This window comes from Ambystoma mexicanum, chromosome 11, assembly GCF_040938575.1.
Source record: "Ambystoma mexicanum isolate Mex_15411 chromosome 11, UKY_AmexF1_1, whole genome shotgun sequence".
NCBI lineage: Eukaryota > Metazoa > Chordata > Amphibia > Caudata > Ambystomatidae > Ambystoma > Ambystoma mexicanum.
In genome coordinates, this window is record NC_090934.1 from 317,864,844 (window position 1) to 318,009,022 (window position 144,179).

Below are 144,179 nucleotides of genomic sequence, written 5' to 3' on the forward strand. Positions count from 1 at the left end.
ACGTCTGTATGTTCGTAGCTATGCAAAATAAAGTGTACTAAGAACATTTCCCCTGTTAGCATTGTCCGTAACCAGAATTAATATGTCCGTAGAACACATAGCACGTCCGCCTCTCCGCAAAGTTGTGACGCACATTTATTTTGGTCGGGGACCTGAACACTGACCTTAGAACATCCACGTGCATGCGTAGCACACCCTTGCCCCTATGAACATCGTGCCTGTCCGCAACTGTCCTCTGCACGTGTGTTGCACTTTTAATTACTTCGGGGACTGGAATACTGTCCGTAGAACACCTGCATGCATGCTTAGACCCGACCCTGCGCATTTGGTGTCCTACAGACAGCCGTCCCATTCACCATGTGACCGTGACCGTGCTAAGGGTACCAAACACCGTCCGGGCCCCCAGACACCTAAAAAGTGTCTTTTTCAGAAATCCAAGGTATTTTCCTGGGAAAGTTCACCCTTGCACATCTCCCACACTATGGCCCTGGCAATATGCATACTTTTTGGAATTTTTTTAGTCCTCTCTTAGTGTTCGTATTGTCCTAGAACAGCGCGGGTGTCCACAAAGCATTCTCCAGTACCCCTATAAAAGGCCACACCCTAGAGCTGCTCCTTATTCTGTTTTTGGGCTTCCAGGACAGAGACTGCTCCTTGTTGTATTGGATTGCTCTTGCTCTTTGAAACAGCTGTTCTGATGGCATCCATGGCTTCTGCTAGTGCTACAGCTGTCTCAGCAGCACCCTCATCCCCTCCACCACCAACCCCTCCTGCAGAGGGGAACAGGCGTCAGGATACAGAGGAGAGTGATGAAGAGGATGAAGAGGATGATGTAGTGGAAGTCCCTACTACTAATTCACACCATGAATCTTGGGTGTGGAGGTTATTTACCACTGTTGATGGAGAACCAAAAGCACATGCAGAGAAGGTGACCTGCAATCAGTGCAAGATGGTGCTGAGTCATGGGAAACTGGGTTTCTACAGCTATGGTACTACCTCAATGAAGCAACACCTAAAATCGTTCCACGGTGGGGCTATTCGTAAGGTTGTACCTTGCGATAAAAGTAGTAGGTTCAGTTCCCCTACAACATCCTGCGTTTCCGCTCCTGCCACCACAAGAGACACTCCTGTGGGCAGCGCATCCCTCCAGCTGCCTTGCAGGCCATACACGATGCTGTTGATCCTTACCTTTCAAAGGTCACAGTATTGTGCATGTACTGCAACACAGTACTCTGCAGGGGGGAGAACCTTCAAAGTGCTTTCGAGACTGTGGTCAAGGAGCATGAGAAGTACCGATACCTACTTGAATAAGGCCCACCCTACATCTTCCTTTCTCCACCTGCCCTTTCTTATCCCTGTAGTTGGTGTCCCTTCCTTACCCACCTTTCCCTTCCTTTCCTTGTGTGTCATGTTTAAAAAACAAAAAAATATATAAAACAACAAAAACAAAAAAAAGGCTCTTTTCAGAGCCGCCTTTCACAGTACAAAAAGAGAAGCGTCAATGAAATGTGCAGGGCCCTGTGCATTTTTAGAAGTCCGCGGACAGTCCTTGGAATATCTAAAATCTGTGCAGTGCTGCCCTGTCACAACCATTGCACTTTTCTCTGGGAGGTTGTCGTGGCTCTGAACAGAGCCTTTTTGTGTTTTTTTTGTGTTTCGAAAAACTTCAAATGGTCAACACCTGCTGCACAATGGATTGCTCTAATTACAAAAAAGGTTGCAATGCATTTTGTATATATCACAGAAAAATCGGATTGCCGGCATAAGTAAGATGTACTCAATCGCTGGGAAAAATGTGTGTACTACAAAACATAAAGTTTTTATTGTGAAAAGAGCACATACCAACATCTTGTAAAAAGGCACAGGCAGCCTTGTTAACATTGGGCCTTGCTTTCCCCATTTGTGGACCAAATGAAGAAGAACACAGCCACATTTGTCTCTGTGCAATACGGGAAAAAATTACTCTGGAGTTTGGATACACGTCCATGACTTTCCCAAGTCCTTCTTTCATTGCAAATTGCAAAGAGATTCCACACACATGCCCTAAACTATTCCCTCCACAATGAATAATAATAATGTCTGGATAACACTGTGTCACCAAAGTAGCACAGAGAGGTATCAAATCCAGCCACCTCATGCCATGCACTCCATTCGAGTGCACTTCCACATGAGGGAATCCAAAATGTACAGCCACTCTGCAGCGATCTGCATGCACCTCCAACCAATTTATCCACGAATCTCCCAAAATCCAGACAATCTGCTTTCTGAAACACATAGCCATAGCTATCTCCTCTCTTCGCAGGAAAAAGACTTTCTGACAAACTCTCTGTTCACACACCACACCCAGTAAACCCTATTGACCAATCCCTTCCTGTGCTACATCTCATTTGCATCCCCCTCAACCTCAAAATCCCCGTATGTAATATGTGCTGCCCGCAGACAACCACGCTGTCCGTGGACACATAGAAAAATCTGAGGGTGGGGAATGAAAATTTAAATAGTGTGCCCCACTTTCCCTTTGCGGTTGGCTCTGAAAATAGTCTTTTCTTTGCAAATCTTTTCAGGCTACTTTTTAGTCATTTTTCAGATTTTATCTGTTACATGACTTCACAACAACTTCCTCATTGAGGTCTGCATATTACCAAGAAATATTGCATGACCAAAATCTGTGAAAAATCATTCCAATACAAGAAAAAATTGCACCATCTTCCAAAAGGGTTATCATTTTGGAATGATGACATGCCCACAGAATACATAAAACAAGATATTCCTTCATTAACAAGACATCTTGCTATGTCTTGTTGAGGATTAAATACATGACAAGGCATCCATACAGTCCTAGGTGGTGTTTGTGAAAAAATTATTTTAGCAGATGGACACAGGTGCATCAGTTCCTTTAGCAACTGCTTCAGTGCACCAAGCAAACTTGTTGCACTCAGATAGCCCAAATACATTGCTCCACAATTTACCACCAGAATATCAGGAGTGTTAAACTAGGCCATATTTCTACAAAGTGTATAAACTTTACCTTGCAAATTATTCCCTGGCACATCACACCAGGTAGCCTCCACTCCTTGCATTCCAACATTGTCTGAAATGCCACACATGTTTGCATACCACTGCAGATTAGTAATATAATTATCTACCACTAGCCACACTCTAACTCTGTCCATCTCAGCAACCACAGCCATCTTCACAGCATACAGCAATGAAAAAATGAATATCCCCTCTCACTATGAATGACACCCTCAGCACCTGATTGGCTAATTCTCCTAGTCCTATTTCCATGCCAGATATGCACAGAAGCTCCGGATGTGGTATGTTCTGTCTGCGAACAGCCACGCTGTTCGCGGAGCGCTTAACACTGGACCAGCCCTTCTACCCTTTCCACTTCACTCTCTGCACCATTCCCTCATTGGCTACTGTTAAGCAGTCACACAACCATCCACCAATCACATCCAAGAACTCTACATCTAACTCCAACATCACAGTTCAGCACTTTAGATGTACTGTTGATCACTCTGAGTACAATTGTGCTGTTATTGCAAAGCACCTACAGCAACAACTACTATAAAACTCTCCAATACTTCAGCTTGCAGATTCATACACATCCACATGCATGAACACAAACTACAGTTATGAATATTTTCTGCACAGTACATGTACAGCTCTTGTGTAAATACATATAAACAGAGTAACTTCCACTTACCCTGTATTACCTATAAAAAGCTTACTGTCATTTCTCCCATCTGCCATAATCAAGTGTCACTTGCAAAACTGTCTGCTTTCCAACTTTTTGTTTGCCCATATTACTAACTGTAATGTGGAAACTGTTATTCTCTTCATTCATTCTGTCATTTGTGTAACCACTGCCACCTATTTATCCACATTTGAACCATAATAGCATTTAATGCATTATAGTGCATTGCATGTACATACAATTTACTTTCTATAGATTCTGGATATTTTACATACAATCTATCATTTGAACTTCCTTTAGGAATGATTATAATACTAATCAGACAAAACATACACAGCTATCTAACAAAGTTTCATTTCATGTTAAAGGATTGGAGAAATAACAGTAAAATTATGGAAAAAGGCTTTCTAGTGTGTTATAAAATGACACGCAGCCAAGATGAGTACATGCATCTTTATTTATGCGCACAAATAGCCAATATCATTTCCAAGGCTCCCAGCTGAAACAACAGCACTGCCTCTACAACTGTTCTTCCAATGTACACAGCTCTCTCATTCCAGCTGGTTGACCATTCCGTTCTAGATTTCACAACAGCATTCAACTAAGTATGTACAGTGTTGTAAAGCAAAACATACCGCATCTCCCCCCTTCCCTTCAGTCTTTAAGATAAGCACCAGGTCCTTCCCTGCAACCCCTACTTTATTTCAGACTCTCCAATCTCCAAGCACCACAGCATCACCCAGTACTTAGTAATCACCTACTGAGTAATAAGCTGGGGACCCCATCAAATCCTTTGCATTTATTTCCCCTAAATTGCCCACATACCACAATCAAAATGTTTGGTAGCATTGTAGAGTTATGCTGCGGTGGTTGTGGCCAGGGCCAAGAGTCTTGGGTGCATGGCCTACGGCCTATGGCCTTTGGCCATGCACCCAAGACTCTAGGCCCTGGCCACAACCACCGAAGCATAACACACCCATAGAAACAAACACCTACCAAATGACCACAACCCAAAAACATAATACATCCACCTCAAAACTATGCACTTCAATTAACATTCTAAGTAGTGCGCCCAGTGTTTAGTATGTCTGCTGACAACCGCGGTGACCGCAGACACTGCAAACACATCACAGCCTTCTGCAACCTAAACAAAGAGAATTTGACCCATCTCTTACTCCCACACCCTCTCGAAGCACTCATACACACAAACACACTCCCCAAAATTGGACTTATGCTCACTTGAAGCACATGTCCACATCCAATATGGCGGGCGCATCGAAACAATTTGACGCACCTCACACCTCATCCTAGCCAATCAGAGAACATGATGTGTGTCCGCGGACACGATGCAAGCCGATTATCAAATCCGTGTCCTGTCCGCGGAGCGAACAGGGAAGTGTGTCCGCGGAGCGGACATAGATATCACTAATTTTTTTGCCTTACATTTTGGTCGTTTAAATAAAAACTATTGGACGGATTTACACCAAATTAACAAAAGCATGCTTTTGGGACCAAGCAGCTGCTCATGCCGCAAATCTGGTGAAAATCCATCCAGCGGTTTGGGCTGTAGGCGCGACAGAAATTTTTTCTCATTATGTCTATGGGAAAAAAAGACATTTTGGGACCTCTCTATAACTTAGCACCCCCCCCCCCCCCCAACCCCCACCTTCACCAAACCTCACTTTTTTTGCAAAGTTTGGTGAGGATTCGTCCAGGGGGAGCGAAGTTATAAGACGCCCAAAAAGTGCTCTTTCTATGGGTCTTTCTATGGGTTTAGCAACTTAACCATATCTACATGGCCGCTATCGCAGGCCAAGTAATATATATATACACACAAAGAAGAAAGAGGAAAGTAAACCATGCGGAAAATAATGTCAAAGAGTTCCAAGGCAGAAAAAATGCAACCCGGACAAGAATTGTACACAGGTTTAATTAAGGGTAAAAATAAGCAACAACAAAACAAACAGAGGCAGGGCAGGACACCATGGGGCAGGTCCTGATACGATGCGTTTCGTGCTCGACGTAGCACATGGTCACGTAAGTGGAACACAGGAAAAGAGCAGTTTTAAATAAACACTGATAGTCCTTTCATTGTGTCTATTGAGAGGCGAAGCTAGCACTGGAACGTGTATTAACCATGGCAGACATGTTGGAACAGACAAGCACGTAACAAAGTGTAAGTCTGCCAATAAACAACACACACAGTGACCTAGCTCCATTATAACACCCAACTGGGTGTAGTGATCTTTAGACAGCAGCTGATGAAGACCAACTAGAGTACATTAAATTGATGAATCTAAAAGGTCATACAGAAATACACAGCTCGATATAAAATGTATATACATATTGAAACATTGAATCATTGGCCAGAAATTAGTTAAAAATTAATTAACACAGGCAATCACAGTCATAGTGCATGATATGCACAAACAAAGTGCAAATGCAGTATAAATACCATCATACAAATAAGGTGCGAGTGCATAGGCCAAGTGTTGTGACATCAGCATCCACCCTCAGCTCATACCAATTGGTATCATTTATCAAAGCTATACAAAGACAATAATTACTGATACAAAGCACAATCACGTCAGCTTCCAAGACAATAGATCGGCAAACTGTTGAATGCAAAGGGGGCACTCATCAGTATATCAAAATCGTCATAATAGTAAAGTGCTTCAAATTAAAGTGCAAGTGCAATAGACCCAGGATGATGGTCCGCTAATGCCTGGTAGTTGGGAATGCATCATCAACAAATCCTCACAGAGATAAATACTTCATCATCCAGCACTACATACAGGAAAAATGTTAAAACATACAAGTCTGTGTGGAAATAAACAAAGCACAATGCTATTGTCAAGACCACCAGGCACCCCTAGAATCGAAAACCATTTGTACCGTCAGACTAAAGTGACAGCACAGCAAATTCATCAAGTGCAAATGCAAGCAGCAACAGCAAATCCAGGAATAAGTAAAGTGTGACAGCCTGTTAAACAAGATCCAATGCAAAGCATAAATATAAACTCAGTAGACATTGCTGAATAATAGATTCCCACATACAGTGCCCCATGATCCTAGACATTAAGAAAGCAAAAAACGACAACAATAAAATCTAAATAAGATTCTGCAGACCAAAAGGGCATAAGGAGTAAAGCCTACCATCAGCAAAAAAGTGGACAGCCAAGAAAGACACATACAGATGAACACAGAACAGACCATGGCCATATACATAATGTGAATGAGAAAAATCACTCAACAAATGTAGGTTCCAAGAAAGGTGTAAAGCTCCTCATCCACATTATGTCAATCGCATATCTTGGTGTCAAAATCAAGAATAAATTTAGTTTCAAGTTGACGCAGCCTAAAAGTCCGATCACCACCTCTTGGGTGTTTCGGGACATGGGCTAGCGACAAAAGTATGAAAGTAAATGAAAATCATTGTCATGTGTTTCCCTGACATGTCGGCCATGGGATACACAGGGTCCGAATTTTTAATCGCTCTACATATATATATATATATATATATATATATATATATATCCTTTTTCTTCACACTGATGGAATCAGGCAAAACCGAGCAGCACTCTTCACTTCTCCCAAAAAGTTGGTCCGGACATCCAGTTCGCAATTAAAAAGTAATCTTTATTGGTGCCTTGCAGGACGGCACAAACATATTAAAAAGCCATTAACATAAGGCTCCCACAAAGTGCAAAAATAATGTGCGCGTTGGGAAAGTTAATGCGTTTCGCTGCTTTCCCTGCCGCTTGGTCACAACAATTCGTCCCCTTGGAACCATAGAGTTAAAAAAACTGCAATGCAGAGAGAAACGGCGATCATTGCTGCCGAAATAGAAGAGAGACTCCAATGAAAAGTGCACCCATCCGGAGCGAGTCAGAGGCGGACATGTTTGACGTCTAAATCACTGTATTGACAGAAACACAGCCAAACGGAAATAACTGCTCTAACCCCCATAGGTATTGCGTCTAAGGATGCTTACTGTAAAGAATTTAGACCGACTGGACGTCTGTAGATTCTCCATAATGGACTCCTCATAACTCGCTCGTAACAATGGGTGCCAGTCATTGGAGACCCTTTGTGCCATGTGTGAGCTTCAATGTCTCATAACTATTAATCGTCCGTCTCATGCAATCCTTAAAACTTCCAATGAGCATATACTTTGTTTAGCAAGTCCTCAATGGTGTAGTTGGTTTGTTTGTTCACGTAATCAATGCCACTTGTGATTGGATGAATGCCAGGCTATCACAGAGAAACGTATTGTAGTGATTATGTTGATGGAACATGGGTCTCTACGGGTATTATCCTGAATGGCGCATAATACATACTGTATGCCGCTTTCATAGGGGAACTCCCTTTCTATTGATGAAACGGAAAAAGTATTCAACAATATTGGATAACCCTGTGATCATCAAAATACATTGGTCATTTTACAAGTGTGTTACGCCAATGCCTATTAGAATGTAGTAACCACTATCGGATGCCTTATATGGCTAGCATGGTCCAATACATCAATCAGGTGTGTTCAACAGTGATAGATGTATAGAGTGATCCAATACATCAATTGAGTGTATTTAACATTATAAAGTGCCTAGTGCATAATTATTAGGTGATAGAATGTCCACATTCCTGTATGGTGCAAAGTGCATAGATCTAAAAATCGGAACTCCATATTTTTGATCAAATGCATTACTTAAGATCGCATACACCACTCATTTGTCTGATGCATAGTGCAGCTAAGTGATGCTCACATTCAAATTCATTGTTATCCAATACATAGTGTATAGAACTGCAAAAAGAGGGGACTATGTTCATTTAGTCAGGATGCTATCCTGTCAACTCATCATCCTTCTAACACGGCAAAAATCTCCTCAAACACTCTATATACTGTTAAAACAAACTCTAATATGCATAAATATATATGAAAAGTGTGTAAAATAACAATCGGTGTAAACATATTGGTGCACAGACAATCACCTATTCAGTTAAAAACATATATATATATATATATGTACTGACAAACAAGTTAAAACCATGTTAAAATGCAAACGTTTGAGCGTCTCTCAGTATTTACTGACTGTATAATTCCAACAATCTGTTGTGTGTCTCAATTCTCAATATTTGCTGGAAGATTATAAGTTGGAAAGAACCAAGAAAGCCACAGGAAAATGAACCATACGGGGAACAGGAAAGAGAGGAATTAAAGACCGATATCCAACAATTGATAATCATTGTCCCAAAAATGTATAAAGTTCCTCATCTATGTTGTGTCCATATGGAAATTTGCTTTCAAAATCCAATATGCAACGAGTCTCTTTCTGTCTCAGAATCTTTTCTTTGTCTCCTCCTCTTGGTCCCGTCTCAATTTTGTGTATGCCAAAAAACCCAAAACTGCTCATGTCCTTTTCATGATATTCTGCAAAACGTTTAGCCATTGGGTAATTTGCATCGTTGTTCACAATTGCTCTTACATGTTGTTGAATACGTGTTTTAAGTTTACATTTGGTGCTTCCTATATACCACTTGTTGCACGCACAGGTCAGCACATAAACAACGTATTCCGTTTCACAGGTGATTTTTCCTGATATAGGAACCAAATGACCAGTAATCGGATGTTTGAAAGAGCCTTGTGTTATGGCATACTTGCAGATGTTACACCGGGTACATTTGAAAAAACCCTCTTTCTTGTTGTTGACTAGCCAACTCCTCTCTCTGCTGTCTTCTTCCTGGGTCATGTAGCTTTGAACCAAGACATCTCTTATCGATTTGTTTCTTCTGAAGGTTATCCGTGGATTGTTATGGAGGTTTTTATTGAGATCCTGATCCGCCATAAGGATTCTCCAATGATTGCTTAGAATCCGTCTAATCTTGGGTGCTTGAGTATCAAAGGTTAGAATTAGTCGTGTACTGTCTTTCTCCATGGTTTTCCTTTCATTGTGTTCGGTTCCTGCTATGAGCTTCGAGCGGTCCTTCGCTCTTGCTTTAAGGTATGCCCTCTCCACAACTCTCCTCGGATATCGTTGTTTAGAAAAACCTTGCGCGGTGATTCTACTCTCCATATCATAGGTTTTCAGGGTACTGTTGTTTCTTCGTAGCCGAATGAATTCTCCATAGGGAACACTCCATATCAGATTTTTTGGATGTCCACTTTGTGCATGGAGTGGTGAGTTGGTCCCTGTGATTTTTCTGTGTAGTTCACTGGTGAGTTTGTTGTCTACTATTCTCACATTCACGTCGAGAAATGTAATCAGAGTGCGACTGTGTGTTTCTGTGAACCGGAGATTGTTTTCATTGATGTTGAGATATTTAACAAACTCCATCCATCCTTGTTCAGTCCCTTTCCATATTATGAAGAGATCATCGATATATCTCAACCAGAGAATGATGTTGTCTGTATATTTTTGGTTCTTCTCCGTCCACACCTCTCGTTCTTCCCAGGCGCCCATTGTCAAATTGGCATAGGATGGCGCAAAAGTAGTGCCCATAGCGGTTCCTTGTAACTGTTTGAAAAATTCATTGTTGAATAGGAAGATATTGTTGGTTAGGCATAAATCTATATATATATTCACTGAACACACTTTGTTAAATGGATGTTATGCTTAAGTTGCACTAATAAAAACCTATGAAATTCAATGAAAAACCTTGTTAAAGGGAAGTTATGGTTACAAGTAAAACTGAAAAATCTCAGAAAGTCACCTTATTCACCTTATTCTCAGTTATGGGCAGCTAAGCAACCATAACTCGTGCCACCATCGTGCACTGCTAAGATTAACACCCAGGACATGCAAGATGACATCATCAATATCCTTGATTAACCTTCATAACTATCCACAGTCTCCAGAGTCCCCTTTCAAGGCCATGGATCATTAAAAGACCCAGATCGCACATGCACACCATCGCACAGGGCAGCCCTTCCCCTTCAACCCTTTTTAATTTTACTCCCTCAATGCCTGCTTTCAAACAGTCACACATCCATCCACCAATCACTTCAAAAAACTGTACATATAACCCTATGACCATACTAAACCTCCACACACCAACTGACACTCAACAATCTTCTACACTTCTTTTGCATTTGCATTTCCCTTACTTATACATAACAATTGTACAAAATTCCCCTATAAATGCACATATGCATTGTGCAGTGAGAGGAGTTGTGGGGTACATTTACCGGCCCCAACGGAAATTCCCTTCATCACAAAACTGCATTGTAACATTCACCCAAAAACAGCTGTGCTTTTGTCTGCTTAGCAGATGTGTGGTGAGATTTGAACACATCCACCCTAAGTGAAATCCAGAGAAAATAACCTAAATTCAGAATGGCTCTACATTATTGTTCTGTCATTTAAAGACTCAGGTTGCACAAGACAATTACCTGCATTCAAGACGGCATCACACTTGTGCCTCCTTTCATTTTAAACATCACATAGTTTTGCTCCATTAAAACACAGCCCTGAATGTGTATTTCATTTGATTGCCATAAAATAAGGCGATCCCCCGCAGAACGGCATTGCTTTCATTAATAAAGTCCATGAAGAGCAAAGAAGTCTGTTTCAGTCCACACGGCTAGGATTTACTTTTGAAATGAACCAGCACACGCAAATTACTGCAAAGGAAAGCTATTGCGTGGCTCTCTCTCTTGCCTCGTGTCAATTACCAAGAAACTATTTGCAGCATATCTCTGTGTCCAGAAACTGACCATATCTTTAAAAGCCTTTCAGAAAGTACATTCAAAGAAAACTGTGTGTGGCAGAAACCACATTTTGTGAAGTTAACATGAAAGAAAATGAACATGTGTAAATCTGCTTTTGCAAAGCAGGAAAATGACATTTTGAAAACTAAATGTGAATACCGTGGCTCGCACAGAAACACAATTGCATATGTGGGTGGAGGGGCTGCAAAGCTATGTATATTATACTCTTGCCCCCAAAATAAAGACTTCAATCAGCCTGTCTGAGGCCCAGGAATTCCTGTCAAACTAGTTTGGCAGAAAGGCTAATTTTGCACTTACCAATTAACTGATGCTGCAAGGGCATGTGCTCTGTTCTTATGGGACTGACAGTGTGATAATTGCAGGTTCTACCAGACTGCCAGGCAGAACTGCTCCAAAGGACAAAGGAAGGGGTTGAAGACCGGTGTTGTGACCCAGAGGTGTGATTTCCTCTACATTCATTCCCAGCACCCACTGGATGGAAAACCTTTTTTCAGGCTGACTCATGGGGAGACAATTTGGTTGGGGGAGTGGAAGGACTGCCCATGGAAGTGACTAATCTAGCCCATTGTTTTTAAAAACTGTTGTACATCAAGACATTTTGCCTAGCACCCTAAATAAGCAAGAATGGACAAGCACAAGGAGACTATGTACATCTTTCTGGCACGTGGTGAACTGGAATTGCAGGAAAAATGCATTTCTGGGTGAAGTATAAAAGGCACAGACATCAAACTTGATGAAAATATCTGAAATAGTACTGGGCATATGTGTACCCATTTGCAGAATTTTTAATATTATGTTTCTCCTAGAAATGGCAAAATTGTGCCAAAGGGCGATGCAGCATCACACAGAATTGGCATTCAGACTGGCCAATTCCTTGTGAAATATGGGATCTGCATATCTGTTTTTTTATGATGGTGACTAGTGTACATTTGAAGTTTTGTTGCATAACTGTTTTTTGAAAAAATAGGCTTGTGAGACAAAGGGAGTCATAAAATGCACACACATAAAATGAGGTCACTTCCCCTGAACCAATCAGCTTGGAGGGAGGGTGGGACACCAGTAGCCTGGCCTATCCCATTCGATGGGTGTGTCCATGGTACTTCCCCTCCAGATGGTAAAAGTCTATGATGTAACTCTGGCAATATAAGGGGGAGACACAAGGGATATTCAAGATTCCAGATTTAAAGACTCAAAAACCAAGTCCAGAGGCAGCTTATCCCATCCAGGCAGGACCATCCAGATCGAGGCAGAACCACCTAGTCAGATCCAGGCATACCCAATAATCCATGGAGAAAGTAGGAAAGGCAGCTGTTCCCCTTCAGGAGAATGCAGTGACCACACCCTTTGCCCAGCTGACCCATACCACTGTCCACAGTGAACAGACCTTGCCCCGCTGTTCCCATCCAGGTGAGCCAAGTTGTCCCAGTGACCAGATCTCTTGACCATGCAGTCCCAGTGATCAGATCCATGACCCCGCTGTCCAGAGACCTTGCTGGCTGTCCAAATGACCAAACTCAAGCGTAACTTGTAAGTATCACATCACCCAGTACCCAAAAACTTCATATTCCGCTCTTTTACCCTGCATCATATTCAAATCCAATTAAAATCCCATTAAAATCCCACTCATATCCCAAATTGCCAGTATCCTCTGTTCATCCTTTCCATAGAAGAATCTATGTTAGTCTATGTCTGTTAGCATATTTCTTTTCTAATCATTTCAGTTATCTCTGTAAGTCCCTAGTATCATTTGAAATAATCAATTAATTCCCCTATTAAGAGATTCATGGTGAGCTGTTTGCAATTCGAACTCAACCACCTCATGACAAGTGCCTTTCTTTAATAATTATAGTCCTTAAAATATATTCTCAGTAGAAATATTCATTGTGCTAACAAATCTGAACTTGCCCATGTATTTTGCTTTTCTTAAAAAAAAATCTGTTTTGCATTTCCCATGGAAATACCTAAACTATCATCCTATAAAGAGTCGTCCTCCCCCTCATTATCCTATCTTTTCTGTGTCTTTGATCCTCATCCCAAAAACCAATTTCCGATTTTGACTGCTAAGTCCATTTTGTTATCTGTTTGTCATTTTAAAGCCTGTGTAAAATAGGAAATTGCAATTCTGCCGCGTGTGTTTTCCTGTGCATTGTTTCCTCCCAAAATCGATGTTCTCACCTGTGTTCAAGTTGCTTTGGTGCCCTGCTCAGTAGCCTGTAAGCTTCCTTGTCTCTTTAGTGCAGCCACACACATTTCTGTAATAGCTATCCTACTGCAAGTGTAAACTGATCTGTAAGTAACCAGTAAAATCTGAGTATGCATTTTGCTCATTTTGATGGTTCACTTTTGTTTCTGGCCTCCCATTCTGGGGTGGTGGCCTGAATCTTAAATCCAATTTTTCCCTCTTCTTTCTGACTCCTTGCCACTGCTTTCCATCCAGACAGAATTTAGACAGCAGGTGTTTGGGGGATGTGTTGCAGGGGGAGTGCATAACCTATGTGCCATCTGTGATTGTGAAGAAAAGTGATTTTGTTTCCATTTCTGTTAAAGGTGTGGGTATCTTATGTTGAAAGTTGAATTAACTGTAGTATAAGATTTTGCATTTGTATTGCCACACCATGGTGGCTGCTGCCCTAATTTTGTTTTGCCCTGATTTTGCATTGAATTCTAAAAATAAATAAATATTTCATTGTTACACACCAGCGTGGTTCATGGTCAATTGCGACACAGGTAATTTGTCAAGGTGGGTGTGAGACGGGTTGGGTGCCTTTTCAAAGTAGAACCTGAAAATAAATAAAGATAAAAAGCATTTTAGTGTGCGCCACATTCATTCTGCCGTGACATAAAATCTGGTACACGTTGGGGGCTCGTGCCATGATTGAGCTTAGTGTTTCCACCAGTGACAGTTTAAAGCAGCATTCCAACCCAGAAAATGTAGTGATACTTTTGGTGGTTTGTAAACTGTGTTACACTGTAAAAACGCCATCCCAAAACTCATACCCTAGGTATCAGGGCTATATGTAAAAATAAAGTAAAGCTAACCCTAAACTGTGCAAGAGCAGGGTACAGATTTGTCCTTGTATAAATCATTAAATAAAGGAAGAACACTTTTCATAATGAGCATTGTGGAGATTTACATGGCGAGGCAGCTATTCCTCGATGGGAATGGGCAGAGCAGGAGCAGGAAGGCTGGCTATCCAGCATGATGCACCAGGTCAACTCCACAAGCACAGATCTGTGGCGGGACAGTGGTCTGTTACATCAAGCCCTGACAGAGTTTTACATGACTCAGAATATCAAAGAGGAGCAGCCTAAAATGGCCCAACTCACTGCGTACATATATTTCTACTTGACAGTTACGGAAGAAAAATATCAAGGAAGTATAATTTGGCACAAAACCAGTCTGACCTCTTAAATCAAACCCAGAGTGAATTAAAGCAGGTAGAAGAAAAATTGTGAGAGAGTCAAAATTCTTAAGTAGAATTAAGAAATCTTATCCAACAGTTAAAAGAGGAGTTGGCAGTACAGCAACAGACCAACTCAGAACAAGAGGCCCAATTAGCTACATTAAAAGAAGAGTGTCAGGAAAAGGTTGATTCCCTGAAAGAGAGTCAACACAAATTAAAGCAACAAATAACATATAGTAGAGTCTGCTTAGAGGACATGGACGCTCTACAAAAACAGATTGAGAAATTGAATGAGGAGAATAATAAATTAATAATTGAAACAGTTCATCCCCAAAGAGAATTTGACCAAGAACGCCAGATGTTAGACGCCATAAAGCAACAGAGGGATAACCTGACTGAACAGATGGGCACCCTGTATCAGGAAAAAGATGCGCTAGGCCAGGAAGTGTGCACATTTATGACAGACCTGGAGAGAAGGGAATCAGACCTTCAGGAACTGACTGACCTAAAATCAGAGTACGAAAAATTCATGGGCCATAGGAGACAAATGGAATTCGATTTAGAGCAGGCCATTGAGGCCAAAAATGTTCAGAGGCAGGAGATGTATCTCCTGCAACAAAAATGATCTCAGGTTTCCCATGAAATCCAAGAAGCACAAAAAGACAATGGGGCCCTTTGCGATGAAAACAGGGGACTCCAGAGCCAGATAGCAGCGCATGAGAAGGTAATAGAGGTCAGTCAAGCCCTGATAGAAGAGCAAAAGGCTCAGGCCTTTTACTACCTGTTAGGGAGAATTCTCTGTTTAGGCTGAATTTCCTAACCTAGTGAGTCCCCCAGCAGCTTTGCTGGATTTCTGGAGTTTGTTTTTTCCATCCTGCCAAGAGTGAGACTCTTTTCTCCCACTCTTGGACATGTATGTGTGTAATTCCTTTGAAATGTCAATGTGTTCGATGGGCTATGGGGTCTTTTACTCCATAGGGTCTCATATGTTTTTCTATGTGTGTTACACCGCACCCTACGTGTCGTAACACGGGGGCGCCCTAGCGGGTCCCCCACCATAGACTCCATACCCGGGGACTGACTACTGTCTCCCCGGGCATGTAAAGTCACCATTGGCTTTACTAGACCTAAATTTACTAACAGAACTAGTACCAACCATCTTATTGTGGACGTACTAGTAGGGGTAATTCGATTACTCCTGGATCTGTTACTCGAGGGGGCACTGTCCCGTCCCCCCTCGTCGAGTTTTGGCTGGTGGCAGTGGAAACTACTTGTTATGTTCGATCCAGAACAATACCCTATGGGATTCGTCCCATTGTTGGAGATTGATACTTTTTCTCATTAATCTCTGACGTACCACCGATCTACTTATCTTAAATAAGTTTATCGAGTGGTATTTTCTGCCAGAACTCGGTTTTAAAATGGCGTCTGTGTTCGTCTCTGTGACTCCTAAACCAAAGGTTGAGCCCTTTGTTCCACTTTTGGTGGGCCTCTGTACAGAGACCCTCCAAAGTGGTGCCATTCTGTCTGGGTTACCTCAGGGGTGTGTGGGGGGGGTGTTTAGGCACCCTGGACCGAGTTGCCTTGCCAACTCAGGTCGCACTCTGGAGTGATTGGCCCAGGTGGTGAGCCTTCCCGCTCACCACTTAGCATGTGTTGATTGACAGCTAGGCTGAATGAATGGGGGTCTTCTGCATAAAAGCAGGGCTTTTGGGACTGGATATTCAGAAGTCGCCACAGGACCTAAGAATCCGACGAGGGTAACGCTGAGCCGACATGCACGACAACACCTCGGTGGAGCCCTGCGGAACCGACTCACCACTTCCCGACGACATAGGAGATCTCCCTGCCGGAGAGTCTCTTCCCCTGACTGGTGGGAACAACCAGTCCCCTTTGCTTTTTATTCGCCTCAGGACGCAGTGGTCGAATTGCCCGTGCAGAGCACCTCGGTAACCGGATAGCCACTACCCCTGTACCGCGTCCAAAAGGTGGTGCCTTGTGACGGAGCACTCCGCGGCTGGTCTCTTCCCCTGGTGGTGCACCGGACTTTACTTTCCTTCGACGACGAGATCATCTCTACTCTTGGCCAAGACCCGCCGTGCATCCACCACCAGGAACAAGTGCCCCCGCCGGAGCTGCCCTCCACAACAAGGTACCGTGTCCGCCTGGCTTCCCTTTCGTTCGGTTCGAGTGAGGTGTCTTAATCCTCTCCGTTCCGCTGGGTAGCCTCCAAGCTTTGCTCATTCTTTGTTCTGAACTGGTTCAATCTGCCGATAACAATTTGCTATAAAGACTTGAATGCATCTCCACTAGAGACTTTTTGGGACATCGTGCCTTGCCTCTCTCCGAGTGGGCCTGGCCTCTGAACTTTACGATCTATTGTGATTCTTGCTTTCCTGCCTTGCATTTTATCCGCTTAGGATTGAACTGTGTTGACTTCATAACCTGCCTATCTTTTTCTCTCCCGTCCTAACTAATATTCGAGTGTCATCTAGGTTGAGGTATACACCTCTGTCTGAAAATAAGTTGTTCCGGTAGAACCTAGAGTTGTCGATATGTTGCTAGGGGGATTGATCGTTTTCTACTCCGTAGAGGAATTGTGTTTGATTTGTTTGCTGTGATTTGCTTTAGTGTTTTCCATAGATGTTGTGGTATAAATAAATAACTTACTATCTTTACACTAAGCCTCGTTGCGTGTTTGCTTGTGTTGCTGTGAAGAATTGCCCTATGTTGTATACTCCACATACTGACCAACTTTTCTTGAGAGAAGTCTGACTGCTCAGCCACAGCTATCAAGTGAATCTGTGTGGTACAGACGGCTACCAAGTGGGTTCAACGCCAACGCCTGTAGTCCTAAATCTTTTGCAGTGGTCCCAGAGGGAACTGCACAGGTTTCCGCCTAACAATACCATAATGGGTTAGGGGCTGAGAAGGAGAAACTTGGGAAGTTAGAAAACGAGTGTGCTAGGTTGAATCAAAACTTGAGGGACTCCGAAAAAGTAGAGTGTGGCAGGGCAACCCCTGATCACAGTGTGATTCACTCTGTACCAAGGGCCTCAAACCCATTTACCACCTTGTATGCACAAGGCACTGCTGACTTCATGTCCACAGGTTCACATGAACCGGAAACCATGAGGCAGCTAGACTTAAATAGGTGTAGCATGAATGAGCTTGCAGGTCAGTGTCCATCAGAGACTGATGGGCGGGCATCCCTGTTCAGATAAAAAAATGTCATGGCTGATGGATCTGACCAGGAAAGCTCCTATGAGGAGAAAATCAGGGAGCTAGACCTGCAGAAACATCACCTACAAAAGAACCACAATTCGCTTTGCAGAGAAAAAGGAGTCTGAATTGAGGCCTCAAAAGAGTATTCTGAAAACCTCTGCCCAATCAGGGAAGTGGGATGGTTCTCCACCAACCCTGGAAGCAGGGAGGAGTCAGAAGACTACTTTCCTGTGCGAAATAGGGAATCCAAGAGGAGTGACCCAGAGAGCCAAAGGCACAATAGGGGAGACAAGACTAGGCCCCATTATTCTGGGAGAAACTCACAAGCTCAAAGAATTAGGGAGCTCCTAGAGGATTACAAGGGGACCTTAAATAGCAGCAGCTCTGAGCCTGAGGGTGATTGGACTCAGGTGCAGCGGCAAAAGAAGGCTAACAAGCAAATGAGAGCTCTGGTGAAAGACCCCATTAAACAGATTAAAGCTAATAGAAGTTCCTTACCACAAAAAGGCCAAATATTCTGTCTGGCAGCATCTCGAGCTATATGAACAGATGATGACCTCTTTTGACATTAAAAACAACCAAAATTCAATAGAATTTGCAAAATGGACGTTCTCTCCAGAGTACTCCAGCTTCTTTGCTGGGCTGGAAGATCAGAACCATTCAAAGTGGTCCACCTACAAGACGGCCATCTTGAATCACTTCTCCACAAACAGAAACCCCCAAGAGGCCCACAAGGCAGCCTACAATCTGCAGTATGGAGAGGTTCAAGCCCCAAGAGAGTTTGTTCAGGAGCTAAAGCCGGCAATTGCGCAAACTACTAGGCGGGTGCGCACAAATAGTAGAGAATGTATTAATACCTGTTTTTATGCACTCCCAAAATATATCATGACACAGTTGATGAAGGAGTTTCATGATGACAGGACCCTAGATTGGTTAATTGAGCAAGCTACTTGATCTACGAGGTCCAAACCCCTGTAGAAAACAAAAATCCAAACGAAAAACACAAACCAACCAACACCCCCGCTGAGCCAAGGTGGCGGAGGTGAAGGTTGCCTGCATTTTACACCAAAAAATTGGGGGAGGTGGGCTAAAAATCCACCTTCCCAAAACCAACCAAATCAGAGGCAAAGAAGACCCTGTGATCAATCACAAGCCAGTGGTAGTCAGGTAGGGCACCCCACAAACGTGCCCCCTAACTCTGCCAATAACATCAGCCCTAGGTACAAGGGCAACAGACCCATCTTGGGGTATGTGTGAACTCCCACGGCCGTAGGGGGGGGCCCAATCGGGTGAGTAGGGCCCCAGGAAACTTCCCTCCTAACTTCCCTCAGGAGGGCAGCAATCTTCCAAATTCTGGGTTAAGTTTCTTTCACAGGAACCCTCAAAACCCCAATATGCAGGACAACCCTACTTACTCTCTCCGCTTTCAGGAGTCCAGACCACCAAATCCGGGACAGGTAAGGCCAAAGGTGGAGGGGTACCAGGGGAATCCCCAGTACCCAGGTTACTCTGGCAGAAGGGATAATTACCCTTACCGAGAGCAACCCAGAGTTGATTTAAGACCCCGATACCAGCCGGAGCGGGTGTCCCAACTAGAGCACCAGGTCCAGAACCTAACTCAAGATCTGAGTCGCATGTTGAGGGCTCAGCAGAGCCCTCAGATAAACATGGCGGCTCAGAATAACTCAAACCAAGGGTCTGGCACCCCAGAACAATGATGGGGAGATTACCCCGATAACCAGCTCTAGAGTATGAGGCATAGGTGGAAGGGGGATGCAAAGCCCTAGAGGAAACTTCCTTCTTCACCCGTGAAACCCAAGGAAAAGAGGGTGGGTAGGAGAAACAAAGAGACCAAAAAGACCCATTTTGTGGAGGAAGTCAGTGTCCTCCACTTTGAAGGGGAAGAATCCTTGGAAGATTCTGTGAAAAAAGGCTTTTCCTGCAAGGATGGGGGAATTCCTCCCAAAGAAAAATGGGTCCCAAGAGACCATAACCCAGACTGGGTAGGTGTGGGGACTGATTCAGAATCTCCCATCCCTGAACCCCAGAATTGTCCTCCAGAGAACATAACGATCACTGAGGGATCCTCCCCACAAACCGGTTCTAGTGACTGTCTCCAGGCAAAGGGGGACAGCACAGAGCTAAGGGAAAAAGTGGATTCCGAAATCCCACCTATTTCTCGATGCCACATTTTCTTTACAGATTCCCGAACTCCGACACAGAATACTGTAAATACTCCACAGTGTTGGAGTCCAAAATAAAGAAACTAACTGCCCAGCTTGCCGAAATTCCCATTTCCTTTGCCCCTTGGAGAAGAAAGAAGGTAGGTTCTATGCCCCCGTCCGAGTGTAAGGGCAATATGCATTTTTAGCCCTGGTGGACACTGGATCCCAAACCCCTCTCTTGTCCAAAAGGGCGTTTGAGCAGCTAAATTCCAGAAGGAGGGAGAGACACCAGATCCCTCTCACCCCTCTTCCTGGACAACTCCAGAACTTCGACGGGAATGAAATTCCTGTTGAGGGGACTCTGGATCTGGAAATTAATATTGGGCGACACAAGGTGAAGCACCCAGTAATAGTTGTGACTCCAGAGGGAACCTCATGTCTATTAGAAAATGACCTCCTTCAGAGCTTGTCTCCCCTGATATACTGTGTGAACAAAGTCCTCTGGACTCAGAATAACCGGACAATAAAATTAAAACAAAGCATCAACTATGTCAGTTTAAATAGCACATGCCTCATGGTTGAACAAAAATCTGACAAAATTGAGTTCCATTTTCAAACAATCAAATACCTGACATTACTATAATTACTGTAGGACAATAGACTGGTGATGGGGCCTTCTCTCCATTCCTGAAAATCAACTTTTCTTCCAGTTTCAAGTGGCATTCCACACTGGAAAGAAATACCTTGACATTTTTTACCAATCCCCAATCTGAAAATCAAAGTCTTGTAGTCAAAAGTGATGAAAAACCATCTCAAAGCCTGGCTGTTATTTAGAAAATGGGTGAACAGCTGTTCCTCCCAATTCAGTTAAATGAGGGGGGGAGCCTGTTCTCACCAAATTGTGCCTAAATAATGGGAAAAAGCTTCATCGGTGAAGAGTTGTTCAGGAAACTCCCAAAAAAGATCCGACCATGCCCACATTTAAATTAGTTGATAAGTGGAAAATGGGCCTGTAAAGTCCCAATTCCAAACATCTCCTGCCTAGCAGGTGTATGCTAAAAATGCCCATAGGTGATAAAAGCATAGAGCCTATCCGAGATGTCCCTGTTGCATTCTACTTAGGCAGTGACATTCTAAATCGGTTCGCAATTCATTTGGACCTTATAAATTACAAGGCCTGGTCCTGACTACGGGGCAACCCCATGGTTTTTGATGATTCTAAAAAGGCATTTCGGTCAGCTCAATTGCTGCAGTGTGCGGTTGAAGTTCAAATTGTAGAGGAGGTCACCATCCCAGGATGGACCCGACAATTCCCACTTTCCCTAAAACTGAAAAGAGGACAGAGGGCCTCATTATAAGTTTGCCGGTCTGGGAACTACGGTACCGGTAAGCATGCCGGTACCATAGTTCCTGGACTGGCAAACTACGAGTTGTGTGCACGGGTGCCTTTCTGCCCCCCAGGTCAGACCTGGCGGGCAGAAAGGAACCTGCGAGCACAGCATGTCGGATGCTCCAGCACCGTTATAAACGGTGCTAGTGCATCCAATCTCTCCATACCCATTCAGTCTTATGGGGCCGAATGGGAATGGGGAGCATCTTTTTTCCGGTGCAAGTTTGGTGGCAGCATGCTGGTTTTACCGGTAACGCTACCGCCAAACATGTAATGAGTCCCAGAAACTCCAAAACCCTGACACTTATGTACACCTGAATCACCATCTCCAACAGCAGGGGTTGGGGTTCAACACGACACCGTTAGTGGACTTAGAACATAACGCCCATTCCAATATTGGTGGATAACAGCGACACTAGGAGTATCACTCTGGGCACAGGCACCATTATTGGAATGGTGGTTGATGACGAGCATTTTTGCATGGATTTAGGGAATGAAATGATAGGAACAATCCCCAATGATTGCTATGACTATGACAATGACATATCTCCAGAAAGGATCTTCATCCGGCAAGGGGGAAATTTCCTGGTGTACTCTTCCTGCCTTTACGACAGGGAAAAGGTGAACTTTGATATCCGGCAGGATGAGGTGATATTCCAGGACCACAATGCCTGCCTCTCCTACATGAAACACTCTATCCACGTCAAGACCTCAGCAGAGATCTCTCCACAGCTGGAGGAGGCCGCTGAGATTGCAAAACCAGAGGTCTTTCCAGGCTTCAGACAGATGTTTGAAGAATGGGTCAACCTCACTGATGCCTGTGAGTCCGAGGAACAAAAGCAAAAGTTGAGACAGGTGTTTTTAGATTTTCAAGATATCTTTGCTGTGGACTGGTACGACTGCGGTCGCACCAAGATACATTCTACCTTAATTACCACAGACCCTGGAATGACTCCTTTATTCATGAGGCAATATCGCTTGCCACTCACATCTATGGAGTCCCTTTCAGAAATCATTAAAACCTAGAGTCCCGTGGGATAATTCGTCCAGTCCACAGTACCTTTAATAATACCATACTAGGGATTTTAAAACCAAATGGCCAATGGAGAGTTTGCTCAGACCTTAGGGAGCTGAACAAATGGGTCCACATGTCCCGATGGCCTCTTGCCTACATTGACCAGAGACTGATCCATATCCAGGGGTCAAAGGTGTACACCGCCATTGACCTGACAAATGGATACTGCACAGTACACATCAGTAGGGAGGATCAGTACAAGCTGGCCTTCACTTTCGGGGGGCAGCAGTACATGTGGACCTGGACTCCCTTCATATACATAAACTCTGGCAATGAATTCAACATCTTCCTACACAAGGCCATGCCCGACTTGGGTGAAAGGGGTAACCTGACCTATTGGATGATGTCCTCATTAAAAGCTCAATTGTGAAGGAATACGTAGCGGAATTCCGCTATGTTCTGACCCAGTTGAAGGTTGCCGGAGCAAAACTTTCCTTGCAGAAGGCACAGTGGTGTAGGACCCGTGTAAACTTCCTGGGACATGAAATCACCCCTGAGGGTCTCTGTCTGAAAGTGGAAGCACTATTAATTCTAAAAGACTCCACAACTCTGCGTGAACTAAGGAGCTTTCTTGGACTGACTAATTACAGTAGAAAGTTCATTGAGGATTACGCAGAGGTCACAAGAACCCTGGTCCATCTGTTAAGGGGGGTCAAGTGGAAGTGGGATCCAAACAAGCCAAGGCAGTGAAACAACTCAAAGGAAGCCTCTGACAAGCGCCTTGTCTAGCTTAACCTGTCAAAAACAAGAAGTTCTTCTAGGAGACAGGGTTCTCGAATACATGCTTAACAGTATTATATCAAAAGAATGACAAGGTCAATTAAGTCATCTCCTATGCAAGTAAGACTTTATCCTCTGCGGAGAAAAACCTCAACGATTGTGAAAAGCCACTCCTGGCAATGGTGTGGGCATTGGAAAATTACCACCCGTTCATCCAGAGGACGCACATCATTGTGGAGACTTCACACCATCCTTTGCAATACCTCCAAAGTGACAGAATCCGGGCAGAACATGTAAGTAATTCCAGAATAACTTCCTTTATTCTGTCCATACAAGGCTTGATGTGCAGGTCAGATATGGCCAAAACAAGAAGAGTCCCCTTGCGCAAGGTTTTGCTGACTTGCATAATTGTGCCAGAGAAAACTGTCTTAAGGATGAAAGTCTCAAAACCCAAGACAACATGGCGGTGTACCTGAATTCCCTGCACAAGGTCTATGAAGAAGACACGTGCAATGGGATGCCCACAGTCTATGTGGACGGGTGCTCCTACCATTTTGACAATGGGGAAAAGGAACTGGTAGCCGGCGTTGGGAATGCCTCGGTGGATGATGCCCCGGAGCCCTCCGCTTGGTACAAGATCGGTCCCCGCAGTTGTCAGGTGGTGAAGTTGATGGCAGTTCACCAGGCCATACTCACTGCCATGCAACAACGACTCCACAAACTGGTCATAATCACCGATTCAGATTATGTCCAGAACGCGTTTGTGGAACACCTGATCAATTGGAAAATCAGAGGCATGCTGTGTGCAAATAATAAACCACTCAAGAATGGCTAACTGATACAAAATATTGATGATCTGGTCACCTCTAATGGGATGACCATCTATTGGAAAAATATTGATGGTCATTCTAGAATAGACGGATCAGACAAAACTGGAAGGAACCTGGCTGATCATTTAGCCAAAAGCAGAGCCATCCAAGAGGATCTCCTTGAGATCGAGTCCCTTTTGGGGGAAATCCAGGTCACTGTTGTCACCAGGTCCCAGACACTGGCTCAATGTGAACTCCAGAGGCTGATTTAATTATGGCAAAAGAAGCATATACGATTATTTGGAAATGTTACCAACACATTGAGGACCACATGAACTTTCCTCTGCCGGACACTGATTACCTTCGGAAAGGGGATGCCTCATTCTGAAATCTGATGCTAAATCACACAGCCACAGCCAGTCATTGGGGGTTTCACACTACTTTAGAAATCTTGCGGGAGGTTGCATACTGGCCACACATGGGGCAGGACCTCAACCAATATTTGAAGGGGTGTCTTGTGTGTGCACAATTTCAGCCAAGTTCACTCACACACCGAACTCCCCTCTAGAAGAGGGGGATGACACTGTCTTGGTCAGATTTACAAGTAGACTTCATCAGAACTGTGATTTGCTCCTCTAGGGGAAGAAGTACATGTTAACAGTAATATGCTTGTTTACCAAATGGGTGGAATGTCTCCTGGCCCCAAATTGCAAGGCAGAAACGGCAGCTGCCCTGATGATCAACCACATCTTCTTGCATTTCGGCCTTCCCCAAAGGATTGAGTCAGATCGAGGAAGTCACTTCACCAGCAAAGTGATGCCGAATATGTGGGAGATACTTGGGGTAAAAAGGAAACTTCATATTGCATACCGCAGTGCCTCTAGTGGGGGAATTGAGAGGTACAATAAAACCATTGTGAGCATTCTTAAGAAGTTTGTGGCAGACTCTGGGCTGAGTTGGGACATCCGATTATCACTTGTCCTGATGGCCATCAGATCTACACCATCTTCTGTGACAAAAATGTCTTCATTTGAGCTAATGACTGGACTAAAAATGGTTCTAGCTCAGCATCTGCACTATAGAACACAAGAGCAGACACTGATAAATGCCTCCACAACACATGAATATGTTGAGAATCTAAGAAAACACGTTCAGCATTCTTTTGCGTATTCTCAGGAGAATCTGGAGAAATTGACAGAGGGGATGAACACCCACTACGACATAAAAACAACCAAAAAGGAATACCAAGTAACAGACAGGGTCTACTTGTAAAATTTCTACGAGGAACCAGACTAAGGAGACAGACACAGAGATTCCTCCCCTCCTGGCACGGTCCCTTTGAAATTGTAGACAAAATTTCACCTTCAGAAGAGAAATGGGTCCACATCAATCAGTTAAAAAGTTGTCACCCCAGACATACTTTGCAGCTGATTGATGAGCCAAAGGATCATCAAACAGAGGAACCATCAGAAGAATGAGAAGAAAGGAAAGAGAAAAGTGCATAGGTATATCTACATAACAGGGAGTATTGTTTTTGATTGTTATTGTAAAAATGAAAACAAAGGTGTAAAAGTCAAGTTGCTGTCCTGGTCCTGTTGAGTAAGTTGCTTGATGTATTGTAAAAATGAAACCAAGGTGTAAAGGTCAAATTGTGTTCTTGTTCCGTTGAGTAATTTGCTTGATGTTATTGTCCAAACGTGAGGAAGAGAAAAAATGTGTAACTGTAATCATTGTTCCGCTGTTGTAAATCTTCCGGGAATGCTGTCATTGAAATATCCTAAAACCTGTTTTTATCTGTCTCCTATTAGATAATTAACTCCATTACCTCCTAGCCTGGTGAGGATCTCCCACGGATCTGGAAAGGAAGGAAGGAAAGAGGGTGCCGCTCCAGACCCTCCAACTGAAAGACGGAAGGAAATTCTGGACTGTCTTTCCATGATGAAGGAGGATTCCGTCAAATGAACCCCACTCTGCCCTACTCTCGATCAACAAAAGATCACGGCAGAGCAGGGGGGGAATCTGTGGGGTACATTTACACGCCCCAACAGAAATTCCCTTCATCACAAAACCACATTTCAACATTCACCCAAACTGACGGTGCTTTTGTCTGTTTAGCACATGTGTGGCAAGATTTGAAAACAGCCACCCCAATAATGGCTGCATTTCTTTTTCCTTCAAATGAATCCAAGGAAAATAACCTAAATTCAGAATGGCTCTGCATTACTCTTCTGTCATTTAAAGACTCAAGGCTGCACAAAAAAATGATCTGCATTCAAGACGGCATCACACTTGTGCCTACTTTCATTTTAAACATCACACAGTTTTGCTCCATTAAAACACAGCCCTGCATGTGTATTTCATTTTATTGTCATAAAATAAGGCAATCCCTCCAAGAACAGCATTGCTTTCATTAATAAATTCCATGAAGAGCAAAGAAGTCTGTTTCAGTCTGCACGGTTAGGATTTACTTTTGAAATGAACCAGCACACGCAAATTACTGCAAAGGAAAGATAGAGGGCCTCATTACACGGACGGCGGTAAGGGTTTACCGGTACCGGTAAAACCTTACCGCCTTACTACGAGGTTCCTTTGCGGGTTGGAGAATTTAACGCCTGCTTTTTGCAGGCATTAAAAAACAACCCGCAAAGGGACCAGGGATCTAATTACGGTACCGCAATTTGTGGTGCCGTAATTAGCACCTTCCCCATTCCCATTATGCCCTATGGGGCAAAAATGCGATTGGGGAAGGGCAATGGGGGAAGGGGGAATTACCGCCCCACCAACCTTGGAATAGGGCGGTAATTCCCCTTTCCACCAAGGTGGTGTCGGTATTTTACCGACAGTGTAATGAGGCCCATAGTGTGGCTCTCTCTCTTGCCTCGTGTCAATTACCAGGAAACTCTTTGCAGCATATCTTTGTGTCCAGAAACTGCCAATTTCTTTAAAGTCTTTCAGAAAGTAAATTCAAAGGAAACTGTGTGCGGCAGAAACAACATTTTGTGACATTAACATTAAAGAAAATGAACACATGTAAATCTGCAATTGCAAAGCAGTAAAATGCCCTTTGAAAACTAAATGTGAAAAAATACTGTGCCTCGCACAGAAACGCAATTGTATATCTGGGTGGAGGGGCTACAAAGCTATGACTATTATGCTCTCCTCCCAAATAAAAAGACTGCAATCAGCCTGGCTGAGGCCCAGGAGTTCCTGTGAAACCAGTTGGCCAGAAAGGCTAATTTTGCACTTACCAGTGAACTGATGCTGCAAGGGCACGTGCTCTGTTCTTATGGGATGGACAGTGTGATAATTACAGGTTCTACCAGATTGCCAGGCAGAACTGCTCCACAGGACAAAGGAAGGGGGTGAAGCCCTGTGTTGTGACCCAGAGGTGTGATTTTCTCTACATTCATTACCAGTGGATAGCTTCAAAGGGGAGTCATGGAAAACCTTTGTTCAGGCTGACCCATGGGGAGACAATTTGGTTGGGGGAGAGGAAGGACCGCCCACACAAGTGACTAATCTAGCCCATTGATTTTTAAAACTGTTGTACATCAAGACATTTTGCCCGGCACCCTAAAAATGCAAGAATTCAATATTATGCTAGTATTTTGTGGGATTTTTGGACACGCACAATGAGACCATGCGCATCTTTCTGGCACATGGTGAACTGGAATGTATTTCTGGGTGAAGTATAAATGGCAAAGGCATCAAATTTCATAAAATTTCAGAATTTGTAATATTAGGTTTCTCCTAGAAATGGCGAAATTGTGCCAAAGGGTGATGCAACATCACACAGAATTGTCATTTGGACTGGCCAATTCCTTGTGAAATATTGGATCTGCATATCTGTTTTTTTTATGATGGTGACTAGTGAAAATTTGAGGTTTTGTTGCATAACAATAGGCTTGTGAGACAAAGGGAGTCATGAAATGCACACACATAAAATGAGGTCACTTCCCCTGAACCAATCAGCCCAGAGGGAGGAGGGGACACCAGTATCCTGGCATATCCCATTTGTGGGGTAAGTCCAGAGTACTTCCCAGCAGATGGTAAAATTCTATGATGTCACTCTGGCTATATAAGGGGGAGACAGGGAGACACAATGGATATTCAAGATTCCAGATTTAAAGACTCAAAAAAGAGGTCCAGAGGCAGCTGATCCCACCCAGGCAGGACCATCCAGATCTAGGTAGAACCAACAATTCAGATCCAGGCATATCCAACAATACAGGGAGAAAGGAGGAAAGGCAGCCGATCACCTTTAGGAGAATCCAGTTACCAGGAGAGCCCAGCTGTCCCAGTGACCAGATCTCTTGATCCCGCTGTCCCAGTGGCCCCGCTGTCCAGAGACCTTGCTGGCTGTCCAAATTACCAAACTCAAGCATACCTTGTAAGTATCACATCACCCAATACCCAAAAACTGCATATCCCGCTCTTTTACCTCACATCCTATATAAATCCTATTAAAATCCCATTAATATCCCATTAAAATCCCACTCAAATCCCAAATCACCAGTATATTCTGTTCGCCCTTTCCCTAGAAGAATCTGTATTAGTCTATGGGCCTCATTATGACCCAGGCGCTAAGTGTTTAACAGTGGCGTAAAAGGCTGCGGCACCGTTAAACACTTAGCGCCTAATTACGAGGTCCCTTTGCGGGACCCAACCTTAAATGCTGGTTTTTCCAGCCGTTAAAGAAGGGACACGCAAAGGGACTTTGGTACTAATAACGGTACCGCAATTTGCGGTACCGTTATTAGCGCCTTCCCCATTCCCATTGAGCCCTATGGGGCAAAAATGGAACTGGGGAAGGGCCATGGCGGCATCGGGAATTACCGCCCCACCAACCGCGTAATGGGGTGGTAATTCCCCATTCTGCCATGGCGGACACCGGCATGGACCATGGTGCTAATAGCACCATGGTCCTTCGCCTGGGTCGTAATGAGGCCCTATATCTGTTAACATATTTCTTTTTTAATCATTTCAGTTATATGTGTAAGTCCGTAGTATCATTTGAAATAATCAATTAATTCCCCTAGAAAGAGATTCATGGTGAGCTGGTTGCAATTCAAACTCAACCACCTCATGACAAGTGCCTTTCTTAATTATAGACCTTAAAATTTAGTCTCAGTAGAACTATTCATTGTGCTAACAAATCCGAATTTGCCAGTGTATTTTGATTTTCTTTAAAAAAAAACGATTTGCATTTCCCATAGAAAAGCCTACACTATCATCCTATAAAGAGTCATCCCTCCCCCTCAGTATCCTATCTGTTCTGTGCCTTTGTTCCTCATCCCAAAAACCGATTTCCGATGTTGACTGCTAAGCCCATTTTGTTAGCTGTTTGTCATATTAAAGCCTGTGTAAAATAAGAAATTGCAATTCTGCCATGGGTGTTTTTTTGTGCATTATTTTCTCCCAAAATAGAATTTTCTCACCTGTGTTCACATTGCTTTGGTGCCCTGCTCAGTAGCCTGTAAGCTTCCTTGTCTCTTCAGTGCAGCCACACACATTTCTGTCCCAGCTATTCTACTGCAAGTGTAAACTGATCTATAAGTGGCTAGTAAAATCTGAGTATGCCATTTTGCTCATTTTGAGGGTTTTCATTTTTGTTTCTGGCTTCCCATTCTGGGGTGGTGGGCTGAATCCTAAATCCGATTTTTCCCTCTTCTTTCTGACTCCTTGCCACTGTTTTCCATCTAGACATAATTTAGTCAGCAGGTGTTTGGGGGAAGTTTTGCAGGGGGAATGCATAACCTATGTGCCATCTGTGATTGTGAAGAAAAGTGATTTTGTTTCCATTTCTATTAAAGGTGTGGGTATCTTATGTTGAAAGTTGAATTAACTGTATTATGAGATTTTGCATTTGTATTGCCACACCGTGGTGGCTGCTGCCCTAATTTTGTTATGCTCAGATTTTGCATTTAATTCTAAAAATAAATAAATATTTCATTGTTACACAACGGCCTGGTTCATGGTACATTGCGACAAAGGGTATTTGTCAAGGTGGTTGTGAGACAGGTTGGGTTCCTCTCAAAGTAGAACTCGAGAATCAATAAAGATAAAAAGCATGTTTAGTGTGCGCCACATTCATTGTCAGTGGAAAGAGTCCCTGGCTGGAGTGTGCTGTGACATAAAATCAGTTACAGAGTGCATAAATAGATGGGCCACTACGAATGGGCAAGTGCTCATGAGAACCCAGGAGGGAAATGCAAAGGGATGCCAAGGTGGGACGCCACTGGCTAACTACTGGAGCAGCAGAGTCCCAAGGGTGGGATGCATCTTAAACGTAACATCCCTTTAACAAAGTTTTTTCTATCAATTTAAATGTTTCATGGTGTTACATCACTGTATATAAGTTATTAAGTATTCCTCTTCTCATATATATGAAAGAACTATAAACCTCCTTTAAGAAACATATTATTTGCAGCACATACTTATGTCTGTCGTTTTCAGCAGCGCATGTTGGGATGGAAATCATCGTTCAATTGCCATGGCTCCACCATGACGCCAGCCAAACCAAACCACTTTGCAGAATCAATCTGACAGGACCATATAATTGTTTTGCGAAGACTTGTACGGATTTGTCCAGGGAGGGCAAAGTTATAAGCCGCCCAAAAAGTGCTCTGCCTATGGGGTGAGCAACTTAACCATAACTAGGGGCTCGCTAGCGCAGGCCCTCTAATATATCCCTGTAATATATATATGTAAATGGGTCAGGGTTGGGCAACTTAACCATAACTAGGGGGTCGCTACCGCAGGCCCTGTAATATATCCCTGTAATATATATGTATATATGTAAATGGGTCAGTCAGGATGTCAAAATAAAGATAAATCCACTACCATAAAGCACTACCATATATGATCAAGGATATAAAACCTTCTTCAATATTATTTTCAAGGTTCCAGACTCTAGATTTGGGGTAATTCTTCCCCTTTTCAGCTTGGGATATTTCTCTCCCTTTTCTACTTGCTACATCTTTCTCTGTCTTTCACGGTCCCAGAACCTAGGTCTGGAATATTTCTCTCCCTTTTTTACTTGCCACCACTTTCTCAGGCTCCCAGCGTTTCCCTGCACATTGCACACCTGTTTGCTTGTTTCATGGGAGCCTCCACTTTCTCCCAGCTTCCTCTATCAGTCACAGGACTCATGGTACTTAGAATGGCTTTGTTGGGTCTGTGGCATCTCTGCAGCACCACCTGTCCTTCAGGAAGCCATTGCGCTTTCAAAGCTTTGGGAGCGCCAATCGCCTGCTTCTACCAGCCTGCCATCCCTTCCTGCATTTAAGGACCAGCTCTGGAGCTCTCGGCTTCTTCCTGGGTGTCCCCGCTTTCTTCCCCTGTCTGCTGTCTGGCTGACATGTTGCCTTTCCTCGTGGCTCCTCCCGGGAGGACTCGTCCTCGTTGGAAGTCCTTCTTTCCTTTTTATCAAATCGCTGCATTCGGCTAGATTGAATAGGCTGGTCTGCTCACTGCGGTTCCGAGGGGTGCTCCTCTGCACTCTGCACATCCTCTTCATCTCAGTACTATTCTTCAGGATGTCATGACCGTTCTTCTTCATTGCAGCATGATTAAAGGGGGGACAATTCTCTACTTTGCTGGCATATATCGAAGTATGGAGAATTCTAGAGTTCTCGAGAGGGAAAGATGCTGAGGGAGCTGGGACTGTGGTAGAAATATACTGCATCTCTCCTAGGGTGTCATCCTTCATCCCATGAGGATATTTCCTCCTCATGAGATCCTCCCACAGTGCCATACTGTGGCTGCACTGCCCCGGCCACAGGAGAAGGGATCGATTGCATGAGAGAAGCAACAACATCCAAGGATTCATCACAGTGTCTATTGCAATACCACTATAAAGATTATTGTACACATTCATTTCTAGCTCGTAATACATGAATGTATGACCCTTATGGTCAGACACATAATAGAAGGTGAATAGCCTTGTATTTCTTAACACAATGGGGCAATGAACTCCAAATATGACGCATGTTGACCTGTCTTATAAATATGTGACCTCGCAGTTCAGGCAGGACTGCTCCTTGGGGGTGGGGAACCAAGCAGGATTTGCATATGGCCTCCTATCCTCCATCTGCCTTTCTTTGCTCCTTCTCTCCTATCACATCCAATGAGGTCACTAGAGTAGTCTGCTCAATGAAGGTCTCCTCCAAACAAATCTCCCCCTGTACTTCCAGAACTATTAAGGACAATACCGTCTCCCTTGCCCCTGCACTTGCTGATTTCTGTAATCACTCTCTTGCTACTGAGTCTTTCCCCTGTTCCCTGTAGCACTTTTGTCTATGCCCCCTCCTGAAAAAACCTTTCCCTGACCCCTTGTATCCAGCTAACTATCATCCCATCTCTTTCACCCCCTTCCTCTGGAAACTCTTGGAGAAGCTGGTTTTCCCCCAACTGACCCAAAATACTGAGCTTGTTGGTTGCCTACCTGACCATGAATCTGGATTCCGTGCATCCAGATTCATTATTGTTATTACGCATATTGTTATTATGCAACACCAAATCATTACTGCATGCAATAATTACTTTATATGCAACCAATCTCCATGGAGACCAATGGGTCTTGTCAGGCCAGCCACCAGAAAATCAGACTTGTACTTAAAGTGAAACAGAGGCTTATTTGGAATTGATATACAGGTTTGGGGATAACACAACAAATAGGATGGATGAAGGTGCTAAAAACATCTCCCGAAAGTCCCACTGCACCCTCTGCCATGGGCTCATTTACCAGTTCAGCCTCTCTCTCTCTGCCATTGGCGTTTAAAATGCAGTGGTTTCTCCTTGTGTTTTCCTGATATGGGTTTAACGAGGTTCCCAAACCTTATTGAAAGTCTAAATGGCTACTGGCCTGAGCCACTTAAAGGGAGCATTGCAGTCACTCATGGAGATGAGACTGACCTATGCTGGATTGATAGGCTCCTGGGGATCCAGGCTGGCATATATTCTGGGGTTCCCAATATGCGCATGGTTTCGGCTGCCCTCTCCTGTGCCACCTGTCTATGCTATTCTTACTCCTCGCTGCATTGCCACAGCCCGTTCATCCTCCTGCCTCTGCTGTCTGCCTGTGGTTAGTTGGGCCGACTCGTATCTCCTGACACAGTGGGCCTCATTACGAGCTTGCCGGTCCGAATACAACGGTTGTATCCGGACCGGAAAACTCTGTGTTGTTCTCAAAGCTGCCTTTCATTCCGCCAGGTCTGACCTGGTGGAATGAAAGGTACCCGCAAGCACAGCATGTCAAATGCACTAGCACCGTTATAAACGGTGCCGGTGCATCCAACCTCCCCATTCCCATTGAGCCCTATGGGGCTCAAGTGGGAATGGGGAAGAAATGTTTCCGGCGGCCAGGAATGGGAAAATACCGGGTCCGGCAAGGCTGTAAAGACCCGGTAATTGCCCATTTCTGGGCACCGAAAAAAATGAATACCAGCGGCAGCCATTGTAATGAGGCCCACTGTCTTGGTACCAGGCTCCCCCTAAAGATTAATTCTGTAGTACCTCTCTCCCAGTCTCCCCCCCTATCCCATCGTCTCCTTCTGATATATTTATAACTGTTTCTGGTTCCATCTCTTGCACCCTTCTATTCTCCTCATTCTCCTATCTCAAGATGGTTCCACCTCCTGACCTTATTCTTCCCTCTTACCTTCAAATAACAAATTCCTCTTGCTATTTCCTCCTTTATTAATTAATCAACAATATCCTCTAAAAACACAGCACTTACCTCCTCAGACTACCAAACAACCCTCTATTCCAACTCTGGTAGGTCTTAATCACCCACCCCTTCACCACTCTTCTCCTTAGGCCCCTGGGTATCTCTTCTAATTATTTACCTAATCTCACCTCCTTCACTCTAATCAGTTCCCTCTCAAAGTCTTTATCTGTCTCCTCAAGCCCTTCCCTCTTTCTCAGTTGTTCTCTTGTCTCTCTTGCCTTGCCATCCTCCTCAATCTCTGTCTCCTCTTCACTCCTCTGATGTGCCTTTTTTTGCCTCTATACTGGATCACTTTAATGGTATTATCCTCCAACCTCCTCATCTAACACACTTCCTACCCCCTCCACCGAGTGTTCAATGAACTCGCCCTGCCTTTCTCCAACCTCCTCTTTCAACTTGCCACCCTCCTCCAATAATCTCCAGACCTTGTCCTTAACACCACCAATCTGTTCCTTAACTTCTCCCAACCCCCTCCTTAAATGCTCCCATCTTTTCCTTAAATTCTTCAACTTCCTTAACAATAAACCTCCAGTCTCCTCCTTTACATCTCTTTCACCTTCTTAAGCTCACCACTCTCCACCAGGACTGTCTTCCTCCTTTTGACTATGTGCTCCTCCTCTCCTGTCTCCTTCTCCAGGCATCTTCTAGCTCCTTCCACACTGCTTCCTCAAACTCTCTCTCTCCAACATCTTCTTCCTGCTCCAGCCACCATTCTCCTTCCTCCAGCCTTCCACACTGACTGACTGGTAGCCTGTTCTTATATAGTGCCTTTGCCCCTCCTTCCACCCTCTCTTTGGGTTAAGGAAAGTCATGTGTGCTGACTTTGGGTAGGAGGCTTGCAATTTGTCATTTACTGGGGGCCTGGGTGGGTCTTAAATGACTGCTTGCTGTGATGAATCCAAAGGAGTCATCACGGATCCCCCGGCGGTGACCCCCTCTCACATGACCAGGGGACAGCAGCCATTACCGGATCCTGACTGTGGGGGCGGCTATGTGAGGGAGGATCATGTGGGACGAGACAACTACCGTGGAGATGTCATGACTTCATTGGATGGGACATGGTATCCCCCATTTTCCCATGTAGAAGACCATTTGTTACCCAAGACCGTAATGGCCTATTATCGTGTGTTTGTTCCCCCTAGTGAAGAAACCCCTTCTCAATACTCTTCAAACTTCCATCTATGGCCTAATGCATCAACGCTCCAACAAGACCCTTTTTGCTTCTGGTACACCTTTTTGTAAAACTGTTCTTTAATGTAAAACTACTGAGAAAGACTATTCTAAGACTGTATCTTCAGCTACAACTATGGACTCCAACTCCCATAACCACCTAAGTACTGAGGCGAGGAGGATGAATGAGTTAATACAAGGTAATTGAAGTCTGAAGCCCAATGTGCAGGAAAGTTGTTTTACCAAACCACCTGTGTGCGGGACATATAAACATGCCAACCACACTATGGAGGGTGGCAGTGCAGTGGAGTTCACTGAGGCGGAATGAGAGATGCCGTGTCTGAGCAGGAGAAGCTGTGGAGACGCTGAGAGCTGCAAGAGAGTTCCTGGGCACTCGGCAGATTGGAAAGGCATAATTCTCCTTACTAGGTCCTGAAGGGAAGCAGGTGTGTGACAGCAGAGCTGTGATGAAAGCCAGAAGGAAGTCTGAACTATCCAGAGTTGGAAGCAAGCAGAAATGGCACACTGCATAAGCAAAAACAGGACTGGAGACACTGCAGAGGACCGGTGAGTCAGCCCAAAGCAAGTGGGGAGCCTGGGGAGTTTCGGCCAATGACAAGTTGAATGTTATGAGAATGCTAATACCAGAACCATAAGAAGATTATTTGAAATCAGAAAAGGCAAAGTACAGAATTAAGGCCCAATACAATACGAGTGCATGAGATGCAAGTATGGGGCACACTTTGAGTGTTCATTAATGCAAACAGGCATACTGAGTCGAGAATCGTATATGCCGCTTTTGGTGATACAGAGGAACTGTCAAAACACATATGAAGTCTTGATAAGAGAAAGATATCAGGAAGTTGAAACCACACAAGAGAAGTGCTAGCAGGGGAGTATACTAGGCACTTGAAACTACATAAGAGGAGTCCTTGCAGGAGAGTACACCAGGCAGTTGAAAGTAGAGAGTCCTGGCAAGGGAGTACACCAGGCAATTTTCAAAGCTACAAGAATTGTTGAATAAAGTCAGGTTGCCTCATTACGAGGTTGGAGGTAGCCTTGCCGGTTTTTACGCATCCGGATCCGGCTCCTGCAAATGGCCAATTACCGGGCTATTCCAGCCCAGCCGGACCCGGTAATTGCCCTTTTGTGGGTGCCGGGCCCGGTACATCCCCATTTGAGCCCCATATGGCTCAATGGGAATAGGGAGGGTAGTAGCACCACTACCGTTAATAATGGTACTGGTGCTACCATCATGTTCTGCTCGCGAGTGCCGGTACCGCCACAAGGTCAGATTTGGTGGCTGCAAGGGCACCCGCAAGCAGAACTCCTAGTATGGCAGTACGGTAGCAACGGTACTGGTAGCGATACCGGCGCTGTTCTTTTCTTACCGCCATACTTGTAATGAGGCCCAGTATTTGTTAGACAAAGAAGAAACCTGTGTAGGAAGAAAGACTGTTACAGAACTTGTTGCCTAACCGGAATATTGTGAATCAAGGAGAGACATAAAGGAACTTTTTACTAAATAGACATTGGGCCTCATTACGAGTTTGGAGGTAAGTGGCCAATTTTACCACTACGCTAAATTACAGGTTTGGGCATGGAGTGAAGGATTTGCCTGCAGGAAAATCCTGAAAGCAAATCCTCCAACTCACTGCCAAAAAATCAGCAGAATCGGAGGAATTACCGTGGTGGAAATTCTGCCACGGTAATTATGCCAAATAAGCCCCATTGAGTCCAATCGACTCAAATTAAATGGGGAATTTCACCACCACAACCACTTGTAATCCTGCAGAAATTCTGCAGGACCAAGTGGCGGTAACTTTAATTCATTTGGGCGGTATTCTCGAGGATTTACTGCCGGCATACCACCCAACTCGAATGAGGCCCATTGCCTTTTATATATCCAAGGGAAGGGAACCACTCTCTGAATCCAAGGTCTTTACACTCTGTTATTCTAATTATCATTTGTGAACACTTTTTGGCAGATAACAGTTTGAATTAATTTCCTTACTCACTTTGTTGTTTTGTTTTAGCATGAGGGTCAGGATAGGATGTTTTGGACCCCACAATCCCTTTTTAGTTTTGGCATCCTGACTTTGAATGATCCTTAGTATTTGATTTTGAGGTAGGGAAAATCCTCTTTAGAATAGGGTCAGAAAGGCATTTCCCCAACCCATTTTTATTTAAAATAAAAGTCTTTACCCAAAACATTACCCCGTTGTGTCCGGTTTTAATTTCTGACCTCTCACGTTGACTGCAGCCATGGGAATTACAACCACCATCTTGGAGTTCCTAACCCCATCTCCCTGTTTAGGTTGATGGTCTAGAGGATATCTCGTAGGTCCCTCCCCTGTTGGTAGTTTCCAGTGATGCAGTTGGGCTTAGAGCTGGTTGGCATCCACTGGATTCCTCGGCCTAGCTCAAATTATTCTGCTTGAATATTGAAGGGAGTTTCTACACCTGCATGAGGGTCGTCCTAAGTGCAGACTTCATTGATGCCGTGGGACTCATGCTCCTTGAATCCCGTAAGGGGGTCCTCCTACTTATTCTCTGGGTTCTACTGTGGCACCAGGGAGAGTTTAGAATTATCCATAGAGTCGATAAGATGAGGCCTTATTACTTAGTCATTCCTTAAAAGGCCAGTGCCAAGCCTGAGTGCTCTGTGACTGTCCCTCCCTTGATCATGAGGCAGGGGATTTCGTCAAAGACTCCAAAATGATGAATAACATTTGGTTCTGCATAACTTGTAATCATGTGGACCCATAAACCTCTTCTTTGATTATAGGATGGGTTTTTGACACAGACAAATTATGGGTTTTCCTCGCAGCAGGCTTCCAGGTCTGTTGGAATTATTTTTTTGTTCAATCTGGAGGCTCAGATTCATTTGGCAGGTTTGTCCAGCAAATCAGAGCATTCTCACGCAAATTTGCCAAGTTTGTTCAGCCATTCAAAGCCCTGAAATCTCCTAAAAGAAGTTTGACACTCTATGAAATGCAGCTCACTTTCTGTTCCTTTGTGGGGTTTGCTAGGCTATGAGGGAATGAGCAAACAGGGCAGGTACACACTTGGAATATCTTTGAAGGGCTTTTGAGAGGTTGTGTACAGTTCTACAAGTTATGTGATGTTTTGTTGTCTACTGTGTCGACCTTTGGTGAGTTTCCGTTTCCAATATTTGTTCCATTTTGTTTTAGTGATTGTTGTTCAATGTGTGGATTGTGTGTGGTCAGTTCTACTCAGTGAAGAAAAACAAAATAACCTTTGCCTTTCAATAGTACAATTATTTATTTTGTAAATTAGCACATTTTAAAAATGTCAAAAAAGTTTCCTGTCTCTAATCCTATCCACCCATGTGGGCGTCGTATTGCTGTTGTATCATCTCCCTACTGGTTGTTCTGTTGCTTGTGTTGGTTTTTCATGTAGTGTTGCTTGTCTTAGGGCCTCATTACACGGAAGGCGGTAAGGGTTAACGGTCATTGGTAATGGTACCGGTGACCGTTAACCCTTACCGCCTTACTACGAGGTCCCTTTGCGGGTTGGTACTTTAACGCCTGCTTTTTAGCAGCCGTTAAAAACCAACCCGCAAAGGGACCAGGGTGCTAATTACGGTACCGCAATTTGCGGTACCGTAATTAGCACCTTCCCCATTCCCATTATGCCCTATAGGGCAAAAATGGGAATGGGGAAGGGCAATGGGGGAAGGGGGAATTAACGCCCGCCAACCTTGGAATAGGGCGGTAATTCCCCTTTCCTCCAAGGCGGTGCCAGTATTTTACCGGCATGGATCAAGGTGCTAATAGCACCTTGGTTCACTGCCTACCGTCTAATGAGGCCCTTAGTCTTAGTAGTATAGTTGTAGGATTCCTAGATTTCTTCACTTGTTCTCAGGGTTTTTCTTGGTTCTTGGTGTTGGTTTCACAGTTTGGGGTTTTTTGCAGCATGTTTCTTTTTCTATGATTCTCTGGTTTGTGGCCCTCACAAGGTTTGCCAGCAACACTGGGAGCGGAAGAAGACAGAGGAGCCATTTTTCTCTGTATAGGAGGAGGAGGATTCCCCAATGATAGACTTGGAGGGGAGAAACTTTTGCTGCTTACTGGAGCCGATTCAACGGCCCTGGCCACAAAGCATCATCAGTCCTATTATTCGGTAGGGCAGCCTAAGGCAATAGAGGAGATCTCAGGAAAATGAGTGGGAGGCAGGGCCATTAGAGGACGCCCTGAATACTAGCATAGAAGCAGGGCAGGCAGGGCCTCTTGTGGATGCCCCTCTGGAGGCAGGGAAGCAGGGACTCTTGTGGATACCCCCACAGAGGCATGGGAAGTAGGGAGTAATTGTGGATACCATAATGGACACAGGGCCAATGAAGGTGCAAGAAGGCATTTTCCTCATGTGGCAGGAGGCAGCTGCTGTATCAAGTATACCGAAGATGGACTATGAGATGGCTCTTGTCTGGTGAGGGGCATGGAGGAGGAAGTGGTCCCCATCCAGCAGAGCGAGGGTGCCCAGGATAAGGTTGGCACATGAGGAGGTACATGAAGCTTCACCATCCCTCTATCCTGTAGGTCATTGTTCAGGTGGTAATGTATTAGGCAGTCATGAGAGAAGGACTTGCTTGACCAGATGACTCCCCACCTGTAACAGTGGCAGCAGTCTGTGGGAGAGCTGGCAAACATTAGTGTGAGGAAATTCTCTGTAGGAGCATTTGAGAACTTTAGAGGGTAGCTGTGCACTGGGAAAGAGCTCATGTAATTTAAGGGGTGACGGCCCCTCATGATGAAAGCTGAGGACATTAATGGTATGTTGTGTCCTGTGAGAGAGCTCAGGAATTATGGTGTAGCGTGTTACCAAGGGAAAAGAGGAAGGGCCCCCTTAAGGAGGAGGGACTCGGGATGATGGGAGGGGCGGGAGGTAGGAGGAAGGGGAGGGACGGCGGGAAGAAGGGGACAGTCTGTATGAAGAGGATAAAGAGAAGGTTGATAGAACATGGGCTCTTGTACCATTCATGAGTGAGGCCTCGTTGAGGCCTAACAACTGGTGATGAGGTCTGGTGAGTCCCCACGTTGTGCCCAGCGGAGACATTGGGTGGGTGAAGAAAGCCCAGCAGAGCTGCTACACATGCAGTATGACGGGCGGGCGGTGCCCAGCAGGAGGGAGGGTCAGCTGAGCCCAGAAGAAGGAGCTACACCTAGTGATACAGAGGGTCAACAGAGCCCAGAAGGAAGACAGGCGTGCAGCACCCAGCAGAGCAAAGGAGACTCCAGCCAAGCAAACTGCGTGTCAGATGAAGCGAGCCCAGCAGCAGCATGTACCGTGGAGGAGGAGTGGCCGGTGAGGACAGCACAGCAGCAGAGGCGAGCCCAGCAGTATGCATCGCGGAGGAGGTGCAGCGAGTGAGAGCAGCCCCAGCAGCAGCAGTATGGAGCAGAGGAAGAAAGCAGCTGAATAGCCGTGCTCTGGAGCAGCACAGAGACCACACTGAGGATGACGCACAAGCCATGTGCACACCCAGAGACCGCCTTAAGGGGAACCTGGGACCCACCGAGCAGACACAGACCCAATAGGGCCATGAGAGGCACTGTGCACCACCCCACGAGAGACACTGTGCACCACCCCACCAGTCATATCAACTTGCGGGCCCACAGAGCTTGTTAAGGGGAACCTGGGCCCTGCCGAGCAGACACAGACCCACTAGGGCTGTGAGAGGCACTGCACACCACCCCCAGTGGCCATATCAGTGCATTCCAGAAGGGGATACACACCACCACGTCCCGCATATTGGAGACCCCAGATACACGCAAAACCTTAAAGCATGCCACCAGCAACTGCAATAAGGGCAGGCCCATAACAGAGCCACCAAACAGCCGAAGGCCTAGAGAGGTCACACGGCAGAATACCCAGGGACGCGCCTCAACACACGCCACTAGAAACCACAAAGCGGATTGGCCTATAACAGTGCTGCCAAATGGTCCAGTGCCAAGCGACCTCAAGAGGAGAGCCCAACAAAGCAGACATACACTAAGCTGAAGGACCAACAGCTGAACCAAGTAAGGCCGACTGCATCACTGCTGGAAGTACAGAACGCCCAGCAAGGGCACGACCAAAGGAGTAGAACAGGTCGAGACAAACGTCTCACCATCAGGGCATACCCACCTGGACCTCCCATGGAAACGTGCTGCCAGCACCACATGACTCCACCAACAAGACGGACAACGCACAAAGAGCAGCAGACGCAGGCACCCAGGCTCTATCAAATCTAGGACCAGCATCCCGCAACTCTTTCTTAAGGCGACCCAACCGGTTCACCCTACACCCGCACTACGACCAAGGCCAAATGTGGGAAGAATGGGTCAAAGAATTTGAGGACTTCATGAGGGTGGTAGGAAACCATGACTCACCAAATGAAGTGGACATCTTCGCCAACCTGGCAGGTAAAGAGATTAAAGGGATCTTAAAAACGATCCCTGCACAGGAAAGAAGCACATATCAACGCCTTCTCGCTCCAGTCAACAACAAGCTGATAGTACTCCCCAACAGAGACTATAAATGATATGCCTTCAATCAGTGCATGCAGCTACCACATGAGTCCATAGGAGAGGTTGTCATCCGTCTCCAGAGGACAATCACATATTGTGACTTCGCCAACTTCAATGATGACGAGGCAATACGACTGAGGATCATAGAAGGATGCTACCTCGTCATTGTTCAGAAAGCATCTACTCAAGATGCCCCTGTCCCTACAAGAAATAATTGACCTGGCATGAATTTATGAGTGAGTAGACATTCAGCCAGCTGCCATCCGAAAAAGAGTGACACCATTGCAGCTGTTACAGCGGGACAGCTGGGATACACTAGAAATATCGGACCCTGGGAAAGACAAGGATTCAGAAAACCGCAACACCACCCCCAGAGTGACAAACAATGCTACAGGTGCGGCTTTGAGTTACCCCACAGAGGACCATGCCCAGCCATTGGACAAAGTTGCAAATGTGGTGTGGCCAAGAGAACCACTTCCAGGTGATGTGCAGATAAAGACTATCTGCACCCACTGCCTACCGAACCTCACCGCTACCAAGCCCGGCTAGACGACCAGAACAATCAAGGGGACCCAACAACCGGCTAGCCCATGAGAGGGACCAGGAAACAACGTTCCAGGAGAGGAACCTGATTCCATCGGAAGCACGGCCAAACGTCATAAGAGCCATGGAGTACCTGAGCATCGACCCACCCAGGCGTCACTCTGACGCATATGACTATCCACCCAGCCCACGCACGGCCGAGTACCTACTCAACCCAGAGCTTGGCTACTCAGGAAGTCATGGACCTGATCGGGAGTACACACTCTCAGACCGCCCGCGATATGGTCATGACCTGTACGAAAATCCAGCATATTATGAGATGCCAGAACCTGGAGAAAACCACTATTACTCCCACGACAGATACAGCAGGGAATACGTGAGACTAATCAGCATCACATCAGATGACACCATGGCACCCAAGGTCACTGTCCGGATCGGAAGCCTACACAACCAGTTTGTTGTGCACACGGGGGCAACTGTCAATGTTATGAATGAGCAACTGTATCAAACCATAGCGGAAGCATATCCACTGTGCAAATCCCAAGCCCAAATATTTCAGTGGGGAGCAGCACATCAGCTACAGTCACAAGGACAGTTCCACTGTGACCTAACCCACAGAGGCCACAGACCACCCACCGCCATCCACGCGATACAAAGTACCTCCATAGGGTGCATCCTTCTCAGTTATCGGACTGCATAAGCCCTTGCCCTGATCGACATCCAGTACGAGCCATCCGAAGTCATCCAGGGCCTCCCACCAGGTGCACAGATGGTGCAATCAATATCCCACCATTCGCTGGACATCGAAGGACTCAAATACATGTTCTTCTCAAATCAGGGCATAACAGTTGATCCAGAGAAAATCAGTGCCATTGTCAACCTGAACGTCCCCACAGGAGTTGCTTAGCTGAGATCGTTCCTAGGAATGGCAGGCTACTGTGCTCGCTATCTTCAAAATTACTCCACCATTATTGTCCCGCTTCGGAACCTGCTCAAAAGGGATGCTCCGTTCGACTGGGACAAGCAATGCCAAAACACCTTCCTCAGCATAAAAGAACTCTCCAACCTCTGGCAACTGGCATACTTCGACCCGAAGTCGGACACCAACCTCACAGTTGACGCCAGCCCCATTGGTCCTGGAGCCATCCTGGCACAGTTGGACCCTGATGACAACCACAAGCACAACAGCGTTGCGTACGCCAGCAGAGCCTTGTCACACACCGAAAATGCCTACTCCCAAACAGACGTGATAGCCTCGCGGCATTAGGGGCCTGTGAGAAATTGCATCATTTTGTCATTGGCCGGAGGTTCACCCACATCACCGACCACCAGGCACTGCTATCTCTCTTTGACAACCCCAAGACCAAGATGCCCCCCGCATTGAACGATGAGACATCGGACTCCAGGAGTATGACTACAAGATTATTCACAAACCGGGGGGATGCCAACCCAGCAGACTATGTATCCTGACACCCGGAAGGGAAAACGGAAAACACCACATCACAAGAGGCAGAGGACTATATTTCATACATATCTGTTAATGCTCTCCCCCCTGCCATCACCACAGAAGCTTTTGCAGTCAAGGGCAGAGCCAATCTTACCATAGAGGCAGTGGTACGCCTCACCAATGAGAACAAGTGGAAGCACCTCCACACAGAACACTTCACAGAAGTGGAGGTAGACAAGAAAGACCTGGCGAGGCTAGCAAAGATACAAAAAGAACTTGCTACAACAAGCCAAAGGATACTGTTAAGAGGCAACCGACTAGTTGTCCCCAAGGGCCTCAGGAAAGCACTGGTGATGATAGCCCATGAGGGCCACCGAGGGGTTGCGAACACAAAAGAAATACAAAAGGACCAAGTATGGTTCCCATACATGGACACCATTGTGGAGGATGCACTAACCCGCAGTGGGCCCTGCCAGAAAGCAGCCTCAAGAAACCCCACATGCCCTCTGCAAATAGTACCCCTGCCCAAAGGACCATGGCAGAGAATAGCCATGGACATTTATGGCCCACTAGAGGAAGGAGGACACCTACTTGTCATAGTAGATGAGTACTCCTGATTTCCCCTCATCAAACATGTGCAGTCTACAGCATTCCAACACATAGCCACAGTGATCGATGAACCGTTCAGTGAGTGGGGAATCCTCACCATGGTGAAGACGGACAATGGCCTGCCGTTTCAAGGGCAGGACTTCCGGAGACTTGCCAGTCACCTAGCCTTCCACCATCAAAAAGTGTCGCTGCTGTGGCCACAGGCCAACAGCATGGTGGAAAAGTTCATGGCCACCATCAAATGAACCAGACAAAAAGCCATGATAGACCAAATGGCACAACCACAAGTAATATGCCAGATGCTGCAAAGCTACAGGAACACGCCACACGAGACGACAGGACGGATACCTGCAGAACTCATAGTGAAATACAACCCATGGACTCGCCTTCCCCAGGTGGAAGATTACACACCTGAGCAGGATGCGGAGATCCGAGAAAGAGATGCCGAAAAGAAAAGGAAAGCCAAAGAAGGGGCAAGCGAAAAGCCAAGGAGCCACAACTCCCGATCAGAGAAACAGTCATAGTACGCCAATGGCAACACAAAAAGACGAACTCCCGATGCAACACGGGGCCCCTCCCAGTTACAGCGGTCAAAGGACTGATGATAATTGCCACTGGGGACTACAGAGAGATAACGCGGAATGCCTCCTTCTTCTGCAAGCTATACTTGGAGGAACCGGAACCAAGGGAAGAGCTAGCAGCCGAGACGGAGGAAGCAGAGGATGAAGAAGCAAACAAAGCATTGCCAACAGAAAGCTCAGGCGAGACCCGCAAATTGCCTGGCCCGCCTCGTCGGGCCATAAGAAAACCCCAGCGACTGATCAAATAGATGTAGCTTGGGAAGTCTCATGCTAAAGTGAGGGGGAGGTGGTACTAAGGGAAAAGATGAAAGGGCCCTCTTAAGGAGGAGGGACTCGGGATGATGGGAGGGGTGGGAGGTGGAAGGAAGGGGAAGGACGGCGGAAAGAAGGGGACAGTCTGTAGGAAGAGGAATAAAGAGAAGGTTGACAGAACGTGGGCTCATGTGTCGTTTATGTGTGAGGCCTCGTTGAACAGAGAGCTATGCCCTGAAAGGATTTGGGTATGTTTGACTGAAAAAGAATCGGTCGAAAAAAATAGATTGAAAAAAAAAACGGTCTGCTTGCAAAATAATATTGTATGATGTTACATGGGGTCAGCTTTGTGGGTTTTGAACAAAGAATTTTTCATTCCTCACCCTCCACTTGCTTGTTATCTCGCCGCCTGGGGAGTTGCTAGGTCTGGAAAAGACCCGGGGCTAAACTGCTGTTGGAACTGTTGGGACTGGGGGTTAGCTAGTCTTTTGGCTGTAGCTCCTGAGATTCTATCCGGGGCTACAACCAAAAGATCAGGAGCTATAACCCCCTTAGCCCCCTCCTAGCAACGCCCCTGCCTGCGGCATCACATCTGTCCCTCCAACATGGGTTGTATCCGACACCACAGTGAACATAGTGAGCGGGGGACATCCCTGCCACCCCCGCTCTCTATGTTCGGCACGTATTAGCCTAATTGATTGGTTTTATTCGATCTAATGTTACTGGCCAAATTCGGTCAAATGTAAAATTAGGTCAAATAAAACTGAACAAATATACTACTACCCCCTGAAAGAGAACACAAGAACTCTAGCGGGCAGTTGTATCTACCCTGTGAGACAACATGAGGATATTAAGTGGTGACTGTAAACTGTGATAGAACCTGATCTTTCTATAAGAACCTGAGAACTTTAAGGAGTGGCTTCCCCCTATGATGGAACCCAACAACTTTAGTGGGTTGCTAATACTTGTGAGAGAAACAGAGAACTTTAGTGGGTGGTTGCACACTGTGAGAGAACACAAGAACATTAGTGGCCGACTGCACCCTCCCAAGAAAACCAGAGCATGTTAAAGGGTGGTTGCACCCTGTAGAGAACTTGAGAACTTTAAGGGGTGGTTCTGCCCTGTGAGTGAAACCAAGAACTGCATCACGTGAGAGAATCCATCACCCTTTGTGGGTTGCTTAGTCCTGTGAAAGAAACTGAAATCTTTAGTGGGTGGCTTAACACTGTGAGAGAACCAGAGGATGTTAATGGGTGGTTGCACAATGTGAGAAAATCTGAGAATTTTAGTGAGTGCTTTAGTTGCGTGGGAGAACCTGAGAACTTCAGTGGGTGGCTGCACCATGTCAGAGATGCGGTGACATTTACTGGGTGGCTGCACCTTGTGAGAGAACCCAAGACCTTTAGTGGGTTGCTCTGCCCTGTGAGAGAGGATGATAATTGCAATGCATACATAAACCCAGTGAGAGAACCTGAGAACTTTAGAAGGCAGTTGCACCATGTGAGAGAACCTGAAAACTTTAAGGTGTGGATCCACCCTGTGAATGAACCCAAGTACTTTAATGGGTCACTTCATTATGTGAGAAAACCAGACAACTTTAGTCAGTGGCTGCGTTATTTGAAAGAGTACAAGAACCCTGTGAGAGAACCTAAGAACCTTAAGGGGTTGCTCACCCAGTAGGAAAGTGTTAAGATGACCCAAAAGTCTCTGATAAGCCCAGAGGAAACAGAGTCGATCTAACCCAGACTCAATGATAGAGTAGACAAAGTCCATGGCAAACCCCAACTTTATTCCAATCGAAACATAGCCTGCACAGCATAAAAGCATTCCCGTTCTTGCTTACGTGGACAATACGGTCCTTATCGCGTGCACACTGAGGGCTCTCCAACAGTTAATGACCACTTGAAAGTTAATTCTGCTAAATTGGCTGTTATGGCATGCTCACCGAGTAACAAGGTTCTAAAATGTGCAAAATGTAGTGTCTAGGAACAGTGATTCCAAAAGTCACAGAATTTGATTATTTAGATATAGCCTTTTCTAGTGCATTGACAGGGCGGCCCATGTGGTCAAACAAAAAATAAATATGACACAAAGTCTGGGTAGGGTATCTCGCTTCATGGGTATATGTTGTGGTAAACGCTTACAAATGATCCTTAAGGTTTATAACAACCAAACATTGGATGCAACCAACTATGGAGCTAGTTTTTGGGATCATAGTAAGGTGCCGAACTACAGGTGACTGGAAATAAATAAACATGATTTACCAGGCTGAGCTGCAAATTTTGTTGCTCATGAGCAACTGGGCATAGGAGTTTTGGAAGACACATGGTGTCTGGCCCCATTATTATATTGGCTTAGAATTTAGTTGAACGCTAATGCCTCCTTAACATTGTATTCGATTAAGAAGGCCTTGAAAATTGATGGAGCCTATGAAATCACTTGGCTTAAATATCTTAAAGGGAGCTTGGCCAGCGTAAATGCACATGCATTCTTCCCCCCTGGAAGGCTTATTACCTAAGGCCTAAATTACATGCTATCGGGAAGGTTTTGAATCTAGAGTCCAGGAAGAAAGAGAACTGACTGAGCTCAGGATTAGTTCTAATAGGAGGCATGCCGTTATTTGTAGTCCGGGTTTGCTGCAATCCTACCATTCATTCAGCAACTAACCATCAGAGTGTTGGCTGATTACAAGTGGTCTATTTTACTGTCCGAGATTAAAGACTTACATTTGTTCAGCGAATATTAGTTTTCCAGCATCCATTTCTGATCGCCTCACAGGGAAATTCGAAGACACACTATTTTGCCTGTTTTCAGGGAATATTACCTCACTCAATGGCAGCTAGCCCTTTACTTTGTGTTGAAAGTAGACTCTAGTTACATGGCTTGGGCTCCTCTCTCCTTTCTTAGGAGAATGATGAAAATTAGAAGAACCATAATCTCAGTTCTCAAAACCTACGGGGAACGGGCATAGGTTAGTGGGTTAAACTAAATATAGAATACATGTTAGGCATTTTCATTGGGTTACACATATTTGATGGCTCCACTTGGAACTACCCCTATATTGATAAAGGTCAAACTACATCATCTTCACAACAAGGGGTTGATTGGCATACTACTTTATGGGCGGCATTGGCTCTAAGGATTTTGATAGGTTGGCACATTGTTTCGCAACCTTGGACACTTGGCAGGTCATCAGGATATGAGCGAGAAATAGAGTAGGGGGAGAGAGGCCCATGGAACATTCTTCCTCCAATTGAAAGTTAACATCCCTCATTCTCAGCCCATGAGACCTTTGTATTTGGCCTTGTGTGGTGTCTTGTGTCTACATGTGTATTTAGGGAGTAAGGCAGGTGTCCTATCTGACTACTATTTCGGCTCAGTGCTAATACTGGTGGCGGTAATACTGATCAGTATTTCTACTCTTTTTTTGGTGGTAATGCTATTTCCACTGAAAAGCTGGGGAACTACTGATCTCTATTTGTTTTTGGCACTGATTCATTTGGGAAGAAATACTGTTTCCATGCCTGGTTGGGAAACACACCCATGGCCTCATAATTAGGCATTTATTCCATCGTACACAAGAGAGGTAATGGAAATTCCCTACCATGGGATTAGCAATGTGTTACTAATGCACTTATAAGGCTCATTGTTCCCCCTTAAATATGAGAGTACCCTTGCTGGGTTTGAGAGGCTTTTGAGTTTTAGAAGAGGACGGGGTGGCCCCAGGATAATGTGAAGGGTCAGAAACGCGAGTCAGACAACTTTGTGAAGGTTTTTCAAACGATGCCATTTTATTTACTTAAAAGTTTGGATAAACGCCTCACTATCCTTACCCTGATGAGGATTTTCCTGCCTAAAATAAACTAAAGGAAACTCTGTAACAAAAGGGTTCTGTCCCTCACACTTGTACATACATCATCAAAGACTGATATGCAAATGGATATTTCCCATCTGTGAAAGGCACAGTGAGTAAAAGCAGTGGCTGCGAACTCTCAAGTGGTTAATAACCACTGAACAGGTTATCATGTCTGTTCTTGCGAGAGAGGGGCGCCCGCTACCTTTATAAAACTATTTTTTAAGGAACCTGGGATTGGTAACCCTAGGTCTCCTGGGGGCAACCAGACGTGGTCTCCCTCTCACTGTGCTTAGAGAGGCATCAGCTTCACCTCACTGATGATCCCCAACAAGGGTGAAACACGTGTATGGGGTTGCTGGTGGTACTCTCGTTCAGATTGGAGTTGCCATTGTATTTCGGTGCTGGACTGCCCCTGGGCAGGACAAAGACTGATATGCAAATGGATATTTCCCATCTGTGAAAGGCACAGTGAGTAAAAGCAGTGGCTGCGAACTCTCAAGTGGTTAATAACCACTGAACAGGTTATCATGTCTGTTCTTGCGAGAGAGGGGCGCCCGCTACCTTTATAAAACTATTTTTTAAGGAACCTGGGATTGGTAACCCTAGGTCTCCTGGGGGCAACCAGACGTGGTCTCCCTCTCACTGTGCTTAGAGAGGCATCAGCTTCACCTCACTGATGATCCCCAACAAGGGTGAAACACGTGTATGGGGTTGCTGGTGGTACTCTCGTTCAGATTGGAGTTGCCATTGTATTTCGGTGCTGGACTGCCCCTGGGCAGGACAAAGACTGATATGCAAATGGATATTTCCCATCTGTGAAAGGCACAGTGAGTAAAAGCAGTGGCTGCGAACTCTCAAGTGGTTAATAACCACTGAACAGGTTATCATGTCTGTTCTTGCGAGAGAGGGGCGCCCGCTACCTTTATAAAACTATTTTTTAAGGAACCTGGGATTGGTAACCCTAGGTCTCCTGGGGGCAACCAGACGTGGTCTCCCTCTCACTGTGCTTAGAGAGGCATCAGCTTCACCTCACTGATGATCCCCAACAAGGGTGAAACACGTGTATGGGGTTGCTGGTGGTACTCTCGTTCAGATTGGAGTTGCCATTGTATTTCGGTGCTGGACTGCCCCTGGGCAGGACAAAGACTGATATGCAAATGGATATTTCCCATCTGTGAAAGGCACAGTGAGTAAAAGCAGTGGCTGCGAACTCTCAAGTGGTTAATAACCACTGAACAGGTTATCATGTCTGTTCTTGCGAGAGAGGGGCGCCCGCTACCTTTATAAAACTTGTACATACATCAACTCAATCATTGCTCATCGAATGGTGGTAACCAAACTGAAGCTGTCAACAGCACAACCCGACCCGTCTGTTTGCCTTTCAGAGCCGCCAGAGAGCCAGGGGGCCACTCTGGTGGTGATAGTGCGGGGTATACATGACCTATAACATAAGATAACATAAGGTAATGCATGGCAATTCAAAAGCAACAAAAATAACAGTTAACTTCACATCATGATAATAGCTTCTCCTTATAATCTGGGTGAATTCCCCTTCCCCAGATTTTAGCAGAACTCTTTTTAGCAGTTCCAAAAGGATAAGGAAATCCTGTTTCAAAACAAAAAGAGTTCAATGTTGATAATCCTAAGTTTCAACTTGAATTCACCCAACAGTTCGCACGTTTTATATGAAGTGTTCCTCTTTTCCACTCGTAACCAAGATCTTGAAACCACTCCTTTTCCTCTTCAAAAAATAGTTTTGTACTTCATTAGTTTCAACAAAAATGGCTTTGTCAGGATGTTTTTGTATCACTTCACAAAACCACTTGTTTGACAGTCTCAAAAAAGTCTGCAACAATTCATAAACACTTGCTTCAGTGATAATAAAGTAGTCAGATTGATTCTGAATTATTCTACAAAAACACTTAAGTGATTCCTCAACTGCTTCATCTGGAATTTTAACCACACTACAGTACTTCAATTGACTTCACCCTGGTCTGCTCACCTGTCAGGCCTACTACTACTACACAGAGTTCTGTTCTGGTGTACTCTCTGAACAGAACAGAACAAAACAGGGCAGAATAGAACAGAACATAACAGAAAAGAACAGAACAGAACAGAAGAACATCAACACAGTCTTCTGACCTGCTGTACTCTCCTGCCAGGCCAGAACAACTAATAACTATAAGTACTTCTGTTGTAACGGTCAACTTCTTATAATTTAGCAATGTCTCTTGTTTACAACTTCAGCAACCTCTTCGAAGGAAACAAGAACCACATTGGTGCGGTTTATTACACATATGTGACTGCCACACAAACAGGCTATGCCACACGCAATACAGGTTAAGCTCCACTCGTCCTAAATGTCTTCTATCAGCAGGGCAGCCTTCCTGCCACTCTTGTTTCATCCCTTCCATATTAATCAAATGCTGATAATGATTCTGCTTCACCTTCACACTTCTTTGGCTTCGGCAATGTAGGTTTAAGCCATCTCCTATTATAACTACCTTTACATGTGGGCAACAGTCTTTACAAACCTAGATATTCTCGATTGCCTTCTTTTGACGTCAGCAATACTAGTAATTTATAACCTAGCTTGGTATCATTCTCTTTCAGCTTTGGCAATAGTGTTTTTTAATTTCTTCTCTGTTTATTGCCCTTTCTTGTTGTTGGCTTTTTATAGAACCTACTATGCTATAATAACTATAAATATTAAGTTCTTGCTTTGCTGTCTGCTCGCTTTTAAATCAGCTTGGTCTTCAACCGAATAATTAAACTGCTTTACTTTTGTTTGGTATTCAAAAGGCCTTGTCTTTAGAGTTACTTAGTTTATCGCCTTTCCATGATTCAAATCACTGGACTTGGCGAGCGGGTGATTATGGAGCACTCCGGGTCACAATGTAACAGTGAACTCACCGGGTCTGACGTGCACGTTCATTTGCTTTGCTGCCTCCAGGACTTCTGCATCAGCTTCCCTGTGCTGCTCGGCAATTTCTTCTTTGCTGCTTCCCTCAGCCCGCATCTGTCAATATCGGAGCCCTCCTGGCTCCCTCAGCGATCCGGTGCTCGCCTGCCACCGGTTCTCGTCTGACAGTGGGGGAAACGGGAAACTGGTGTGCTTTCCGCTGCGTGACCTCTACAAATGCAAATTCGAGCACAGGAGACCCTCTCAGGACTAGCATTAGACTCACACACCCCAATGGTCCCGGCGTCTCAGCTATTCATTAACCTCTACTTCTGCTGCCGTGTAGAGGCTACAAAACGACTCCACCTTCTGCTACTACTCCTCTCCTTCCTAATGGCCTGCACCTGAGGTGGCTTTTTATACCAACCAGTCTCCCTCAGGTGTGGGTCATTATTCTTAATGCAGTCCCATGCCTCTGCTGTCGTCTTCTTCATCCCAGTACTTTGGGAATTGTGGGACTTGAAGTCCACAATATAAAATCCAGCTTTGTCAATGAAATTATCATTACCAAGCTCATTTCTCTCATTATACATATTCCCCAAAGGAGTACCGTAAGGATTTCATGAAATATTTGGCTTTAGAGAAGTAGGGGGGGGTTCATGGTTTAAATTTGTAACATTTAAAGACTCCTTTTCCTTATTTCACTGGGACTGATATGGGCTTTCATTTCTATGGTTGCCAATGACTTTAAAATGGCTTTTCTTACTCGTAACACATGATTGGTTATAACTGTCTTCCCCCACATTCTTACAATTAGTTTGAGGGAATAAAAACTCTTTTTGACAACAAGCCATTACATATCCTGGTATTAATGATATTCCCGTCTGTGAGGAAGATAAATACAGCATCTCATCCTACGAAGTCCTCCTGCTGCCCTGGGGCCCTTCTCCTACCAGGTGATCCTCCCGGCTAATGCCGGCCCAAAGGTCAGCATCAGGAAGTGTCTGCATTTTCCTGGCCACCTAATAGGAGGCTTTAGGTAGGGATTTTGGGAGGACTACATAGGATTCATCACAATACACATGTCTGCACTATGGGGATCTGTCTCAATGCACAAAAGTTTGAAGAGAATTATATTTATACAGGATATTAGGTTCACACTGTGCATTTTACTGCATGTTTTCTGTTACAAATTGGGTAAAAAGCATTACAAGTTAAAATCCTTTCACTTGCAATATCCATTAGGTGCCAGGTCAACAACAGTAGAGTGGAGTATTTTCCAATCCATTTTCTGGATGCCTATGCCCACAATCTATGCTATAATTGCCCCTACAAAAACACACTCATGTTGGCTATGACCAATAATGCCAATATTGCCACTTTAAGACCACAATTTAATGTAAAGCATGCCGATACAAGCCTGTGTTGCCACTTCAAGAACACACGTATGTTGGCTGTTTCTAATGAGGACAATATTACCACTTTAAGAAAACACTCAAGTTGGCTGTGTCTGTTATTGCCACTATGGCTATTGTAAGAAACAATCATAATTCTGGATGAGCCATTGTATGCCAGTGCTGCCCTTTAAAGAACACACACATGTTGACTGTCCCTAGTAATGTCAATATTGCAGGAAGCAGGCAGAGGAGTCAATCAACCCCTCTCCCTGAGTCATGCTTCCTGCAGGGCAAGTTTGGCATCCTGGGATTCTTCAATGAGCAGAGTTTCAGAGGAACATTAAAAAACTACCATGTGGTACCCCAGCCTTAATGTCCAATGAAACATGAAGGGCTGGGGAAGCAAAATGTCTTGCATGGGAAATTTGGTTTGTGCGGATTGGGTGTATTAGAGCCCCAGGGGAAACCATGTTTCCCCACAACACATGTACAAGTTTGCTGGTCTGGAAAAAGTGCCGGTAACGATGCTCACCGGCATCCTTTCCAAACCGGCAAACTACAAGTCTGATGGTAGGGGCTGTGAACTACTGGCAGGCCTGACCTGCCAGTAGTTCTTGCCCTTATAGGCACATTTTTCACTGAAGCACCAGCACCATTACTAACGGTGCTGGTGCTTCAGGGTTCCCACTCTCATGGAGTCCTATGGAAATTCACGGGAATGGGAACTTACTGACTTTAAGCCCCCCGTAATATCCCGGTAACACCGGGATATGGGGTGGCAGAAACAGTAAGTTGAGTCTGCCTTTAACCTGCCGGTGCTACCGGCAGGTTACCGGCAGACTCATTATGAGGGCCATGGATTGGCTCCTGATTGCTCCCTCACCTGTTGAATGTTGCTGAAGTAGCTGAAGGAGCACTAATGTTGATCTGGGCCTGGTATTGCCCTCTCACCCATAATGAACGGGGTTCCAATGTACAATGCACCCAAAGTTCCAGTATGACTCCATTACAGTCACATCTCTATAACCCCCTCTCTCAGCAACAACATCCACTGTCCAGTTCATTGGGACGAACTTCCTTCTTCCTTACGGACACGTGCCAGGACACCCAAGATCTAGTCATATTTCAGAGTAGTAATTGCAAGGAGAAAGACACCTTTTCTTAGGAGGAACATCTCATTTTGGAAACGACTCTCCCTCATTCAACAGCACGACCTGGAAACAAAAACACTTACACAAACCTGTCCTACTCTGCAGACGGGGGACTTTTGGGACTGGGTCCATCAGGTATAGGACTTCATCCAATCCAAGCAAAGGTGCTGACGTTTGTTGGAATGTATTTTAATGATCTCACATTCTGATTATATGAAATGTCATATCCAACCAACACTGATGGCCATGTTTGAATACAACTTCAAAAGCAATAGGGCCGCAAAGGCCTGTGATTGGTTGGCACTATACGTGAAATAGCCAATCAGACTGTGCAATCTGAAAGCTGCGAGAAAGATGTAGCACATGATATAGTGGTACAAAATACTGTTAGATTTGTACAATAATGTGTAACACCCCCAAATGTATATACAAGTTATCTTGTAGGTGGAAAACCTATAAAAGTGTGTTGGATCTTGATTGGGGCAAATACTTTGTCAGTCTGGGTTAATAAGTCTGATTTTATTTCTTGCATTGAAATGACATAAAAGGGAATATGTTATCTTTTACCAACTTTGCTATTACATTTCAGTGTTGGCGTGTATTTCTTTGACAATAAAGGTGTTTGACAGGGTTAGGGACTTGACCCTATTAGGGGGAGTATCTGACCCTCCCGACTTGGAATAGAGAGGCTATATAGGGGCAAACCAGAGTCAGCCCTGTCCAAAAGGCAGGAAAAGGGAGTTGTGGGCCCAGCCTTTGACATTGCCCAAGTGCCATGAATATTAATATCGGTACCACCCTCTGCCGTGTGATGCCTTCCAGTACCGTTTCTAGCAAGTTTCTCTCTTTCAGAAGTGCAACTCCCAGAATGTACTTGGGAGAAACTAAGAACAGCTGACTGGAGCTAGGGGAACATAATCACGAACAGGAATAGAAAGGACTGGATTTATTTTTGTCAGACAGAGATGAGGCACCCAACACCTGATCTCCCTACTCCAGTCATGCCCAAGGCGAGTGGTGGGGCAGCAGAAAATTAACTGGGAGTGAGGAGAGACTGCAGGGGAACAGGAGAGACACTGAAACCCTGCCCAAAACGAATTGGCAATAAAAAGCACCAGCACATGAAGGAAGCCACATGGAAAATGAGCAGACTGAGAACCTGGCTGCCTCCCTACAGAGATTGAAAATGTGGTGGGGCTTAGAGGGGTTTTTAATGCCTTGGTCCTTCTTCACCTGCATCCAGGTTCTATCCGTTTCGCGAACAAGTACACTTTCACCTTTCTGATTAACCTAGCTTTAAAGAACGTGGTGAATCTAGAAGGGACTTCCCAGGCATAGGACCTCAGGGCTTGGGGGGAGGTGTGACCCAGGTTTTGGTAACTCCGATGCTAGAGATCAAGAGGTTATGGGATCCTTTCTGACATCCTCGTTGGGCGCTCAGGTATTAGAGAAGGACGGTGTTGGCCAGGTTGCTCCGAACAGGGACTTAAGGCCATCATCAACACCAGAAGACTCCTCTTCTGACATCTTTCCGCATGATCCCTTCAACTTCCCTGTGATCTCAAGAATACTTGATAAGGGTCACAGACTAACCCACTGTTCAATAAGAGAAATGCAGGGCTCCCTGGCATTATGAAATAAAAAATCACCAAACTAGAAGGCTATATACTGGCTGAGGAGCAATTGAAATCGTTTTACTTCACACAATTTGAAAAAATGATGGCAAGTATCGCTCCATTTGCTACTCCAGCCGTATCACATGCCGAAGTACAGTTGAAGGGTACACAAACGGACTATGTGGTAACCAATTTTTACTTTCCACAAAGATCATATTCTCTAGTGCTGCAAGGAGTGAACAAGATTGGAACAGAGCATGGTAGCAATGAGTCCATCAATCTCTTGGAGGTAGCGACACTCCATCATGATCGCTTGCTCCAGGTAGAACAACTGTTGTTCAACGTAGACTCTAAACCTCAACCCCTGGTGCCTTCTGAATCTTTATGCGGAGCACTGGTGACCGACATTGGGTCAGCCTCGCCTCCAGACAGTCCTTCCGCCCTGACCGACATAATTGACTCACAGGCCATTTCCGAGCCTCAAGCCCCGTTGTTGGTAAGTGATTCAGGTGTGGGAGTCACAGGTCAAGGGGGGATGCGGTTCATCTCCCCTAAGGCAAAGAAGTCCTTTTTGAGAGCACAAAAAACTTCACCAAAACCAATCAGAAGAAAGCTCAATCAAAAGGGATGGTGGAGATTATCCCCCAGTCGACTAAGGAAGTGGTCCCTGTTTTGAGTAGCAAAATGGGTGTGAGCATGGACGACCTGCCACTAAACCTCTTGGAAATGACTGAGGAAAGCAAGAAACACCTGCAGATCAAATCACTGAAAAGTGGTAACGTGCAGGTGTTGATTCCCAAACCTAAGGGGAAAATTATTGATAAGTCCCAATCCCAGCTGCACACTTTCTTCCCGAGTATTGAAAGTAAAAAGGCGGCAGTCCTCCCTCAGGAAGAGGCATGCCACCTGAAACCATAGAAAAAAGTGAACAAGAGCTTGCCTGCTGTGTTAAATAGTGAGGGAGGCGAAAATGGCTCTGCTTTACAGGAAGACACTGATCTCGCTACAGTCGAACATGAGGTGAGTGCCCCAAAAATATCGGATTCGCGGGCCCCCAGCATCTTGGAGAGCAATGGCTCACACGATGCCAAGGAGGATACCTCTGGGGAAGGTGACCTTAGTAGCATCTCATATAGACAGATTGTCTTTTTCAGAGACTCCCAAAGAGATGAATCAAATACTTGGATGGGTAAGCGGTCCTGACATTAATGGAACAGTTTGGATAAATATGTCTTTTCTGATGAACACATTCTATCAGATCCCCTCCCTATGAAACTTGGCAATTAAAGACCCAGAATGAGTAAAATAAGCACCTCACAATAACCACAGAATGTTGTGCAAGGCCCAGTCCCAAATAATCACAAAACTAATCTTGGACTTTAATGAAGACTTCAAGTCCTTGGGTCTCTTCCCGTACCTGTTCAGGAATATGGAGAGTGCATGGTTATTCTTGGATTTTACTACGTTGATATCCAAGGAACGACCTATGGGAGATACAGCAGTGGCACCACATGAGTTCCACAGTAAGGAACTATCACAGCAACTGGCCTCGTTGACTCAGGATTTAAGTGGCTTGTCATGGTTGGAGACCCTGATAAGAGTCGCAGCTTCTATGAAAACAGAACCTGCAAACTCATAACCATCGAGTATTGCCGTTGCATCCTGGAACTGCTGTGGCGTAAGAAATCTCACGGCATGGCATGAATGGGTTGGGGCTCGAAACGTGCCGGAGATTCTACTGCTGCAGGAAACGATGGCCATGCACGAAATCGTGCTAGATGGCTATGTATCTTTTAGTGTGCCAGCGCAGCAGCAACAGTTAGGTCGACCTAGTGGTGGCACTGCCATTCTTAGTAAAAACAGTTTGAAAGCTACAACACAGCTAATGGACAAGTCCGACACCTTCGTAATGGTGGAAATGTCTATGACAGGTAGCATGTTACACTCATTTCTCCTGCTCTCGATCTATTGGAATCCTGGCGCTGACTCTTTGGAATCAACAATAATGGAGCTAAATCGCATCCTGGCCAATGCCTCGTTGATTTTTCCAAAGCATGACATTTTGATTGGTGGAGACCTCAAGTCTTGTTTGGATCTAGACGGAAATATTCTGTTGTCTTACTACTCAAATGCATATGCATCGCAGTCCCGTAGGAGAGGGAAGTTATGGGCGGAGTTTTTTTAAGCCTGGGGTATTTACCCAATCTCCCTCGCGAGCCATAGTCCTAATGTCTCCTGGCAGCGTGGTAATTCCTCCTCACTAATTGACTATGTTCTTGCATCAGTGGCATGTTTGGGATTGCACGACCCCATCTCAATTTTGAAGGTGAGGTTGGGCGACCACAGTATACTAAGTATGAGGCTCCGCATCACGGTTAAGTCCTATGAATCAGCGCCGTTCACTGCATTGGTGGTGAGCGACAGGTACGCATTGTCAGTAAAATGGCAGCCCAGCACATGTCAAAGAATGGTGTTTTTAGTCAACAGGGACTTGGTGATACACCCTGATGATCATCTATCAGTGGTCTTTTTGGAGAAAGCCAATTAACTCAACCAGATGATGATCCACGGACACCTGGTGACCTTATCTAGGGCCTTACCTCGGAAAATGCACTTCATTTTGTACATACATTTTCGCAAGAGGTTGCCACCTTAAAAAAGCAGAAAAACCATGAACTTCGGATGGCAAGCCGCTCCCACGAAAACAAGTCTTTATACAAGATAGCAAAAACTTTAATTATGACACTGTATGAGAAAATAGTGAAGCAAGTACGCTACGCTGTCCATAATCTGACAAATCAATGCATGATTGAATACCTGTGTAAGTGTAACATCAGGGAAATGTGGTCCATCTTGAGAAATCCTGCAGGCAAGGTTGATAAGCGCATGGTTGCGACAATATCTGGTTCCCATTGGCAGTCATTTTTTGGATTGAAATACGAATTGCCTGCCCAGCACAGTAGGCTGGAGTCTGTCAAACCTCAGCTGCAGTTTCCTGTTAACTGTCCATGGGAACTTAAAGACGTAATTTGGGCAATTTCCCAATTGAAGTTTTCAAAAGCTGCAGGACCTGATGGGTTGCCGCCCTGTGTTTTTAAAGACGATCCTCACTTTTGGGAAAAATATTTGCTCCTTCGTTATCAACTGATATACAAAACAGGTCATATTCCACCTTCTTGGTTGATGGCAATTATAATACTTATTCACAAAAAGGGCCCTTTAGATGACCCTGGCAACTTTAGGCCCATTGCCTTAATAGACATAACGGCAACAATCTTTGCTCTCTTAGTTTTGTGCCATTTGGAGGCATTTATCACCACCACTGGAATTCTATCCAAAGCACAGGCGGGTTTCCGTAGGGCAATGGGTACCCAGGTAAATGCGTTGATTCTAGCCCACTTGTTAACATCTTTGCGCACTAGTACAAACAGGCCAATTTATATGGCATCTCTAGACTTATCATCTGCGTTCAACAGCGTCCTTCGCACCTATCTTTGGCGGAAAATGCTGTCCTATGGTATTCCCTCACACCTGGTAGCGATAATTGCGGCACTGAACCAGAATACATCTTATAGGGTTCGTATTACAGCAGAGGGCCTACTATCTGATAGCATCCCAACTGCAATTGGAGTAAAGCAGGGATGTAATTTGGCGAGATTATATTTTATATACTTGGACTATCACATTTCAAACAGTATGTCAGTCGGCAAATGGCAAGCAATTTTAGATGCTAAATTGATCCATCTGACTGCTCAGATGAGAAATATTTTCTCTCGCCATTGCAAGTACTCCCTTATGCCTATAATACACTTCTATTTACTGAAAGTGGAGCCTATTCTACTCTACAGCTTGGACGTATGTTTGGTGAACATGGCTCCCATGTTGAACCTACTTCAGGGAAAGATCTGGAAAAGGGTCTTATGTCTCCCTGGGTATTTGCCAAACACAATTTTGCTACACAAACTAGGCTTACACGCATTAGCTGACAAATATGAATGGCGTATGCTCAACAACTACACGAAAATGTTGTCGCCAGCTGCCAGTTCCCTCTATGAGGACTTTAGGTCAATGCTATATGAGGATTATCCGGCATCCATTGTCATCTTCCAAAAACGCATGACCCAACTCCTAATTTCCTTGAATATGTCAAAGCAAGACCTAATTGACTCCCCTGGGGTGACTAAACTACGGTTCTTTAGGAATGCATGGGCACACAATTCTGACCGAATCACAGGTTATCCATCATTCAGCTCGTATGCCAATTTTAGACATGCTTATACTCCACGTCAGTGTTACATTCTGTATTTTCCCGATAAGAATGTTAGGAGGATCTATACGAGATTCCGTCTGGACCTCATCCACACGGGTTCACGTATTAGGAACTGGTCTGGTTACAAAGAGTCTGGGATCAGGAAATACTGTAGGTTCTGTGCTAGTGTGAAGGAGCCTGAAACTCTTGAGCACCTATTTATGTACTGTGTGCACTTTGAACCACAAAGGCTCCTTTGTTTGGGAACCTTTTTGGGAGTTAACTCTTGTTATGAACGCAACATGGTTTGGTTGCGTTTTATGTGTGGTCAGAGCAACTCTATCATGTTTGCTACAGTGAGACTTGTGAGTATAATCGAGGACGAACTCCAGTTACTAAATGGCAGATTGCTCACTGGGGAGGATGTAGTGCTCCCAATATTGTGATTTGTCCTCTGAAATGTGACCTACAGGGGTGAGAGTATTGATGAAACTGGAAACGATGTGACCTTTTTCTTTTTTTCTTTTTCTTCTTCTCTCTCTTTGCTCCTCTGTTTCCTTATCTTTAGAAAGTAGGAACTTGTATTCTCTGTTGAAAGTGTTACGCCTTAGGAATTTTGTGATTCTATGTTACCTTGCTGTTGGTTCCCTGTTTGTGAGATGCAACATGCGAGGAACCTAGTGAATTGTGTTATGAATTGTTATTATTTACTTATAATGTGTTGTGATTTTATAGTGTTTATGTATCGAACAATGCGAATTTTCGAATGTAAATATTTTTTAGTTATTCTGAAATAATTTTGTAACGGTGTAAATTAATTTTGCTACCAAAAACAAATATATTTAAAAAATGTCTTGCACCTGTATAACGCAGCCCGTGGGGAAGGGGGAGTCAGAACAAGGTAAAGAGCACTATAAAAAGGGAGTGAATGGAAGACAGAGTGTGGGTTGCAGGGGTGAGGTCAGATGGCGTAGAGATGGCTTGATAGACCGGGCAGAGGACAGCCAGTGGAGTGGAGTGCTGAAGGGTTGGTGGCAGAGTTTGACCAGAGTACAGGTGAGATATTGATTGTGAGAGTTGTACCAGTTGTATATAGTGTAGTGTGTAATGGTGCAGTGTGTAAAAGGTGAGTGAAAGGACAAAATATAGCTAGAGGGTATTTGGAATTAGAGAGAGAGAGTGAGAGTGATAGAGAGATTATATGTTTGCATTTAGCATCATCCTCCTTTAAAGCTTGTAAACAGGATATGTTGGTAGTTTCAACTGCATTAGTCAAGATGGGGCAATGCAAAAAATACAGCTGTGCCAGGAAAAGGTTAATTACTTGGGTCATGAGATCTCTGCAATTGTGTCGCTGCAAATGTCAAAACCTACCACTGTTACATGAATGCACTCCTTCCTGGACATGGTGGGGTATTTCCAGTAGTGGATTCTCAGGTACCCTGCCCTTGTTAACCTTTTGCAGAACATGGCATGTTTTGATATACCTGAACCAACCCTTTGTTTGGTTGTCTGAGGTGCAACAAGCACGTACCGGTATCAAATGTGCACTTTCTAGTGCCACAGAGTGAATTGTCACATATTAAAAAGAAATGCTTTAACCTCTACTGTCATGAATGTAAACGGTTTGCTCTAGTGGTACTGACACAGAATCATGGTGCCAAGCACCATTTTAGCCTATTATAGCATTGGATTGGGCCCTGCCACTGCTGGATTACCAACCTGATCCCTTCCTGCAGCTACTGCTACACTAGCGGTTCAGTATCTCAGTGTTCGATTGTGTGTTCCCTGTTATTGTTGTAACCTTTCATTCAGCAACATTCTTATTCAAAAAGGCAAAGTCAACATTTGTCCACTTTCCATCTTATACAATATGAACTGATTTCATTTCAATAAACAATATAAACATAACACTGGAACTAGCAGATGGTGGACCACATGATTTTGCTGGCGGGACTTCTGCCCTTACTTGTTTTAGAAGATACCTTCTTGATATTCCTTTGCAAAGTGTAAATCCTATTTATTTTGTTGATGGGACCCACCTATGAGACAATGATTGTAAAAATACTTCTAGATATGCAGTTTGTTCTTCCATAAACATTGTCGAAAGAGAAGAACTTCCTGACACATATTCTGCACAAATTGCCAAATGAGTTGCCCTCACTAGAGCGTGTGAATTGTCTAAAGATAAAACATTAACAATCTAGACAGACTCCAGGTATGTGTTTGGCGTCGCCCCGGATTATGGACAAATGTGGAGGGAGAGGGGATTCTTAACGGCTACAGGCTCGCCTAAAAATGCATTCTGTGTTAATGCTCTTTTAGATGCCCCATTTGAAGCATTGCATACAGCGTTTACACATTCGATTAATGTTCCCCCATTTTCAATTGTTTCTATGGCAGCAGCATAAAGCAGGCAGACTTCATATGTATTTATTTATTTATTTTTTACATTTATAAAACACACAAATCGGCCCTGGGGCATTGTGGTGCTTTTATAAAGAGGCTTACTTAGTTACATGAAGCACGAAAAAAATGGAACAACATTATGTGGTTCTTGGTTACAGTGAACCCATGACATTGTAGTTAATGGATTCCTAGATAAAGGCATATTTACTGAATAATGGTTCCAGGATTACAGTGAACCTGTTACAAGGTGGTTTTTGGTTATATTGACAGATAGATATTGAGCAAAGGTTACAGTTGCAATGGTTCCAAGGTTACAGGGGAGCCAGAGAAATTTAAAGGACCTTCCTAGGTTGACAGTAGGTGTGGGCCTCTTGTGGTGATGTGGGCTAGTTGAAGATCTTGGTTTTGAGTGACGTGCGGAAGGAAAGGTGGGACTTCTTATTCCTTAGGATCGTAGGGCGAGCATTCAACTGTTTAGGAGCTAAGACTAGGATGCTCAAGCCTCTCGCTATGGTTCTTTTGAAGGTAGGGACGTAGAGATGATTTGCGTGATGTGAACGCTTGGCTCTAGAGGACGTAGCACAAACAATTTTTTCCGATAGATAAGATGGGGCTGTAAGTGTTACGGCAAATGTCTTGATTAGTATGCGTTCTTTTAAAGGGATCCAGTGGGCATGACGCCTTGCCTGTGAGATGTGCTCCCTTTTGGGGATGCTCAGAGCTGCCCTGAGTGAATTATTCTGAATAGTTTGCAGTAGTCCAATTTGGCCCCAATAGTGGCTCTGGCTATACAGAGAAAGTTCGGCGGGGATAGGTAGGGTTTGACTGCATGTATGAGTTTGGTTGTGAATGCTGCTGAGGAGGCAAGGGCGCTGACTTGGTCCGACATGGAGAGCGTGGAGTCAATGTAAACTCCTAAGGTTTTGACTGATGGTGACACAGTGATCTGGGTGGTGTCTATGTTAAAGGACTATGTTGTTTGTCAAGCCTATTACGTGTTTCCTTGGGACCTACTCAAAGGATCTCGGTTTTTTCACCATTGAAGCAAAGCCCATTTGCTGCCATCCATTCTTGGATGGTGGCATATGTTTTACTTAGTGTTTCTGCGTCTTTTTCGTAAGAACCCGTGAGTGAAAATAGGACCTGAGTGTCATCGGCATAGTTTGTGTAAGCTATGCCAAGATTGTCCAACTTGTTGAAGAGATGGAGGGTGAACATATTATACAGTGTTGGTGTTGTGCAGGAGCCTTGTAGAACTCCGCAGTGGATGGTGGTTGGAGTCTGTTCTGAAAATACCTTCATAGCTCTCCCTTCAAAGAAGGAGGTGATCCAAGAGGTAGCTTCAGATGTAAAGTGGGCTGAGTTCATGAGTTGTCTTCTGAGTGTCTTATGGTTGACAAGATCAAACGCTGCAGACAGGTTGAGAAGGAGGAGCAATGCTTGTTTGTTTCCCCTAGTTGAAGTCTAGTAGGGCAGATTTCATCCCGGGGCCTGGGCGCATACCTGATTGCCTCTTACCAAGGATGCTGTTATTTTCCAGGAATTGTTGGATTTGCGTGCATACAGCTTTGTCTAGAATTTGTAAAAGGAAAGTTACAGTGGTGATGGGTCTGCAGTTGTTAGGAGAGGCCGGGTCTAATGATGGTTTTTTCAAGAGTGGGCGAACCCAGGCTTCTTTTAGACACGATGGGACAATGCCTGAGGAAAAAGAGGCATTTATGAAGGTTGTCAGGAAAGGTAATAGGCTGTCTGCACAGTCTTTATTGAGGCAGGACAGGCATGTATCAACTTTACAATTGGAGGGTTTTAGGTGTTGAAGGAGTGCTAGCATTTCGGTTTCTGACACTTCCCTGAAGGAGAAGAGCATTTCTTCCCTTTAGCTTCTTTTTTTTCTGGTGGGGCAATGGAGTCGACTGCTTTCTTGATTGTGAGATTAAATAACTCTACCAAAAAAAGAGGGTCTTTGGAGAATGGCGGCTTGAAGGCCGGGACTTCGAGAAAGGGTAGGTTCTTGTCTTTAGTAAGGTTGCGGGCACATTTGGCTAGTGCTGGTGGGGAGGGATTAATAGGTTTAATGGGTCTTGTGAGTCGATTGGAGTGTTGGTGCAGTGGAATATCTCTACACTTTCTACTGCTGGAAATAGTGCTAAGCTACAAATACCCTGCTCCACCACAGAGCGGCTGCGGAGTCAAGCAGAGTCTTGTGAGTCGAGTGGAGTGCTGGTGCTGTGGAGTAGCTCTACTCTTTCTACTGTTGGAGGTGGTGCTAAGCTACAAATACCATGCTCCACCGCACAGCAGCCAAAGAGTTAAGCAGAGTCTTGTGAGTCGAGTGGAGTGCTGGTGCTGTGGAGTATCTATACTCTTTCTACTGCTGGAGGTGGTACTAAGCTGCAAATATCCTGCTCCACTGCGGAGCAGCCAAGGAGTCAAGCAGAGTCTTGTGAGTCTTGGAGCTCTTGCGGCTCGTGCGGCCGCCCCAACCCTTTAAGATTGACTATGCAGGCTCTATGCCTGTGCACTCACAATTGCGAGGAAAAGGAAGACAGTTACAAGCTCCAACAACTCGACTTCAGCTGCAACATGGGAGGTTGGGGTTTGAACAGGCTACTTCAGTAAGTCACTTCCTCCTTCCCTCACAATCCCTGTGTGAAAACTTAAACAAAGAGCCTTTATATGGCGAACGGCGCTGCTTTTTGCGCAAGTGAATGTGAGTCGAACTGCCTTCCACGCTCACTAGATTCCATATGGGAAAACTCTAGCCTTATAAATAATGAAAACAGTGGTGACAAACACAGGCATAGAAACTTGATTACTGCTTGCATTTTTCCCACTGTTAAGCTGGAGTCCTCCGTCCCCCTTGGCAACATCAGTGTGCCCCGTGCTGAAGACTGTGAACGGCACGCAGATTCACGGGTCGTTGCTCAGCTGCGGGTGCTTGCTGAGCGAGTGCTTTTGGACCGGCGGGTTTCAGGGGAACATTTAGATTTGGGCGGCATTCCAACAACAGCCGAGCCTGTTTCCAGTTCCATGGCCGTCGCTGTGCCCCACAGCAACGCTCTCCTGCAGGTACCGACTTCTCACCGATTGCGGGACGGGATTTGACTAACTCAGAGAAAGACGACTGCCTTGGGCATTGGTGTTCACGGCCGAGTCTGAAGTCTGCTGGGCTCTGAGGCCTCTGTCGTGAAGTCAACTAGTTGTGAAGAAGAGGTTTTTGTGGATAAACAAATGACATGTTCTGCCGGCTTAGCCACTCCCTCAATAAACAGAAATTCTATTAACAACACAGATACGAATGAGAAGTCAACTTCTAATAATACTAATGTGGATTTCTTTGAATGTATTGAGGAGCGTGCGCAACTTAAATTATCAGCTGCGTCCTTGGGTAATTCTGATTTACATACTCTAAATGACAGCAATCAAGCCTCTGAATTCTCCTTCAACTATACCTTATATGGAGACATCCTTTAGGCTTTTGAAAATAGGTCCTAAAGAAAGGAGGAATTCACTAGAAGTTGTGAATAAGCTATTATGAGATTTAACTGAAATAAACTCAGCAAGAGGCAACATAAACAGAGATTATGTGACCCAAGGTGACCTGCCAGACTGGCAAAACACAAGTACCACTCCTACTTCTTCTATGCGCCCTCAATCACTTGGTATGGTGGTGCACAAAAAAGAAGAAGAATTGAAGATACTACTATTGGTGGGATGTTTTAACCCACTCTGCTCTGCCCTGCGGCACCACTGTGTGCTGGTGGCAGCAGAATCAGCAAAATGGCAGCGAAAACACCATGCGCGCCAAAATCTATGGAAATTGCACTCTACCAAGCACAAAAAGATGGCTGCCAAATCTACCTTGCCTGTGTCGGTGGTAGAACGGCGACCTCACTGCTGAAACATGCCACTGGGCTGCCCACAAAGTAAAAATGGAAACTGTATGAAAAGCAGTGCTTTACTGAAGAAAACCCATAAATTGTTCTTAAATCCTTGGTTGCTGAAAATACAAAATACCGGTCCAAAACATCCAATATCCTTGCTGGGTGTTACCCGTCACCTCCTTTAAGAAATCATTATAAACCTACAATGTCATGGAAAGCGGAATCTGTCATCAAAATATCCACAGTAAAAAGTGCGCCTGCCTGTGAAAATCTGTCAAAATATGGGCGCAGTACCAGCAGCCGCCTGTATGACAGCTGTCATTAGTTTGGATCAGAAGTTTAAACTTGTGCAATTGAAATCAATTGTTTGGAAATTAAGTGACCTGTTATTAAGAGGATCCTAGGTTGTAACTATTTAATTTCCATGGTTTGGAAGCTGGAATAAAAGTTCTAGCTGCTTGTGTGAAAATTGCAAGTTTTGTTTTAAACCAAGAAAAATGTAAGAAAATGACATTGAATTTAAGCTGACTCAAAGCCACCCAACAAGTTCCACAGCCTCCCCCCAACGAAAGGCCTCTCTCTCCTGCTTCCCACCAAGGCCAGGAAGTCATACCTTTGTGAGAATTAAATAACGGGAGGAGATCTTGGGCTGCACCTGAAAGAGACAATGGACCTTCCTAGGCTGAAAGGATATGCAGATTGTGAAGTGTCAAAAGTGGCCTCTCCCAGAAAGAAGGGGGTGGATTGCTTCAGACCTGCCAGCAGGAAAAGAGGCGGGGACAGACAACCACTTGTGGATTCACAAAGCAAAGAAAGCATATTTTTGAAAAAGACTGATAAAGGACTGTGCAAAATTTTAAAAAATATAGGATTAATAGCATTGTTAATGTGATTTTTGGGTGCACATTTTAAAAGATGCCAGAACTCTGTGCGATGTTCAGGGAAGGCATAGTGAAAATTCTGGTTTTGCAGCAAATGTATTTATGTCAGCAGCATGAAATTTCACACACTTATGCCCATAGACAATGCACACATATGTACCAATGTTTGGACAAATTAGAAATTGTGTCCCGGACAAAAAGTGCGAAGGTCTGTCAAATCCAGATCCAAGATCCCACATCAACGGGGCTTGGAAGAATATTTGCTCCACAAAATATGTGACCTAGATATGCTAAAATCATAAAGTTTGTAAAATTGTAAATATGTATTATATGAAAATTAGATTTCATGTTCAAAACCCAAAGGGAGGATGTTTTGGCTCATAAAACCACATCATCATGGTGACACACTGTTTTTTCCTCCAATCAAGCGAGAGAGCAGATTCCAGCCAATAGCCTACATAGTGGGTGTGCTGAGGATAATTCAGCATACACGCCCCTTTATTAAATGTATAAATAGAGACAGCTGAGGGCTTAGAGGGACACACATTCACCCACCAACCGATTGCTGGTGGAGCACCCTGCCAGAGGACCTGACATCTCCCTTGCTCCAGACTCCAGAATCTTGGCAAGCAGAAAGGCCCATTTCCAGAGCTGAACCATTCTCAGCTTGGCCTTTAAAATTCCAGAAACCAGAATTTACCTCAGACCTCTAAGGGGAACCAAAAAGCAGCCTGGCTGTGCTGTAACTGTTTTCCTGCTAAGAATTATTACCAGAATCCAAAGACCCAACCCAGTAGAGCTGTGCTGTGACCAGATAGCTGTGAACCAGAGCCATTGCAGATCCGGTCCAGTCCTACCGTGCGGTGACCAGAGTGCCTTGCTGATTGCAGACCAGAGCGCCTTGCTGTCCAGTCCGGTGTGCCCAGCAGAATTCCTGTCCAGAAATCTTAACTGACCTGAATCCCTGACGGTTCTGTCCAAACCTATTTAGTGAGTATCCTTAGTATAGGACTGTCACTAGTTTATGTACTGTCCATAGTCATCCCTATCCAAACTCATCCTCTTATATCCAGAACTGCATTGTTAGAATATTTTTGAACTGCCGGAACTCCCTATCTCATCCCTATTATCTTCTGTACTAGTAGTGTTAAACCGTTCTTTATGCTGATATATATTTCATCTGAAGAAGGCGAGTGTCTCGGCAGGCAAAAACCATCCAGAGACGTCCTGGGCTGGTGGCTGTGCTGTCGTGTAGTTTGTTTCTTCATGGTTCATCCCTAGTGTCAAGAAATCCTGTTTGTCTTTTCAAAAGCGCATCCTTGTTTTACAATTTGCCTCTGTCTGAAAAATGACCTCCACGAAAACGGTCATAACTTCTTCAATTTTCATGCTAGAAATGAAGTGTCTGCTTGTATTGATTGATTGATTGATTGTTTATTTGTATAGCGCCTATGCACAATGTTCTTTCATAGCGCTTCAAGGAGGGAGGAAGCATGGGAAAATACAGTAACATTCTTACAGGTCCTTGAAACGAATCAGAATGTGAAAAAATTACTATCAAATCATAACAGATAGTAAAAGTGTATGGAACAATAAAGGAGAGGAGAGAGAAGGAAAAAAAAGGAGAAACAATACAAGCAGTAACATTACTATGCCTGGCGGCAATTGTTGCAGTGCAAGAGTGAAAACAGGAGGGGGAGGAGGGGAGATAGGGGGAGGGGAGAAGGGAAGAGGAGAGGAACAAAACATTAGACTATCTTAAGAGGGTCAGCAACTTACCAAGAGAGTGCTGGGGAGGGAGTGGGAGGAGAAAACAAGGAGGGAGGGGGGAGAACAGACAAGCTTTTATCATAAGTCAAGGGAGTGTGATAAGAGTAAGTACTAAGATAAAGGAAATATGAGATGGATGAAAGAGGGGAAGGGCGAGAGGCTGAAGGAGGCAGACAGGTACGATCAATACACCAGACAGCAATTTGGGTAGTGCCTAGCTTACACAGGACAAGGGAGGGGGAAAGGCTGCAAAAGACAGGCAACTACAAATTACTATGCCTGATGGCAATTGGGTTAGTGCCAGAGATTTACAGAAGGGAGGGCAAGACGGAGAAGGGAGGGGTGGATAGACGAGGGGGGGCACAAAGACACACTCGAGGGGCAGAGAGGGCACACAGGCACAATCGGGGGCAGAGAGGGCACACAGACGCGCAATCGGGGGGCAGAGGGGGAGCACAGACACATTAGGGGCAGAGGGGGAGCACAGATACATTTGGGGGCAGAGGGTGGGCACAGACACATTCAGGCGGCAGAGGGTGAGCACAGATACATTCGGGGGCAGAGGGGGAGCACAGACACATTCGGGGGCAGAGGGTGAGCACAGACACATTCAGGGGCAGAGAGGGAGCACAGACACATTCAGGGGCAGAAGCGGAGCACAGACATGTTTGGGGGCAGAGGGTGAGCACAGACACATATGGGGGGCAGAGGGGGAGCACAGACACATTCGGGGGCAGAAGAGGTGCACAGACACATTCGGAGGGCAGAGGGTGAGCACAGATACATTCGGGGCAGAGGGGGAGCACAGACACATTCGGGGGCAGAGGGGGAGCACAGACATATTCGGGGGCAGAGGGGGAGCACAAACACATTCGGGGGCAGAGGGGGAACACAGACACATTCGGGGGCAGAGGGGGAGCACAGACACATTCGGGAGCAGAGGGGGAGCACAGACACATTCGGGGGCAGAGGGGTAGCACAGACACACATACGGGGCAACTCAGCAGCATACCGTGGTGGACAGGGGTAGACAGGGCCTTAGGAGTGGGCATTGGAGGGAGGGCCGGCCAAGCCTGCCAGCTATCCCATAGGCCAATTAGAACATGGCCCCAGCCAATCAGGCACAGCATCAAGACAAAAAGGCCCAGGCACTCCGGTGGACACGGGGGCGGCCATGTTGGAATGGCTAACAAAGCACCAACAGTCAATGCAGCAAACACAAAGAAAGCCAGCATTTTGCAAACACAGGCATTTATCCCCAAGGGCCACGGAGATCCGCTGCTACAACAAATATCAAAGTCAATTATTTCCATTTTCGTGGCATTTTCAGAAAAAGTTGCGCTCAAGCGCAATATTGCATTTTTGTAAGCCCCATGGCTTACCTTGCCTCAGATGCAATGAGGAGTCCAGACTCCCGATGGAAGTGGGAAAGAAGCAGGAGGCACAAGCTTCTTGCAGCTTCAGGTGGAGAATCAAAAGCACAACGAGGAACGAGGCAGGGGCCAGGAGTGGGCCTTGGAGGGAGGGCCGGCCAAGCCTGCCGGCTATCCCATAGGCCAGTTAGAACATGGCCCCAGCCAATCAGGTATAGCATCAAGACAAAAAGGCCCAGGCACTCCGGTGCACACGAGGCTCAGCCATGTTGGAATGGCTTACAAAGCACCAACAGTCAATGCAGCAAACACAGAGAAAGACAGCATTTTGCAAACACAGGCATTTATCCCCAAGGGCAAAGGAGATCCACTGCTGCAACAAATATCAAAGTCAATTATTTCCATTTTCGTGGCATTTTTAGAAAAAGCCGTGCTCGAGCGCAATATTGCATTTTTGTAAGCCCCATGGCTTACCTAGCCTCAGATGTAATGAGGAGTCCAGACCCCCGATGGAAGTGGGAGAGAAGCAGGAGGCACCAGCTTCTTGCAGCTTCAAGTGGAGAATGGGAAGCACAACGAGGATAGAGGCAGGGGCCAGGAGTGGGCCTTGGAGGGAGGGCCGGCCAAGCCTGCCGGCTATCCCATAGGCCAGTTAGAACATGGCCCCAGCCAATCAGGCACAGCATCAAGATGAAAAGGCCCAGGCACTCCTGTGCACGCGGGGACGGCCATGTTGGAATGGGTAACAAAGCACCAACAGTCAATGCAGCAAACACAGAGAAAGCCAGCATTTTGCAAACACAGGCATTTATCCCCAAGGGCAATGGAGATCCACTGCTGCAACAAATATCAAAGTCAACTATTTCCATTTTCGTGGAATTTTCAGAAAAAGTCGCGCCCGCCCGCAATATTGCATTTTTGTAAGCCCCATGGCTTACCTTGCCTCAGATGTAACGAGTCTGGACCCCGATGGAAGTGGGAGAGAAGCAGGAGGCACCAGCTTCTTGCAGCTTCAGGTAGGTAACATCCTAAGCTTTTCAAAGAACCCAAAACCGCATCCCAAATCCTTATAGTTTTCCCGCCATCGCGATTACCGCGCGCGGAAAAGTTTGCCGCACATTTTTCGTTTTAGCAAAATCTATAACGTGCAAAATAGCTTTTCATTGCACCCAACCTCAAATTTAAGTTTTCCCATTGCTTATTACTCTCAATTCATTGCTAGTGTTTGTCTACAACCAGATGAAGCGGCTCCCATTAGTATTTAAACAATTTCAGTGATTTAGCCCATATTTAGTGTTTTGCTTCTTCCATTCAAAGCTAACTTTAAAACTATTTTGACAGTTTGCCAATTAGTTTTGTTTCTCTCTTGTGTTTGCTGGGGGGAAATTGAGATTGACATTGTATTTGAATTCTGCATTCCTGAAACCTGTTTTCTCTTCTTCCATCTCTTTATATTGCATATCGGGGTGGATTGAGGGGTGTGCAGGGGCAGAGAGTAACCACACTGCAATTTGACTGAACATACCCAAAGGTATTATTGCTATGCTGCATTGTTTTTGCTCATGATTACTCCTTATGATTAAAGAGATTGATTAGTGTGACATCACCCCATTGGTGATCATTGTATAACCATTAAAAATAGTGTGATATATATTGTGAAATACAAAATAAATATTTTAAATTTGCAAACCAGCCTGATTCCTGGTTCAGTGTGACTGGGGGGGAGGTTTAAAAGAGAGGGGCGTGATATAAGTGGTACATCGTTCAGAATAAAAGAACTTATAGACACAAATAAATAAATAAGGGTTTCAGTTGTGCACCCCACGATAGGCATTGACTTAGGTGAAGTGTTGGATTGAAATCACTTACACTATACATTGTCCAAACATTCCAGAGAACTGTTTTCAGACGAGCAAAGACGCAAACCTGAGAGCTCTTTTGTGTATGGAAGTGAAAATCCAAAACAATCATGCACATCGTCCCTCTCCGATGACTCTTCAACGGACTCATCGATAGTGGAAGGTGAGTTACCCAAAATAAGGCGGACACTACCCAAGGAAAATAAAATAACAGATGACTCCAATATTGATCCAGGCCCTATGCTTAAGAAAATGATGCAGGATTTACAACCGATCTTGATGTCACCATGTCTCTAACCATTTCACCATTTCTAAAACTTTATGAACAAATCAATGACAGTGTCAAAGATCTATCGACACTTGGGGCCGTAATCAACTCTAAAGTGATAAATATCGAACATGACAACAACTCCTTTAAACAAAGATCTCATGACTTAAGTAAGAGAATTGATAACACACTCAATTCACTGCTAGACCAAAAACGCAACAATAGAGAGGAAAAGAAGCTACTTGCTGAAGTTGCCAAACAAGCCATGAATCTTTTGCAGCAGAAACAAGATTCTTTGTCGCTGTATCAGCATAAACTAGAAATAGAACCCAGACCAAAGATCAATGCAGAATCTATGCAAATAACACAATCTGTAAGCAATAAAGGATCTATCATTGCAGATGATTCTACTGATTGGCATATATCAAAGGAATTAAATTTGAACAAAGTAGTAAGGACTAGTCATCAGGATCCGGCTTATCCCCTGATGATTACAATGCGGGCATGCAAAGAAACGCCCGTGAACTCAGTAACATGCCGAAATATTGGGTTGGATGGAAGCAGCTCTAATTCAATCGAGCGCACACCTTCAACATCTGCTAATGCCGAGGGTCAAGTTGGTAACTTGGATCGGATCCCAGCTGCTGACCTCACTCTAAAGGATAAACCCTGTGAACCATTTGCAATCTTTAATACAAAAAATACATAAAATTAAAGAAAACTGGGATTTAATACACCCCAACCAAAAAAAACAAATATCAGAGCAAGAAAAAGTCATGAATATCTAACAACTCAAGAAAGTTTTTACGAAACATCAAATCAATAAATCTTACTCTAAATGCAAGCAATGAGGGCAACACTGGTGAAAAGCCTTGCCAAAACAAGGTTTATTATTATTTTTTTATTTTTTTATTGATTTATTCAAACAAAAACAATACAACCACACACGCAGTGTATGCATCAACAATACAAATGTTCATCAAGTTATTCTGGCCACTGCTTCCCCCATCCCACCCCCCCTTACGAGCCTATTTGTTCCACGCACTCTGTATCTGCATCGCGTGGTGGGGTCTCACCCCCCGTGGATCTTGTCCGATCTTGTGCCGTTCCAAACAACTCCATTATTAAGGATCTCCATGCTATCATGCTTCCCGCCTCCTCCTCTCCCCCTACATCGCTCGCCTCCTGCCATACCATGGTTTCTGCCTCTGCCCACTTCTGCAAATCCTTCCACCACACCTCCACCCGTGGTTTATGACATGTCTTCCATCCCATGGCAATCCTTCTTTTTGCCAGCACATATGGTAAATCCTTCAATTTGCTAACATGCTTAAGTTTCTGCGATCTGGAGAACCCCCCCAGCAAGCAAGCCCAAGCTGTATTTACAACCATTGTGACCCCCTTTTCCTCTAGTTTTTGTGCTACTTCACCCCAGAAGCGCTCAATTACCGGACATGCCCAGAACATGTGCACCATGCCAGCCTTTTCCTCATCGCATTTGGGACATGCTTGTCTCCCAGCGACCTTGAACTTGGATATCCTATCTGGTGTCATGTATGCTCTATGCGTAATATATAGCTGTATCTGTTTCAGTCTAGCATTCCTTGACACCTTCTTGTGGTATCCCAAAGCACGTTCCCACATCCCGTCCTCTAGTGGGGTGCCCACTTCCGCTTCCCATTCTAGTCTCAGTTGTATTAACTCCTTCCCCACCTTGGACATCATCATCTCATACAGTCTGGAGATCTCATGCCCCCCCTCTGTCATATCATATATCATATCTACAGTAGCATCTTGTTCTCCCTCCAGTACCGTTTCAGGCCATGTTCTTCTGATCCTCTGGACCATCCTGTGATATGTAATATACTGGCCCGTGTGTAACCCCATCTCTTCCTCCAGCACTTCGAACTCTATGATGGTCCCCTCCTGCCAAATATCCCCCATTGTCACTACCCCAAGCGCCTCCCAGTGGTTTCTAAGTATCATCCCCAGCTGTTCTTCTCCCCCTGCCAGTGCGACTAGTGGTACCTGCAGGGAGCATGGGAATAGGTTGTCCATCATCTGGCACGCTCTGCGCCACATCTCCCACCCGAGCTTCATCATCTTGGGGCGCCCTCCTATTTCTGTCTTGGGCAGCCAGATCAATTCTTTCAGATAAAATAGGGCACAATCATGTCCAAACAACCTGGATTTGTGGGTCAGTTCATCTGCGAGCCATTTAGCTATATATTGCAACTGGCTCCTACATAATAGACCTCATAATTGGGCAGTTTTATTCCCCCTTTTTCATAAAAGTTCTGCAGTTTCCATAATGCCACTCTGTACCGGGTACCATGCCAAAGGAAATCCCTACACATGCTGTTCAGTTTGGTGAAAAATGTCTTGGGTATCAGATATGGAATATTCCCGAAATAGTGTAGGAGCCTGGGCAGGACCACCATCTTAAGCATTGCCCCTCAACCCATCATCGCTAGGGGCAACTTCTCCCAGAACTTCATGCACTTCTCAATTCTTGCAACGGCTCTTACAGTATTGTGTCTGTGCTCCTCTTCCACTGTATGGTACACGTCTTTCCCAAGATACCTGAATGTGCTAACCGCCCATGGTGTTTGTAGCACCGGTAACCTCCCCATAGGGATTCCCCTATAACTACCCAGCGGGAAGATACTAGATTTTTGGGGATTCACCGCTATGCCAGATAGCCCGGCATATTTATCCATCACTTCTAGTATCTACTGGAGATTTTCCTCCGGATACCTCAGATACAGCAGCAAGTCATCAGCATACAAGGAAATCAGGTGTCGTTCTCCCCCACCTCGATACCTATGGTATCATATTGTTGCCTAAGGCATATCGCTAGGGGCTCCAAGGCTAGTATATAGAGCATTGGGGATCATGGGCACCCTTGTCTGGTGCCTCTACTTAATTGCCATCTTTCAGATATCACTGATCCTGTTCTGACCCTTGCTAACGGTTCACTATATAGCATCTTTGCCCACCTTATGTATCCAGGCCCCATTCCGTAACTCGCTAAGGCGGCCAGCAGGCAGGGCCACTTGACTGAATCAAAGGCCCTACCCGCGTCTAAGGACACAATTGCCATTTCGCCCTCGTTCTTGATCCCCCACCTCAACCACCCGATGGAGTTGTCTATGGTTATGAGTTATATTTCTATTCGGGACATAGCCCGTCTGGTCAGGGTGCATTAGTTTGCCAATATCTCTGCGCAGTCTGTTCGCCAGGACAGCCGTCAATATCTTACTGTCCTGGTTCAACATTGACAAAGGTCTATTGGAGCCACAACTATGCCCAGGCTTGTTGGGTGTGGAAAGCGGTATTATGATCGCCTCTCTGAGTGACTCCGGCAGCCGTCCTACCTCAAAAGCTTCATTTAACATTTCTAACATTGGGGGGAGCACTTCCTCCTTATATACTTTGTAAAATTCACTTGGGAACCCATCTGACCCTGGGGTCTTACTGGTAGGCAGCTGCCTCACCACTTCCTCCAACTCCTCCAAGGTAATCGGTGCATCCAGCTCCTCTCTTTCCTCTGCACTTATCCTGGGAAGTCCTATGTCCTCCAGTGTTTCTGTGATCTCCCCAAGACTACTACCCCCCTCATCCCCATATAGTAACTTATAATATTCTGCAAACTCCTGATTAACACCTTCCTGGGTGTCAGCTACACTACCATCTTCCCTCGCAATCGTTCTAATCATGGGTCTGGGAGTTTCGCTCTTGTATAGCCACGCTAGAAGTCTTCCTGTTTTATCCCCCCCCTGCATGCTGTCTCTATATGTATTTATTATAGTTGAGGTTACATAATCTTTCCCATTGCTCCGCACATTTCTGCTGCAGTTTCAGTATCAATTCCATGTCTGCACCTCCCTCCTTCAATGCCTTTTCCAGTTCCCTTTCGGTTCCGTGTATATCAGCCAGTATCCCACCTTGTAGGCCTTTTGATTTTGCTATAGCTACCCCTCTCATCACTACTTTGAAGGCTTCCGATAATGTACTAGCCGAGTCAACACTACCCGTATTTGTCTCAAAGTAATTTATAATCTCCTCTCTTATGTCTTCCCTGAAGATGGGATCCTTAAGTGCTTCTGCCCGAAAGCGCCATGTCGGTATCCTTGCCCTCGGGGGGCAATATTGCCACCCAATGACCAGGGGCGAGTGGTCAGAGAGGACCCTTGCTTTATATTCTACTTGAGTACACTCCATCACCACGTCCAATGTAGCAAAGACATAGTCCAGCCTCGTATGCAATTGTTTGGGGGGCCGAATAGTGTGAGTATTGCTTATCATGGGGGTGTCTTGTCCTCCTCACATCCGCTAGACCAAAGTTGTCCAGCAGAGCCTGCAACGCTTTAGCCGCCGGGGCTGGTCTATCAATCTTCCCATCCAATCTGTCTACCTTGGGGTCTAATACGCAGTTAAAATCCCCCCCCAAATCACCGTCCCACCCATGCATATACTGAGGTTATGGCACAGAGTTCTGAAATATGCTGCCGTGTTTTGGTTGGGGTCGTATGTATTCACAATGCTTACCTCTTTATTCTCCACTAATCCCCTCAGTATAACCGTCCTCCCATCCCTTTCTGCCACTTCCTGCAACTGCTGAAACAGGAGGTGCGGCGCCACCCAGATGAGTACTCCTCTAGCATAGGCGGAGTATGTCGAGCCCACCACAAACCCTTTCCATTTCTTCACCACCATCTCCATCTTTTCCCGTGTCAGGTGTGTCTCCTGCAACAGTGCAATATCTATCTTTTGTCTGCGCAAGTACAACATAACCTTATTCCTTTTTAGGTAACTATGAAGTCCCCTGACATTCCATGTAATTATTTTAAGGTCCCCCTTGACCCATTAGAATCCCCCTCCCCCTCACACCGGTGCAGTGCAGATCCCACTTCCATCTTAATCTATATAGGCTTGTTTCCCAATTCAAGCTCCCCCTAACTACAAACACCCCAAACTCCCTCTCCCCCCTCCCACCCTCCTCCCTTCCCTTCCCCAACTTCACCCTTCCCAACTTTTGCCCAGCTCCATCCCTGGATCTCAGGCACCCCCGCTTCTAGCCCTTTCTGGTATAACCTGTACTCGCAGCTCAGCAGGGTGAGGCCGCCCTATTGGCCACCTTTTTACTAGATCTCGGGGGTAGTTAAGTGCAGTCCTGCCGCTCCTATTTGCTTAGAGTTGCTACGCCCAATGCTTCCGTTTTCATTTGCATTTTAACACACTATACTCCAGTCCCATAGAGTCATAAAGTTCAAGGGCTACGCCATGTCTATCAAGTAATTCAAGGCGCTATACCCGGATTCCGCACTCTCCCACCCTCACAGGGTACATGACATAGTGTCTTCACTTATCGTGCTCCTGGGGATCTTGTTCCTCATTCTGCGCCGGGCAGCCCTGTAGATCCAACCAAGACACCACATCCTCTGGGGTGTCAAAGAACAGCGCTCTGCCTTTGTACAGAACTTTCAACTTTGCTGGGTACAACAACATGTACCTGATGTCCGCCGCACGCAGTCTTCTCTTAACCGCAACATATCTATATTGTTGCCTTTGAACTAACATAGTATAGTCGGGGTATGCCGTAACCCTGGAGGAGGCTCTTTCTATTGTTACACCCTTAAGTAATACTCCAGGATCTTTTCCCTGTCTTTGTAATTCAGGATTTTTGAAATGATCGGCCGCGACGGAGCTCCAGGCCGTGGTTTCCTCATGAGGGCCCGATGTGCCCGCTCCACCGTGAATCCCTGCGAGAGTTTGTCTGCTCCCATTTCTTGCAGGATCATATTCTCCACGTAATCTGTGGGGTCCTGGCCTTCTTCTCCTTCTGGCAGGCCGACCACTCGGATGTTGTTCCGTCTCGCCTGTCCTTCTGCTTCCTCCACCCTGTTTCGAGGTTGGCAACCTCCTGTTTGAGCACATGGACCTCCTTCGCATTATTCGTGCTCACATCCGTGTTGGTCTTCACTGCGCTTTCCAAGCCGCTAGTTCTTTCTGCTAGCACTCAAACGTCCTGCCACAGCAAAGTAACTTCAATCCCCACAGCATCTATTTTATTTTCTAGGGCGTCCGCAGCTCCGCCATCGCCGCGCCCTATTTAGTACTCAAGTCCGTTATGGCCGCTAGGACTTGCTGGTATTCTCCTCCAGGGGGGGTCATTCCCCGATGCCTCCCCGTCTTTTGTACTGGGGATGAAGGGGTTCGCTGTGCTTTTGCAAAGGCGTCCATAGTGGGTTGCTTACTTCTGGAGTTCAGTCCTTTCACCGACATCTTGCAATCTCGCTACGTCTTATATCAGCTTCCCTGTGCCGCTGTGGCTTCACCAATATCAATCAGTCTTCAGGTGACCCCCGTGGGCCGACTGCAAGGCAGCGCACAAGGTCAATCTCAGAGTGGGCTGTGTCCTCCCACGTTCCTCCTTTAAGCAATGTTTTTGGTAGCTCCCTCAGTACCTGCAATATTAGTCTGATGTCCGATACAGCTTTGTCGTTAGTGTGGCAGTACTGATTCTATGTCCCTCCTTTTCTCCAGTGAGTCCTCCAGGTTCAGATTGGTACCCTTGGAGCGCTCGTATGGAACATGTGTGGTGTGCTTTGTCTTTGAGTGGGTTATGTCCTCCCACGTGTCGAGTCGACTTTATTGATTATTCTACAGTTGCGCTGTGCCAGTCTCATCCATACCCATCACAGCGCAGCTTGCCAGGCACTGATCTGCTTTACAGTGTTCCATAAGTTTTGTCGCTTACTTTAAATTACTCTGTGCCAGTCTCACCCATTCTTTCCTCTGCACAGCTCGCCAGTCATTAGTTATTCACCAGGACAGTGGACTGTGTAACGGTGTTCCTGAGTCTTGTCGTTGGTTTTGAAACTACGCTGTGCCAGGCTCACATATTCAGCTCCAAGCGCAGCATGCCAGCCATTAAATTACAACAAGACAGTGGTCTGCGTATCAGTGTTCCTCAAGCAGCTGCAACCATGCACTTAGTGAATGCACAGTGATAGTTCAAGGCTGCACCGCCTTCTAGCCGCTTCTGCACCTGACCAGTGCTTGGCTCAATAGCTCATTAGCCCCAGCTGTTTCACTCCCACATCAGACTTGTATGGCTGGGGGCACCCTGTGGGAATGCCCGTGCTTTATATATTTGCTGGCGTTATGATGGCCCACAGCATCGGTACAATGCTGAGCTGGCCATGCTGATCCACCGCTACAATGATCAGCTTCCCGATACTTACTGCAGGGCCGTGAGCCTGCCGCCAATAGTTCTCCCCGCCCGGGTCGCTGCCCATATGTTGAGGCGCCGGACGCGCACACACAGGACCTTCGATCTGCCCCGTGCCGGGCGACCGCCTGCAAGTGGGTCCTCCACCTCTCCTTCGCTTGTCGTGTGCAGTCCAGTGCTGCAACAGTATATTTTCCGGCAGGCAGCGGGAGCCACACACTCGCTCATCCAGCGTGGCACTTCTCTTCCGCAGCCCTGCGCTGCAACTGTATCGTCTTCGGCAGGCAGCGGGAGCCGCTTGCTCGTCCGTCTGGTGTGGCTGGGGGCTGCCTTGCCTCCAAACTCTGTTTCCCCCAGCCTTACACGCGGCTATTGTCCACACTCTCTGTGTCTGCTAGTCTCCCTGCCCCTCACACACCGTGTCTTCCGTACACCCACCGCACACCGTTTAGGGGGCAGGGATCAGCACGTCTTCTCAGGGACAAGGTCTCGCTGTTCGCATCCCACTCGAGTCCGTATGGCCGCTCCCACTGCCACGGCCGTTCCTCCTTTGTTCACCGCCATCTTGGATGCATTGTATCAGTGCAGCCGGGTGCTTTAAAGTCTTTTATCCTTCTAATGGCTGCACAGTGGGCTTCAGTTTCCATAGTCCTGGTAGGGCATACATTCCCATGCACGCGTTTCTATTTTTGTAGCAATTTGATGGATTTGAAATCGTTTCCATAAGGATCAGAGTCGGATCATCGGAGCAGCTCTCGCAGGCACGTCCTAGTCCATGGCTGGTTAGCCACGCCCCCCTTGCCAAAACAAGGTTATGAATTCAATAACTACAAAAGAGAACAAACCTGATAACATGACTGAAAACGTGCAAAAAGATGGACTTACGAGTCAAATGAATAAACAAACCAATCAAGAGGAGACTGTGATTATAGAAGAAAGCAGTGAAGATAACAACATGGTCATACTCCTGAATCTTTCCACATATGAAGATAAAACAAACAGTGAGTCCGAACCAGATGTAACATGTGAACCGGAGACATCTGACTCAATTGAGCCTTCAAAAGACTCAGACACAGCCCAAAAGAAAATACTGCATGTGACTAAATCCTCCAGAGTATGTACACTCTATCTACCAAATCCCCCGACCAAACTAAAGTCGTTTAAAGTATCCAGCCCCATCTTTGTCATGCTGGGGGAAAAATGGAATTTACTTGCAAACGATGGACATCAGACTACTTTTAAAAAAGACGGAAATGATAACGAATCCTTTACAAACATCAGTAAAACAAAAGAAATTGAATATAACGGTATACATTTTGAAACAAAGTCTATATCGCGCTGCCAAAGTGCAAATAACTGTAGCAGTGCATATAAGAACGAAGCAGAGCGCACGTCATCAAAACCAGAAACCAGAAAAGAGCAAGCTATTTCATGGAAAAAACCTCATTCTGCTTATTGCCTAATATTAGAACACATCACTGCGATTTCAGATGGTCTTATATTGAATCAAAACAATGTTCTAAGACTTTTCATCATGTACCAAGTCTTAGGACTATTGAATCAGGTGACATATAAATTGTCGAATTCATTAGTGAACCTCAGAATGACAAGTGAGGATGCATATTGATTCCAGAATTATTTGTAATATTCTATTAGAGGTGACATCTACACTTATATCACTGGGCTTTGACATCTCAGAGCCCGTGCAGGAAAACATCAATAGAATTGCCTATAAAGAAGATCGGCCAAAAGTGACTGGCATCACAAATTACAAAAACAAGGCAGAGTTAGCTGCAAGCAATACAAAAGCAATAACCACAGATATATCAATTGGGACGGTCAAATCACGATCAAAATTATACCAAGGCTGCACTGCAAAAAGCGCAAACAGGTGAACGGATAAAAATCACTGTTGAGTGTGCAAATCCAAAAGGGAAACAAGACTCGGGAAACATAGGTAAACAAAACACAACACCAGATCCTAACAACTGGGACTGGTTAACCGAGGCTTTAACACAACCCAATTCAAGTTAACGTTAAAAACAGATGAAAGAAGCATTTATTCTATTGGATCCTGGAACACAAGGGGATAGTCACATCTTTTTCATCCGGATGTTTGATGGTCTTGACCTAGCCTGTCTACAAGAGAAATGGCTTGAAGTTTGTCCAATATCAGACGCCTTTGAAATTGCCATCAACCCGGCAATCAAGAAACAAAAAGGTTGTCCATCAGCAGGCCTCTTGACAGTAATGCTCGGGTTATAGGATTGTCAACTCTAGAAATATATCTTCCTTCATTCAACTCACAACCATCAAATGTGATGAATGTTCCAACTCAAAACTTAACACTCTTCACATCATAAACTTGTATTGGCAACACACATCAGCTGGGACCACAATTTTCATCGATCAAGTGACCACGCTAATTGATTAAATCAATGAGGAAGAAACGTCCTGCTTAGCTCCAGCCTGACAGACGAATCGTGGGCGGAGAGCGCAAAAATCAAATGTCGTCAGTTAGCAGTTCAAGCAGCTCTGCTAAATAAAAAATATAGAAAATCCTCCACAAAGCCTGTAATTGCCTTCTACCAACAGAAGGCTGTTCGGACATTAATAAACGGAGCCGAGTGTGCACTTGGATGTTCTGATACCTTATGGCCGACACTAGAGAATATGTTTTGGTCTAAGGTATTATGGCTTCCAAAGGGAACGTCAACAACATGCATTCGGTACGAATTAAGCTTAACATTGATAAACACAAGAATTTGCTGGAATATGCTCAATTTGTACCGGAAAATTACCATGGAAGAAATCCTGCCCCAATTCAAGATGCTACAACATCCAGGCAGTGGAAACTCCTAGTGCATTCTCACACAGTGGATGAATCAATGTAAGGAAGTACTAGAAAATCTAAACACAGACCTCAATACACTGCAAACCAATCCCAACCTTTGGTCTCAAGATTGGGCCATTACTGAAGAACAAAGGGCCAAGCATAGATTAATGAAGGATGTTCCATGTGAAGCCAAAGCATTGAATGTTATACCGAAATACTTAGACAAAATCCCTGATCGGAATCGCATGATAACATACATGAAATTTCGTCTTAACTTATTCAAAACTCGCGAAAGGTTAAGCCTGTGGAAACAACATCCTCCAGATGCCATCAAATGCAGTCTTTGTCGCCTTCAAGATGAAACATTGAAGCATTTGACACTCTTCTGTACAGCATTGCGTTCTGAAAGAACAATACACTTGGCACTTTAATAAATAAAAGGCAATCGCTTTGTGCTAATGGCTGGTGGACAGTACTATTCGAAGAATCTGATAGAAAACTGACATTGGCATTAACACATTTTCAGCAAGACATGATAATAAAGCTGGACGAAGCTGAAGAACTGCAGATGGTCAGGAAAGTCAGAGCTGACCATTTCTTTGTGCATTAGGACAAGAGCATGTTCCGATGACTTTTGTTTTCTATCCTCGCGTATTCATGATACATTATGTACCTGATGAACATGGCAAATAATGTAAATTCCAAAATGTGATTACTGTGATTATATTTTAAAGGTTTGTCATAAACCAATAACATTTTAAAAAATAAAATAAAAACAAATAATAGGTTTAATGGGTTTCATGGCAGTGGGGATGGAAACATGAATGAGATGGTGGTCTGTCCAAGGGCATGGGGAGTTGGAGCTGATGTCAGCTTGTGCAGGTCTGGTCTGCTACACAATCTAGAGTACGTCCTCTAGAGTGAGTGGGGTTAGTGACTCTTTGTAGGAATCCTAGGTCCAGAAGAGCTTTGGCAAGAGACTTTGCTTGATTGTCTTTAGGATCATTAAGACCAAGGCTTAGGTCACCCAACAGGATGGATTTAGTGGTGTTTTTTAAGTTTGCGCTTAGAAGATGCAGTAGGTTTTCCTGAAAGTCGAGAAAAGGGCCTGGAGGCCGGTAGACGATGTGGATGGCAATTTTGAAGTTAGGGGAGAGGGAGAGTTTTACAGTCAGGGCGTCTGCATTACTACCTGGTGGCGTGTTGATTTGTCTGAGTGATAGTGATTGCTTTATTTTCAGTGCTTCTCCCCTCCCCCTTTGTTAAGCAGTCTGTCCTGTCAGAATAAGGTGTAGCCTGGTGGAAGGATTCTGTAATGGCAAGAATGTCAAGGTCCAGGTTGGTGAGTAGGTCACGGATCTTCGTGGCATGGGCTGGGAGCGAACGTGTGTTTATGAGAGCACTTTGGAATGAGATGGGAGGAGTGTTTGGATTCGCATTGGGTGTCCTAGGCTTTCGGTTTGGTCGATTAATGTTGGATGCAGGAGGCGCAGGGAGGGCATTATTAATGGGGAGAGGGGACGGTGTGTCCGGTTTTAGTTTAGATACGGCTGCAGAGTGAGATGAGCGCAGGCCTAGCATTTGATTTCTCAGATTATTTGGCCTGGGACAAGTTTGGGACTGGTGGGGCTTAGTTCGAAGCCTGAGCATGGCTAGTCTGTGTGCAAATTAATCACTCATGTGATCACTGGTGAGATGTTTCTGGCCTTGTGTATTGGAGTAGTGACTGAAGATGGGGGATAGGAAGATGGTAGGGAGGAATGTCTTCAGATTTGGGCAGTCTTAGGGCCATGACTAAATCTAGCTGGTTGCTGCCCTGTTTGTTTTTGAAGTGACAATGAAGGGCAATCATGGTCGCCTTCGCTTTGGGCTGAGCAATTCTACAGAGTAACACTCCCAATACACTTCCCACACACGGATTAGGTTGAGTTGCAGAGCTGACTAGTGTAGAGGCAGGACCTTTGTTTGAATTAAGTAGAGCGAACTTTGGGCTAAGCCTTGTTTCAGTGCAGTAGGTAAGTTATGACTTGTGAGATACCGCTGAAGAATGTGCGTAGGTAACTAGGTACGTTATAAGCGTAGACATGCAGGGAGCTAATGTGCATTAAGAGCTGGGCCAGTGAAACGACAGTAAACGCCAGGCCAGAGTGAGTCAGGTGGTGTAGCAAAGTAGGGTCTCAGTAGGCAGTGTTGCAGGCATTGTAACCGGAATAAAGGGAGGCAGGAAGTGTATAGTACATAGTTATTATACACCCTGGAGTGAACCCCGGCAGTGAGTAAGGCAGCCTATTGCTGTGGGAATTCAGCGGCAAAGTTACATCCAGACGTGAAATGTGAGCACAAACATTCTATGAGCAGTTGGTGAGACAGCAGAGCATGGATCAGTGCAAGTATTAGCAAAAACTGGCAGACAACAATCAGTAACGTGTAATTGGTACCCTCACACGAAGGTCGTATGGGCGGTGTGACGTTATTAACTGGGAAGAGGTGATAATTTGATTATAGAGCAGTACATTCGTAAAGGTGCATTCAGAGGCATCGCAGTGCAGATTGAACCCAGGACAGCAAAAGGGGTTGGCTGTGGCATACTGGACAGTCTCGAGAAAATAGGCAGGTGACATGATGGAGTACGTTGTGACAATTGTGGCTAAGCATATATTAACATCATTGAACGATAAGGCTTTACTAGCAGAGGATAGTTTTGGTACAGTAGGACTAGAGGTGTGCTTACTGCAGCAGTACAATCGAGTGAGGTTGTGGCAGCTTGTTGATCGACGTTGGCAGCAGTGTTAGTAGTGGGGGCTATTAGTCCTAGCGAGATGTGGATAGTCGTTGTGGGATGAAGGCCATGAAGCAGAGGATGGGGGACAGAGTGTTTGGGCTGTGGACCTGCGGCACGGACAGGTACAGATACGGGAGCCTTGTGGTGAGGGGCCTCGGGCGTGGGGGCCGGTTTCCGCCTCTGGCGGGTCCTGTTAGGCTATAAAGGCCTAGTGTGGACAGGTTGCTAGGCAACCGGATTAAACAAGATTGCACAGCGCTTCGGGCGGCGACCATCTTTTGTCTGGCAGACTCGTTCTAAAAGACCACGGAGTGCATGCTCCACGTGGTGTAGGCCAGCTGGTAGGCATGCAGTGGCAGATTCAAAGGGGGAGATCTGAACAAGCACGGACAATCAGGCAATTTGTGGCAGCAGCTAATGGCTCGTTGCAGTGACTTGAAGCACGGAGTATAGGTAAAGCTGCTCCTGCAGCTGTGGCAGTGATGGTGCTCTGGGAGTTTAGCGGCTCCTGCAGCTGTGGTGGTGGCGGCGGGGCTCCTGCCCTGGCAAAGAGAATGTTGGATTATTACACGCTCACTGCCATGCGAGCATGGCAAGCGGCGCTCACAAACAAAAGTAAATGCTGCCTGGTATGCCAGCATGCCAGCCAGCATTTACTCACCTTGCACTGCGGAGTGTAAGCATGAAAGGCAGAAGGCAGCGTACATGCTTGTACGCCACTATTTACCTTTTACATTTGTATCCTGCAGTGCAAATGATGGACATTTGGCAGTGGTTAGCCACTGAGGGCCATTTTAGGCACTTTTGGGACCCTGGACACAGACTTCTTTGGGGCCCCCCTCCACCAAACGAAAGGAATTAAGTGGTCAATAATATCTGACCCATCCCCCCGCCACAATCACAACCCATAGGTTGATATGCTGCCTCACAGCACTAAATATAAGGATGTTTCCACCCTTTAAGTCCCTTTACCCTCTTCATTCTTGCTCTAATCAGACTGATAATGTTGACCTTGAAATGCTACTTGTTAATCAGTCTACGAAGAGGTTACATCTGTTCTAGCATAGATTCAGGAGACTTTATATCAATAGAATCCAGGAAGGCATGCAACCTGTAATATTCATGCTGGACTGTATGTAAAAGGTACATGTAACCCAGAATAGACAGAGATCTCACATTTACTGCCTCACAGAATGCAAACATGCTCAAGCATGTATAGAGCAGACCAATTGGTAGGAAGGAGAGAGCTACACGTACCATAGCATGGATAGTGGATGCAGATTAGAAGCTACCAGGAAGGTGTCTGTATCCAGACAGACTGAGATTATAAGTGGGACATAGTTTTCAAATAGTGTTGCCATTGGAGAGCAAAAGAATAAAGTGCCTGCAGTGTGCAATATATCAACACTCCCTAGTATAGTGGAAGCAACACTATAGCCAGTGAAACCATGAGTGAGGTTGTTTTGAAGATCATACACTGAGATGGAAATCTCTCTGAAGGGCTGACAATTCTGAAAGGTTTAGGGACTGGCAATTTCGAGAGGCTAGGCAATACAAGATTACATTCGATGCCCAGCATTAAACAAACTGGTTAAGGGGTGAATCTGGGATTTGTGCCAACTCTGAAATTACTGCATTTGAACACTTTCATTTCCAGTTCTTACCATGAACTACATTTATTTCATTTTATAAAACTGACTTGGAAAGTACGCACAGCACATTACCAAACATGACCATTTTTAAAAACAAAATATTATAGAAGGGTGTAACACAGAATGATTCTAGCTTCATTCTCTCCATCATCAAAAGATGTATATAAGTACAAGCATACCAAACAGTGTGATTTAACAGATTTAATATGGGTTGGTCTTTTGTATTTTAAAGTTTTACATACTTCCAAAACTTTGGCTTGTCAAATTGTCATTTATAAACGTGCAGAAAAACCTTTGGCTTTTACAAAAATGCAAAGCGTGTTTTTGTGCCAAACGAGCAGACGTTAAAATATGCTTGCCCGAGCCCTTCACCATCCGGTCTGCTCCCTTCTGTCTACCACCCCTTCCACTCAAATGGCTTACATAAGAAGAAAGATCAAGTAATGGTCTAAACGATGCCACCAGCATGCGAGGAGGCAAACTTCACAGAAGACAGTACAATAATGTACCCGATATAAGATGATTGATAGGATCATTGTTTTGTCTGCTGGCATAGCCAGGATACAAGCATGAATGCTTTGGTTCCAAATTCTGATACTTATTCATCTCTTGGACTAACAGTTTATGCTCAACGTTGGAGGCGATTGCCTATGTTTTACAAGACCCCATCTGAGCACACCAATTTCTAGACCTTCACCATAAGGATAACATGTTCGTTTTTATAGCAACCCCTATCTGGTGCAGGTACATTGCTGATAATAGCACCGGTTGTGCTGCAAGACCAAGTACATATGCAGGCAGGTTTATGAACTTCAGACATAGGAAAGGTTCAGCCAGCCTTACAGGAATGTGCTATTCTAATCTTGTATAGGAACACATATCACTGCAATGAGTTCTTAACACACTGAGCTAACTTCTGAACCATAGTGGCACTCAATTTACCAGTATGCATTTCAAATGTGGCTATTACACATGATCAACATAATTCCCACAGGAAGGAAAGAATGCTTCAAGAGTTGTGCTGCAAGGAACACACAAACTATATATACCACAGTGAACACAGAAAGCAGTACATGATGAATTAATTGAGGTAAAATGAACTTTCCGAAACAGACAGACAATAGGTTTAGAGCCTCAGCACCATGCAATACAATATCCTTGTGTGTGCTATTTAAGTCTGGTGAACAAAGGAATCTTACTTCTTTAGATCAGGCAGCCTTGTGGGGCCCCCTCCTAGGTGGGGGCCCTGGGCAAGTGCCCCTTTTTCCCTCCCATAAAAACGTCCCTGTAGCCACTTACATTACAGTGTAAACGTAACGGCTCCCTGCCATCAAATTTTGATTTTCTCCACCATGTGCCCCACAGACTGTGGTTAAAGGGCTCTTTAAATATTTGGGCCTATGGGTTTGTGCACCTGCTAGATTGATCAGTGACATGGGAACACATTTCACAGGACAGGTTGTGAAAGAGGTCAGATTTAGCAAAATCTCCTTTGCCCCATAATTCGCAATCAGAAGGGGCAGTTGAAAGACAAAATGGTGTCATGAAGAACAAAATAGAAAATGTGTTATCAGACTAACCTAAAGCAGCCTGATCAATTGCTCCTGATGAGTGTGGCAGGTTTTTGTAATAAGAAAACTGGGTTGATTGCACATGACATTCTGATGGGTCATACAATGCGCCTGCCTGAGTCACCCCTGCCGCCTGTAGCTAGGGTGAATATGCATTTGACAGGTGATGTCATTTCATTAAAAGACACTTCTCACCACATCGGATTTAGCCCCTCACAGATCAAAGAAGCACTCTTGGAGGAGCTAGAGCAACGTTGTCATCGGCTGGATCCTCGAGATTTGGTTTTTGTGATGGTATATCAATGCACACATTTAATGACCTCCCCCCTTTGATGGGTCTATACCAGGTTTTGTCTACCATGAACTATGCAGTCGGGTGCCGGAGTGTACCCACAGGAATTTATATCAACCATTGTTCAAGAGCTGAAGTACCCACGGATGATGTACCTGTTACAGGACCAGGTGACCTTTAACGTACATAACTGTGATGTTTGATACACAGACTATTAGGAACAGACAGTCCAGAGAATATTGAAATGGTTATTACAGAGCAGGTCAGGGAGTGGGCATGGTGGAGACGCCGCTGCATTATAATCTGCCACAGAGGCACCTGTTGATTGGCTCCCTGGGAGTGTGGGAATTCCCGGAGCAGCCGCATGTACATTTAGACAGGCGGATTCCGGAGATCATTTTACAAAAATGAATACCTTGCAGGGAGCGGACCACTAACGTTCACTCTAATGTGCAAACAGGTTCCCTCACAGCCATATTCATCATTTGCACTCCATAGTTTAAAAAGGTGGTGTAAATGTGTAAAACGGTGGTGGAAGCATCTTTTCGCCTCCCTTTTACGCTCCACTGTGCTTTTGGGAAAACATTGCCTGCCATTTATGCACGACAGGCAGCATTTACAATAGATTCCTATGGATCCACCTGCATTTTTCTGGTGTAAATAGCAGGCAGATTGCAAAGGAATCCATTTGTTTTACGGCAGCATGAACATGTAATGCAGACACAAAACCAAGTGGTTTTGAAGGCAGAGAGGAAAAGGGAAGTGGAAACGTAACTTCTATTCTGCCGCCACCTCCCCATTCACAAACCACAAAAATGCCACAGGACATTAATCAAGGTGTGAAGATAGGCGCAACACCTTTACGCCCGTCTTCAGCACCTTCCTTTATGCTCCAATGATCCCCTCTGAGTGCCATGCCCTTCCCAACTGGCTCCCTAATCAAGAGGAACAGGAATCTCTCTCTACAACATTTCCAAAAGTGACTAGCAAAGTTTCGTGTACGGTCCCCACTATTACCGCTACCCGTCAGATTGTTATGCCCTACACAAAGGAAATGAATGTCCACGGCCATCAGCAAAGTCACATTTGACGTTTTATTGGTCATATAGGCTTTCAGCAGATCAACAGAATAAATATCAAACTTTATTTCAGTAGCCTGTAGTCGGTAACATAAAAACAGTATTTTCTGGTACCCCTACTTATATCACAACTCTAGGTGAGCCATTTTCCTGTGTCCCCTCCCACCCCCCCCCCACTTAGGATGTGCAAATTTTAGCTGCATATGAATACTGTATGCCAAAAGATGAACAGGGGTCTAACTACTTTATCATCACCCATTTAGTGTACAATGATACTACTATGATGGACAATGCACTGATATGCTCAAAATATCCTGTCTGGAGTTTCCTCCAATATTATGTGTTCCCTGCACAGTATTTCAGCATGCACTTTCATTCACCAAGCACAGTGCACTTTGAGAATCTCACTACACTAGGAGAGCAGCAGCTGCGGTATGTGGCACCAACCAGGGAAATCAAAGTGCCAGCTAAGTAGGCAATCTTTGATGCTTCTTTATGAAACCTCAATTATTTAATTCACTTGTCAAGTTTTGGGATGGCATCCCTTTTCCCAAGTTGCCCAAAGAGGTGCTATTCATTTAGTAAAGCAGAACGTCATGATATCTGACAGAAAATAAGAGATTCAGTTGGATGCATATCGGATGTGCCAATACTACAGTTTCAACCTGGAATGCTTAAAAAGGACAGATGCTTCACAAAAAGCTGGGACAGATAACAAAAGGCCGCTGGCCTTATAATGGGGGTGCAACTGACGTATCTCGATGGAAGCATTGGAGAGCTGCATGCAGATCATAAGTGAATTTGGCTCTGTGAGTCAGAACTTGCTAGCAGATTTGATCTCTAAGATCACTTCTGCAGGACAGCAAATAGAATGGACTTCGATGTTTGGAGGTGCAAGACTTCCTGAATGCTCAGCTAAGAACTATCCGTAATCACATCAGAGATCTTTCCTGGCCAAGAACCCTTACAAACACCTGTAGGGTTTCCTCTGACCTGTGGCCATAGTTAAATGCCTGGAAAGTCTCTAGCTGGAAGTGTATGTTCTCCCAGTGAACATTGCTTTCATATAGGCCCCTTGATAGAATATGGCCCTCCACTGGATCTTGCTCAGTCTTTGGCAGGGTGTAAAAGGGATTAGATCCCCCATCAGAGAAGTCTCCTGGAGAACACAGCAGATTCCTTATCAGAACTTCCAGGCAGTGGTCGAAGTGTACGAAAAGAAGTAGTGGAACTATGTTCCCTACTGGTCTGCCCGGCTCCCTGCTAACCCATTCACAATGCCCCCTCCCATGCACAATACAAACCCCAAAACACATGTGCCTGCTGTTTAAGGAATGTCCAGTGCAGTGTACTGAAAGTGCAAGTTTCAACTTCTTCCTACACTTTTATTTCAAAACGAAACTGTTCTGGACCGGTTTCTTTTTAAAATAAAAGTATAGGAGCTGTAAAACTTAATTAAAGAAAGTATAGGTGGACCACTCCCAACCGCTCCCGCTCACTACGACCACTGCTTCCAGGGTTACTCCTGGTGTCAGAATAGGAGTTGGACCTGAACGGCGACTCTGGCCCGTGAAGCCACCCCTCCTTCAATGTGCAGAGAATCTCAGGCCGGCTCAAGTATTGACTGTTGGAAAAAGATCTGCTTGGAATGTAACATTGGCAGATTTGGTCGTGTGTGGTGATTACGAGTGAGGAGTAGTATTGGTTAAAAGCAAATTGACCTCTAATCTTTCGCATTGGTTATGTGTTCGTGCGTTTGTGCACGACCGAAGTGCTAATGAAACTGCATTACTTTTCTTTTCTCTCCCGCGATACTGCCAACAAATTGAGAACGCCATTCAATGTGATGTACGCGATTGATGCACCATGCTGTTAAACATGATATTGGATGTATAATATGCAAGACATTGAACAATATCTGGATTCTGAATTACCTATAATCATGTATGGGATGCTATTTAAACATCTGCAAATACGAATTGCTATACTTAATTTGGTGATAACGAACCAATGTTGTGATTTTAATTGTGACCAGATATAACAGGCCCTGATGAAGGATAATTGTATCCGAAATGCATTGGCCGATTAAATGGCATCTGCACAAGCAGTGATTCTAAAATCATCTGATCTAAAGAATACATTTTGAATAAATTTAAAAAAAACATGGTTTGAACTAATTACTAAATTGAAATATAAAAAAAATATAAGTGAATACACACCACATACCAGTGGTGACGGGAGTGCAGCCCACACCACAGGCTTCACAGTCAAGGTCCTTATATAATTCCCCATGCTCCTCGCATTCTGCTTTCTGTTCCTTTGCACTCATTACCACTTGCGCTCCTCGCGAGTTGCCCTCTACATTTACTTTACTTGCACCTTGCTTCGACAGCATCTTTGCCACTTGCGCCCCTCGCAAGTTGCTTTCTGTACCTGCTTCATGTGCTCCTCGCGTCCATGGACATTCCTTGCCTCATGCACTCCTCGCGTCCACAGACATTTCTTGCTACACGTGCTCCTCGACCTACAGACATTTCTTGCCTCACACGCTCATCGCATCCATGGACATTTCTTGCCTCACGCGCTGTCCGCGTCCATGGAAATTTCTTGTCTTATGCAATCTTCGCACCTTCTGAAATTATATCTGCCTTCTGAGATAGTACACACTCCTGCCATCTCATTCCTCTCATCCAGCTTGCGCTCCTCGCAATCCCCTAACTCCCTCCTGCTCTTCCTTTGATGCTTTCCATTGTTCTAACTCCTATGCTGCCTCTCTTCTTTCTTACTACTCTGGCCTATTCTGTTCTATTACCGGTAAGTGACTATTCTTCCTGATCCTTAACCTGTAGCATCTTTTACCTATCCCTTTCTCCCTGCGCTCCTTGCTCCTCGCTCCTCACCTGTGCTTCTGGGATCCTGCCTGCTCTTCAGCATTGTGCACCAACCTCCATCAGAGTGCTCTACACCAAGAAACTTTGTATAGCCTTCTCCACCACATCGGCTATAACAGAACTATCTTTCTTTCTTTATTTTTTATTTGTTTTGGTTTATATAAACCTTTACAAAACTTTAAAACAATAATTACAATTTAAAAAACATCAGATTAACTACATAATGCAGAAGGATAAAACAGAAGCAAATGCAAAGAATAACTGAAGAAGAAGGAATACCAAAAAAAAAAGAAAAATTCGAGAGAGCATCACATTGTACCTGTAAAAATGTAAAATGCAAAAACTTCCTGTCAAAACAGTAAGGGGGTAATTCATGGAATAAATGTGTGCCGAAATTTGTGGCGCAAGCATGAAAAAGCTGGCGCAGGCGTGCCAATTGCACACGTGCGATTCATGGAAGGCCCTGCGCGTGTTACCTCCGGGATGTGCACCAAATCCGTGCGTGACGCACACAGGTGCACGCGTCACTGCAACATCCAGAACGCCGTGCACGACACGTACGGCGAAAGCGCACAATGTTAGCGCACACCACCAAAAAGGGGGCGGAACACGGGGCGGAACACGCGGAATGGGGAACAACAAGTGAAAATAAGTGCGTAACTGGCGAAGTACTGCTGTGAAATACATGGAACGCCCACACGCACGTGAACTACACGTATTCATGGAATCGAATAGGGGAAATACGTGCACGCCAAACGACACGCACAAGCCTAAACAGGCAGGCGGAAACGTATTTGCGCAATATAAAAGGGCACACAAACAACAAAGCACGTATATACAGCTACGATGAATGTCCCATTCTGTGGCCCCCTTAGCAGAAATGACGTGTAACGCAATGCTCAGGCATCCCAAAAAAGCAAGAAAAAGAGATACGTGACCCCTCTAGCCCACGTCCATGTAAAAAAACACAGGCAGTACGCTGTGGCAGCCAGTAACACAAAAAATGTGTACTTGAGCAACACGCAAGCTAGTATGCCCGAAAAAAAAGGGTATGCAACTAACAGGGACACCCGCAGTAGGAAAAATAGTGTGGCCGACTCACCATCTGCCTTGCGTGTAGAAGAAGAATGCATAGCCAACACCCACGCCAAAAGAAGAAGTACGCACTGTAGCCGCTGTGAAGTAATCACTTGTGAACCCCAACGTCTGGAAAACACACGCACCGCTTTCCACGAAAACCACATACAGGGCAATGGAAACCCATGTGGGACCTTCAACCCGTGCCGAGGAAAATGCCCGTGCGCACGTTACATCACCTACGCGCTTACGCGCTAAGGGCCTTTCCTCGGAATTTATGCAAAAGTGCTATTTTTCACGTGCCAAATAACTCCGTATCAAGCTGGCCACGCGACAACACACGGAAGACCACGCTCCTGCCCAGAAGGCTGAATTACTGCCTCCCAGAGCCCCGAGCAGCCAACCACGAGCCATCTGCTGCTGCCTGCCTGCCTGCTGCCACCATGCCCTGCCATTTGGTGCCTGCACAACTGCCATCTGCAGGGGTCCAGTTGCTGTGACCACCCCTGCTGAAACAGAAGACTCCCGACTGGTGTTCCATCACTCCACAACCCAGCCCCAGGACCCAGTTGCCCACCCACACCTGTCTCGGGGGTTACCATGTCGGACACAACACCTTCCGGCACCAGTGGCAACCCCCCAGCAGAGAGGCAGAGGGCTACCAGCTTCAGTGAAAAGGAAGTTGGTATCCTGGTGGAGCAAGTTCTGGGGCATTATGATGCCCTCTTCACACCATCGCGCACCAACAAGGAAGGATGGAAGAGGATCTGGAAGGACATAGTGGGTGCCATCAAGGAGGAGGGGGTGGCACCCCGCGACATCAAACACGTCCAGAAGCGCTGGGAGGACTACAAGTCCAGGACCCTCAAGAAGTCCCGGTGCCTCTTGGAAGCAGCAGATCCAGTGGGGTGCCGGGTCCAGCTTACCATCCAGCAGATGAGGGTCCTGGAGCACATTCGCCCAGTGCTTCACCACCAGATTCTCAGGATGCAGGGTAGTCTGAAGTCGAGCGGTAAGTGGCCATGCATTCACGTTTATAAAAGGGCATTTTGCAGTATGCTGGTAGTTAGCTACTTGACTGCATATGTGACATGGGTCATGTTTGGATGTGTGTGTACAGGGACATGATGGGGCTGCATGTGAGTCCATTCAGGCGTGGCCCACATGGATGGTGTATGTGTTACAATGCATCATGCGGAGCAGCATGGGGAACGCACACATGTATGCATGTGGTGGAATAGAGCACACACTGCAGAAAACGTGCCAGTGCGCTCCATGACCAGCCAACAGAGGGCAGAGAAAGAAACAGCGCTTTGCAAATGAAACTCCAAAATGTGCCTATAAATGACATTTGCTTTGTTGCTAAAAACTCAAAATACCTATAACACAACACTTCTCAACATTCAATATCTTGCTTGGCGCTAAAATTCATGTAATCTAATGAAGCATTGCAAACATAGAAAGTCCTAATGTGAAGAGCAAAATATTCATCAGACAATCTGGATTGTCTGAAAACTGACAGGCCCTGTCAGAATCTGGGTGTAGTACCCTGGGCCACCTCTGAATGACAGCTGTCAGATGAGTTAGTGATGAAACTTCAAAGTGATCTAAAGTCTGCCGGATTAGCAAACATAAAAAGGATTATGGCTAAAAAGAATACAGATCGCAGTTGCTTTTTATCCCACAGAGTTAAAGCTAAGAAAGTAATGTATTTATGTTTGATGCAACAAGTTTGGTTTTTCCTGTATCTTTAATTAAGAATAAATTAGCATAGCTAAGCTGCAACCCTTTGGAAGTGGACAAAGAGGTTTCTACCAGGGGGAGGGATATCCTGTCAGCTGAAACTCATGGGGAGATGATAATTATGGGTTAACCCAGACTTTTGTCTACAGAAAGAGAATGAACAATAGCAGACCCTTCAGCCCAGGAAACGGAGGTGTGAGAGGGTCGTAAATGGCTCCTGGAAGGAACTTCCCCAAGGAGGGGGATGCTCCTGGACTCCCTTGAGAGACAAAGGGGTGGAGCCAAGCAACCATTTGCTGTTAAGCATGAACAAAGAACAATGTTTAAGGACTCACTTGTGATGTCATTTGAAAGGATAAATAGCGACAGCTGACAGGGACTGACTGATTCACTCACTTTCCTGATTCCGGCAAAGCACCTTGATCCAGCACTCTACATCCAGCTTTAATATTCTTTTCAGATCCAGATGCCAAGACTCTTGCAAGCAGTAGAGAACTATTGACTTTCTGCAAAACCTAATCCTCAAATTTATTCTTGCAACCCAGTGAAGCACTGTGGTGTGAGAAGGCCTTTTGAACTAGTATCCTGAAATTCTCTGGCTTGCTACCACAAGGCTTCTCTGAGGAACTCACTACCCAGCTGATTGAAATATCCACAAATAAGAAGGACAGATCTTGTGCAAATCCGGTGACCGGCCTAGCTGATCCAGTCCTGTGCCTGATGTGCTATTCTTCCTAGACCAGAACCAATCCATGACCAGAACTGATGGTCCAATTTTATAACTTATTTTGTAAATATAAATAGGAAGAAAAGTGACCCTAATATCTCTGCATTGTATGATCCCAATCTCAACCCATCCCGTTTTTAAGTTCAGAATCATAGTATTGTCAGAACCTTTCTTGCGCTGATTTTTCTCATTTGTTTTATAAAACCATAAGTCATTAGTGCTTTTGAGTAACTCAGGTAAATTCCAGAAAGAAATCGAGTATCCACCACGTGAAGGGTTACGCTGGCCATTTAACTGTGGAGATTCAGGTGGGGCATCCTCGTTTACATAGTCATAATATAGTGTAATCAACCCATCGGTCATTTTCAAAGTGCATTTCTGTTTTCCATTCTCGTGCCTATTTTACAAAAACGACTCTCACTAAAACCTTTATAACTCTCTCAGTTTTTATGATAGAAACAGTGCAATTCTTCCATTATAGCAAATATCGCATAAGGAAAATGTTGCCGCGATTTTACATTCTGAGAAATTTTACACGTGTGAAATAGCTTTAATTTATTTCCCACTCGGACTTTGAGATTTCAAAAGTTTTCATCTCACTAAATCATTGCTTGTGCTTGTTTGCAACTGTTCAAATCGGCTCCCATAGGAATTTATAACAATTTAAGTATTTTTGACCACATCTGGTTTTTATGCCCAGTCAATTCCAAAGACAATTTCAAAGCCATCTGACAGCTGAAAAGTCAATTCCGTTTTTCTCTTGTGTTTGAAGGGAGAAGAGGGGAGTGATACTCTGTTTGATTTGTGTTATTCCTGAATACCTGCTCTCTCCTCACATCTATTCATTGCCTATTGGGCTGGTTGAGGGGTGTTGCAGGGGAACCATAGTGCCATCTATACCAAACCAACACAAAAGTATTATTTTCTGTGCTGCATTTGTTTTATGCTCATTCCTTGATTCCCAGTGTATTAAAGATAATATTCGGTGTTTGGTCACCCCATTGGTGATTGTTGTTTACCTATTAAAATATATTGTGATTTGAATTCTAAATACATAAATAAATATTTACCTTTGCAAACTAGCCTGATTCCTGGTTCAGTTTGACCGGGGGGTTCTAGGAGAAGGGTGTGATACAAGTGATATATCGTTCAGAATATTGAACCTATAGATAAAAATTAAATAAGGGTTTCAGTTGCGCATTACAAGCTGGGTGGGATTAAAATCACTTACAATACCTCTCGCAAATTGTGATCTCTGAAGAACTTTCAAGAGGTAGTATTGAGCACTTTTTGTGCCATTGCGTTTTTGTGGCGCATTTCTTTCTCCTTTTTTTGATATTTTTACTGTAAATTGCTCTGACCCCTCATTTTGTAGTGTGACCTCAGACTTTCATCTCTTCAGTGATTCACCATCACTCGCTTAGGCAGCAAACATTGGGGCATTATGAACTAGAGACGATGGCAATTCAACAGCATGCACATTAGGGCCCACTTGATCTTCCCTTACAGAGGTTATCTCTTTGCTCTCCTCTTTATTTTTTACATTACCTGATAACTCATCAGGCCTTACGTGCTTCAGGTACATTCCATGCCAGGTTTTGTAGCACACCTCTGGCATGTACGTGAGCACTAACACAATCTCATTCAACAGGTGGGATTGTTTTTTTTAATTCAGCTATAATCAGCTGATTTTCATTTGTATAAACTGGGTTATCAGCTCCAGTCTCTTTAATTGGGCTTAACTTGTTTACTTCTGAGAATTGTGCTTGAGTATCTAAATGTTGCGAAAGACCTAATAAGGACATTTCTCCTGTCGTAAAAATGGGTGGTGTGTTGAGAAATAAAGGACTCAAATCATTTTCATGCACCGTTATGGGAGTTGGTTGATCATTTTGTGCATTGTCAGGCAAGTCTATATCACGGTCTTCAACAAACAAAGATTGCGAAGACTCGTGATTATCTACTACCCTTCCTTTCAATTTAGTTGTGTCATTATTTATACAGGTTAATGAACACTGCTGCGTGCACTCAATTAGATCCTCATCATTATCTAAGGACCCATGAAGTGGTAAAGCAACCGCGCAGGACATGCTCATCCACCGGGTCTTCGGATCCAAGGGCATAGCAGCGCTTTCATTCTTCAGGGTCTTAGCATGCAGCATTTTTCTTTTCATACTCACTCAATTAGATCCTCATCATTATCTAAGGACCCATGAAGTGGTAAAGCAACCGCGCAGGACATGCTCATCCACCGGGTCTTCGGCTCCAAGGGCATAGCAGCGCTTTCATTCTTCAGGGTCTTAGCATGCAGCATTTTTCTTTTCATACTCACTCAATTAGATCCTCATCAGTATCTAAGGACCCATGAAGTGGTAAAGCAACCGCGCAGGACATGCTCATCCACCGGGTCTTCGGCTCCAAGGGCATAGCAGTGCTTTCATTCTTCAGGGTCTTAGCATGCAGCATTTTTCTTTTCATACTCACTCAATTAGATCCTCATCATTATCTAAGGACCCATGAAGTGGTAAAGCAACCGCGCAGGACATGCTCATCCACCGGGTCTTCGGCTCCAAGGGCATAGCAGCGCTTTCATTCTTCAGGGTCTTAGCATGCAGCATTTTTCTTTTCATACTCACTCAATTAGATCCTCATCATTATCTAAGGACCCATGAAGTGGTAAAGCAACCGCGCAGGACATGCTCATCCACCGGGTCTTCGGCTCCAAGGGCATAGCAGCGCTTTCATTCTTCAGGGTCTTAGCATGCAGCATTTTTCTTTTCATACTCACTCAATTAGATCCTCATCATTATCTAAGGACCCATGAAGTGGTAAAGCAACCGCGCAGGACATGCTCATCCACCGGGTCTTCGGCTCCAAGGGCATAGCAGCGCTTTCATTCTTCAGGGTCTTAGCATGCAGCATTTTTCTTTTCATACTCACTCAATTAGATCCTCATCATTATCTAAGGACCCATGAAGTGGTAAAGCAACCGCGCAGGACATGCTCCTCCACCGGGTCTTCGGCTCCAAGGGCATAGCAGCGCTTTCATTCTTCAGGGTCTTAGCATGCAGCATTTTTCTTTTCATACTCACTCAATTAGATCCTCATCATTATCTAAGGACCCATGAAGTGGTAAAGCAACCGCGCAGGACATGCTCATCCACCGGGTCTTCGGCTCCAAGGGCATAGCAGCGCTTTCATTCTTCAGGGTCTTAGCATGCAGCATTTTTCTTTTCATACTCACTTAATTAGATCCTCATCAGTATCTAAGGACCCATGAAGTGGTAAAGCAACCGCGCAGGACATGCTCATCCACCGGGTCTTCGGCTCCAAGGGCATAGCAGCGCTTTCATTCTTCAGGGTCTTAGCATGCAGCATTTTTCTTTTCATACTCACTCAATTAGATCCTCATCATTATCTAAGGACCCATGAAGTGGTAAAGCAACCGCGCAGGACATGCTCATCCACCGGGTCTTCGGCTCCAAGGGCATAGCAGCGCTTTCATTCTTCAGGGTCTTAGCATGCAGCATTTTTCTTTTCATACTCACTCAATTAGATCCTCATCATTATCTAAGGACCCATGAAGTGGTAAAGCAACCGCGCAGGACATGCTCATCCACCGGGTCTTCGGCTCCAAGGGCATAGCAGCGCTTTCATTCTTCAGGGTCTTAGCATGCAGCATTTTTCTTTTCATACTCACTCAATTAGATCCTCATCATTATCTAAGGACCCATGAAGTGGTAAAGCAACCGCGCAGGACATGCTCCTCCACCGGGTCTTCGGCTCCAAGGGCATAGCAGCGCTTTCATTCTTCAGGGTCTTAGCATGCAGCATTTTTCTTTTCATACTCACTCAATTAGATCCTCATCATTATCTAAGGACCCATGAAGTGGTAAAGCAACCGCGCAGGACATGCTCATCCACCGGGTCTTCGGCTCCAAGGGCATAGCAGCGCTTTCATTCTTCAGGGTCTTAGCATGCAGCATTTTTCTTTTCATACTCACTCAATTAGATCCTCATCAGTATCTAAGGACCCATGAAGTGGTAAAGCAACCGCGCAGGACATGCTCATCCACCGGGTCTTCGGCTCCAAGGGCATAGCAGCGCTTTCATTCTTCAGGGTCTTAGCATGCAGCATTTTTCTTTTCATACTCACTCAATTAGATCCTCATCATTATCTAAGGACCCATGAAGTGGTAAAGCAACCGTGCAGGACATGCTCATCCACCGGGTCTTCGGCTCCAAGGGCATAGCAGCGCTTTCATTCTTCAGGGTCTTAGCATGCAGCATTTTTCTTTTCATACTCACTCAATTAGATCCTCATCAGTATCTAAGGACCCATGAAGTGGTAAAGCAACCGCGCAGGACATGCTCATCTACCGGGTCTTCTGCTCCAAGGGCATAGCAGCGCTTTCATTCTTCAGGGTCTTAGCATGCAGCATTTTTCTTTTCATACTCACTCAATTAGATCCTCATCAGTATCTAAGGACCCATGAAGTGGTAAAGCAACCGCGCAGGACATGCTCATCCACCGGGTCTTCGGCTCCAAGGGCATAGCAGCGCTTTCATTCTTCAGGGTCTTAGCATGCAGCATTTTTCTTTTCATACTCACTCAATTAGATCCTCATCAGTATCTAAGGACCCATGAAGTGGTAAAGCAACCGCTCAGGACATGCTCATCCACCGGGTCTTCGGCTCCAAGGGCATAGCAGCGCTTTCATTCTTCAGGGTCTTAGCATGCAGCATTTTTCTTTTCATACTCACTCAATTAGATCCTCATCAGTATCTAAGGACCCATGAAGTGGTAAAGCAACCGCGCAAGACATGCTCATCCACCGGGTCTTCGGCTCCAAGGGCATAGCAGCGCTTTCATTCTTCAGGGTCTTAGCATGCAGCATTTTTCTTTTCATACTCACTCAATTAGATCCTCATCAGTATCTAAGGACCCATGAAGTGGTAAAGCAACCGCGCAGGACATGCTCATCCACCGGGTCTTCGGCTCCAAGGGCATAGCAGCGCTTTCATTCTTCAGGGTCTTAGCATGCAGCATTTTTCTTTTCATACTCACTCAATTAGATCCTCATCAGTATCTAAGGACCCATGAAGTGGTAAAGCAACCGCGCAGGACGTGCTCATCGACCGGGTCTTCAGCTCCAAGGGCATAGCAGCGCTTTCATTCTTCAGGGTCTTAGCATGCAGCATTTTTCTTTTCATACTTACTCAATTAGATCCTCATCAGTATCTAAGGACCCATGAAGTGGTAAAGCAACCGCGCAGGACATGCTCATCCACCGGGTCTTCGGCTCCAAGGGCATAGCAGCGCTTTCATTCTTCAGGGTCTTAGCATGCAGCATTTTTCTTTTCATACTCACTCAATTAGATCCTCATCAGTATCTAAGGACCCATGAAGTGGTAAAGCAACCGCGCAGGACATGCTCATCCACCGGGTCTTCGGCTCCAAGGGCATAGCAGCGCTTTCATTCTTCAGGGTCTTAGCATGCAGCATTTTTCTTTTCATACTCACTCAATTAGATCCTCATCAGTATCTAAGGACCCATGAAGTGGTAAAGCAACCGCGCAGGACATGCTCATCCACCGGGTCTTCGGCTCCAAGGGCATAGCAGCGCTTTCATTCTTCAGGGTCTTAGCATGCAGCATTTTTCTTTTCATACTCACTCAATTAGATCCTCATCATTATCTAAGGACCCATGAAGTGGTAAAGCAACCGCGCAGGACATGCTCATCCACCGGGTCTTCGGCTCCAAGGGCATAGCAGCGCTTTCATTCTTCAGGGTCTTAGCATGCAGCATTTTTCTTTTCATACTCACTCAATTAGATCCTCATCATTATCTAAGGACCCATGAAGTGGTAAAGCAACCGCGCAGGACATGCTCATCCACCGGGTCTTCGGCTCCAAGGGCATAGCAGCGCTTTCATTCTTCAGGGTCTTAGCATGCAGCATTTTTCTTTTCATACTCACTCAATTAGATCCTCATCAGTATCTAAGGACCCATGAAGTGGTAAAGCAACCGCGCAGGACATGCTCATCCACCGGGTCTTCGGCTCCAAGGGCATAGCAGCGCTTTCATTCTTCAGGGTCTTAGCATGCAGCATTTTTCTTTTCATACTCACTCAATTAGATCCTCATCAGTATCTAAGGACCCATGAAGTGGTAAAGCAACCGCGCAGGACATGCTCATCCACCGGGTCTTCGGCTCCAAGGGCATAGCAGCGCTTTCATTCTTCAGGGTCTTAGCATGCAGCATTTTTCTTTTCATACTCACTCAATTAGATCCTCATCAGTATCTAAGGACCCATGAAGTGGTAAAGCAACCGCGCAGGACATGCTCATCCACCGGGTCTTCGGCTCCAAGGGCATAGCAGCGCTTTCATTCTTCAGGGTCTTAGCATGCAGCATTTTTCTTTTCATACTCACTCAATTAGATCCTCATCATTATCTAAGGACCCATGAAGTGGTAAAGCAACCGTGCAGGACATGCTCTTCCACCGGGTCTTCGGCTCCAAGGGCATAGCAGCGCTTTCATTCTTCAGGGTTTTAGCATGCAGCATTTTTCTTTTCATACTCACTCAATTAGATCCTCATCATTATCTAAGGACCCATGAAGTGGTAAAGCAACCGCGCAGGACATGCTCATCCACCGGGTCTTCGGCTCCAAGGGCATAGCAGCGCTTTCATTCTTCAGGGTCTTAGCATGCAGCATTTTTCTTTTCATACTCACTCAATTAGATCCTCATCATTATCTAAGGACCCATGAAGTGGTAAAGCAACCGCGCAGGACATGCTCATCCACCGGGTCTTCGGCTCCAAGGGCATAGCAGCGCTTTCATTCTTCAGGGTCTTAGCATGCAGCATTTTTCTTTTCATACTCACTCAATTAGATCCTCATCAGTATCTAAGGACCCATGAAGTGGTAAAGCAACCGCGCAGGACATGCTCATCTACCGGGTCTTCTGCTCCAAGGGCATAGCAGCGCTTTCATTCTTCAGGGTCTTAGCATGCAGCATTTTTCTTTTCATACTCACTCAATTAGATCCTCATCAGTATCTAAGGACCCATGAAGTGGTAAAGCAACTGCGCAGGACATGCTCATCCACCGGGTCTTCGGCTCCAAGGGCATAGCAGCGCTTTCATTCTTCAGGGTCTTAGCATGCAGCATTTTTCTTTTCATACTCACTCAATTAGATCCTCATCAGTATCTAAGGACCCATGAAGTGGTAAAGCAACCGCTCAGGACATGCTCATCCACCGGGTCTTCGGCTCCAAGGGCATAGCAGCGCTTTCATTCTTCAGGGTCTTAGCATGCAGCATTTTTCTTTTCAGACTCACTCAATTAGATCCTCATCAGTATCTAAGGACCCATGAAGTGGTAAAGCAACCGCGCAGGACATGCTCATCCACCGGGTCTTCGGCTCCAAGGGCATAGCAGCGCTTTCATTCTTCAGGGTCTTAGCATGCAGCATTTTTCTTTTCATACTCACTCAATTAGATCCTCATCAATATCTAAGGACCCATGAAGTGGTAAAGCAACCGCGCAGGACATGCTCATCCACCGGGTCTTCGGCTCCAAGGGCATAGCAGCGCTTTCATTCTTCAGGGTCTTAGCATGCAGCATTTTTCTTTTCATACTCACTCAATTAGATCCTCATCATTATCTAAGGACCCATGAAGTGGTAAAGCAACCGTGCAGGACATGCTCATCCACCGGGTCTTCGGCTCCAAGGGCATAGCAGCGCTTTCATTCTTCAGGGTTTTAGCATGCAGCATTTTTCTTTTCATACTCACTCAATTAGATCCTCATCATTATCTAAGGACCCATGAAGTGGTAAAGCAACCGCGCAGGACATGCTCATCCACCGGGTCTTCGGCTCCAAGGGCATAGCAGCGCTTTCATTCTTCAGGGTCTTAGCATGCAGCATTTTTCTTTTCATACTCACTCAATTAGATCCTCATCATTATCTAAGGACCCATGAAGTGGTAAAGCAACCGCGCAGGACATGCTCATCCACCGGGTCTTCGGCTCCAAGGGCATAGCAGCGCTTTCATTCTTCAGGGTCTTAGCATGCAGCATTTTTCTTTTCATACTCACTCAATTAGATCCTCATCAGTATCTAAGGACCCATGAAGTGGTAAAGCAACCGCGCAGGACATGCTCATCTACCGGGTCTTCTGCTCCAAGGGCATAGCAGCGCTTTCATTCTTCAGGGTCTTAGCATGCAGCATTTTTCTTTTCATACTCACTCAATTAGATCCTCATCAGTATCTAAGGACCCATGAAGTGGTAAAGCAACTGCGCAGGACATGCTCATCCACCGGGTCTTCGGCTCCAAGGGCATAGCAGCGCTTTCATTCTTCAGGGTCTTAGCATGCAGCATTTTTCTTTTCATACTCACTCAATTAGATCCTCATCAGTATCTAAGGACCCATGAAGTGGTAAAGCAACCGCTCAGGACATGCTCATCCACCGGGTCTTCGGCTCCAAGGGCATAGCAGCGCTTTCATTCTTCAGGGTCTTAGCATGCAGCATTTTTCTTTTCAGACTCACTCAATTAGATCCTCATCAGTATCTAAGGACCCATGAAGTGGTAAAGCAACCGCGCAGGACATGCTCATCCACCGGGTCTTCGGCTCCAAGGGCATAGCAGCGCTTTCATTCTTCAGGGTCTTAGCATGCAGCATTTTTCTTTTCATACTCACTCAATTAGATCCTCATCAGTATCTAAAGACCCATGAAGTGGTAAAGCAACCGCGCAGGACATGCTCACCCACCGGGTCTTCGGCTCCAAGGGCATAGCAGCGCTTTCATTCTTCAGGGTCTTAGCATGCAGCATTTTTCTTTTCATACTCACTCAATTAGATCCTCATCAGTATCTAAGGACCCATGAAGTGGTAAAGCAACCGCGCAGGACATGCTCATCCACCGGGTCTTCGGCTCCAAGGGCATAGCAGCGCTTTCATTCTTCAGGGTCTTAGCATGCAGCATTTTTCTTTTCATACTCACTCAATTAGATCCTCATCAGTATCTAAGGACCCATGAAGTGGTAAAGCAACCGCGCAGGACATGCTCATCCACCGGGTCTTCGGCTCCAAGGGCATAGCAGCGCTTTCATTCTTCAGGGTCTTAGCATGCAGCATTTTTCTTTTCATACTCACTCAATTAGATCCTCATCATTATCTAAGGACCCATGAAGTGGTAAAGCAACCGCGCAGGACATGCTCATCCACCGGGTCTTCGGCTCCAAGGGCATAGCAGCGCTTTCATTCTTCAGGGTCTTAGCATGCTGCATTTATCTTTTCATACTCACTCAATTAGATCCTCATCATTATCTAAGGACCCTCATTATCTAAGGACCCATGAAGTGGTAAAGCAACCGCGCAGGACATGCTCATCCACCGGGTCTTCGGCTCCAAGGGCATAGCAGCGCTTTCATTCTTCAGGGTCTTAGCATGCAGCATTTTTCTTTTCATACTCTCATTAAGCATCCACATTCTTCAATGCAAACAGAAATCTAAGCACTATAGATCTCTATCAGCGCACTCATACAAATACAATTTGACATTCGTCGCCAGAGAGCAAAGCGATGCAATTACCAGATTGGAATGATATGAATTGGCCTCCGGCCCCCAGCCCAACAGGCATAACAGGCCACTTCAGCAGGCCACTTCTCATGGGCGCGCGTGTAACTTTTTCAAAGCTCACGCGAGATGGGGGCATGGCCTCTGTGTGAAATAATTAAAGGTAACGTATTAGACTAGTATTAGACTAGTAACGTCTATAGTTATTTTGATAGATGTTGCAACAGCACATGCTGTTGAGATGCAGTTATGAAAGGACACTCTTACAATCTCTGAACTGAATGAATGAAATAAACTCCAATGCGTGTTCGTACAGGCAGGGTTTCCCCAGGCGTAACAGGCCACTTCGCATGGGCGCGTACACATGGGCGCGCACGTGTACCTTTTTCAAAGCTCATGCGAGCAGGGGGCGTGGCCTAATTTCTGATGTGAATGAATGAAATCAACTCTAATGCATGTTCGGAGAGGCAGGGGTTCGCCAGGCGTAACAGGCCACTTCAGCAGGCCACTTTGCATGGGCGTGCGCAGAACTATCTACCTTTGAGTTCTGCATCACAGAGGTTTTCCCACTCCATTCAGGAGGCCTGACAGTGTAGGGGATTCCCCTCATCTTCACATCTTGACTGCTCTCAGCCTGCAGGTGAGTGTACCCACTTTATTGATCCTTAATAGATAGGGACATCCACAATTCCATCATGGACCAACTAAAGCAGTTGGCAACTGCGGTACAAGCGCTGATGGCAGATGTCCAGACTTTGAAGGGCGGGAATATCACCTTGCAACATATAGTAGCCCTGCCTCATGCACTCACATTCCTCCTGGGTCCTTGACGGGAGGCAAGTACGACAGAAATCTAAAGAAATTGAAAGAGCATTTGAATGCTTGCACAGTACAGTTAAATTTCAAGGAAACCTTTTTCCCCACTGATCAAGCCAAAATTAGTTTTATGATCTCAAATTTGGAAGGATGTGCCTTAGCTTGGGCTACCCCCTTTGTGACTTCAAATAATCCACTCATGGATTTAACCCAGGGTATTTAAACAGTCTCAAAGCCATGTTAGGATGACAGGAAGTAACAGTCTCTGCCCAGGAACAACTCCGACTTCTGACAAGGAACTTCAGATATTCTACGGTAAGTCACTCAGGTCAAATAATTGGCTGTTGGAACCGCCTGGCCAGACGTCGCTTTATTGACCATCTTTTGGAAGACGAAATTGCTAGAGTCCCTAGACCAGCCAACCTAGCTGATATCATCACCTTTGTGATGCAGGTTGATTGCTGCCTGCAAGAAGGATTACATGAAAGAAGGAAGTGCAGGAACACCTGCATTTCCCTTGTGCAGCCCATGATGTCTACCAGACATTCGGCTGAAGATGAACCAATGCATGTGGAATCGGCTTGAGGACCCTTAACTACTACCAAACGTACTCGTCGGTGCAACTTTGGTCTATGCTTGTATGGTGTCCTCTTGCTCTTACAAGGCTTTTGGGAACCTCAAACCGGGAGACGTCTCTGAGTTCCCATGTAGTCACCAGTCTCCTTCAGGACACATCAATGGTGGTGATACGCATTGCCTTTTGCATTCAGGAGACCATTATCAAGAATATTCCAGGCTTACTTGACTGTGGTGCTGCAAGCAACTTCCTAGATGATCAGTGGGCTTGATCTCAATTGATCCCTCATTAGAGAAAGACACTCAAATACCACGGAGTGTACAGCTCTCTTTGATTTCAGGTCCAATCAGAGAGCAGATCCAAAACATCACCATGTCAATATTCTTACATCAAGAGAACTTGAAATTCGACCTAATAAAGACAGCACAGTATCCAGTTTTATTATGATTACCATGTTTGCGGCAACACAACCCCATCATCAACTGGAGTGCAGGTTCATATTTTGTGGGTTCTGAGCACTGTGTGACTGTCTCACACAGATGAATCAGGATTACACTCACCTTCTGAGCAGATCAACGGCTCTGTTAGTACCTTATCAGTGGATTTTGTCCTACCTGAACAAGATGATTGTTGTATTGATCTATTGTCCGACAAACCCCTGCCCCCTTTTGGGAGGATGCATACCTTGTTACAACCCGAAAAGGAAGCTCTACTGGAATACCTGCAAACCAATCTCCGCAATGGCCTTATCTCAGAATCTCAATCCCCCACAGGAGCATCTCCCTTTTTAAATCTCCCAAAAAACACACAAAAGAACTAAGACCTAAGGCAAAGATTACAGAGGATTAAACCGTATCACTATACCTGAAAAATACCCTATGCCTCTGATAACAGACATATTGCAAGCAGTAAAGGATGCTAATTGGTTTACTAAGCTAGACCTACAAGGGGCCTATCACCTTATCAGAATAAGACAAGGAGAAAAATGGAAGACCACATTCCGAACACCTTTCGGAAATGTTGAGAACAGGGTAATGCCCTTTAGTCTATCCAATACCCAGACGGTCTTCCAAAATTTTGTACACCACATCTTTTCTGATCTTATGCTACACTCGGTAATAGTCTACCTGGGCAATATTTTAGTTTTTTACAAACACATCTCAGAACACATTCATCATGTCCAAGAAGTTTTGCAGCAGTTACACCGACACCATCTATATGCCAAACTCAGCAAGTGTGCATTTCACCAGAACCAGATCCCATTTTTGGGTTACATTCTTTCAGCTCAAGGCACTATGATGGATCTCGCAAAGGTACAAGCTATACTTGATTGGTTACCACCCCTATCCATAAAAGGCATCCAGCACTTCCTAAGGTTTGCACATTTTTACCGAAAATGTATAGCCACATTTTCGGATCGTATTCTACATATGACAGTCCCCCTCAAAAAGAACAAAATATTTGTCTGGAGCCAGGAAGCCCAGAAGGCCTTCCAGGGACTTAAAGAGGTTTTACCACTGTCCCGATACTATGCCTACTGGACCAGAATCAACCCTTCTTCCTAGAGACAGATGCAATGGTGAGTAATAATTTCTGCATGCACAAGTAAATTAGTTGCTAGGTGAATACATGAGAGACTAGAAACATATTGTAGGTGGTAGGAAATATCTAATGAATAAATGTCTCACACTTTGAAGCGGTTATGGCTAACACAAACATAAATTAACACATGTATTTAACAGTGAGGTATTTAGGATATGTCCAATATTCTGTTACTGGAAATAGGTAAGAATACATGAATGAATGTATGTATTTAATGTGAGGTATGTAGGTTAATTCAACCTTCTTACTGGCAATAGTTTCAAGGTAAGACACAGGCTTCTTTGAGGATCCATTAGAAATTAACATCCAGCATAAATTGGATCCTGACTTTCTGACTCAATATGCCTTAGAACGAGTGATCTTGAGCTTATGTCCACATGTGTTAACTGTCCACAGTTTAAATTGGTGCTCCTTGAGATAGACCAAAATGTGAGTGACTCTGTTACCCACAGTGATTTGCAAGTGTAGGTCTTCCAATATGTATGCTGTGTGCACAAACCTGTACCTTAATGTATAATGCAGTATATTTTCAGTTCTGTGGACCCTGATTTTGATGCCAGTAGTGGTGGATTCCGCAGAATTTCAGGCTTCGCTGATCCTGCACATAATAATTAATTCACAAAATCAATCCCACACATTAACATGCAGACACTCTAAAAAAATAACCTCTGCACACATTCACATGCAGGTTCACACAGACACACACACACAGTCCTTCACACCACATGCATAGATAACGATGTGGGATATTTACATCGGATTATTATGCAGCACACTAATCTATCAAACACGCTGATAAATCTCTGCAACAAAAGTGATTCAATGCATATTTGTATTGGCACGTGATTGTGTATATCATCGTTCAGAAGCAACGTGTTCGCCTTGGAAGCAAGACGATACGAAGCAACACAGGTTCGATCCCTGGGTCTGCGCTTAGAAACCTCTGGGTATTTAAGCGCATTTTAAATACGCAACTAAGAAAAGAAAAAAAAAACAATTTTGCAACTAAAAAACAAACAATATCTGTAACAGCGCCTCGAAGCCCATGGGCTGTGTGAGCGCTTTAAAAATGCAATAAATAAATAAATCATTGCAAAATCCACCAAGTCTCAGTTTAAATTAGTTCACTAAGCAAAGGTACCCATCTCCCACTTTCTGCAGAATACGTGCCTCAAAATAATTGTAAGGACTAGCAGTCAGAGTGCATCTGCTCAACCTGGACACTCTTTTAAGCACAAATGCGTGTTGCAGCATGTAAACTCACTGAGCTATCTAGTCAGTTGATATGAGCATTTATTATCAAATGACAGACACACGAGGAAGATGCCAGGCATATACATCATTTACATAAAACAAACTCCACAAACTCAGTTGCTTCTTTGTGATAGCAAGTGTTACTGATTATGTCTAATTTTATTGAATATGGAAAATTAAATGGAAAATTGGATATTCATGTTGGAGGCGCCAAGTTCCCTAGCGTGTAGAAGTAGCATTCACGGAATTGTGTGTGATGTTTCTACGCGTGTAACTAGGCTAGCCAATGTTTGCTACATGTAAAAAAGTAATTTAGGTACACTTCCCAGAATGCTACTTTTCTGAATGGTGCGCTGCTCCAAGGACACCCATGTGTGACCATGGAAATGGTTGGTGGCAAGCAATTTCAGTGAGTTGTTTTTTTCTTTTACTCCATTTTAGCAGCATTGCTAGAAATCGTAGCAATACACAGCCTCTGTAGTCTATGCCATTACACGAACTCTGGAAGGCTTCCTATTTACTATGCATATTTATTATGTTCTTTGTTACGGGCCCTAAGAAGAACATTTAACCAAAAACATAAACACACTACAAGTCGCCCATACATACAAAGATTGAATCACCTACTTTGTTTGGTGTGTTTCCTCTGCACCCACTCTCATGCCACACTTTGATTCTGAAGGCCTGCCCCACAGCCATGGTCATGAACCCTCAGTAAGTGACTGACTAGAGTTTGCTGTCAATCAGAAAGCACTGCCTCTTGCGAGATTTAAGTATGTAAAGAGTGTCAGCATGGCAGGCACCTGATGCCCCACTGGCCTCTTCATAGAAGAGCCTACTACAACAATGCAGATACCACAACGCTACATTTTTCAACAAACGTAAAATGCTTGCAGCAGGTCTCGCCCCTGCCAAGCATTACAGTGCTTGCCAATGGCTACCAGTCACCACATGTTGGCGCTGTGCCTAACTGTAGCAGGCAGATGTTTTTAACAAAGTTAAGATGTAGGATTTCACTTTGCAGGGAAAAGAAGTTTAACATTTTGATGTAAACAGACGGGGATGCACCCTTGCGCACTACCATACCAGCAGCCACTGGTCTGGAGCCTAGTTCTTAACAGTTCTCTACATGTTCTGGACACAGGATTACTGGGTGCAAACAGTCTGGATTCATCAATCACAGAAAAAATGTGAACTTTCAGCTACTTGGCTGGGCAATTAAATGGTTTAAATGATTGCATCCGTACATGACCCATGGTTAGAGGAAACATTTGTATTGAGGCTGGAGGCTCTTGAAACTCTATTTTCTCTAACATGTGTGAAGAACATAAAGGCTTTACAACAACTTCTTTGCTTGCAGGTGGAGTGGAAACCATGCTGAAAAAAAAAGTGAAAGGCTCTCTGTTTCCAAATTGGCAGACCTGCAGTACTTCCCTGAATTTGTAGTGAAGAGTGGCATATTCTTCCTCATCTTGCACACCAATCATCATCATTTGTCCTTTCTCCATCACTTCTTCTTCTGCTGACTTCTCAACAGGAAGAGGATGATTGCATGGAAACATTGCAGTAACCATCTGGAGCGGGTTTCAGGGAATACACAGAAAAGTGTCTGGTACCTCTATTGGGTGGTATTGTGGGCAGGATAGCAGTTCTAGAACCTTTCAATCTGATTACTTGCACTGCTGGTCTGTAGGAGAGGTCAAACAGAATCTTATCATGGATCTTCTCCAGGACCCAATCTCCTGCTTTGAGAGTGGTCTAGGACTGGACTCAGCAACTTCCACCCGGAGGGATTCCCTCAGCAGTGTTTCCGCCAGCAGTAGCTCATTCCTAGAGAAAGGGTCGGGGAGAGTGTGCAGATCAGGCATAAGCATCTTTCTCCCAAACAAGAGTTTGAATGGAGTCTTACCATTGCATAGAGACTGGTGTGGTCATTTATTTAAACTTCCCCTAAGTAGATGCATATGGTCTACCCAGTTACCCCCCCCCCCCCACTGAAAAGGTGCATTTAGTCAGGAACAAGATTATTGAGTGGTTTGCATTTCCTATGACCCCATTTCATCTCTGGATAATACAGGTTTAGAAAAGTGCAGCTCTGATCCACAGGCCTCTAATGCATTTCTCAGGGCCCGCCCTGCGAAAGCTGGACCACTATCAGCATGGAGTGTTTGAGTTGGTGTTGTGGCTACTACACCCTGGAGTGCCTGTATGACTGATTGCAGTCTGCTCTCTTTTGAGGAATCATCCAGGTGAACCTAGTGCCCAAGTCCACTATTAATAAAATATATTTGTACTTATTTATTGCTGGTAGTGGGCCTATATGATCCAGATATTGAATCTCAAAAGGCAAGGTTGTCTTTCTTAAAGGAGCCTCTTTAGGGTTTTTGCTGTGGTCCACAGTCATTTTCAGACATGTGTCCCAGTTCGCTATGCATACTTTAACCTGTTGCTTTAATCCTGGCCACAAATACCTGTCAAGGAGCAGCTGTGCAGTTGCAGTAACCCCAAAATGGGTAAATGCAAGTCCAGCATGTGTGGCTGCTATTAGCTTTTCCCTGTCTGCTCTATTAGGGATTAATCTTTGAATAGGATCCCCTTTTTCATAGGAATTGTGACTCCTGTTTTATTATTGTCAATGTCATAAAGATAATTACGTTGTTAAACCTTTCGGCCTGCTTCTTTTATTTCCTCATCCATTGCAGTTACTGAGCGAGTTATGGCTGCTATCGTTTTTCTGACTGTGTGCTCTATGGCATATGTATGTGCTAATGCATTCCCAATGCTATGAATTTGCCCTTTAGTATGTGCTCTTGTGTGCATCACCCATAGCAAAGGGTAAGTCTGTTTAAGGTCCCAAACATGTTTCCAGAGTTGGCTGGAGGCAACAGTTTTATTCCTAATGTCTCTAAAGGCATTTTGAATCCACCAATGCAAATCAGTGTTATAAGCCCTGCCAATGTACTCTGAATCTGAGACTACTAGTGTGGGCTTCTCTAAGTCTGCTTGGCGTAATGCAAGCAAAAATCCATGCAATTCAGCAGTCTGGGCAGACATGTCTCACAGGTGCTTTATTACAACATCAGTGTGTATAAATGCTTCTTCATGTGTAAAATGTCTGACCACTGCTGCACATGCATCTGCATATTTGGAGCGTGTTCCAACAGCTGGTATCGCAGAGCCATCCCAGTAAATTATTTGGAAAAAATCAAACAATGGAATGTCAGGCAGTGAGTTGTCTGGTTCTGTATCCATTGTCAAAGGCAATCCACTCATTCTTTGCTGCAATTCTGCTTTATAATGATACTTTACATCTGGAGCATGTTGAGATGCTCACCAGTTAATCCATCTAGTATGTCACGCCTTTGCATTGGGCACGCTAGCTTTTGTGGCAACCTCAAGTTGAGCTAAAGGTGTATTTATGTGTATAGTTCTATTCACCACCACCAGCCTTTCTTTCTGAATGATCATCTGAACTGAAGAAAGAATCTTTTTCTCAGGTGAAACTCTTAATTCAGGTGTGGAATATACATGTGACTTATACGCAATTGTTTTAGTCTCCCCTAGATTGCAAACTATGTATGTGAAAGCATTATCACCCACCAACAGGTTTATTTCTAAATCTTTTTCTGTATTTCAGTTTTTGCAAAGTACCCGTTTGTGTCATTTACAAGTACACATGGTGCAGAATGTGAGTGTGCTCTGGCAACCAATGAGCTGCTTTGAAATTTGTTTTTATCAAAAAATACAATTTTCACTAGCCCAGAAATTTAGACAGATAAGATCTGCCAACATTCAGAAGCCCTAAATGTGCTTGCATTGTCTAAGTTTGTTAGGAGGCTGTATCCTGGCACACTTCTCAAGAAAATTTGCTGACAAGCCTCTGCTCTCATCTGTAAGAGTGAATCCTAAGAAGGTAACATCATGATGAGTTATTCTTGTGAATGGCTCCATGAGTGCGTGAGCTCTGCATTCTGTAAAACTAGCAGGGATGCAGGGTGCTTTTTCTCAACTTTCACATCCTTCCTCTCAGCTTTAGAACGGTCTGGTGTCTTTGCCTGTGAGGAATGAGATGTACTCTCACCAAGACCGTCGTTCTGCAGTGGATGGGAATATTGTTTTCCTGATGGGCCATCGCCTGTACCCACCTATCCTCTTTTGGTTAAAAAGCTTTTTAGAAAAATATTTGTGCTCAGGCCGTTATCGTGACTGGGGCATAAGGTTATTATAAGTAATCCTACGGTCATCTCTAAGAAAGCCAATTTATCAGGGGTGCCACCTGTATTGATTGCCTATATTTAGGCGTGACCACAAGCCTCTTATATCCACCTCGTTTCAGGCTGTGAAAACAGACGCCAGGTCATTAGTCACTCATGTCAAAACTCACCCTAAGCCGTGTTTCAGTGCTAAAAGACAGCCATGCCTAGGTTCATGTGCTCATCAACATGACTAAACATATACAGTCAGGAATTGTAACGTTCTTAGACTCAAAGAGATACCACTCTGACGCATACCTCTGAAGTATATACTTGGCACAGGAGTTATCATGTTAATGTATTTAATATGACCCCCTATGTTCTGAAGGTTCTTATTCTCATTAAACAACCAAAAGCAAAAGCAGATATAACATAACATAACATCAGACCTATGAATAAGATTACCATGTGGGCAAAGAGCATGTTTTTATTTGTAAGTAATAGAACAGGTGGTGGTTTAATTTAACAGCATGGGCAACCTTTATCTCACATTAAGCTATGCTATGCTGTACTATACTATATTATACTATACTCTAGGTAATCAGACCCATGCACCCAGCAAGTGTCCACCTATCACTCTCTTTTGGTACAGTGTGCTTCAAATGAAACAGCCCCTTCTTGGGTTGATGAGTTTTGCTTAGCTGGACTGGCTGTCTCGCTCATATGCTGCTGCTGCTCTGCACTCCTCCCGAGCCCCTGGAGCTTGAATGGACTGGCAAGCCTGCATGGTTTCCTCTTTTTCCTCCCTTATTCATCCTTGTGCTGGGCTATATAACTACCAAGTAACATGGCAGCCCTGCACGTGTGGTTTCATCATGTCTGCTGTTTGGAACAGTGAAGGAGCTAGCGTATCACTTTGTTCGTTCGAGGTACAACTCCCATGTGAAAATACATTAGATGGGTTTTTGCATCTCAAAGCGAGATCTCTGTACCTGTTTAGTAAATACCTTTACTGTACTCTATGGCATTTGTGAAGTTCTGCAACATCGGAGCATCACAGTACTATTTTAGCTGGTTGTCTGTTTTCAAGGAAAAACTTTCTTACTTGTTACCTATTTTATTTCTTCATGTTACCCTATGAGCCTTGACTTAGCAAATGTGCAAGATGCTTCTGTTCACGTCTGTCAATTTCCTGTCCTTGAATCCTTATCAGATATAACACTTACCTGTGTGAGGTTAAAAGGCAGCTCTCAGATAACACCTAATCATGTGAACAGGATGCTAGCTGACATTTGTGGTTGGCCGATCTGCCAGAACAGGAAAGCATCATTTCCTGGTTGTTGGCTCATTTTGCAGAGCCCATGAACACTTGTTCCTCAAGTGTTGCACACAGTATATGCATCATTAAATTCTATGTTAAAGTGTGGTGTATGTTTAAAGAATACCTTTCATGACGACAGGTCATATAAAATATGAAAAGATGTCTTATATTAGTCTACGTTCATGTCAATACTGTCTCATTAGCCATTCACAGTCCACAGTGCACAGTGAGAGGCACAGCCTCTGAACATCCACATCTGTATTCCTAAAATGGACCTCCTGAATGCTTGTGCTGCAGGATGCTGCTACCTCTGCTGTTGCGACCCTTCTTTTTCTGTCAGGAGACCTTGCTTTGGAGGGTATCACTACATATTATCCCCACCAAAAATATCGGCGTATATATAGTCGTCTGGAATGGCCATAGGTGATATTTTTGGAGGGGATAATTTTTGGGGTTATTGAGAGCAGGGGTTGTGGGGGTGTCCCCGCTCCTTTAAAAATAATGCAGGGCTTGCGGGGGTGTCCCCCGCATGCTCCATGCCTTAATATCGCCACAAAAATATGGCAATATTTTTGCAGGGATATTAACACATGGAAGTCTTTGGAGATCAGATAAGTTCTAATGAGACACTTTTCTGGTCAAATGTTTGTGTGAGCATTGTACACACTATTATGGAACACAGAAAAGAATATGCAAGCTACACACATTTTCCAGAGAGGAAGGCAAGGGCAATAAAAAAAAGAAAAACCCTACTGGACACCACAGAGAGCTGTTGCCCCAGGCTGTTTTCTTAGAGCAGTGAATGGCAGTGGAGGAGGCAGTGGTAGCCAAAATAACTAGACAGGAGGTTGTGCAGAAGCAGAGGCCTCCCTGTAAAAGGGTGATGGGACGGATCAATATCCCTGGATTAAAGGGAACCTATGCAACAGCATTGAATGTGCTTAATGCTTTGTCCATGATTACTCTTAATATGCACCGGGCCTTGATTGTTTAATGGTTTTATGAATCTGTTACACGTTCCATATGTTTCATGCTCCGGTTGCATTTGTACCATGCCCTGCGTGTGTTTCTTGCTATGGCTGTGTTTCACGGTGTGAATATCGACCATGACAATATTTGCGTATCATGCTCTAAATATGTATCATGCTCTGAGTGTTTTTCATGCTCTGGATGCATGTTCTTTTCTGTATATGTGTTATTCCCTGAGTATATGTTATGATCGACATGTCATGTTCTGTATATGTATCATGCTGCTAAATATGGTTCAATCACTAACAATGTGCCATGCTCTAAATAGGTTTCATGCACTGAATGGGTTTTTTAGGTTCTGAATAACTATCAAGCTGAATGTGCATCTTCTCTCAGTAAGTTTCAGTCGCTATGTCTCTCGTTTTGAATATGTTTCAAGCTCTTTGTTTCATGCTCGGTTGTTCATGCTCCGAGTATGTATCATGCTGATTTACTATGTATCTTGCACTTAGTGGGCCTCAGCTCTGAATATGTAGTGTGCTCAGAATGTGTGCCATGTTCTGATATGTTTCATTCTCTGAGAATGTATGATGATCAGGGCTTTATGCTCTTAAAAAGTATCATACTTCTCTGGGCATGTTTGAAGCATTACGAGTATATCATGCTCTGATTATATATCGTGATCTGAATGTATGTCATGTTCTGAGTATGTTTCATGCTATGAGTGTGTTTCATGTTCTAAATAGGGGTTGGGAATATGTCTGATGCTGTTATTGTGTTTCATGCTCTAATTGTGCGTTCAGGATCCAAATGTTTGTCATGCTTAGAATATGTTTCAAGCTCTGAATGTTTTTCATGCTCAGAGGGTGTTTCATGCTCTTGATGCATTTCATGTTCTTATATGTTGTAGGCCCTGTGAGTGTGGGTCGTGCTGCCAATGCATTTCATGCTCTGAGTGTGTTTCATGCTCTAAGTGTGATTTATGCGTCGAATGTGCTTCATGCTACTTATCGAGATTTAGTTGTGTGTACATTTTCTTCATGCTTTGAATATGTTTAACGTTTGCTCTGGTTCTTACGTTTTCTGCGAGAAGGGAGTGCGTGGACATGACTTAACTATCGTGGTTTTGTTCCTCGGTTTAACCACTGAAGGCCCATGTATGCTCACTAGTAAATAACAGCAATAGTTTTGAAGGATGCTACGCACAAATTCCCAAGAATTCCCATGTTAAGCAGCCAGTGTAACAGCTCGTTTGACATAGGCAGTCTTCAGAGACGCCCTGATCAATGGGTTTATCTACCGCAGCCAAGCCCAGAAATGCACCACTCACAGCTGTGCTCAGACAGATAATTCGCTGGCTGATGTCCCTGAAACCTAAGCCTCTGCTTGCTATTCACAGCCGAAGCCTTGACATTGACGTTCACCCTGAATTGCCTTTCATAGGACACGGTTTGACGTCATCGCCAACCCAGCCCAAACCGCCCCGCCCCACAGTCCAGTTTTCTCCAGCACCACCAGTCCTAAAGCAGCCACGCACATGCTTAAGTCATGGGCTTTGAGGTCAGAGACAGCATTAGACACAACACAATTAACTTCAGCTGCACTGCTATCCAGGACTCTAAACAAAATGGCATACCTTCTATTTCTTGCCTGTGTACAAGGATGGCTGGAGGTGAGCAGAAGCCCATTTCAAAGGTTTGTTCTTGTATGCACCACCAATGTGATTCACACGATTACATGCATAGTAGCTTAACTACAATAAGCCATAGTACGTGAAAAGCAGTTGAGATGTCAATGTTTTATTAACCCCTTAAGTTCCAGGCTATTAGCAAGTCTATGCAAAAAGGACGAGCATTCTCGTAAATGCAGCTCACTTCTGAAAAAGAGAAGCAGTGGCATGTAGCTTAATCCCAGATCTCAGCTACGGTCTCTCAACTTGCTGAACTACCTCCTCCTTTCTTCTTTATACACAGATCCCCTAATAAAAGCAATGTGTCTACATCACAGATTACAATTTGCAGAAAAAGTCATGAAAATACCCTGGGAATCGGGAATCTTGGTGGGAGGCTTGGAATCACAAAGCAGGATGAGGGTAACCATCACCAAGAAAGAGGAAAAAGGGAATCTTGGTGGAAGGCTTGGAATCACAAAGCAGGAGGGCATGGGAGTTGCTAGGTCTGGAAAAGACCCGGGGCTAAGCTGATGTCAGAACTGTTGGGACTGGGGGCTAGCTAGTCTTTCCGCTGTAGCTCCTGAGATTCTATCCGTGGCTACAACCAAAAGATCAGGGGCTAAGGCCCCCTTAGCCCCCCCCTAGCAACGCCCCTGCAGGAGGGTAACAGTCACCAGGAAAGAGGAAACAGGGGATCTTGATGGAAGGCTTGGAATCACAAAGCAGGAGGGTGACAGCCACCAGGAAAGAGAAAACAGGGAATCTTGGTGGAAGGCTTGGAATCACAAAGCAGGAGGGTGACAGCCACCAGGAAAGAGGAAACAGGGATTCTTAGTCGAATGATTGGAATCACAAAGCAGGAGTGTAAGAGTCACCAGGAAAGAGGAAACAGGGAATCTTGGTGGAAGGCTTGGAATCACAAAGCAGGAGGGTAACAGTCAACAGGAAAGAAGAAACAGGGAATCTTGGTGGAAGGATTGGAATCACAAAGCAGGGGGGTAACAGTCACCAGGAAAGAACAACAAGGCTTTTATACAGCAACAAATCCATTGAGCCACAGTCTCTTTGCTTTTGCCTACAGGGCGAACACTGGATGAGGCAGTTGCAGTCTGGGGAGGTGGGGTCCCACACAGCCTTACCCTGGTAGACATCAGTGAGTCCAGGAAAACATTCAAACACATGGCAAAAAGTTGATATTCAATATATAAGCTATAAGGAAGGCTACTATCACATCAGCTTCCAGGTGATCTGTCAATCAATGGAAACAGCGCAGAGTAGAGAGGGGCACAATTAAACCTGCAAACAGGCCCCAGTCCTCTTGTAAACCACCCTGCCAGTGCCATGATGGCCACAAGGAAGAACAGGCGCCAATGTTATGACAAATCAGGAAGGAGGCACTAAGGAGCAGCACTGTGGATAATACAGGAAGGAGCTAACGGCTTTGAAAGACAAAGATGTGCTAAGAACTCGAGCAGATTGACCTGCACGCTGGCTTGACTCACCAGTGCTGAAGGGGATCCATCACAATGCTAATTCGCTGAAATTCAGCATGGAAAGGCCATCATGTCGCCCCCCGCACCACCTGACTCGCTAGACGCCATCGGCTCCTCTTCTCCCTGGCAACCTGTACAGCTGTGCTCCTCTGTATCCTACCCCGCTGCATATCTGTTCTGTTACCACTGAAAAGTGGTCCATTATAGATCTGTACTGTGGTATACATCTGTAAAGCACTCTCTTGCTTCTCGAAGCTAGGTCAGCGCTCAATAAATACAATAATAATAATAATAATAATAATAATAATAATAATAATAATAATAATTAAAAAGGAGAAGCTGTTGGAGTGCAGTTAGTGAGATGCGTACAGCAAGGGCAACCTCTCTATGTGCCCCCTTTAACATACAACCTTAAACAATTATTCAGTTATAGTAAAACCTGGAGGCAGTGGCTGGGGGCCCTCTGGAGGCTTGGGGCCCATTTGAAGAGAAAATGTTGAAATTACTTGATTATGACCCTGCCTTTGTACCACTTTTTTATCCTTCTTTCACCCATTTTGTTTTTGTTAATTCCAATTCTATACACTTACGGATTCATTATGAGTATGGAGGTAACCTTAAAAAAGACGTGGCATTTGTAATACCGTCTATGCCAAAATACGAATAAATTATGATTTCCGATTATGGGATATTTACCTCCTTGGGTACATTAAAGTACTTCAAACACTTGTGAAATGGCAGAATCCACCTCTACAGAGACAGGAAGCAGGGTCAATTGATTGAGCAGTCCTAGCACCCTGAGCCCAGACCACTGTAGAGGAAGAATGATATACCAATACTGTTGTGGTGACTTATGAGATGTACGTGGAGAATGCCCTCCATAGTGTTTCTTTCCTGTGTGCTGCATCCCTGTATGATGTCATGGAATGTTGATGACAGCGTTCCTTGGTGATGCGTTCTAATGGTTGTCAGTTGGAGAAGGAGCTGAAGGAGAGGAGCCTCTTAATTTTGGGGGTCTTCTTCCATTGTTATATTCTATATATATTCTATATTCTTACCTGTCTGCGCCAGCCTCTTCATAACAATGGCGACGAAGGTGGGATAAAGTGGACACAGCGGACGGGCGAAAGGAGACCCCCAGCAACCAGCCGTACCTGTTTTGCTCCTGAAGTCTGCTCCGCCGTGCCCGGCGCTGAGTGACCCGCAGAGGGACGACCCGCACTGCCCCAGCGTCCCGGTGAGGAGAAGCGGCGGCCCCGCCTCCCAAGTCAGCAGGAGCCGCGGTCCGCCGCGGGCTGCTCCGCATCATTTTTGTGCGTTGAGTGGCCCGCCAGTGTGAACGACAGGACGGCCGTCAAGGTTCCACAAGTGAGACACTGATTCCGGCTGGAGCAGGCATGGCGGAAACTTAGGAGGGAGCGGCACCTGTTCAGTACCAGCAGCACAGGGGAGGTTGCTCCGCTTTTCTCCGGCGTCGAGCGGCCGCCAAACCCCTGTAACTGTTGTCAAATAATGTGCTGACCAAGCACCATCGCACGGGGGAGGTTGCTCCGCCTTCCCCCGGTGTCGAGCGGCCGTCATATCCCTGCAACCGCTGCCAAGAAAGTGCTAATTGTTTTACTCACACCGCCGCGGATCCCAGCACGGGCCATTGCCCTACGGCTGTTTGATTCAGAGCAGGAAGGAAAACAAGCCCAATTACCATATTCCTGCTAATAGAGGGATAGGGTGCATCATGAGGGCGCAACGCGATTACCGCAATATATGTAATGGAGGGTCGAGTAAAATCAATTACAGCACCGTTCTGGGTAAAGTGCTACTGCAAGTCCTTTGAGAGGGTGGAAACTGAACTGTGGCTGCAAAAAGGGGTTCCAGTGACAGCAAAAGCGGTCCCAGCTTAAAAAAAAAAAAATCCTTTTGTGACAATCCTGCAGATTAGACCCCTCTATAGGAAAGTGACCCCTGCATCCCCAGTGGAAGAATTAGATTCCTCTCTCCAACAAGCGCACAAGGACTTAGTTTAGAAGTGCAGCGAAAAAAAAAAAAAAAAAAAACTGCTCTGAACTAGGACTGTAACTTGAAGACATGGCAGCTTTGCCTGGCATATCTGGACCACCCATATTTATGCCTACGCCAGGGGCGGCGAAAATTGCTAGGCCCCAATGGCGCAAGGGCTTTATGCATTATATGAAGGCAGCCGGGGGAACGGCATATTCCAGCGAAAGGAAATTGGCGTTATTGCTTCGAGGTATTGGATTTAGCTAAACGTGTAGAACATTCTCTGGCATGTGTTGCCAAGCTATCAAAGGCTGAAGGAGGAGACTCTAAAGAAGCCAAGCCAGAAGTATTAAATGTGAGTGAAGGGAAGAACAAAAGGAAGGGAAGAAACAAACAGAAGGAGAGGAGTAATACAGAAGAAAGAAGAAACCAAGAGTCAATGCAAAAAAGTGAAAGGAGAGAAGATAAAAAGGATGAGAGATTGTGCTATCGGTGTGCCAGTGCGACACATTTTGCGTCTTCAGTGGTGTGTCTAGGGCGGAAGGCAATCTGCAATAAGTGCAAAAGGAGAGGACACTTTGGGACGTGCTGCAAGAACTATCAATTTGGCCAAATGAGTCAAAGGAAGGTTCTATATGTGAATGAAGAGGAAGAGGGGAGGTCATCAGAAGATAACACCGTACTGGCATTGCAAAACGTTATTGTGAACACTGTCAATGTTGTTAGTAGGGATGGTATCCCGGATGATTGTGAGCGCCCATATGCTGTTTTGACTGTGAACGGATGTAAGGTGTCGATGATGGCTGACTCAGGGTCGAAGATCACTTTGATATCCAGAAGCGCATTTGAGGATGAAATGAAAGGGGCAGTGTTGACATTATCAGTGCCAGACATAAGTCCAGGGGGGTACAACCAAGAAAAGATTGATTTGCTGGGGTATGTCTGGTGTAAGTTTGAATTTAAAGGACGATGCTGTGAAGGGAAAGTATATGTGACAAAGAAGGGTCAACCCTTTTAGGATGGAGAGAGCAAATGAATTTGGGAATCAGATTAGATCCCAACCACCCTGATCAAGTTTTACAAGTATCAGAAGTGTGTTCAACGTATAGCAAGTATGTGAGAGAGCATGGGAAGGTGTTTGACGAGACATTGGGAAGGGTGAAGGGATTTCAGCATCAGATATTATTGAAAAGAGGCAGTGTTCCCACCGTGGTGAAGCTCAGGCCCGTCCCTTTTACGTTAAGGGACAGAGTAAAGAAGGAGTTGGAGAAGCTCCTTAAGTCAGGAGTGATTGAAAGAGCTGGGGGGGTTGAGTGGGTTTCCCCGGTCGTCATTGTGAAGAAAAGTTCAGGGGATCTGAGGCTGTGCGTTGATATGCGCAAGTTGAATAAGTGTGTGTTGGTGGACAGGCACCCACTGCCCAACATGGGTGAGTTGTTAACCATGGTGGGTGGGGGGAAGTACTTCTCTAAACTGGACATGACGTCAGCCTATCATCAGGTGGAGTTGGAGGAGGCATGTAGGAAAGTTACGGCGTTTGTGACACATGAAGGCGTATTTCAATTTAGGAGGATGCCCTTTGGGTTAGCATCCGCTTCCTCAGTGTTCCAGAAAATCATGGATCGCTTGTTGAAGGGGGTGAAGGGTGTTTTCTGTTTTCAGGATGATGTGTTGGTGAGTGGAGTGACATTGGAGGAGCATGACAGGAATTTGTGTAAGGTGTTGAAGATATTCGAGGAAAGAGGGATCACACTGAAAGAAGAGAAATGCAGATTTGCTGTGACAAAAGTGGACTATTTGGGACATGAGGTGTCGGGGAATGGTATCAGACCCAAGGAAGAGATGGTGAATGCCATACAGAGGATAGAAAGACCGATTGATAAGAGTGAATTACGCTCTTTTTTAGGAATGACAGAGTTTTATCAGAAATTTGTGGTAAATTATGCTGACAAAGTGCATGAAATGAGGAAGATTCTGAGGAAAGGTGTTGAGTTTGTGTGGAATAGTCAGTGCGAGGCGGAATTCAATGGAATAAAAGAAGAAATAAACTTAGCCCAACCCTTAGGTTGTTTTGACACGAGAAAGCCATCCATCATCACAGTGGATGCGAGTAAATGTGGTCTAGGTGCAGTTTTGTCCCAGAAACAAGACGATGGGTCTGAGGAGGTGATAGCTCATGCCTCAAGGGGTCTCAAGGGTGCAGAGGTGAGGTATTCTGTTCTCGAGAAGGAGGCATTGGCATGTTTCTGGGCTGTGGAACGATTCAGAAACTTTGTGTGGGGTGTAGAGTTCGTAATTCGGGCAGATCACAAACCACTTAAAGCTATATTCGAGAACAAGGGCCTTGATAAGGTTTCCCGCAGGGTGGCAGGGTGGTTCACCAGAATGCAGACACATTGTTTCAAGATGGAGGTCATTCCCGGGAAGGACAATATATTGGCTGACAATTTATCAAGGATGAGAGTAGTTGATTCAGGTATTGTGGAAGATGAAGAAATGGAATTAGTGTTTGTCAACACAGACCGTATAGTGTCCAAACAGGAGTGGTTGGAAGGGATGAGGAGCGATGAAAACATAAATAAAATAATTCTGTATGTTTTTTCTGCTGCATGGCCCAATAAAGTGGAAGTGGCGGAGGGGGCGAGGCCGTATTGGGAAGTGAAAGATGAATTGTCGGTCATCAGTGGGGTATTGTTCAGATGGGGAAGGGCTGTGGTTCCGGTTGGGTTGAGGAAGAGAGTGATAGAGCTGGCACACAGCGGTCACATAGGAGTTACCAAAACCAAAGGTGTGTTGAGAGAAGACTATTGGTGGCCGGGTTTTGAAAGGGAAATAGAAAGTTGTTTAGCAAATTGTCAATTTTCTGTCAAGAGTGGGAAGGGAACTGTAGCCAAGAAGCAGCCATTGGTGGACGTGGGTCTTCCGTCTAGGATATGGAGTGATCTCGCCATGGATATCCTTGGTCCTGTGGAATTGGGTTATGGACGTGGAAAGTTCATAGTTCTGGTGGTGGATCTGTTCTCTAGGTGGGTGAATTTTAAAATTGTGAGAGATGTCACCGGAGAAAGCATGATAAAGACTTTGCAGGAGATATTTTCCAATTAAGGTCTACCGGAGAGTTTGTTGACGGACAATGGTCCCCAATTTGTAGGGGGGAACTTCACCAGCTATTTAAGGAAATGTGGAGTGGATCACAAAAGGACCTCATTGTATCATCCCGAATCCAACGGAGTAGTTGAAAGGATGAATAGGTGTGTGATGGAGAGTATTCGCATGGGGGAAGAGTGCGGATTGGATAAGTTGGCTATGATACAGAATAGGATCTGGGCCCTAAGGATGGCGCCACATTCAACAACAGGTCTGTGCCCGTTTGAGCTTATGAGAGGCAGGAAGCCATATTCCATGGCGTGTCCGCCATGGCTGGGTAGGAGTAGGGAAACGGATCTGGTTGTTGATGAAGTAAGAAAGTCATTGGTGAGGAAGAAGTCTGAATGGGTTGCGCGTGAAAACCTGAAGAAGGTAAGAAAGAGCTGCACATAGAATGTGGAGATTGAGTTAGGATCAAGAAGGGAATTGTCAAGAGGAAAGGAGAATCTCTTTATTCGGATCCAGTCAGAGTTGTAGCGGTCATGAAAGGGGCCGTACGTGTGGCTGGAGGACAAGTGTGGAATAAAGACAGAATTGCTGCGGTCAAGAGAGGGCATATATAAGTATGTGCCGAAAACTGGACCATTTTTTTGAGTTATTTTGGTCATCAACATGACACCTTTGAATTATTTTGTTGAGATTAGATTTTAGATTATATAAGTGAAGTTAAAAAAAAAAAAAGGTAGATGTGTTGTGGTGACTTATGAGATGTACGTGGAGAATGCCCTCCATAGTGTTTCTTTCCTGTGTGCTGCATCCCTGTATGATGTCATGGAATGTTGATGACAGCGTTCCTTGGTGATGCGTTCTAATGTTTGTCAGTTGGAGAAGGAGCTGAAGGAGAGGAGCCTCTTAATGTTGGGGGTCTTCTTCCATTGTTATATTCTAAATAAAACCTTAATATCACTTACCTGTCTGCGCCAGCCTCTTCATAACAAATACCTCAGTGCAGCACAGTATTAGTTTGTCCGAGTACTCAAAGTGAACGATTGTACATTTGCACCAAGGTGCTGTTAGCACCTTGGTCCATGCCGGTAAAATACCGGCACCGCCTTGGTGGAAAGGGGAATTACCGCCCTATTCCAAGGTTGGTGGGGCGGTAATTCCCCCCTCCCCCATTGCCCTTCCCCATTCCCATTTTTGCCCCATAGGGCTCTATGGGAATGGGGAAGGCGCTAATTACGGTACCGCAAATTGCGGTACCGTAATTAGCTCCCTGGTCCCTTTGCGGGTTGGTTTTTAACGCCTGCAAAAAGCAGGCATTAAATTCCCCAACCTGCAAAGGGACCTCGTAGTAAGGCGGTAAGGGTTTACCGGTACCGGTAAAATACCAGTACCGGTAAACCCTTACCGCCTACTGTGTAATGAGGCCCAAACTCTTTTGTTGGCTGTGGGAAACTTCACAAGGAAATCTCCCACTCCCACTCTGGATGTTACATCTCCCATCTAATTACCAACTACAATGAAGTGTCCTGATAAAGGTGTTGAAATTCAGTGTTCTCCAGACCTGCTAGCTCTGAAGGCATTAACTGCAGGAGAAGGTACCCTTGGCTGGAGAATGACTAATATATGTGAAAATGGGGGGCAACAACAACCTTCCAACACAAAAAGAATGATAAAATCAAACTCTGGGAACAGGCTGTCCCAGTGATAACAAAAAGTCCGAGGGCAGGAGAATGGCTATTTGTCCCACATGAAGATTCACAATTAATTTAAAATGACTATTATCATTTTGGCCTTTTCCTCAGCAATTATAAGGCAGATTCTCTTCTTTTATGTACCATTTTGTAGGCAATTTCCAGGTGATTTTGGCGATATGAAATTCATCCGCTTGCGAATCAGGGAACTGTAATGGCTATCTAAAATGTGTTTCTGGCTGATCTGAACATGTTCCAAATGTGAGATTTGTTAAGCGGGTGGGGAATACATTTAGAGATATGGGTAATAACTTATATATTCATAACTGTTATGCTTTTTATAGAAATGGCAGACAGGTGTCACATGGCCGTGCTACATGGTACGTATCTGGTGGTTGTATTATCTAATTCTCCATGATTAGATGAATCAGAAAATAGGTACATTAAGGCTGTTGCTAGTACAATTATAATGTTGTGATACATAGCTATTTTATGCCAAAAATTTGAAAGAACAAATGCTGATTACAAATGGGAATTGCCATATGTTGCTCCAGACCCCTAAACAAATCCTGACTTGGAGGCTGCATTTGGGAAGAGAGAGAAGGCTAGCTGTCCAATCCAAGTTGCAGGAATCATTGCAGGGTACTTTCCAAAGATTGTAAAAGTGGTGTTGTCATTGCTGCTATATAAGGGTAACTGCACTAGGAGAATGGAAAGACATGGACAGAGAGACAGAGAGACACGGGAGGCTGCTGAAACATACCATCTGACAGCTCTAAGGAAACACCAGAGGAGATTGCTGAGAGTGCATCTGGGTGTAGCTGTCTATTCCTAGGAAGGACTCAAAGCTGACTGGGTCCTATGGTGGAGAGCAGGAGGCCATCTTTGAGAGTGGAGTGACCAGACTTCTGCCCTATCTTTCTAGAGTGTCCTGAGATGCAGCTGGCTTTCCTGAACTTTAAACAGAGGCTTTCTATGTAAGTAAAACTTATAGTGGGAAGGGGGAAAAACTGTGCAGATCCTTAACCTATTTAACTAAAAATATGAATTAAATGGATTCCCAATTTGGCAGAACACTACGCTGTGAATTTTGTTAATATTCAAAATTAACAAAGCTCACTTTGCAGTGTGTGCTGAAAACTCTAGCCTATACATTAATTGGGTAATCCTTTTTGTCCTGCTGACTTCGAGTTCTTTAAGGTAGAGGGGTGTCTTTGTTCTTAAATTAGTCAAAACTTTTAATCCAACTTTCCCAACACAGGCCTTTCAGTGGAGGGGGGTCTGAAATCCCAAATTCCCCAATTCATTCCAATTTTTCTGTCCAACTTCCCAAACACCGACCAAAGTAGAGGGGTCTGAAAAACAAACCGCTAAATCAGCCGACGTTTATTTTAAACCAAAAGTGTGGGCACAATCATAATTGCCATATGTATTTGTACCAATCTTGAAATCCTACTGCTAGCCTTTTAAGCCCACAGGAAAATCAAAATCACACAACACTACATGATAATTGCTTTCATTTTTGATCAGTGTAATTATTTCTTGAAGTGAAATTTGCAGAAAGTGAAGAACTGTGATTGTGTTCTTTTCAACTCACTTTTGTGATTTATTTATGCTGAGTAAAGTTGATTGTGTTGTGCCACGGATAAACAGCAAATAAATAAAGAGAGACACAGGTGTGAGAGCCTCACCAAGGCATTTGAAAATGATAAAAAGGCTTTGAGCCACCTTGACCAATCAGAATATGGGATAAGGCCAACTGATCAAGGAGAGGTGCCCTTCCAAAGAGGGGCCTCATGTCAGTCATTTACAACCTCTCATGCACAAATGGGAGCCAACCTCATGCATGCCACCTATCAAGACCAGGGTGATATGAGGCAGTTAGACTTACCCAGACCTAGCCCAACTGATCAAGAAGGCCAGTCCCTGTTTGATCTTGATGAGTACTCATCTCTACCACACAGAAGCAAAAGTGGCCAGACCAGTGTGGCATGGGAAGTAAGGAATAATACTGTAAGCACTTCAGACCATGAAAACTCTTATGATGAGAAAGTCAGGGAGTTAGATTGGCTGAAAATGCGACTACAAAGAGACCACATTGCCTGCTACGCTGAAGGGGAAAAGCCAGACCCACAGCCCAGGAAGTATATTATAAAAACCTCTGAATATTCAGGGAAGGAGGGGAGGAATACCCCAGACTGCCTGGTAGGAGGGATGAGGAAACTCAGTACTATTCTGGGCCCAAAAGGTACTCCAGAGAGAGTGACCCTGAGAGTTCACTTTGGTCCAGGCGAGAGGAGTCAAGACCCAGTGGTTCTGGGAGATATTCCCAGTCTCATATAGATAGGCGGAGTCTAGAAGACAGGGAAGGGAGTACCAGTAGCAGCTCTGAGTCAGAAGGATAATGGACTCATGTGCAGAGGAACAAAAAGACAGTGAAGCAGAGCATGGGTTTTGTGAATCACCCAAGAAGTCAAATCAAGGTCATAAAGAGCTTCCTGATCCCATACCACAAGAATGCCGAGTATTCAGTATGGGAACCCCTGGACATTTATGAGCATATAATGCCATCATTCCAGATCAGGAATGATATGAATTGTATAGCATATGCTAAATGGACATTCTCACCTCAGTACTCCAGTTTCTTTGCAGGACTGGAGGACCAGGACCAGCATAAATGGTACACTTATAAGGCGACGATATTGAAAAAAATGTCCACCCATAGGAACCCACAAGAGGACGGTAAGGCTGCATATAACTTGCAGTGTGGGGAAGATCAGGCACGTGGGGAGTTTGTGCAGGAGTTAAAACGGGCATTTACTCAGACTTCCCAGCGGGTGAACACCAATAGTAATTACTACATATTTCAATGCGCTCCCCAAATACATAATGATTCAGTGGGTCATGAATTTCTCAAGCATCGGACCCTGGATTGGGTGATTGGCTTTATGAGGTCCAAAAGCCTGCTGAGAGTAAAAATATTGTCAAATCCCCCAAACCATCTAACACCCCTGCTGCTGCAAAAGTGGTGGAGGTAAAAATGACACCTCTGCTGGATCTGGAGATGGGGGGCCTAAAGGTAACCCTTCTGCCAACAAGCAAAGTGTAAAGCAGAAGGGACCCCCCCAACTCGGCCCCATCGAATGGTAGTCAGGCAGGGGCCCAGAACAATGATGCCTCTGACCCTGCCACCTATATTTGTCCTAGGTACAAGTGTACTAAACCAATCCTGGTGTATGTATACACTCCCCCGGCCCAATGGGGGACTAATCAAGTAAGTACTGCCCCAGGAAACTTCCCTCCAAACTTCCCTCAGGAGAGAAGTATCACTCCACCTCCCAATCTGGACTTTTTCCCCAGATATCCCCTGAATCAGAACTTCCAAAACAATCCTCCTCTCTCTCCCCAGTTCCAGGACAACAGATCCCTGAATGCGGGAGAAGGGAGATTCAGGATCTAAAACTATGGGGGGAATTTCCAGTCCCCGAGCTACTTTGGGAGTAGGGAGAGTTACCCTTTTCAGAAGCAGCAGAGGCATGACTTGAGACATCCCTACGACCCAGCCAAGGTCTCGCAACTGGAGCGACAGGTCCAGTACCTGACCAATGATCTGGGGTGCATGCTCTTAGGACAGTTTTTCTGAAGTCCAACTAAGGGCTTGGAAAAAACATTCAACTGAGGCAGTACAAGACTCCACTCTTAGTATAAGGCTGTACCACCTGAGTTCAGGGTAGCGTAGACAGAGCAGCCAAGCCTATCATAGGAGGGAGAGAGGGCAGTAGACACAGCACAAGTGAAATTGTAATACAAATGATCCAAAGAAACACTGAAACACTATGTGTTGTAAAAATAAAGGATTTATTTAAATAGAGGTAGTCCCAGATAAATCTAGGGGTTAAGTAAGTACTACAAAATTATAAGAAATCACAGTATAAAAACACAACGCTATACTTGAAAGCACACTGACCCAAGTATAGACCTTATTTGTAACACCTAACAGTAGTTCTAGGGAAGTCAAAACCTTGTTATGCACATTTAGTATAGGTCAAGCCTATTCTTTGGGGTTTAAAGAAAAAATGGTTACTTTCAGATTACATTCAGTAATACAAGGGTAGTAGGCCCTTCCAGTGGTACAGTGACTCTTGGAACAAATCACATAAACAGCCAACTGGACAATATACTTTGGTGAATAGTGAAACACTTATACTAGGTGCAGTAAAAACCTATAACTACTTTTGTCATAACACACAGTTATACCAGGTGAGTAAAACCTGAGGAGGTAATATACAATTACAGATGCTTTTGAAATCAGGGAAAGATTGAGATAAGCAATAACGCTGGTTACTTATTTTGGATGGTACACAGCTAACACAAGGTAATTAAAACCCACATAATTTAACTTCACAATGAAGGGGAAAGTCAGGGCTCAAGTCAAGGGTACACGCGGGGCATGGAGTCCCCCACTTTTTTCAGAGGGTGGACTCAGTCCCCCCCAGCTAAAATGATTAACATTGAATGTCCTCTTTGAATTTATGCATTAAAGCCGACCACAGGGATCAAACCACCATTGTCAGGTTTGTAGACCTGACACTTCACCACTGCATTACATAACCTGGTGAAAAATAGCAAACAACTAAAGGTAAAATGTCTCATTTCAGTACTGCAATTCCCATGGAAAACATTTGTATTGGGTCTTGGAGTTTAAAACATGCACATCTTTCAACATTTTCAAAAATACTATTAGAAGAAAAAATCCTCTATGGGCTTTGTGTATGTGTTGTTTTTATGAAAGGCAAATGCCATTCGTCCTGTGCAATTTGTGTGTCCCCCCACTTAAATGTGTAGGACTTGACCCCTGGGGAAAGTAAAACCCAATGTCACATTTTACTGAATATTTATTCTAGTTAGGCAAAATCCTAATGTAGACTTATTAAGGACAGGCTAGCAGCAAGTTAGGGGAAGCAAGACCCAGTTGGGGAACACTCATACAGTTATCCTAACAGGACTAACCTGGTGATACCAACAGTTGGAGGACACTCATACAACTACCTTATAGGAATAATCTGGTGTAACCAACACATTACTTTTGTAAAGAGGCACAACCTAATCACAGGAGAGTAAAATACCTTCACATCTACTTTCTATTAGACTGGCAAAACAGTGGCTAAGGGAGAAAAAGATGTTAACCATACTTCTAAGAATAGTGCATCACACATTCAAGATCATTAAAAACTTTTGTAACTATTCACTCTTAGAATTACAGTTACCAACCAACTCTTTACAAGTAGGTAAAACACTTGATTTCTTTTCTAGGCAGAAGTCCCAATCCCCTCAAAGTCTTTCCCTTATTCTTGGAGCATGAGTGCTCTCAGTGGCAGAAGGGGGGTAACTAGGACTAGTGACCAGCAGGCAGTGTTAGAATATGTTCTTTAGTAGCAAATGTCAGAGTTCCTTAGGAAAACTGTGAAAACAAGTGAGTACTTTACTTTTAGAGTTGGAAGAAGGTCCAGCGCCTTCACAGAAGACACCCCAGCAGGATTCTAGCAGTAGGACTGGGTGCACTGGACGAGGGACCTCCCAATCACAGAAAATACCCCAGGACTACACAGAAATCCCAAAAGGCCTAAGGTAAGCATAGGCCCAAGCCATCACAGTACCTCAGCAATGAAGAAGAGATTGCAGCAGGAGAACTTCCGGGACATCAGCCAAATACCCGGTCAATGTATTCCTTGTCCTGGACACTAAACACAAGACCTCAGAAGGGACTTTGCAGCAGAAATCGATGGAGAAGGCTCTAGGCAAGATTTCTCTCATGGCTGAATGTGGTTCTGCGGATTTGGCACCTTTTCAAGGACCACAGAAGACAAAAAATCACAGTTGAATTCTTGTCATTGTAAAGGTCCAGCACTCTTGTGAGGGGCCTTTACAGATTCGATTCGTCTCTCTAGAGATACACCAAGATGCCCACGAAGATTCAGTGATATTCGGAATTCGGAAGACTATGCACCACACAGTGGCTGGAGGTCCCAGGGTATTGGGGTATTGCAAGAACGCAACATCACAGCAACCCATGTGATGGCTCAAAATGCAGGTCATCTTGATTCTAGAGGGTCTCACCAGGGTCTGGGTCTGGGTCATTGTCTTTGGAGTTCTCATGTCGATTGGAAGTAAGGGCTCCAGCAGGCTTGGGTTACACAGCAGTCTCTCCGGTCACTGGAAATCACCTCTGCCCCTTTTCCTTCATCATCCTTTTCAGTTTTCTATTCTAGTGGTCGACATGACTTCAGCTTCCAGGTTTCCAGTATTTATCAGGAGCTACAGCACAACCTCTGCATTCTCTCTCCGCATTTTACAAGAAAGGGGCGTCTGGTTGTCCCATCAGGACAGCCAGCCCCAAACTGGGATTTGTCCCAGTTGAAGCAAGGTGCAGGACAAAGGATGGGGAAGTTTTGGACTCCTCCCCCACTTCCTGTGCTTACAGACTGACTGGAGCCTGGGCGGAGTGTCCATGGGACTTCCGCCGAAGACAAAACTCACACAAAGGAATTTCCCACCCTGGATGTCAGGGGAAGGAAAAAGAAATGACAAGAAACACTAAAATGGCAGAAAAAGAAGACAGGGGCCATTTTGGTAAAATGAGCACCCTTAGGTGCCTTTACTGCAGCTGTGATCACAGCCCTCGGTAAAGGTGCACCAAATTAGTAAAACGTATCACTGCCAGCAGCCATTAAAGGTAAGCTTGTCACTGTAACAGAATTGTTACAGTTTTAGTGTGAAAGGGGATACATTGTATCTCCCCAGCACTCCACTTAAGGTGGGGTGTGCTGGTTTCACAGAATAAAATGTAAAAGGGATCCAAAGATCCTTTCTACCCATGGGAACTGTAGTTCACTCAAGGTTAGCACAAGAACGTTAAATGGGGAGCCCCTAGGCCAACCCAGCAACAACAGGCACTTATTGTAATAAGTTGGTAAACATGATAACTTTAAAAAGACACTATGGAGAGTCTTAAAAATGACACCCATAAAAAGAGTGAAAGATTAGGTGAGTGTGGAAAAAGGTTCCCACTCACTTAGGTATTAATGAAAAATATCCCACTAGAAAAGCAAAAAGTTCTGGGGTTGAACCAGGAAAGGAAGATTTACCAGGTCTGTGGAAATCTTACCTAACACATGCTCAGGGTCAGTCCAACTCTCAACCTAACTCTGCTTCCCAGGATTCCCCAACACCCAGGTCTGATGCCCCAGGGGGTAAATGATGTGAGAAAACCTCTGACAAACCACAGTTTCCCGAGGAGAGGGCCCAGGTGGAGGGGAGATTCCAAACCCTAGAGGAAGCTTCCTTTCTTACCCAAACAGAACCCCTAAAAGCCTCTCAGCCTGAAAAAGTCTCTTCTACCCCTGAAATGTTAGAATCCAAAGAGCAAAGGGTAAGTAGGAGAGGCCAAAGAAGAACCCACTTTGTGGATGAACTTCGGATTATCCCCTTTGAAAGAGAAGAATCCCTGGAGGATTGAGGTAAGCAGACCTTCTCTTTCAAAAATGGGGGGATCCCTCTCAAAGAAAAATGGGTTTCAAAAGTCTCTGCATGGGGCAAGGTAAGTATGGAGGCCAACTCAGAACCAGAAACTATTCAAACATGTGAGCTGAACGGAAGTGAAACGCAGGGGCTGCCCTTTCTCCATACAGGTTCTGAGAACTGTTGCCAGGTAAAAGGGGTCGCCAAGGAGCCGGTGAAAAGGAGGACTCCCCAATAACTCCCATTCTGAGTTATAAAGTTTTTTTTACAGATTACCGAACTCCCACACAGAAAATGGCCCAAGATCACACAGTGTCAGAGTTCAATATTAATAAAATGACCATCGGGCTGTCAAATACTCACACTTTTTTTGCCCTTTGGAGGAGAAAGAAGGCAGATTTTATGCAACGGTCAAGGTTCAGGGTCAGTGAAAATTATCGGCACTGGTGGATACTGGATCCTAAGCCACCCTCCTGTCAAAAATGGCATTTGACCAACTAAACTCATGACGGGGGAGGGCCAATAAATTCCACTCATACCACTTCCTGGACAACTCCAAATTTTCTATGGGAATGATTTGTTCCAAATGTGAGAATTTGGAGCGGGTGGAGAATAAAATTAGGGATATCGGTAATAACTAACATATTCATAACTGTTATGGTTTTTATAGAACAAGCAGAAAGGTGCCAAATGGCTGTGCTACATGGTACGGACCTGGTGGTTGGCTTATCTAATTCCCCATGATTAGCCAAATCAGAAAATAGGTATAATATGGCCGTTGCTAGTCAAATTATGAAGTTGTGATACATAACTCAGTCAGTCAGGTAAACAACTTTATTCGGCCAGAAAAGGCCATCAAAGCAGGGGAGTTGCTAGGTCTGGAAAAGACCCGGGGCTAAGCTGATGTCGGAACTGTTGGGACTGGGGGCTAGCTAGTCTTTTGGCTGTAGCTCCTGAGATTCTATCCGGGGCTACAACCAAAAGATCAGGGGCTATAGCCCCCTTAGCCCCCCCTAGCGACGCCCCTGGATCAAAGTACATCCTAGAAATACATTTCTGAAAATAAAAATACAATTCTGGCACATAATTTCAAAAGACACAACACAAAGGAGAACAACAGAACAGTGCAAAAAGGCCACCTCTCTGTGGGAGTCCCAGAACAAGTCTTTGTGCCAATATTCAGGTCGGACCAGTCCCTGGCCTCGGCCAATTCCTGTAGCGCCTAGTGCCCGAGGCTGTCAGATTTGCCCTGAAATGGGACTGTTGCTAGAGGGGTCCCCAGAGTGACACACAAGGGCATGAGTGTGTAATGCACTGGCTGTAATACCACTGTTCCTTGACCGCCCATGGCGATTGCACTTTTCCAGGACGGTCCTTGCCATGAGGGTGTCCCCAAAGACCAATTTAACAGTGTCCGTTTTGGCTAAAGGATTAGACAGTCTGTTACACGCCAACACAGAGCCCCTGGACACAAACCCACAATCCTCCACCTTCCGTAACCAGTGGAGACATTTGTTCTGAAGGGCATCCCTTGGTTCTCTTGAGTTGATGGAGAGTTTAGGGACATAATGGAGAAACACCCCTGGGCTGCTACCGCCTTCAGGTAGATGATGCCCAGAAAGTGGCCTGCACAGACCAGAGGTTGAGGCCCCAACCTCCCTCCCCAGTGACCACATATTGCCCTGTGCTCTCCCTACAGAGTACCACAATGGTAAGGTCTCAACCCCTGAGTTCAAAGACCTGGTGGTCTCTCCCTGAACAGATGACACTGGCGGTTGGACCACTTCTGGTCGACTCCTCAAAAAAGGGGTAGGTCGATCCACCGGGGCAGTTTGTAGTCCGACGCCCGAGCGATGTGGTCCTTTTACATAAACTGGGTTCAATCCCCCTGACCCGACCCCCTGTGGACCCATTCCACCCCTTCCTATATCTCCTTCACCCTTGGCCCCCAACAGCCCCTTGATCAAGGCATATGGAAGATTTTTGATCTAGGCAAGTTCAGGGAACAGGAGGTGACAGGGGCAACCTGACAGATTGATAGAAGCCGTGGAAGGTGGAGCTGATGAACAGCGTTCTCCATTTGTGGGGGGTTTGGAGGCCCAAAGAGGGCTAAGATGAAGGAATGAACTAGCCCCTGAGGGGCAATCAGTCAGGGGCTGACTTCCAATGCTAGATGGGGCTCGACTTCTCTCCCAAGCCCGAGCATAAGCCAACATTGCCCACACCCCCTGGAGATGGAGAGTTGGGCACAGGCAGCGGGAGTAAGTGTGCTTCAGGAAGGGCCAATGTCGACTGCAGAACTTGGATGTCAAAGTTTGAGCCAGAGGTTGGGTAAGGGTGGGGGCAAGTCCAAAATGGGGGCACAGTTTGGAGACAAGGGTGGGGCCAATGTCAACTGCAGAGCTTGGATGTCAGAGTTTGAGCCAGAGGTTGGATAAGTGGGGGCCAGGTCTGAAAAGGGGTCACAGGGTGGAGCCAAGGGTGGGCCAGCGAAACAAGACCACCAGTCAGCTTCAAGATGGCCATTGATATCCTCTCACAGCCATTAGCCAGATTGTTCAGAAGATTGGCCGTAGCCACACAGTCAAAGCCCCCACCAGGAGTGAGCAGGTTAGCGGAGGGTGCAAGTCCTTCCAGGGCGGGGCTAGTCAGACTATTTTTAGTGCAAATAAACGGCACAGCACCGCAGGACCAGGTGGACCATAGAGGGGCCCTACCAGTGAGTTGTGAGTGAGGGAGTGCACAGATGTGCGCTCCCCAGGGACTCCTACTTTGTCTCTCACTTTATCGCAGGCCGTTGGGGCCAAAGGTGCCCCAATCCCACAGGGATCCCTAGACATGCTCCGTTTCCCTGCATGGCACCCGAACCCAAGCACATCAAGCCCCCCCACAATCTTCTTCCTTGAATAGGTTTGCGATGTGCCATAGGGATAGGGAGACCTTGAATGTTCGACAGGAGGGAGGATTGCAGAAGGTGGTGGGGGGAGAAAGGGGAAGAGATGTCTTTTTCTTCCGGGGCTCCAGAGGTGGTACCACAAGGAGGACCAACCATCATGGAGTTGGTGTTTGGATAGTGGGGGACTCTGGCAGACCATTCAGAGCTACTGTTAGGAAAGATTTCTTAATTGTAGGTAATTTTCCTTCCATGTGGCAACCCCTAAACTTTTTGCTGTTGTTTTACACCCTGATCTAAACTTTGCCAGAGAAGCGCAGCCTTCTGCCGCACTCCTCTGGGCTTTCGCTCCATTCTTACGGGGAAACTGACATGTCCTTAAGACAGTCAGTACCGGGAAACGTTATTTTCCGTAGTCCTTTTCTCATGGTGCAGCTTTCACGCAACATGGCACAAGAGGGCACTGTAAGCTAAGTTACGGCTCTCTTGGGTCTCTAGTCACTCTACAGGCCCTAGACACTCTCTTTGGATTGTTAACGAATGGTGCAAGTGAATCACAGACGGAACTGGTGGCAGCAATCGTTTCTTTGTGTTTTGAGCTCCTTCTGGCTGTTGAAGCGTGTTTCTCGCGCTTAGCCCAAAATGGTGGCCTGGCTTCCAAAATGGCCAGACCACAATGCTTTTTGTCCTGCCCGCTGACCATCTTGCCCTATTCACCTTCCCCAGGTCGAGACTACCCGGGCCTTCCTTATTTTGGCATGTACTTTCCCGCGAAACACAGATGCTTTCGCGGACTTCTACGGGCCTGCTGTGAGCCGCCAGGATGTGGGCTGGGATGTCTGGTCTCAATACACATCCTGGGTGCCAGAGAGTCTAGTGTGTCCTGAATGCCTGGGACCACAGTGGTCCGTGATAGGTCCACGTATGGTGTGAGTGTTTTGTGAGCAGATCTCCCATTGGGTCCTCTCCGTTTTGGCACTAAGGGAACTCTGGATAAGAGGAGGCTGGAAACACCACTTACATGTCGATCTCCTGAGTTCTCACGCACAACGGATAAAGGAGCCAAGTATCCTGCAACTAAGAGGCTGAACCGAGGAATCGCTGGTGACCCGCTGAAGGACTGCTCCTCTGCACTGCTGTCGCCTTGTGAGACCATTCTGCCTCTGATCGAACGAGAAGGCCTGTACTGGTTCTTTGACCCTTTGGAATAGTGGGAAGAACTATTCTCGGCTTCTTCATCATCTCCTGCACGTAAGCCTTCGGAAGCGTCTCTGGGCCATCCAGTGGACTGACCAGCTTACCCAGGAGTCTTGCTCTGTCACCGCCATCAGGTTGCTGCTGTATTCCGAGTCCTTGACACTCTCACACGATTCGTACACTTGGCATTCCCAGGTCTGAAGTGAGAAGTGTACATTGGGCTGAAAATAACACGGCTGCTGCGTTGCCCTGCTGTGGTAACAATCTGTGCGGGTTCACTGCGTTTGGGACATCCTCAATTCTAACTTCTGCTGCCGCGGAATCTACACAATGCCGAGACGTCCCCTGCTCGTATCTGAACCTGCCAGCACTGAAACTGACGCGGAGAAGGATGGGTCTGCCTGCATTGGGGACCGGTGAGTAGCAACGCTAGGAACCGGTCGCCCTCCTGCAGTAGCCTGTAGCTTCTGCTCGCTGTGTTAAACAGCACGCCTTTTTGGCAATCGCGCTCTGCTTCTGCCTGCAAGTGGAGACCACGCTTGAGTAGTGGAGATCTGTTCGTCCTCCTTTGTTCACCACTCTGAACTGCCTGATTTCCTTGAAGAGACTCCCCTTGGCCTGTTGGCACCAGTGTGTGCAGGTACTTTTGAGCACAAGGCTCCACTCTTCGTAAGGCTCGGACTTCCTTATAGTTAGGTGGCCTCTGAAGGCGAACTGGGTCTAACGATTACTTGAACTGCCTGTTTTCCTCCCCATCTAGGTGGTCCGCATATTTCGTGCTTCAAACTCTTTAGACTCTTCGGCAGTTGTATATATATTGTATTTGATTGTGATGTGTTGGTTTACTTGAGTTTTATCGTGATTCTTTACTATGGTCAATGTTACAGAGGCCTTGTAATAAATGTGTCTTTATTTTTAATATAACACCTGCTTGGAGTAATTTGTAAGCGTCCTTGCTTTGTGTGCTCATTGCGGGCTTTCAGTCACCCTCACCCCTCTTGAGACCTAGTCTTGACTGCCGCCATCGCTACCCTGATTGGTCTGGCTTGTCCAGAGGTTACCCTGTTCCAAGAAACTAGGCTGGCCTTCTGAACCTCTGCCCCTCCAGGACAGAGTTCAGAAATCCATCTTAACAAATTGTTGTACAGTGGCGGGATACGACTGAAGGTATCCAGTGTTGCGCACGAGCAAAGGCATTTCAAGTTATTCCTACCAGGACACATAGTGAATTGTCGTAGTATAACTTTTAAAAGGCCATAGTCCTATCTAACAGTATGGAAACAAATACCTTGTTAACTTTAAATGCTTCTAAATCCGAAACATTGAAAAAGATGTGTGCGGAGAGAGGTGTCTCCTGTCAAGGCACCAAATTGGATATGATCCAAAGAATCGTGGCGTGACAAGAAGCTCAGCTTGATGCTATAGCTTCCGAGGACAGTGCAGAAGGAGGTGGGGCTGCTCTCACTGGTAGAACTGACAGTTCTGCCGCTGCACTGGTCCACCGCGACCATGAGGACAGGGAGGATGGGATGTCTAATGTTTCCTCTGCCAGTGTCGATGGGGAGGCCATGCTTGAATTCAAGAAGCAAGAGCTGCTGTTTAGGCAGAAGGAGCTTGAGTTCAATATGACCAAACTGCAGGAAGAGCTTGAGTTCAATAGGGCCAAGCTAAAAATCGAACAGGCAGAAAAACAGAAAGACAGGGATCACCAGTTGGAACTGGCCAAGCTTCAGGTTGCAAATGGATCCAAGGGTCCTGGACATGGGTCTGGGGCCTCCTCTCATCCAAGGTTTCCAAAAGATCTGCTCAGTGTGTATGAGGAAAATAATGACATTATGGACTGGCTCAATACGTTTGAGTATGCATGTTAAGTTCAACAAGTTGACAATGCTGATAAGATTGCCTGGTTACTCAGCAGACTGCCCCATTCTGGCTGTAGTGCCATTATGGAAATGTCGAAGGCTGAGCGAGCAGATTTTGCAATGTTAAAGCAAACTCTCATTTTAAAGTTTGGAAAGACTCCTGCCCAATATTTAAAACGATTCCGCGAGTATAAGAAAAAAGAAGGTGGTACTTGGGTATCTTATGTAACCGAATCCTTAAAAAACATGACTGACTGGGTCGAAGGTTATAGGGTTTCTACCTTTGAAGGTATGATAAGTCTTGTCATGCTGGAACATATTTTTGCATCTTCTTCCCCTGAGCTTAAGCAGCATTTGGCATATTCAAAGGAGATAGATCCTAAGATGTTTGCCATTGCAGCAGATTTATGGGTGTCACATCGAGTGTCCCACAAGGACAAAACTCATCCTGGTAAGCAGGAGGAAGGGAAAAAGTCCAAACATAAGGAGGGTGGGAAATCTGATAAATCTTCTTCTCAAAAAGGCCACAAAAAGTAAAATAAGGGTAAGACACAAGAGAACTCACAGGGTAGTGGAGGTCAGCCTCTGAAACAGAACTCTGGTTATAATAAGCCTTCCTATGTAACCAGACCCAACAGATCTTGTTTTGCTTGTGGAGCAAATGACCACGTGAAGGGGGATCCCTGGTGTAAGGTTAAACCTTTGGTAGTCCACTCCGCTAATCTGGCCTTCTCCTCCTACGAGGAAGAAGAGATTACAGGAGCATCCTTCTCCTCAGACTCCTTCCCCAGTGGGATAGAAGCTGAGGTAGTTTTAGTTTCCCTGGGTTCCTGGGAGCCTAAAGTCGCAGAGGCTTATGCTAGGATTCCAGATAACACCAAGCACTACTTTAAAGACAGTGTGCTGATCAATGGAGTAGATACTCCAGCTCTTAGGGATAGTGGGTGAAGTCGAACTGTAGTGGATTCTACCTTGGTAGACTCAGAGGAAGTTGCCAGAGCTACTCTGATGCCCACTAAGTTGGCTGACGGCCCACCTCGCATGTTTCCAGTAATACCTGTAAATCTTACTTTAAATGGTACAGCAGTCAGGATTCCAGTGAGCATTCAGAGAAACGTCCCAGGAAAGGTCTTGTTGGGCAGCGATCTCAGAGCTTTAGGGCTCGTAGGAGACACTGCTGACAGACCGTGCACACGGCCTCAAACACGGGCAGCATTGGCCAAGACCACTGCACTGCCCCAGCCAAAGGGGAAACCCAAGGCTAAAGGAGTAAAGAAACCAAAACGAGGGAAAGAAAATATTCCCCCAAATTCACCTACCACTGCGGTGGAGGAAGTTGGTCAATCGCCCGGACCTGACGAGGAGGCGGCGATACCTGAAGTATGTGACCTCAATGACCATCCTGAACTAAAAGACTTGTTAGTAGAAGGGGGCCCTGACAGGGAAGAATTCAGTAGAGGCCAACGTGAGTGCCCATCTCTGGAAGGCCTAAAGAGACAGGCCTGCTCCCAGCTTGAGGGTGAACCTCCTGGGAAGCATTGGATTTATTGGGAAGGTGGACTCCTGTATAGTGAGCCCACAGAATCTACAGAAGGAGACCATAGGAGGTTGGTGGTTCCCCTTGCTGTAAGACCCTTCCTCCTGCAGCTGGCGCATGAAGTGACCCTTGCTGGTCACCTTGGTATTAAGAGGACCAAGCAAAGGTTATCCATGCACTTCTAATGGCCCTAGATGGGAGTGCAAGTAAAAAGTCACTGTAGGAGTTGTGCCTCCTGCCAGTTATCTGGTAAGAGTGGCTCAACAATCCAGGCTCCATTGGTACCACTCCCAGTTGTGGGAATACCATTCGAAAGGGTAGGGATCGACATTGTTGGTCCCCTTGACCCGCAAACATCCTCAGGCAATAGGTTTATCCTGGTGCTAGTCGACTATGCTACCAGATATCCTGAGGCTATCCCATTGCAAACTGTAACTGCAAGTCAGTTGCAAACGCGTTACTTGGCATCTTTACTAGGGTTGGCTTCCCTAAAGAAGTTGTGTCTGACAGAGGCAGCAACTTTATGTCAAAGTACATGCAGGCTATGTGGAAAGAATGTGGGGTCACCTACAAGTTCTCTTCCACATACCACCCCCAGACCAATGGTCTGGTGGAACATTTCAACAGAACGTTAAAGAGCATGATTGGGGCTCTGGAAGAACCTCAAAGAAGAAAATGGGATCTTCTTTTACCATGCTTACTGTTTGCCTACCGAGAGGTACCACAGGAGGGTGTAGGCTTCAGCCCCTTCGAACTTCTGTTTGGTCATCCTGTGCAGGGACCCTTAGCCATCGTCAAGGAGGGATGGGAGATGCCCACTCCCCCTATTACTACCAATGTAGTAGACTATGTGTTAGTGCTCAGAAAATGGATGGCACTTCTGATGGGTCTGGCTAGTGACAAGTTGAAGGCAGGAAGAGCGCTGGTGAAACATTGGTACGACCAGAAAGCTTCCCTCATCAACTTTACACCTTGTCAGCAAGTCCTGATCATGAATCCCATAAGGCCTAGGCTTTACAGGACAAATGGTCAGGCCCTTACACAGTGGTGGAGCCCCTGGGTGAGGTTAACTATTTAGTGGACCTTGGAAGGCCTGGACAGGCTCCAAAAGTCTTCCACGTAAATAGGCTGAAGGCTTTCTTCCCAAGAGTCGAAATCGCAGTACTGCTACTGGCTTCAGATGTTGAGGAAGAGGAGTCTGAACCTCTCCCCGACCTGTTGCAAAGCGGTCCTTCAGATAGCTCCTTTGAGGGTGTCCGTGTGGCCCCTCACCTGACTTCTGATCAGCAGGCTGAGGTGAAAAGTTTGCTTAGGCAATTTTCCCCCCTGTTTTCGCAGTCCCCTGGTTTGACACCTTGGTGCAAACATAACATAGACACAGGAGACAGCGTTCCTACCAAAAGTAGAGGATACAGGATGTCAGACAAAGTACGGTCTTACATTAAGACAGAGGTCAACAAAATGTTAGATCTTGGGGTGATTGAACCCTCTAGTAGTCCTTGGTCCAGCCCTGTGGTTTTGGTTCCAAAAGCAGGCACTTCTGAATTGAGGTTCTGCGGGGATTACAGGGCTCTGAATGCTGTCAGCAAGACAGATGCACACCCCTTGCCTCGAACAGATGAGCTGGTGGATACCTTGGGTGCCTCCAAGTACCTCAGCACGTTTGACCTCACTGCGGGCTATTGGAAAATAGCCTTATCAGAACATGCCAAGGAGAAGACAGCGTTTTCCACTCCAGACGGCTTTTACCAATTCAGGGTAATGCTGTTCGGGTTGAAGAATGCACCTGCCACTTTCCAGAGGCTTGTGAATCATGTGTTGAATGGGTTGGATGAATTCTGTCTTGCATATCTGGATGATATAGCAGTTTTCAGCGCCACCTGGGAAGACCATGTGAAACACCTCGGGATTGTGCTACAGGCTCTTCAGAAAGCACACTTGACCATAAAGGCTAGTAAATGCCAGATTGGACAAGGCTCAGTGGTTTACCTTGGACATGAAGTAGGTGAAGGGAGGATACAGCCTCTACTCAATAAAGTACAAGCAGTACAAGACTGGCCTACCCCCACTACACAGACCCAAGTGAGAGCCTTCTTAGGACTCACAGGGTATTACCAAAACTTCATGGCAGACTATGGCACCATAGCTGCCCCTCTGATTGCCCTCACCACTCCGAAGAAACCCAAGAAGTTAACTTGGACCGACGAGTGTGAAAAGGCCTTCAATGGCTTAAAATACTCCTTGTGCCAGGCCCCTGTCCTCAGGGACCCTGATTATCAAAGACCTTTTATTGTGCAGACAGAGGCCTCTGACACTG